Below are 137,494 nucleotides of genomic sequence, written 5' to 3' on the forward strand. Positions count from 1 at the left end.
GGAGGTTCAGCCGACATCGAGGGACGCGGAAGAGGGACGGGGCTCGTTAGTCGGTAGTCGAACGAGGAAGAAGAACAGGGGATCTCCTTATGTAATATCTAGACCAATATCGGCCGTACAAATACGATCCGACGGTTGTAGGGATCCAGGGGTGGACGGTATTACATTTACCGTCCACCCCTGGGGTCGTTGTCTCGCCACGGATCGTCGTGTCCCGACCGTTCTCCGCGCGCACGGCTCACCTTCCGGCTTCCGCGTCCTTGTGGCTTCCTGAATGTCTAGCTTCGCGTCCTGGCCGTTCTCCGCGCGCACGGCTCACCTTCCCCGGCCGCTGTTCACTAGCTCGCTGTGCGTCGCTGCAAGCTCCGACCAACCCCGGCCGATGCCGCAGGCCGTGCCTGATGCGAGCGCGTTGGCTCGTGTTCCTGGATAGGGGAATGTGATTCAAATTTTTGACGCTAGGTGCAGGATCCTCATGCCTTCACAATTCAACAGTGACAGAGAAGATAGCAGAAGAAATCTCTGAATCTCTTGCTGATTCAGAAATAAGAAGCTGCTCCAATTTTTCTTGGCGTCCTACTCTGGTAGCCTGTTCATGACCTGATGGCTAAGATGAGTTCTTCTTGAGGAGCATTGGGTTGAAGAAGCTATGTGTAGCCATGGCTTCATGCTCTTGTGCCCGCACGCCATGTTCCCGCGGCCGCCGTTCTCTCTTCTCGCAACGAAGATCGGCGCGCCTAGCAGGATGAAAAGGCAGTTTTGCCAAGCAGCGCGCCGCCCTCGACGCGAAGGCACGTCATCGAAACAAGCGCCTAGGTCTTCCTTCCGTCGCCGGTGCCGCAGCTTGCAAGAGGCCCGCTCAGCAAGTCATTGGGTTGGAGGACGCGCAGATCTCGGCCGAGGGGGACGGGGGCACGGTCGCACGGGAGTCGAGCGAGGAAGAAGAACAGGGGATCTCCTTGTGTAATATCCAAGCCAATCTTGGCCGTACAATTTTGTTCTGACGATTTGTATGCACCAGGGGTGGACGGTATTTCATTTACCGTCCACCCCTGGTCAGTGTCGCGCTGGACGCCGCCGCGTCGTGGCCAGTCCGAGACGTGCGCGACGCAAGCTCCGGCCAGCCCCGTCCAATGCCGCAGGCCGTGCCTGGATGCGAGCGGGCTGACTCGTGTTCCCGGAGATGCTGGTGTGGTTCGACTGCAGCGGCGGCGGCGGCGGCACGGGCCTCTCGCCGTTCTTGGACGGTGCCGCGGCTGGTCGGAGCTCAGTTCAACGCGGCGTCCGTGGCAACGGGGTCGAGAGTGGGAGGAGAAAGGGGGGACGATATTTCGTTTACCGTCCACCCCCGGTCGTTATCTCGTCTGCCGACGGCCGCGGGCGCCGCTGCCTCGCCGGAGCGCCGCCGTGTCACTGTCGTTCCGCGCGTGCTCCGCTCCCGTTCGTGCAACCGGAGGTCCAATCGTGTCGCCTCCGCGCACGGCGTCGGCACGAGGAGCTCATCACCGCGCGCATTCGTCATTCCTCTAGCCGGCCGAGGGCCTCCGACCGGCTCATCGATGTGATTCGCTTGCCTTGCCGATGGGCGACGGGGAGGAGAGGATCAACGGCGACGGCGAAGAAGCAGGCGCGCCGCCGGTGTCCGGCAGCGCATTGCGCGTGGTTTTGCGGCGGAAGACAGTCTCCGCCGTTCCGAAAGCACAGAGGAAGACAGTCTTCCTTCCTCTATGCTTTCGCTCCTGTTGACCGTATCTGCACGACACTGTTAAATTTCAATTTCATTGTTGGACAGCTGCTGAATCCCAACAGTTCCTTTTTGTAGATATTGATTGATGATCATTCACTTAGCCCATGGGCTAATGCTTTGGATAAATTTGGCCCTCTACGTCCTGTATCCTTACTGATTGTCTGATTCCCTGTTTGGTCTCTCAAACGGATCGTTTCGTCAGAAATCCCTCTATTTTTGTAACTGTTTTTGCCAGTCTGTATCGGTGGGTGTACGTGTATGGGCTTGATTCTCAAATGCAACGACCTTTCTAACTTATATTCCAATAAAGTGTTGGTTTCCTTACTGTATAAACTTGTGAGAATGAAAAATAATAGATGCTTGAAAACGGACAGAGTAATAGCCATAGCCTGCACCATAATCAAAGATAAGTCAGTACTATTTTGGTACACCTGCAACGGGATTTTTTTTCATCTTTTAACAGCATGGACGCCGAATGCGCAAAAGGAGCACGGACGGACAAAGTGAAGATGTACAGCACATGTACATTCAAGCATCAACATGAACGGGTGCAGAGGGCGAAAGAAACACTCGGGTGCTCTTTAGCTTTTCTCTTCGTTATGCGTTTCTTTCTCACTTGGAGAAGCGGCAGAAGCACATGCGGAATTTGTTCACACCATTTGAGATTTTCCAGTGCGTAGTATTGTCTCTGTTTTTTTTTCCACGAGACACAGTTCTGTAACCCTATAAAGGGCCGATCTAGTACTAGCTATGCCAATGAATCTCGTTGCCCAAAGCCTGAATCTTTACATTATCAAACTTGCCTGCAGCATAGTAGCTACAATATCAACTTTGTATTCCAGAGGTTTCACATTCTGATTAGTATGTTATGCATCACCTCATGCATCCTTGTGGACCTCTGGAACACAGCTATAATAGTGATTGCAAATAATGCAAACAACAGTGATAGCTCTATAGGTCCGACGTTAAATGCCAATTAGTTTAACAGCAGGAACAATGAACAGAAATTACTGTGATGGCTGGTTGCCTAATGACAGTTCCATCAGGACGAATGAAACATGAGAACCAAATGCAAGCTATAAAAGGGTCTGATTTAACCAGTTCCTTTCCCATAGGTTTGCAAAAGGGTACAAAGAGAATGTTTGTAAGAATGTAAGCCAATGCATCCTGACGCACTGGATCACGGAAGCCTTAAGCTTATGGTGATCCCTTCCCGTGAACAATCCAGTTTGGCTTACGCAGTGTCAGTTAGATCCCACTCGATTTACACGTGGCTTCACTGGAGTCTTTGAAGGGCTCACCCTGAACATCCCACAATATAGGCGTTCAGCAGGCTGGAGCTGGAGTGGTGTGAGAGAAAAACACTGTTACCTGACTGTGGCTGGAGGCTAGTGCTGGAGCGATGTGAGAGAGAAATACTGTAGGGCTGGAGGCTGGTGCACCAGCCGAACACGGTGATGCCATCAGCATTAGCAAATCTAAATATTCAGATTTTTCAGTCTTAAATACATAGACCAGGAATGGAAGGAGGGTCATGCCTGACAGGCAGAGTTCCCAAAATCATCCTACTGCAATTCAGAGCCATGATGGCACCCTCAGCCTGTGATTCAGAGTTTAATACTTAAAATCAAAACCTCCATCTGAAACGGGTACCGAATATGAAAGGAAGAAATATAACAAATGACTGTATGGGCAAGATCATGTTGCAGATGAATACACAACACAAGTAACGACAAAGCGAGAAGCACCACAGTTGTTTGGACAAACTTCTGTCATTACTTAGTCATGCATGTGCTATTAAGAGATTATGACACATGCAGAGGTTGGATCGTATCAAACAGCTCCTGCACAATATGCAGCATACTAATTTTTAACAGATGTGGTGGGATAGCAAGAGCTTACTACTGACATACTGACATGATTGGTACAGTATTTTGACATTACAAATATTAGGATGGAAGCAATTTTAAGGAGATGCAAAATAGACAATCTAAACTAGTTCTTTGTGCAGGAGGATTTAGCAAGCAAATATCACTTGAAATATAAAAATAGGAGCTAAGTAACAGAAGTAAAGCATATAAGAAAAACATTTTGTTCTTACGTGAACAAACTCAACAAAAGCAATCCTTGTGGAATGTACATTATCCCCTAGAAGTCTCAACCGAGAGACCTGCAAAGAAAGCCTACTTTAGCAGGTAAAGCATATAGCAATATATCGAGCAGTTTTTTCCTTAATAAATAGTATGTTTGATGGTGGGATCGGAAAACTGCAGACTCCATCGCTCACCTCACCGCAAAGTCCTTCAAAGAAATTCTTTACATCTAATTGAGTAACCTAAATGACAAAGAGGCAAATGATGTCACAAAGCATCTAATTTAATGAAATTACCTTCAGACCTAGCCCCCAAGATCCAGGATCCCAAAATATGAAGTATCAATGAAAAAACAAATAAGTGAAAGACGATAAAGTACATGGAGTAGAAGGAGATGGGTACCATTTTATCTATGTTTGTACAATAGACAGTTCGCATAACCATTTCCTTCTCATCTTCCGTCTATGGAACAAGACAAACACAACACCAGTATTAGCATATTGTGGAATAGTATACTACTTAATGGTATCAGGACATGAAATAAGTGCAAGACTGCTCACTCTGGGAAGAAACTTTGGATTAACAGGTAAGATAGCTGTCTTTGAAGGCAAGACTCTAACAGGGTAGAAACCAAAAATTGTCCCTCCAAGGTTAAGTGCAGTTCTTGCACCCTCTACAGAGTACAGACAATGGAACTCAAAATTCATAAAGAAAGATTTATTACAGAAAGAAAAAATGTTATTAGAGTACTAGGTCAATAAATAATACCCTCATCAGAGAACTCAATAAATGCAAACCTAAGAACTGAGTGGGGATCACCACAAATTCTGCAATCAACAACCTAAGAGAGAGAGAGAGAGAGAGTTAGCTATCACGTATTTGGAAATCAGCAGCTGATAAATTTTCAGTTGTGAACGTTTGTGGCAGCATTTTTTTTTAAAAAGTATATTTTCGACGGGGAATCTTTAATAACTAAAGAAGTTACATTTAGAAGTGAAAAAACACAGAACAGTAAATATGATCACTTAGTAGACTCTACTTGATAACTTTGGTTGACCAAGACAAGCAATAAAGCAGTGCAATTTCATATTTGCAGGACACAAGTACCAGTACAAATCAATATTTCCAGATGAAATAACTTACTTGCCCACAGGTAGGCAGGTAGCAAAGATATCAGCAAGTCTCTCCTCCGTCACCTACAAGATGGTCAACATCATTAGATCTTACAAAAATCCGAGAATATATAATACATAGCAATGCATGCTCAGGTAGGTAACCATCAACTACTCACTGCATGGTCAAGTTCAGATACATAAACAGTTCGCCTAATGCTGTCTTCTCTTTCTGTTCGCCTCACCCGATCATTTGCCCTCCTCCTTCCTTGGTTGATGTATCCATTCCACCTCTGGGAATTACAACAGCAACAAAAAACACTCCTTCAACTTACATCGTACTTCTCAATGGGATCACAGAATCCAATATTTGCTCTTACAAACAGCTGATCATCTAGCAAGTCCTATGGGAATATGGAATAAAACAAATAAAGAAGCAATCTTGGGAAAGTATCACAAAATTGAAAAACTGAATTTAACATTGACCAAAGATTTGAAATTAAGTTTTGTCCCATATCATTATGTCTAAAAGTTCAGTATGGGTATTGAATCGAGCTTTTCAAACTTCAGATTTCCTACATTGATAATTGCAGGACAATGAACGGATCAGTGAGGTCCGGCTGTAGGTAGAGCGCTCCAGGGCCTTCTGAAAAAATCGGTGGATGAGGTCGGTCCTCCTAACCGGATGGGCTGCCAACGTTTTAGGTAGTGTCTGGTTCAAACATTCCCATGTCTCGGTTCTCTGCAAAAACTAGCTAGTGTGCTTCTTCACAGGAATATACTACTACATTGCTACTGAAGTTGAAGCATGGAAAGTGATTGTTAACTGTAAATCAGTGGATTCCTGCAGACTGAGGGCATGTACAACGCGGCCGTAGCTGCCGTCTGTATCTGTTTTTTTCCCGTTTCGAGACGGTCCAGCGAGCAGACGCGCGGTGCCATCCTCCCGCGAGGCGACGACACTGGCTCGTTCTCCGATGATTTATCGTCAGCTCGACTCGCGTTGTACGGTGCCGCCTCCAATTACCGACGGCGCGATGGATCCCATGCTCCAGCAGCCTCAGTTCGCGCCTCGCTCGCCAAAATCAACCCTTGACAGGAAGTCTTCCCGCCGCCGCTGCCCAAATCTTCCCTATTTCCATCCCCTCCCCACCAAATCCCAGCAACGATGGCAGCCCTGCTTTGGCCGCCGCATGGTCCACCGGCGGCCCTACCTTCGCCGCTGCCCCAAGCTTCCCGGCCACCCCAAAGTCAACTGGCACCTTCTCCGGCACTCCAAGCACTATGGGCCCGTTCACCATGGCTCAACCTCCTCCTCCATGGATGCATGTTGCAACTTCAGATCCGTCAGAATGGTAACTTTCTGACAATTTTTGTTTGCAGCTTCCCAATTGCAATGATATATTCAGGTGAAATAAAGAAAAGAAGTCTACAGATATTCAGGTATGTTTCTTCAAAGTTCATTCTCGTTGTTCATGTGTGTCGTGTTGGTGGTTGCTATAGCACTGAACTGCTAGTCACATTGATCTTACTGATCTGTTCTCCTTTTTCGGCAGGGAGAATGATCCAATTCCAGCAGGTGCCTTGAAGCTCTGCACCTTTCTAATACTGTTGTGCTCTGCTTGCTGCTCTGCTCTACTCCGCATACTCTGTATGCCTGTGTATGTGAACACGGACAGCCGTGCCTTGTGTATGTGCTCTCTGTTGTTTTATTTCCTACTTACAACAAAAAGGCATACAAAGATCCAATTTAGGCTTGATCACTTTATATTATGTGTCCATCCTTGTATTAAATAACTTACTTACAGACACTCCACTGTACAGGTTGTCTTTACTGTTGTCTGTGTGCTGTATTCAACTACATACAGCAAACCGTCTATGGGTTGTACATGCCCTGATACCCTTCAATCGCAGTTGCAGTGTTTTTCGTCCCTTCAAATATCGGAATGCAATCAGCCAATGGACTACTGAACTGTAAATCCTAGTAGCAGACTTTGCTGTCTTCGCTCTGTGCCTGTAGCAAAACGGTGTGTGTCAGCAGCGACCATATATAGTGAAGTCGTGAGTACTAGAAAGACTCGCGCGGCTTTGCCGCGCCCTTCCTCGAGGCCCAGTTCAGGATTTAAAAATACCAATGATGCTCATAACATCGATATATGGTCAATGGAGCAGGCAAGGTCTTGGAAACCTGTATTGGTCTTTTGACCTTAAGTTGCTAGTGGTACCATCGGTATTCATTGGTATTCTTTAGACTGCTGTAATTCTAGGCGACGGTGATTTGTATAACTTAAATCATCAATACAATAAGAAATTTTAATGTACTACCATAGCAGGAGATTTAGGTTTGAACATTCAAAGGAAGGAAAATTTTCTCACAAGCTGAATACAATAGCTTGCATAGAGGATACAACAGCCTCTTAGCGAAGTCATGTTCTTTTGTTCAAAATTATAGATTGTTGGATAAGGGCATGCAAGTTTGCCTCGGCACAGGTCATCGTCCCACAATCTATCATTGATCAGCCATTGTAGAAACAAGCAAGAGTGACAAATTTGTCAGTTGTCATACCTGAGCAGCCTCCTACTTGCTATGTATGGATAATTACGAATCAGTACATAGTAATTAGAGAATTTGTCAGTCATCCATTGACAATTTCATAACTAAGTACATTGTTCCATCATTCTGGAGGAGCTAATTTGTTCTCTTAAGGCTTGCTCTTCTTGGGACACCTTTGTACTTCCACTTCAGATTTTAACTTTGAACATGTAAAGTTGGATCTGAATAATACAATTTCATGGATTCAGGCCAAACAACCGTGTAACATCTAAAATAATCTTCTGCCAGCACATATAGTATATGCTATAAAGACATCCTTCTAGTATTAATATTATGTAAATCATCTAGTATCAACCAGGTCAGGCAACATTCATACAATGTGCAGATCAACAAGTGGTACCTGATAATGAACTCACAAAGAATAATTGATGCATCTGTTACATGACAAAGAATTGATGCATCAGTTACATGAGGCTCAAGATAGCGAAAACTGAAATGTGTGGTGACATCAGAAGTTTAGCAATTTGTTTTTACCATGCATACATTATGCATATGGAAGGTATTGCCAAATGGTTACTGCCACTCTGATTCAGAACTGTTTGGTTAGGTAATTGCCGTTTCACACCTATGGCTAACTGATAGTTGCAAATATAGTCTGACAAAATTTAAAAGAACAAATTACTGAAATAGTATTTGATCTAGTTGAGTCCTACGGAAAAATGGCTGCAGCCTCTAGCTATATATGCCAAGCATGCTTCCGTTCAATATTATCTATGCTTAAAATCCTATGTATGCTTAACTTGGCAGCATGGTGAATTTGCATTTTTCATTCCCTGTTTTGTTTTTGAACTAAGGCTGCAATTTCAATTTACTGGTTAGTCAGTGATAATGTCATGCCGCGTTGTGTCTGTGGCCAGCCATAACTTCACAGTGCCGAGCCAGACATGTGTGACAGTGTTGGATACTGAAATTCAAAGAAAGAAGATATTTGCAATTTGATTGCAACAAATCGAAAGAGAAACAGATTATCTACGAAGATGGAGGGTTGAAGACTTGGAGCACACTGTTTGTACCTGTCGGTTCAGGCATCTGGAATACTGATGCAGCACATATTAGCGTGATTGAGTTGGTGAGTCAGCGGCCTGGGAAGGGAGGAGCAGCATCAATGCGTAGCTCATAGTTATGCACATCCACTCGCTGTACCGGCGCATGTATTCATGTACAAATAAACGTGGAGAGGCAAGATGCTAACCATCCATGGGCTTCACGCTGGCCGGAGGTCGACGGTTGGCGGCGAGTCTGGGTCAGATCGACGGCAAGGTAGCCAAATGTTGCAGCGCAGTTGAGGAAAGCGTGGTGGAGGTTGAGCCCACGCCTGTACCGCCGCCGGGGTCGCAGGGGCCGCTGCCCGTGACGGGATGGCCGGGACTGGAGCGGCCTGGTTCCGTGCTCGCACCGGGAATGCACGAGCCATTGGGGCTCCGCCCGCGCCGGGATGGCTGGGACTAGAGCGGGCGGTTCGCCGCGCTCGCACCCTGCTTGCACCGGGGGTCGCCGGGGTCGCTGGACTGTCATCCGCGCCGGGATGGCCGGGAACACGCCCGCGGCGGCGACGCCCGCGCTAGGGGAGGGCTGCGAGTGTCGCACGCGAACGGGTTCGCGAGGATTCGCGACCCTTCACTGCTCAACGGGTGAGACATCCGCTACGACCAGATCGGACGGTCCATATCATATTTTGGCTGGATCTGATGGTTATTGGGTTAGCGGGCGACGTGGCCCTATTGGGCGCCCGCGGTTTGATCCAAGAATCGTATATAGAGATTCCCTAGGCTTATACATGGAAACATCGATGCAGTGTCTCTTCCCTCCATTTCGGATTGGATGTTTGACAGCAGTAAGCTGGGACAGCCACGTTTGCTGCTGCTGAGGATGTTTTCATGCATCGAACCTGCAACTGCAACATCTAGAGGCGTCTTACCGTCTAACAATCGGACGTTCCTCACCTCAAGGGCAGTAGTCTGCTGCCTGAAGGTGCCATCGGCTTTTGCAGCAGGCCGCGGACGCGGTCAGCGTTGCATCGTTGAGGCCCTCCCAGCTCCAAGTCCAAGCGGCCGGCGGCGCTGGATGGACCCAGATCCCGAGGCGCTGGAACACCTCGACGCGGCGGAGCTGCGGGCGGAGGAGGTGCGCGGGACGGGGTCGGGCGGTGTCGTCCCGGGTGGCCGGCGGCGCTGGCCGCGGGCACGACGGCGCGGGAAGATGTCGGCGGCCGCCGCGGAGCTCGATGCGACAAAGTGGAGGCGCACGTTCAAGAGCGGAGGCGTCGCCGGCGGCCGCAGATATGACATCAGCGGAGGTTCCTGCGGTGTCGCGGCGCCGGCGACGCCAAGCGCGACGGCGCGGCGAGCACGAGAGCGCGCGCCAGGAGGGTCGCGACGGCGCGGCGAGCACGAGAGCGCGCGCCAGGAGGGTCGGGGTGGGACGGTACCGTCTCCCCCGGACGGTATTCCATCTACCGTCCAGGCCTGGAGCATTTCAAGCCGTTGGATCGGGAAGCTGCGGTCAGGATTGGGTTGAGGAGGTGAAGTGGCAGTGTTGTTGGGCCAATCGAACTCAGCCCACCGTTTGTTATCGAAGCCCATTATCACTCGAATGGAGGCCCATTGTTTGCCGCCATGGACGGCCGGAGCCGCGCGCGCCGCCGCGCCGGGGAGGCCGCACGCCGCCGTGGCGTTGTAGCTGTAGCTTCCGCGCTCCCCGCAGCACGCCGCCAGCGCCGAGCTGCCGTCGAACCCTGCGCCACGCATAACGTTCCAGCAGGCAAAGTAGAGGCCGATCGAGGACGGGCATGCAGTAGTCGCCGAGGCGAAGACGATCTTGGCGTGCGGGTGCTTGTTCTGGAGCTCATCGATCTTGATCTGGACGTACTTCTGGAGAAGATCGCTGTGGCAAAGTGGCAGCGCCAAGCACCCGCGCTGGTTGATGGGGATGCAGCCCGTTGATCGGCATGTTGCCAGCAGGCACGACGTAGGGGATCAGAGCCTCTGCTTGCAGCAACGCATGGAAAAAGTATAAGCGGCTGTCAGCAAGAAGTGCAGGTCAGATCGAGAAGGCGGCATGCAACCGGGCCGATGGTAATCAGGAGCGTCTAGACATAAATGTAAAATGTGTGGTGCACGAGGGAAGAGAAGGCCAGGTCGAGAGCCATTAATTCCAATCCAATCCTCAATCGAGCTCCACTGAGGAACAGATGAGATGTGGTGGTGCAGGTGGGAAGAAGGTCAGGTCGAGAGCCGTGTGGAGGCACGCGTTCAAGGGCGGAGGCGTTGACAGCGGCCACAGAGCTGACATTAGGGGAGGGTCCTGTGACTTTGCGGGGCGCCGACCGCCGAGCGCGAGGGCGCGCCAGGAGGGACGGCCGGACGGGGTGGACGGTATTTTGAAGGCAAAAGTCTATTTTATCTTCTCCAACTATCACCAAAATTTGGTTTTCCTTCTACAACTATAAAACCGGGTATTTCACCTCCCTCAACTTTTCAAACCGTCCATTTTACCTCCCTCGAGCGGTTTTGAAGACTGTTTGCTACAGTAACCGTAGTTTTGTCTTTTCCTTTTTTAAAAAAAATTCAATTGAATCTTTGAAAAATCATAATAAATCACAAAAAAATCATAAAATAGAAAATCCAATTTTGTTGGACTCCACATGAGTAGATATACGCAAGTGAATATATTATATGGTATACTTTAGTACAATTTTTTTACTGTAACTTTAGATATATACTTTTCTGTAATTAATTTATAGCTACAGTTTTCATCGTCCCATTATGGTGAAATTTTTATGGTGAGCTAATCATTATATGATTGAGCTGTAGTAAAATTTTATGATTATTAGATCATGTTTGACTGATCTATAGATTTATCTATATAAACTAGATAAATCTATAGAAAAATCTAGACGAATCTATAGATAAATCTATAACTCATTCATACATGATCTAATAATCATAAAATTTTTACTATAGCTCAATCATATAATGATTAGCCCACCATAAAAATTTCACCATAATGGGACGACGAAAACTGTAGCTATAAATTAATTACAGAAAAATATATATCTAAAGTTACAGTAAAAAATTGTACTTAAGTATACCATATAATATATTCACTGCGTATATCTACTCATTTGGAGTCCAACAAAATTGGATTTTCTATTTTATGATTTTTTTGTGATTTACTATGATTTTTCAAAGATTCAACTGAATTTTTTTTAAAAAAGAAAAAGGCAAAACTTCGGTTACTGTAGCAAACAGTCTTCAAAACCGCTCGAGGGAGGTAAAATGGATGGTTTGAAAAGTTGAGGGAGGTGAAATACCCGGTTTTATAGTTGTAGGAGGAAAACCAAACTTTGGTGATAATTGGAGAAGGTAAAATAGACTTTTGCCTATTTTGAACCCTTGGATCGGGAGACTGCGGCCGCGATTCAGTCTGTGGAATTGAAGAGGCTGCGTTGCTGGGCCTACCAGGGGCGCTTCTGCTTCAGCCCACCGTTTGTTCCTGAGGCCCATCTTTAATGACTGAAACTTTAATGACTGAAACCGCGTCGCGGTTCTGGTCGGAGAGATGGGCCACGTAGGCCAGAAAACATCGGCCGTCGGATCGCGATCCGACGGTCAGAAATAGATAGGGACGTAAATTTTGTAAAAAAAAATCCTAGATTTTGTTAAAATAATTATGAAGTCCATCAATTTTATGAAAAACCCCTTGAACCTTGAATTTTTCAGTAATCGACCGGTACTCCGTCGACGCCAAATTTACCAAATAACCCCCGCAGTCTACCAATTTTACGAAAATCCCCCCGGACATTTTGCAGTTCAATTTCTTAAAATAAACCTAAACTGGAGGGCATATTTCTGCGCGGCAACGCCGCGCAATGTTCTTGTTGTCACTCAAATGCTTGCGGCTCTATTTGTTTCCGATTACAATCATGAAAATAAGGGATAATTCCATCAAACGTCTCACTTATTTTTTGATAGAAATACTTTAAGAAAAACCCTAAAAGCTTAAATAGGTGCGGTACTCAAGGTTTGAACCGTGAGCGGGAGCACCCTGGCCAATGGACTTTGCCACTGCATCGTGAGCCCCTTCGCACGTCTCACTTATTTTCGCTTATGAGGTAATTCACTTCAAAGATTTGAACTACAAATAGCGAGAAATGAGAAAATCTTCGCTTCTTTCGAACATGCTTAGATTATAAGCTAAGTGAAAATACACACGGACCAGGGCTCCGCGCACGTCGCCGTGACTCCGTGAGGTTGTAGCTGTAGTAGCTGCCGCTCGTTTGGGCACCCTCGCTGGATTTTGGGCGCAGTTATATGTCACTGAACGCGATAGGATATCCCACCATTGCTTGAAGAAGGAGCTCCACCTGCGTTGGACCATTTTCCAGCCTAATAAATCTAACTGTTTACACAGGTAGAGAGAAGGACAAGTGCACGCATGCATAAAAGACAAAAATAATAACATCATCCACATGCAAACAAGTTTGAAGCCAAATAAATCCATAAATATTAAAGTGAATATCAAATTAAATTCTGAATGTACCATTGTATTTCTTACATGAAGATCGTCAAAACAAAACCATATATACTTGACTATATTTGGAGAATTTTATTTTTCAAATATTTTTTGATAAAGCTCAAACATATGTACTACTGCGAACAAATATATATCTCTTTGCGAATAAAATATTAAACCCAACAAAAAAATAACTGTAAAATGCAAACAAAATTTGAATTTTACGAACAAAAAATGGTGCATGCATGTTGTCAGCAAAATAGAAGAGAGATTATGAGATTGCGTATAAAAGAAGATCACGATATTTCTTAAAAAATATTTTTCTAATATTAAATAATTAATTTTAGTTACTGGAAACAAATATTTTAAAAACATGAACAATAATTATTTTTGCGAACAAAAAAATAAATATAACGAACAAATAATAATTAGCAATTTTCTTTTCTCTACTGCGATTAAAAAGTCATGTACTCATGTGTCATCATTTTATTTATTTATTTATTATAGCAGTATAGTCGAGGATTAATTTAGCATGGGCCATGGGTCAATGTCTGCAGTCAACTGCAGATTCACTGCATGCGGGTCCTAGGACCCGTCGGGCCCACATGTCGGCGTCTGCAGTCGACTGCAGATGGTCTGAAACCCGCATGGGCGTGCCCAAATGCATTTGCACCTACCTATACAAATATACGGGTCGTTTACATCCTTGCAAGTTCAGAGACCAGACAGTATGGTCGATCAAGGCGCGAGGGTCAGTATCGGCGGCTCCGCGAACGGGCCGTGCAGCCATGTCCCGGCGATGTTCCTGTACGTCGCCTCCGTGAGCAGTGGCGGAGGACGCGGAAAAATCGAGGTATGGCAATATTGTAGTCTCGCTGTGTGTCCATGGGCTAGGCCTGCTAATGGGTTGGGTTGAAATGGGTTTTATGAGGTGGGTTTTAAAATGGGGTGTGTTTGGATGGGTTAAAATGGGTTGTATTAGTTAATGGGGTGGGTTGGGGCGGGCTCTATATAAATGCGGGTTGAGGCGGGTTGGGTGGGCTGAAATGGATACTTTTTACAAAATAGTATAACTATATATAAATGTGGGTCCCACGTGAGAGCTGGACTCTGAAATTAAAATCACGTGTTTATATCAGAAAATTTTATCGAAATTGACTGAATTTTGTTGAAGACGATTCAGTATGACTGGCAGCTATTTTGTGCAAATCAGTATAGCTAGAACTACCTGTGGGCCCCACATGAAGAGCTGAACCCTGGAATTAAAACCTCGCGTTCACACTATAAAATTTTATCGAAATTGACTGAAATTTGTTGGAGATGACTCAGTACGACTGGTAGCTACTATGTGCAAAGCAGCGTGGCTAGAACTACACGTGGGCTCCACATCAAGAGCCGGACTCTAGAATTAAAATCTCGCGTTCACACTATAAAATTTTATCGAAATTGACTGAAATTTTTAGAGATGAGTCAATATGACTGACAGATGCTCTGTGCAAAATAGTGTGGCTAGACATATATGTGGTCCCCACATTAAGTGTAGAATCACTAAATTTCTATGTATAGTAGAACCCATGGGTTTTTATGGGTTACCCGTTTATAACGGGGCGGGTTGGTTAGAGTTGAGAAATTAACTAATTGGGTTGGGTGGAGTTGGGTATCTAAATATGTTAATTTTGGGTGGGGTTGGGTATGGTGCGGGTTACAACCCATTACCAGGGTAACCATGGGCTGCTCCATCACTCCATGTACGCAACACGAAGCCATCCTTTGCGGCTGCACATGCTCCGCCTCCTCCATCGATGAACTGCGGCTAGCTGCTGGCTCAGCATGACCGTGCCTCCGATAATCATGCCATTGTGCGCCCGCCCACCACTGCGTTGAAGGTTGAACTTTGAAGCATGATTTTTTTACGACGAGTGAGACCGTTGCGCATCTAAATGCTAGCGACCTGGGCCATCTACGGGCTGTGCTCCATTATTCCGTGCATGTGGCCTTGTCAGCAGCCCACGTAATCATACACTTCAGCCCATAGGATCAGCGACAGCCCAAACGGTTCGCTAGCGTCGTCTTCTTTCTCCAACATCTCGCCGTTGCTTGACTCAGATATACGAAAGCCGCCATGGCTGGTTGGCCAGAGATTGCAAGCATGGAAAGCTAAAGTGTATGGAGTATATATTTTAGGCAAAATCAAGGTATGGCGAGCGCCATAGTCCGCCATAACAGGCCCTCCGCCCCTGTCCGTGAGGGTGAGGTGGATGCCGTCCCAGCTCACCGCCGTGGCCGGGTCCGCGCACGCCGTCGCCGGCGGGAAGCCGCAGAACGCGGCGGGGTTGAAGTTGTACCTGCCGCCGCCGCCGCAGCAGGCCACCAGCGTCGCGCCGCCGTTGAACCCTGCGAGGAATCAATAAGTTAATTAATTTGGCGGTCACTACTAGGCAGCCTGGGTCACTCATCAGTCGCGATCTCACCGAAGAGCCCCGGCGTCGTGAGGAAGGCGAGGACGGGATCGTAGTAGTCGGCGTAGGCGATGGCGGCGTGCGGGTGCTTGGCCCGGAGCGCCTGGACCGAGCTCTGGAGGAGCTCGTTGTGGTAGCGTGCCAGGGCGTTGAACTTGCGGAGGCACCCGTAGGCCGTAGCCGTCGTAGTCCGCCGCGTCCGGGCTCGCGTACTGCGTCAGGATGGCAGGGAGGCACCCCATGGGTACGTTCCCCGGCAACACGAGCCGCCTGGCGCCGTGCCGGATCAGCCTCTGTAAGCATGCATTCTTCGAGTTAATTTTATTTTGGCCAATGCAAGCTGCTAATAAATGCTTAATCGATCGACGAACTAACGGAACGCATGCTACAAAGTTCTGAACGGAAACGGATATCGAGCACCTCTGCGCCGGCGGCGATGGCGGCGATAACGACGGGGACGTAGGATCGTGTGGTTTGCTCCACGCCCTTGGCGGCCAGGAAGGCGAGGTAGTCGTTGCCGCCGAACTCGCCCAGGCCGAAGAGGGAGCTGCCGATCGAGGTAGTCACGGCAGCCGCGCTTGGTGGCGTTGCGGCAGAGCGACGGCTTGAGCTCCTCGAACCACCGCAGCTGCACGGCGAGAGAGCTGTTCGTCATCGGAGCCGGCGAGGTGACGTTCTGCTCCAGGAAGTAGGCCTGGTCTAGCGCCCTCGCCCCGATGACCGCGAAGTTGGCGCCCTCGCTGAAGTTCTGGCCCTTGGCCAAGTACGGCGGCACCAACGGCAGATCCACACCTTTCGCTGCGCTTGGATGAACGAACGGATCACTGTCAGGAAGATCACTGCGTCGTCGTCGACGGTAACGTAATCACTGTCAGGAAGATCAAAGCGGCGGCGGCGGAACGTACCGACGTAGTCGATGACGAGGAGGCCGTCGCTAGCACGGCCGGTGGGCCGGCCGGTGGTCTCGCCGTAGGGGGAGTAGTTGAACGGCCTGTCGCCCTCCAGAACGGCGTAGTTGCCGGTGTCGGCGTACGAGTCCCCGAAGCTGAATATGGCCGGGAACAAGGGCTTCTTGTGCCAGCGGACGGCGGCGGCGTCCGCGCCGTGGAGCATGCACGGGAGGAGCATGAGGAGCACGGCGGCCACGGGAACCCTCATGGTGGCACACGCCGCGCGGGCACGTACGTGTTGGTGTGCTTATCATGCATGGCGGACATTCCCAGTGCATATATAGGGAACCAGCTAGCATGGATCGACGGGTCCAAATCTTGGTCGCGTTCCAAACCCCCCTCGCTGTTCTCGCCGCAAAGACTTGGCCCTCTCGGGCATGGGCCAGGATTCGGGGGGTTTCTCTACCCGGTTAGCCGGTTAGGCTTCCCTCTTAATGAAAAAACGGTGGGGTCCGTTTCACACCCTCCGGCTAGAGTTTTTTTTTGTCGCGTTCATCATCTGACGTGAACGATATATGAGCACACACGCCACACGTGCACTTTACACTAATAGTATTATACGTATATGCTAATAATACTTTGTTCCGTCCATAACAGGACTAGGAGATGGGTTGACTTTGATACCTGCTGCCGAACTTATTGTACCATTATCCATTGCCGTTTTCATAAATGATTGGCGTCCTCTACCCATCCTTAAATAGTGTCATTCTAGTTTTACCGTTCGTTCGACAAGTTAGATCATCATACTATCTTTCAAAAAAAAAACAAGTTAGATCATCATGGTCGGCCTCCGGAAAAGAGTGCCATTCTAGCTTTGCCGCCGTTTGACAAGTTATAGATCATCATCAACTGCAGAGGGCCTTGGGTCCGCAGTAGTACGAGCCCACCGCCACCGTACCAGGGCTGCGCGCTATACCGTTGGAGCTGCATGCACAACCACTTGCGATCGCATCGCGGTCAAATAAAATATGCTCATTGTGGGAAAATATGTAGAAAGCCAAGATGGAAAATAATTGATGTACGTTGACTTTGATCCAAACAAAAGCATTTTTCTTACGCAAATAAATACAGATAGAATTACTCCACTTAATTAGTACAAGATATATTACGAGCACAATATGAATTGACAGATTTGCAGGCCAGAAACCCCCCATTGAGACTCGGCGGCAGCCTAGCCGCCTAGGGGCCGTGCAGCCATCCCTGGGCGATGTACCTGTAAGCAGACTCGGTGAGGTGGATGCCATCCCAGCTGATCGCCTTCGCCGGAGCTGCTCACGCGGTGGCTCCCCGTCGACCGCAGGGGACCTTCCAATTCTGGTTGTACGGACCGCGGCAGCCGCCTCCGCAACAGCTAACCAGAGCTGTGCCGGTTGAACCCTGCAAAAACCTACAGATTTGAATTCAATGCAAAAAAAAGTTTTTCCTTTCCAATTCACACCCCGGCCCACAAAAAGGGTGCTTAATTTCAAAAGAGTCCAAAACAAGTGATTTATTTTGAAAGTTTGTATATATTTGTTTTGAAAAAAATAATAATTTCAAAAGTAGGCTCTCACTCACCGAAACGATCCGGGTCGTCCAGGAAGCCGACCACGCGCCGGTAGTGCTCGACGAAGGCTATCTTCGTGTGGGGGTACCTCTCCCGGACCACCTCGACGCGTCGCCGAAGAAGGGCGTTGTGGTGCCGCGGCAGCCCGGCGTTGAAGCTCTCGAGGCAGTGTTAACATTCGCTCTCGAGGCAGTGTTAACATTCTGATGAGCACGGCGGCTCATGTCCCCCGTCTCAAACCCGTTTGATGTGCTTAAAGATTCGTGCTGACGCCACCGCCGGGTGCCATCCAGGGGTGGTTGGTGGGCGGGGCGGTCGCCAGCGAGGTCGCCGGCGGCCGGGGTGGTGGCGGGAGGCTGCGACCTTTAGGGATTCGGATTTTCCGACAGTGCTGAGGTCCACCGGTGTTACAGAAGGAGGAGGAGGCGGCAGCGGCGGTGGGAGAGGGGGAGCGACAGTGTTGATCGGAGGGTCGACTGTGTTCTGCCCCTCAAGGTACGTCAAGTTCAGAGGGTGGCTCCCGCCACCGCCAAGTTCACACCCGTGGAGAAGTTGTGCCCCTTGGCCGGCACTGGCGGCACGAAAGGTAAGCCCAAAGCATCCGCTGCACGTACCCATGGGGCAAGTTCATGTTTTAGTATTGAATTTCATCATTTATAAAACTTAGTATTTCATCAACGATGTAACAAGGAATGAAGTCCAAGACGTACTTCAGTCCATAAAATTTCTTGATTTCATATTTATATGCAAAATTAATCATAGATTTATGCATGATGTTGAATTAGAAATTCATAATTGTGAGAAGCTTCTAGAAGATTAGAGTATATGCATGAACCAAGATTACCATACTTCACGGTGAAATATGGAATACTTTAGAAAATAGAAATTTGTATGGTTGGATAAGTATGAGAAAATGGTTGTGTGCGGCTGCAGAGGGCGGAGATGTTTCCTTTATCTAAAAAAATAAGTATGAGTAAAATTCTAGAGTTAGATATTTTGTAAAGAAGTGTGTAAAATATGGGCACATGGTATAACCATATGAGGCATGGAGTCCTATAAATAGGGGTGCTCCCCTCCCCTCTTGTCATATCATAGCATAACAGGTCTCAAGTAGAAGATGGCAATGTTGTCATGTAATGTAGTAACGTCATGGTAGGGTAGCCACATAAAAAATGCAAGAGTCTTGTATAGTACTAAGTTATATATTGTGAATAAACTCCTTAACAAAGCAAATCATAGTAACGTGTTAGGCAAACATTACTCATGTCGCTGATCACCACAATTCAATGGCATAAGTCAAGGAAGAATTAGTAGTATTAGGGAATGATAAATAAGATTGAAATTCAACTCAGCCCCCAACATAGTTCATCCGAATAAAGTAGAACATTAAGCACCAGATGAACTGTATTGGAAAGAATTGAACATACAAATAAAAGAGTTATTAGATAATTATTCAAGTAATGGCATCACTAATGCTAGGATATTCTCGGTGGGGACTGGGTGAAGAGGGCAGATTCACCCATAGCATCCTCATGCGCCGGATGACTCTTTAGGAGCAGGTTCTGGCCAACTGTGATGGAACCACTGGTGGGACAGATCCAAAGAGGTGGGTCTGATACAGATGGTGCTCTGCAAAAGTAGCCAAGTCAGCCATGTCCCCGGATCTGCGCATCTCATTCAATGGCACGAGCCTATCAATGAGTATCCTGGTGCCATTTTAGTGATCCACTCTGGTTGACACAAAAATCATCTTTGGCAATTGTTCCATCCATGGAGAAATTGTGGTTGTGGAGTTGAATTAGCCCTACGGTATTCCTCACCGGATCAGAAATAATCTTGCACTGACGGGAGTCTCCGGAACTTCCACATCATACATGGCAGGCACACGTACCATTGGAACGTACATCGCCATGGTGAAGCGAACCTCTCGCGGCTCCCACACGAACATGTCAAGCATTGCATCCTAAAAAATAAATAAAAAGATCGAATCAGAGATGACGCCATAAGAACAAGCAAGATTCAGAAATCAAAGGGAAATTTAGATCTGTACCATTAAAAGATTCTAAATTTAGAAAAATATCATTGAAAGTTTGAGATGTAGAATATTACCACTGAAAGAGTACTCCATTGTTAAGTGAACCTTATCTAGCTATTAATTATTTTGACATAGACGTTAACTGATATGGAAATCTTTGACATTGACGACAGCGTGACTCAAATTCTTCAAGGAGTTCTCCAAGACATCAAGTAGTGGAAACATCGCTACAAAAGACGGCGCCCTGATTTTGAGATTAGGAAAATTTATATCCAATCTCTAATGTAATCTTGCTCCTCTCCTCTCTTTCTCCACACTTTGTACCACCCTTGGTAGGCTGGGGCGTACCTGTTTTGGCAACACTTTGCCTCTTCGATTGACGATCTTTGCATCAGTGTGTTGAATGAGTCTCCAATGTAGTAACCATTGTTAACATATGCATCACATGTGTAATCTGGTAGTTCGGTTAGCTAGATTGGATAGGCTCTAGAATTGTTGTACATCTTGACTTACAAGTCAAGTCTAATGTAACTTCTTGTACAAGTTGTAAGTGCCACGCTAGGGGCTCTTCCTAGCCTTTATTAACACGTACCCGGGAGCCTGAGAAGGCATCTCATTCCACCCAATCTCACATGGTAATCAGAGCTCGGTTCTTTTTCGACCTGATCCATGGCGAGTTCCTCCTCCTCCGGACTTGCTGCTGCTCCATCGCTTGGTTATCACGTGACCGAGAAGCTTGCCTACAACAACCACACCATCTGGAAGGCGTAGATCCTTTCTGCTCTCAAGGGTGCTCAGGTGTTCCACTTCCTCAGTTCGGCGACACCCATCCTGCCCAAGACCGTCGTCAAGTCTTCGGAGAAACCCGATGAGCAGGTTCCCAATCTTGACTTTGAAGCTTGGGTTGCCAAGGATCAGCAGATCCTTAACTACCTGCTGTCTTCGTTATCCCGCGACATCCTCGCACAAGTGGCGGTGCTCCCTACTGCTGCCGCCATCTGGGAAGCCATTGAAGGGATGTTTGCATCCCAATCTCGCGCACGAGTCATCAACACTCGGATGGCATTGGCCAATGCGCAGAAGGGCTCCTCCTCCATTGCTGACTACGTCACCAAGATGAAGTCCCTAGCAGATGACATGGCATCTGCTGGGAAGCTGCTTGAAGATGAGGAGATCGCGCCATACATCCTCTCCGGCCTCGACCTCGAGTACAATCCCGTGGTGTCTGCCATCACGGCCCAGCCGGAGCCGATCTCCCTTGGTGAGTTGTTCACGCAGCTTTCGGCCTTTGAGCAACGGTGTGCTCTTCTCTCTGGCCATGGCTCAGGTTCCTCCGCCAATCTGGCTTCGTGTGGTGGACGAGCAAGCAACAACCGTGGCCGTGGCCGTGGAGGTTGCGGCCATGGTCGTGGTTCTGGTGGTCGTGGCTCAGATTCATCTGAGCAACCTCTTCTTCCTACGGCATCGACACCAATTGGTACTCCGATTATGGATCTACTGATCACATCACGGGCGACTTGGAGAAGTTGTCTGTGAGGGACAAATATCGTGGTGGTGATCAAGTCCATGCTGCAAACAGCTCAGGTATGGAGATAGATCAAATTGGTCGCAGTGTTGTTCGCACCCCCAACAAGAATCTCATTTTAGATAATGTCCTTTATGTTCCTCAAGCCAGCAAAAATCTTGTGCCTGTTCACAAGCTTGCTCGTGACAATGATTCCTTCTTTGAATTTCATCCCTCTTATTTTCTTATTAAGGATAGAACAACGAAGAAGGTTCTTCTTAGAGGATGGTGCGAAGGTGGCCTTTATCCCTTGAAGTCGTTTTCCAATAAACAAGCTCATGGTGTCACTAAGCTCTCTTCATCACGGTGGCACTCGCGTCTAGGTCATCCATCCACGACCATTGTTCACCAAGTGTTGAACAAGAAGAAACTTCCTTTTTTTTTGAGTCAAATAAAGAGTCTGTCTGTGATGCATGTCAAAAAGGCAAAAGTCATCAACTTCCATATCCAAAATCCACTAGTGTGTCTAGGGCTCCCCTAGAGCTAGTCTTTTCTGATGTATGGGGACCGGCTCCCATTTCGGTTGGCAAGAATAATTTCTATGTTAGTTTCATTGATGACTATAGCAAGTTCACTTGGATTTATTTGCTTCGCCATAAATCTGAAGTCTTTCAATGGTTTCATGACTTTCAGATGCTTGTTGAACGTATGTTTGATCGAAAAATTATAGCTATGCAAACTGATTGGGGAGGGGAGTATCAAAAATTAAGTTCTTTCTTTCAACATATTAGCATCTCCCATCATGTCTCCTGTTCATATGCTCATCAACAGAATGGCTCTGCTGAGCGCAAACATAGGCATATTGTTGCGGTCGGCCTTTCCCTTCCTGCTCATGCATCTATGCCTCTCAAATTTTGGGATGAAGCCTTTATCACAGCAACATATCTCATTAATCGTCTTCCCTCCAAAGTCATCAATAATGAGACTCCCCTTGAACGCCTTCATCACCAGTCCCCTGACTATACAGTCCTCAGAACCTTTGGATGCGCGTGTTGGCCCAATTTGCGTCCATATAATTCTCGAAAACTTGAATTCCGTTCTAAACAGTGTGTGTTCCTTGGTTACAGTAACATGCCCAAAGGTTTCGAATGCTTAGATGTCAAAGAGGGACGAGTTTACATTTCTCGTGATGTGGTTTTTGATGAGACCATTTGTTTGCCTCTATGCATCCTAATGCCGGCACTCGCTTACGATCAGAAGTTCTTCTTCTTGAAGACACTCTTGTTAATCCCGGGGGCGACACCTGTGACTCAAATTTGATCTCTTCTCCTGTGCCTAACAATACTTCTGAGTTTTCAGGCACCATGGACCAGCTTGCAGGTACTGCGGACATCTCTTCTGGTGAAAATCCGGCTCCAGGGCCGTGTTATTTCATGTGCCCAGCGACTTCCCCGGGCGCCAGACATGAAGCTGATCTGCTCATGGATTCTGCGCGTCGATCGCCTTCGAGATCCGCGCCGGATCCACCTGCCGTCCCAACAACCGCAACGGCTCCACCGGATTCTGCGTCCACCGCTCCGGTCACGCCACCTGTCGAGTTGTCGCCCGCGTCCGCGGCTCCTCCCCCACCAACAACTACACCGGTGTCTCCGACTTCGCCGCGTGGTGGGCTGTCGCCTGCACCCGGCCCATCTGACCACGCCTCGGATCAACTGCACGATGCTTCTGTGTCTGCACCAGGATATTCTGCGGCGCCCCTTCCTGCGTCATCTATTGTGCCAGCTGCTCCACATCGACCGCCTACACATCTCTCAAGGTATCCAGAAACCAAAGAACTACACTGATGGCACCATTCGTTATGCTCATCTTGCAGCTTCAGCTGATGAGGAGCCACGTAATCTTCGTGCTGCTTTGGCTAATCCTAATTGGAAGCTAGCCATGGATGCCGAGTTTGATGCTCTTCTCAAGAATAAAACTTGGCATCTTGTTCCTCCTCATCAAGGGAACAATGTTATAGATTGCAAATGGGTGTATAAAGTGAAAAAGAAAGCTGATGGCTCCATTGATCGCTACAAAGCCCGTCTTGTTGCTAAGGGTTTCAAGCAATGCTATGGTATTGATTATGAAGATACCTTCAGTCCTGTTGTTAAAGCTGCTACTATTCGGTTGGTTCTCTCTATTGCTGTCTCCAGAGGATGGTCTCTCAGACAATTGGATGTTCAAAATGCTTTCTTGCATGGTTTTCTTGAAGAAGATGTCTACATGCGCCAACCTCCGGGGTACCAAGATAAGAATCTACCTCACTATATTTGCAAGCTTGATAAGTCTCTCTATGGCCTTAAACAAGCCCCTCGTGCATGGTACTCCCGTCTAAGTAGCAAGCTGCAGTCCATGGGCTTTATACATTCCAAAGCCGACACATCTTTGTTTTATTTCAGTAAGGGGAAGCACACAATCTTTATGCTTGTTATGTTGATGACATCATTGTGGCTAGTTCTTCCAGTGATATTGCAGCTGCTCTTCTACGAGAGTTGGAGCAAGAATTTGCCATCAAAGATCTTGGTGATCACCACTACTTTCTTGGTATTCAAGTCAAGAAGTCGCATGGGGCCTTGGTGCTCACTCAAGAACGGTATGCCACCAGTCTTCTTGAGAAAGTCAGCATGCAGATGTGCAAACCGATCAGTTCTCCTCTTTGCCCTACAGAGAAGCTGTCAGTTTGTGAGGGAGAATTACTCGGGCCAGAGGACTCTACACAATACTGGAGTATAGTTGGAGCACTTCAATATCTTACCTTGACAAGACCTGATCTTTCTTTTGCTATTAATAAGGTTTGTCAATTTCTTCACAAACCAACGACCGTGCATTGGACTGCTGTCAAACGAATCATCAGATATGTTAAGGGCAGTATCAGTGTCGGTTTGAAGATTGGCCGTCGAAATCTATGTTGGTCAGTGCTTTTTCTGATGCCGATTGGGCAGGGTGCCCTGATGATCGTCGATCTATAGGGGGTTTTGTAGTATTTCTCGGCAGCAATCTTATCTCATGGAGTGCACGAAAACAAGCTACGGTTTCTCGTTCAAGTACTGAAGCTGAATACAAGGCCATGGCAAATGTCACAGCTGAAATAATGTGGGTCCACAAGTTGCTTGATGAATTGGGGATTTCACATCAAAAAGCGGCATGTCTTTGGTGTGATAATATTGGTGCCAAATACTTGTCCGAGAATCCAGTGTTCCATGCACGAACAAAACATATTGAGATTGATTATCATTTTGTTAGAGAACAAGTTAACTTGAAGCAGCTGGATGTTCGGTTTATTAGCACTAGTGATCAGGTAGCCGATGGGTTTACAAAACCCCTTACTGCTCGGCAGTTAGCTTTGTTTAGGCACAATCTCAACTTACATGAGTAGTTGTGATTGACGGGGGGTGTTAACATATGCATCACGTGTGTAATCCGGTAGTTCGGTTAGCTAGATTGGATAGGCTCTAGAGTTGTTGTACATCTTGACTTACAAGTCGTCTAATGTAACTTCTTATACAAGTAGTAAGTGCCACGTTAGGGGCTCTTCCTAGCCTTTATTAACATGTACCCGAGAGCATGAGAAGGCATCTCGTTCCACCCAATCTCAAAACCATTTCCTCCTCTCGTCTAATTATTAAAGATGAACTCGAGGCCCCGTACGTGTGCAGTTTATGTTAGTTCTTAGTATGCGAACACAAGGAACATGACAGAGAGATGAAATAAGTTTTAATTTGGTGCAATTTGCGGTAAAGCTATAAATTTGGTGCAATTTGCGGTAAAGCTATACATACTTGTACAAATAAAACATGAGGGAAATAGCCCATTGGACTCAAGCAAATGTTAGTCAAACCTTGGCTGTTAACTTTTGTGAGCATTAGTACGCACCGTAAAATTTGTCTAAATAATATCCTACACTTCCAATATTTTGATGTATGACGCTAGAACATGTTCTCTATTTTATGGATGCCAACCTCTACTTGACTATACTTGAGCACCAAGGTTTTAAGGGGAACTTAAGCGCCGAGTTGCATGTCCTACACCAGCACTCTAACAACTTCATATATCCCATATGCATTTAACCCCAACAAGCTATGAAACGGTGCCTTACGACTCGTGTATAGATGCAAGCACGTTGACACAGCTCAGCTCGACCCATCTTGTTCCAACATCATCTGCCCTCTGATCACCTGTGTCGTCCCTCTGCCGGCCACAATCTTGTCTCCTTTCATCGGATACACCAGTGCCGGCGTGCCGCAGCACCAGAAGTCCAGAACCGCAAAAGTGGCGAAACCCAAAAGCAAAACTCCACCATTTTAATTACGAGTTACCCATCCAGTGTTACGGTAGCACGCACAACAGTTCCATTACCACTACTAGTCACAGTCTTGGCACAACAGATCAGTTGCTGATCATGTCGATCACTAGCCTTGGGAAGGGATGATCAGATTCAGAGGAGCCTGGGGCTGGTGTAGGGGCCGTTGAGGATGCTGTCGGCGATGGCGTGGTAGGCGGCCTCCGTCAGATGCACTCCGTCCCAGTTGGCGTACGCCGACGGGTCCGTGCACACGCTCGACCCCCGCACGCCGCAGCTCGCCTTCGGGTTGAAGTTGTACGGCCCGCCGCCGCCGCAGCACGTCCGCAGCGGACCTTGCGTGAACCCTGCATGCAGAGAGCAGTTTCAGAGAAGCAGGGTCAGCTCACAGAGATATTCATAAGTCAAAACAACATATGCAGTAAGTAGTAAGAACTGAGTTTGTTGATCCAGAAGTGTCCTCATTTTTTTTTGTTGGAAGGGAAGTGCTCTGCATGCATTACTGGACAGGACGAGTATCATGAACAGAGTTGAACGTGGTTAGCTGGTGTAGGAATTAGGATGACTTTTTGAGGCCTATAAGGCCAATCCTCGCCTAAACAGGGGCTGAAACTGATGCTAGCAAGGATAGAAGGGGCTTAAATCCAAATTCTTCAGACTTAGTCTCCAGTCCGTACATCCACCAATTCATATGTACCATCACGGCTGTGAACTGTCCATATCTATTAAAAATCCAACTACACAACTCTGAAACTGTCATTTCAGTGGAAGTCTACAAACAGTTGGCAGTTACCCTCCTAATTGACACTTCCATTGCTCCTATAGAACAGAAAAGGACAGATCATCATGATAGTTGTTCTAAGTCGAGCTGCTAATGAACTCATCAATATAGACACAATACCATTATTTTTTTAAGAAAAAAGATAGACAGGTTGACAGGCATCTAGCTGAGGGAACTTCAAATCAATTTAATGGTTTGTGCCAAATAAATACTCATCAGCTGATTAAGCCCAAGATGCCAGTAGACTTCTCTAGAACGTCAAACAACAATGCGTCCGAATTTGCCCTAAAAGACGTTTCTGAATGTTGACGAGTACTTATTTTAGTTTACCAGGATGGGAATTCTGAAAGAAAAGGCTTTTTAGCACCCCATGGCCATGGGAATTGGGAAAGATTCGTGTTTTTCTCGGTGTCACATCCATGTGTTTGCTACTGCAGATGACTGATCAAAAGGACCATATAAATGTCTTTTCAGTGTAGCAAAAGCCAGCAATAAGCAAGACATGGCTCCTCTTTCTCGAAAGGAGATTGCCGAATAAGAGGCTTAGATCCCCCAACCTTTTCGAAAGAGCCCTACAATTTGCAACCATTCTCCCATTTTAGCATCCTACGGGGAGGCTGGCCATCCATTCTAGCAATCTAAGCATAGTGACCATTTAGTGTCACTTTCAGTCTAGCTGATCAGTTGTGAGACCATCAGATTGATGCAAAATTTATCTGTCCATTTCAGTTGGAAAATCTCCGAATTCAGATTTGATACCAGTTTGGTTCAGGAATTGAACTCACCGAACTGCTTGGGGTTCTTGGCGAAGGACATGGCGGCGCCGTAGTAGTCGGCGTACATGATCCTGGCCTGCGGGTATTTGGCCCGGAGCGCCTGCAGCTTCTGCTGGAGCACGGCGTTGTGGTGCTGCGCGAAGTCGTTGTACGTCTTGAGGCAGCCGGCGGAGTCGTAGGCGCTGCTGTTCCGGCCGGGGTGAAGGGTCAGGTACGCCGACGAGCACCCCATCGGCAGGTTCCCCGGCACCACCAGGTGCGTCGCGCCGGCCTTGATCAACCTCTGCTGGGAGCTGCAGTTGTTTACTACTAGTGGCGATGGAATCGTGCGAGGAAATAAACAATGGCGGAGCATGCGGCTAGATTTGGTGACCTCAGTGGCATCGGTGACCGCGCCGGCGACCGTGGGAACGTAAGTTTTGGCGTCGTCCAGGGTCTTGCCCTTGAAGAACGCGTAGTTGTAGTCGTTTCCCCCAATCTCTCCGACGAGGAACAGGGACTTGCTGAAGTACTCCTTGCACTCTGTTTCGAGAATCGATTCATCAAGAACAGAAATTTGCAATCAGCCTTGCCGTTTTATTATCGGTAACTTCTTTTTTTGTTAACAAGAAAAAAGAAGAAGTATTGTTGGAGAATCCGAAATGCAGAATCTGACAGAGAAAGGAAGCAAATGTGAACAGACTCTTTGTTGAGTTGCAGAGCGACGGCTTGAGCTGCTCGAACCATCCGAGCTGGACGCTGAGGGAGAGGTTGGTCCAGAGCTTGTCAGACGCGCCGATCTCCTGGAAGAAGGGCGGATCCATGGCGGTGGCGCCGCCGACGGCGAAGTTGACGCCCCGGCGGAGATCCTTCCCCTTGGCCTGCAGGTACGGCGGCAGCAGCGGCAGGCCGAACGCTTGCGCTGCACGCGTACGGCCGGCCGGCCGTCGCGGGGCCGGGGAACACCATCAGGACCGCCACGAAGAAACCAACAAGGCGGCAAGGCAGCAATGCCCGCCGGGCAGCGGCTAGCACGCACCTAGGAAGTCGACGACGAGGCGGCCGTCGGAGCAGCGGCCGGTGGGGCGGTGGAAGTAGGTGATGCCGTAGGGGTAGCGGCCGACGATGTGGTTGGAGAGCGGGCTGGACACGAGCAGGTTGCCGGTGTCCGTGAGCGAGTCGCCGAAGCTGAACATGGAGGTGTAGTTCTGCGGGGCGCCGCCGCCGCATTGGGCGACCCGCGCCAGCGCGCAGCAGAGGAAGGCCGCGGCGAGCGCGGGCAGCAGCTTGTCGGAGGCCGCCGCCATGGGCAGAGCGTCTGGTCTGGTGGTGGCACACTGCAGGTACAGCAGCAGGCGAATGGTGGCAGCTGGCAGCTTGCGAGACAGTGGTGTCACTGATAGCTACGAGTGGTAGCTATGGCACGCTACTCCTCGCAGCAGAGCAGGGCAGGGTAGGCCGGGAGCTGCCTGAGGTGGTGGCGCTTCCGCGTTGCGACGGGCTCGTCTCAGTAATGGCGGCCTCTGCCTGATATTGTAGGTGAGGGCCTGAGGGGGAGTAAATGCCGAGGGCAAATCTGAGTGAGCAGGAGGTGGGTGGAGGGGAGAGCTCCAGTAATTGTAAGCCCTGAAAAGAGCTCGATTGCAAGGACGATCGATGATGGATCACACGTGACTGCGTTCCGGAGCCTGAAGCCCTGAGCCCCAATTATTTTTATTCTGGCCACACCAGGCAGCAGAGCAACAATATTATCGGTGACTCATCGCTCGGGACCATAGTCGTAAAAATTCGGTGTCGTGGGATTTGTAGGGTCCTCACAACCGGATGGCGGAGTGCACCCGACTATTCCCAGAGAGGGAGTACTCGGGGAGGTACTAGACGATTGGGCTGATCTAGCTCCGGGGCGTGCACACAAGAACACACGATCTAAAGTGGTTCGGGCCGCCGGAGCGTAATACCCTACCGTCCACTGGGAGAAGTTTTGATTCTCTGTTGTGTATGAATCTATCCTCTGCCGGGCCTTAGCTCTCACCCAGCCTGAGTCTTCCTTCTAGCGGGCGCCCCCTTTTATAGACCAAGGGGGCGGATACATAGGACGTTGGGGCCCCGACAGGTGGGCCCAACGTGACTGCGCAGCATACTACGCAGAGTATTCAGATGGGTACAGTGGTTACGGATCTTTTCTCCGATATGCTCTGCTAGCGCTACAGTGGTCTTCTCTTGTCCCGTCACCAAGGGGTCCGTTGGGGGAGCGTAGCTTGCGGCGTAGCCTGTGGAGGCTATTATGTAGGCGTCATAATGGGTGAAGCCGAGCCGTCGTATCCATCTGTTATGGCAGACTTGGCAGGCGCGGCGTGGGCGGCGCCTGCGGCTCCACTATCTTGGTAACACGCGATCAATAGTGCCTCCTGGTCAAAGAATCGTCTTGGCTTCCACCGCATCAATGCGGGTGTCCACCTACCATAATAAATGCAGTGGTGGGTGAGGCTTAGTATGGAGACCAAGCGGCCTTGAAATATCGTGCTTGTAGACACGTGTCGCTCCGGACCACCCCGAGGCAGGGCGTCGGCTTCTTCCCTTAGCGAGTGATCCGGTTACCATACAAGGGGTCCGGGACCCTATGAGGGGTCCGGGACTTCCGCGGGGGTCCGGACCCCTCGGGAGGTCCAGAGCCCCGGCTGTTCGGGCTGCCCGCCTCTTCCGGGACACGCGTCGTTCCCGGACCTTTCCCAGTCGTGAGGCAGGTCCGGAACCGTCGCCGAGAGATCAGGACTCCGGACCACAGGGGTCCGGCTGTTTGGACGTAGCCAAGGATAACTACAAGGCTCTTGCCTAGATACAGTAAGAAGGGGTACCCCAGTCCTGGGGTACCGACAGTGGCCCCCGGGCCCACCTCGGGAGAGGTACGAACCCGCGGGTGGGGCCACTATCGTGATGTGTTTCTACGTAACCTGATTACGCTGGTGTGCTCATACAAAGAGCGGGTGCACCGGACCCCTGAGGCCGGTACACCGGTTGCCAGGTTCAGGCTCTAGAGTGCTCTCCGCAGGGCGATGAAGGTGTAGGCTTAGGGTACGGAACCAAGCTAAGCGGCTACACAGACCTCGGACCGCTCAGGGAGCAACACCACCTCCTGGACCTGGCTCTTGGCGACCGTGGCGAGCGGTCTCCGCCGGAGCGGGCCACCGGAGTGGACTTGAGGCGACCGTGGCGAGCGGTCTCCGCCGGAGCGGGCCACCGGAGTGGACTTGAGTCGACCGTGGCGAGCGGTCTCCGCCGGAGCGGGCCACCGGAGTGGACTTGAGTCGACCGTGGCGAGCGGTCTCCGCCGGAGCGGGCCACCGGAGTGGACTTGAGTCGACCGTGGCGAGCGGTCTCCGCCGGAGCGGGCCACCGGAGTGGACTTGAGTAGACCGTGGCGAGCGGTCTCCGCCGGAGCGGGCCACCGGAGTGGACTTGAGTCGACCGTGGCGAGCGGTCTCCGCCGGAGCGGGCCACCGGAGTGGACTTGAGGCGACCGTGGCGAGCGGTCTCCGCCGGAGCGGGCCACCGGAGTGGACTTGAGGCGACCGTGGCGAGCGGTCTCCGCCGGAGCGGGACACCGGAGTGGACTTGAGGCGACCGTGGCGAGCGGTCTCCGCCGGAGCGGGCCACCGCAGTGGACTTGAGGTGACCGTGGTGAGCGGTCTCCGCCGGAGCAGGCCACCGGAGTGGACTTGAGTCGACCGTGGCGAGCGGTCTCCGCCGGAGCGGGCCACCGGAGTGGACTTGAGGCGTTGCTGATGATCCGATGAAATATACCACCGGATCTGAGTAGTAAGGTGCGAGAAACCAAGCCTTATACTAGAACGGAGCTCGGGACCTTTAAAGACAGCAGTTCACGGATACTAGAGTACTTGTAACAGGGTAGTGAAGTACGTAAACTTAGGGTACATTACCAGGCTAAGTTACGCGGAGCTTCTCCACCCCAGGATACGGGTACTACTTCTCCGGACCAGGTCCTTAGGGGTCCGAGCTGCCTTCCAGCTTGAAGGGGTGTCCCCACCTGGCCACAGGCCAGCAACTTATCTTGAATTGTTAGCAATAATAGAAAGATTCCGTTTCAGTGGAAAGAAAAGCTAAACCAAGGCGAATAAATGTAATCAATGGTGGTGCCTAGATAAAACTGAGAAAGAAAATCTCCTTTATTATTGTGGTTGTCACGGTACACATCAGAGGTCGGGATTACGAGGTCGGACCTCTACCGCTCCGGACCGTAGCTCGCCTGTTTGTGCGATAGGGCCAGAGGTCGGGTTTACAAGGTCGGACCTTGATCGCTCTGGACACGCACATAGGCACCACGCTATTACAAAGGAGGAATTTTCTTTCCCATAGGAGCAACCTACGGCTGCATGCTATACAGCGTGTTCTTTCTCCGGTTGGAAGTGGTACGGCCACTCCTGAATTCTTCATAGTCGTCAGAGGCGACGGTGCCCTAGATGTGCCTGAACTGCATCATCCAGTATCACCTCAGGAGCTCGGGGGGCCACTCCTTGCCTAAGAGCTGTCATATGCTTAGGTAGCATGAGACAAATTCTTTGGCTTTGAGTGGGAGAGGCCCCCCCTACCGCCGTCGTCGTCTGCCGATGGAAACCAGACGCCCTTGCGCAGCAGAAGGACCGGACGTGGAGCACGGAGAGGTGCGGTCGTTCGTCGGCTTGTCCTTGGTGCTAGCGCCAGGGGCCCCCGCGCCTGGCGGCGGGGCCTTGTCTGCAGCAGTACCGAGCTACGCGGAGGCGGATCTCCGGTGCTGGCGATGGCAGGACGACACGGCCAACTTCCTCCGGGATGGCCATCGGCTCCGGGCTCTATGTTGAGAGAAAGGCTTGAGCCGATGTCATGCCACCAGAGAAGAAGGATGGCCGTTGCTTGAGAGAAAACCTTGAGCCGACACCGGGATGGCGCGGGGCGGCACGCGACAGGCGTCGCCCCCGCGCTCCACCGTGCCGGCTCTGAGGCGTCGCAGTGGCGACGCACAGCAGGCGCAGCTGCCGTGCACCGTCGCACCGAGGGTGCTGGCGCCCCAGTGCCACAGCATGCGGCGTGGGTGATGCCCTGCCTCTCTTCATCTTCTTGTCCGTCGTTGCAGAGGATGAACACGGCCCCCGAAGCCTGAAGATCCAGCCAGCGCCTGTTCCTCCCCACGGACGGCGCCAAATGTCGTGGGATTTCTAGGGTACCCACAGCCGGGTGGCGGAGCGCACCCGCCTATTCCCAGAGAGGGAGTACTCGGGGAGGTACTAGGCGATTGGGCTGATCTAGCTCTGAGGCGTGCACACAAGAACACACGATCTAAAGTGGTTCGGGCCGCCGGAGCGTAATACCCTACGTCCACTGGGAGAAGTTTTGATTCTCTGTTGTGTATGAATCTATCCTCTGCTGGGCCTTGGCTCTCACCCAGCCTGAGTCTTCCTTCTAGCGGGCGCCCCCTTTTATAGACCAAGGGGGCGGATACATAGGACGTTGGGGCCCCGACAGGTGGGCCCAATGTGACTGCGCAATATACTACGCAGAGTATTCAGATGGGTACAGTGGTTACGGATCTTTCCTCCGATACGCTCTGCTAGCGCTACAGTGGTCTTCTCTTGTCCCGTCACCAAGGTGTCCGTTGGGGAGCGTAGCTTGCGGCGTAGCCTGCGGAGGCTATTATGTAGGCGTCATAATGGGTGAAGCCGAGCCGTCGTATCCATCTGTTATGGCAGACTTGGCAGGCGCGGCGTGGGCGGCGCCTGCGGCTCCACTATCTTGGTAACACGCGATCAATAGTGCCTCCTGGTCAAAGAATCGCCTTGGCTTCCACCGCATCAATGCGGGTGTCCACCTACCACAATAAATGCAGTGGTGGGTGAGGCTTAGTATGGAGACCAAGCGGCCTTGAAATGTCGTGCTTGTAGACACGTGTCGCTCCAGACCACCCCGAGGCAGGGCGTCGGCTTCTTCCCTTAGTGAGTGGTCCGGTTACCATACAAGGGGTCCGGGACCCTATGAGGGGTCCGGGACTTCCGCGGGGGTCCGGACCCCTCGGGAGGTCCGGAGCCCCGGCTGTTCGGGCTGCCCGCCTCTTCCGGGACACGCATCGTTCCCGGACCTTTCCCAGTCGTGAGGCAGGTCCGGAACCGTCGCCGAGAGATCAGGACTCCGGACCACAGGGGGCCGGCTGTTTGGACGTAGTCAAGGATAACTACAAGACTCTTGCCTAGATACAGCAAGAAGGGGTACCCAATCTTGGGGTACCGACATTCGGGATCGATGGGATGAAGAACCGGGTGGAGGGACGAGGTTCTCGTGAGAGATTTTTACAAGGTGGAAACAAAAAAAGACTCCGCATTTTCGAGTATCCTCGACCTCGAATCCTGTGACTATGCTCGGGACATTCTTTTCTTTTCCGCTAGCAATAGCAAAGCATTCCGTTGAATGAATTGATGGACGTTTCGTCATTGATACAACTGCTGTCGTGGAAAGAACCATTCATGACTTCTCATTCATTGTGCATTCAGGGCTCGTAAATGACGTTTCGTATGGTAGGAGTACCAGAAGGAAATAGGAGTAGCTGTCTGTCACCGGACCAGCGTAGAGGACGGACACTGCAGCCAGCAGCAGGGCTCGAATGCTCGATGGTCAGACTTGGAAGTCTGAAACTGAAGGATCGCCATGGTGGCCAGCAAGATCCAAATCCAAGCGCCTAATAGTATAGTCGAGCGGATCAACCTGGGCGTGCGCCGCGCAAGATTACCAAGCAAAAGGATCCTTGATCCTAATACTAAACTGTGATATCAAGGTTGTCCTTTTCGCGAGCCGGGTGATGCGGAGGATTATTATTGTTTCGGGGGCCCTTTTCCCCACGTTGGGGAGGCCCAGGCCAGCCATGCCTGTCGTGCTCGGTGCCGATGCGCTGCATGGAGGACAAGTCGGGTCTCACTCGCCCCGTCAGCGGCCATCGCTATCCGGCTGCAGCAACCATGCGCCACTCGGGTGTGTTTAGATAAAAAAAACCTCAACATCTAAACTTTCCATCACATCGAAATATTAAATATAACAAATAATTCATGTATGGAGTACTAAATATAGGTAAATAAAAAAACTAATTTCATAGTTTTGATGTACGTTGCGAGACGAATCTTTTGAGCCTAGTTAAGTTATGGTAGGACAATATTTACCACAAACAAATAAAAAATACTACAGTGTCCGATGTGACTTTTCGCATCCTTTCCCCTCACTCTAAACACAGCCTCGCTCACGAGCAGCGTCAGCGTGTCGCGTAATCCCTGATTCCCTGTCCTCTCTCGAGCTGAAGCTGACGGCCCCAGCCGAGTTGGGTAACACGGCCCAGCTGGGGTTTGCAGGGCCGTACGGCCCATCGTACATTCCGATATAAGATGACTACATGAGTCGGCCCACTCGGCAATTTATTTTATTTCCGTGATGACTCCAGCCGCAAGAATCTGTCGCCGCCGCCGCCGCCGCAGCAGGCCCGCAGCGCGCCGGCGAACCCGTAGCGCGCGGGGGACACCGCGAAGCCGATGAAGGGCGCGTACAGGTCCGCCTAGTCGACCCGCCTCCGGGTCCGGGGTGCCTGCCGCCGACCCGCACCATGCCCCGCGCAGCTGCTGGTTGTGTGCTGCCTGGACAGCAGGTTCAGGCTCCTCAGGCACCCCATGTCCGGCTCGTAGGCGGCCTTGTTCTGGCTGCCAAGGAACACCAAATCACCTTGGGGTGAACTGCAGACTGCAGAGCGAGGGCTTCAAATGGCGTCGAACCAACCCAGCTCGACTCGTCACCGAGGGAGATGTTACTCTACTCGGAGGAGGAAGCCTTACGCCGCCGACCTGCACGTACGATGCTTCATTGCGCCTTAGCTCCAACCTTTGGTTCTTTGCCAGTGAGGGCGGAAGGAGACTAGGCCCTGTTTGTTTCCACGGTGGCGTTGTGTTTCATTAGAAAAAGCGGAAAACACCCGCCAAACACATCGCGACGAACGCGCGTTCATAGATCGCTGCCAACGCAAATCGCGGGCCTTTGAACTAGGCGACGGAAAATCGCCAACGCGACCTCGAAGCCGCTTCTGCTTAACTCGGCCGCACGTTTCCAGATCTTGGAAACAAACAGGCCCTAGGAGAGGTAGCCCTAGTGCCTCCCTCAGCTGATCATTTATTTTGCCGGTGTTGAAATAAATAAAAATACAAGACAAATATTTACAAACATAAATAAACTTAGCACAATCCAATGGGAACCGTAAAAAAAAAAGAAAGTAAACATACCAATGAAGTCTATGATCAATCTGCCGTCAGAGAGGCGGCCGGTGGGATGTCCAAAGAAGGCATCCCGTACAGCGGTTTGGTTATCCACACATTGGGTGCCGCCGGTGTCAGTGATAAAAATAGAGGTGTACTGGAATTGTGTTGAATAAGCGTGTCTGGCTCTGGGACGGGTTGGGTCGAACCTTGTTTTTTGGGTTGGTCCAACCCACTTCGTGTTTGGTTATGAGAGATGGGTCCAACCCAATATTCTGTTTGGTTGTAGGAGTTGAGTGAGGTAGGATGCACCAGAATTTAACGACGTTAGCAATATTGATGGAGCCGGATATCATCGGTAGATCCCACATATAAGCCTTGTTTAAAATTTTTAATTCTTCCTCCTTCCTTCTTGAGCCTCTCCCCGCCGCCCCCGCCCCTTACTCATGCCCCGCCCGACTGCCCACTCACTCTCCCGCACCCACCCTGCACCGCTTGCCGCAGCTGCGGCCAGCGCTCGCCTTCACTAGTGTCGCCCGCTCCCTCTCTCACGCTCGAGCTCGCCTGCCATGGCCATGTCCAACTCGGCCCTGTATGCGTGGCTGCCCAGCTCACGCTCGCAGCTTGCTTCGTTGTTGCCGCCTCCTCCTCTTTGTCTGCGGGCGTGCCGCCGCAGCCTTACCTCCTGTCGATACCCATGGACCCGCGCGCCGGAGCTCGGATAAGCCTCCCACGTGCTCACGGAGGAGAACGACATCGATGCGGATCGAGTTGGTCTGCTCGAATCAAACGGATCAACTCAACCCGCATCTAAGGTGTATATTCTCCTGCGGGAACCAACCCAACCCACCAACCAAACACAGGTCGGAGTGGGTCGAACCCGTCCCAACCCGTTTTGACCCACCAACCAAACACGCCTTAAGAGAATCTGGAGAGTAGCACAGAGACCTGCTGACAAAGAACTATGAGCTTCATCGCCATGTGGGTTCCTAACGGAGCACAGGAGATCGCCACTAACTGATAAGCCTAATGCAATAACCGTGTGACTTGTCCCAGATAAAACCGAGCATGATCTGAGCCAGAACAGAGCAAGAAAGACAAAGCAAAAGCAAGCAACAAAATTGCACCCGATCCCCTTCATTCCTGCTCAATTTTCTTGACTAACACAAGCAGCAGTACACAGGCTACGCAAAGCGACAGCAATATCAACAGAAAAAATAAAAATCGCACACCAAGCAGGCAGATGTGTGTGTCCCGTCCCGGAGTGTGCAGACAATGTAACTCTGTACTCGCCGGGCGGCTAGCCGGCGCTGGACGACGGATGGATGTCGGTTAGCCTAGCCGAGGTGCTTGTTGTGGAGGATGGGCGGGTCGGCGAAGGGCCCGTAGAGCCACCCCCTGGCGATGTGGCCGTAGGATGCCTCGGTGAGGTGGATGCCGTCCCAGCTCCAGTGGTTGGAGGGGTCGTCGCAGGCGTACGCCCCCGGCTCGCCGCACTTGGACGTCAGGTTGAAGTTGTACTCGCCCACGCCCGCCGCCCCGCAGCACGCCCGCGGCTTCTGCTTCAGGAACCCTGGTCACAGCGCCACACACAGGACAGAACATTAGAAGCAGTTCTGCAATTGTTGTGAGCATCTTTCTTTCTTTTTTTTTTAAAAAAAAAGTGCTGTGGCCGGCGGGAAGGAGGAAACGAAACGCGGCCCGGAAGAAAGCTAACATGTGGCTGCTGAATTGCTGAGAAGCCCAACGAGAGCATGGACGAGCCCGAAAAGAATTGTCAGTACTCGGTAGTCAACGACGACGTGCCAGTGCTTATCGTGCTGCATGTGTGTCAGTGCTTATGCGTGTGGTTGGACTGGTTCAAACCCGGATCGCAGCTTACTCCTTGCATGCCTACCTCTCTTCTCTTGCTTGTTCGGTGCATCTATCTAGATATTTTATTCCAAGACAGATGGGGCATTGCGGTGTAGTCCGTCCTGTCCTGCGTTGACGACGCATGCGCGGCACGGTTGACGTGGCATACCCACGCAAAGCCACGACACTTAATTCTGCGATTATTCCTAGCGTTTCAAAGTCGCTTGCTTAGGCGATCACGAAACACACGGGCGGACCTGAGACCCCTCCCATCGTCGACTCATCCCCGTTGATTTTTCCCTGGGATCGCGAGGCCTCGCGTCTCGTCTCGGGAACCGGCAATGGAAATATATAACCCGACCAACGGGCCCTGATAGGTTCGCCCAAATATACTTAGGCTTTGTTTAGTTCACGATTTTTTTTTGAGTTTTGATACTGTAGCACTTTCGTTATTATTTGACAATTATTTTTTTAGGCTTTGGTACTATAGCGTACTCTCAGTCTCAGCTACACCCATGACCGGATCAAACAAATGGTATACTGCTAATTAGTATACGCTGTGATCTGTCGTTAGCATCGCTGTTGCTTTCTCGATCGCTGAGCTGTATTGTTCTAGCCTAATTAAATCGATCGGCAAGGCAAAAAAAATATAACTAGTTTTAGAATGGACTAATTTTCAACCGAACTTTGTCTCTGTTTGGATTTTTTTTTAAAAAATAATGGGAGAGGAGAAGGAGAGTATGAGGTGGACGGGTGGTGGGTCCTAGGTGTCAGCGCCCGTCCACGTACGTCGTTGCCGTAACGGACCCAATGCAACTACCGAACTTGCAACAACCTTAGACGCAAACTGCTGGCTGCCGTGACCAAGCAACAGGCCGGCCGCCGCCGCCCCGGCCGGGAAGAATAATCGAATCAATGATCGACCAAGCAAACGACCAGGACGCAAGAAAAACCAAACGGATCAATGAGGCAGGCAGGCTCGCTCACCGTATTTCTCGGCGTGGAGGACGAACTGGATGGCCGGCGTGTAGTAGTCGGCGTAGATGATGCGCACGTCGGGGTGCTTGCCCCGGAGCTCGGCGATCTTGCGCTGCAGCGCGGCGTTGTGCGCCCACGACAGCGTGTTCATCTCCTTGATGCACCCGCTCCGGGCGCCGTACCCCTCCGGCTGCTTCCGGAAGATGGACAGGTAGACGGGGAAGCACCCGATGGGGAGCACCCCGGGCACCACCAGCTCCACGGCGCCCTCCGCGATGAGCTTCTCGACGCCCTCGGCGATGGAGTCCACGACGTGCGGGACGAAGTCGTGCGCCTCCGACAGCGGCCGGAACGCGAACAGCGGCGAGTTGTAGTCGTTGCCGCCGAACTCGCCCACGATGAAGAGCGACCGCCGGAACAGCGACCGGCACTCCTCCGGGGAGCCGCCGCCGCAGATCTTGGGCTTGAGGTCCTGGAACCACTTGATCTGGGTGTGCAGGGACCCCGAGTTCCAGACCGTCTTCCCGAGCCCGCGCGCCACGAAGAAGGGCGTGTCCAGCGACGTCGCGCCCGTGATGGCGAAGTTGGCGCCGCGGTGGAACGTCGCGTTCTTCGCCTTGGACGGCGGAAGCAGCGGCAGACCAAGCTCCTGGGCTGCTCTCGATATGATCGTCGTGATGCAGTGCAGACAAGCCAGTCAGTCACAACTCGATCAGGAGGAGTATGTAATAGAACTGACGGCCGATCAGCAGCAGGCAGCTCATCGATCGAACAATGAATAATTACCGATGAAGTCGACGACGAGGCGGCCGTCGGAGCACCGCCCGGTGGGGTAGCCGAAGTAGGTCATGCCGTAGGGCAGCCGCGCCGTGGCGAGGTAGTCCGGGATGCCGTCCACCACGAGGTTGCCGGCGTCCACCAGGGAGTCCCCGAAGTTGAAGATGGCCGCGTACTCCCGCGCCGCGCCCGGCGCCGCGAGCGCCCCCGCGACGACGAGGAGCGCCACGAAGCACGCCGGCACCCGGCACCCGGCCATGGCGAAGGGCCCAACTCGGAGACACGGCACGGCGGTGGCGCGCAGCTGCGTGCCCGCGTTGCAGTCAGATAGAGCTGTGCCTGCTCGCCCCCGCCTGCTGCGCGCTCGTTTAAAACCCCGGCCCGTGCGGAGGAGCTGTGGGTCCGCCGGGCGTACGGCGCGCTTAAAAATAATTAAATTAATGAGCTAGTTATATAAGGAGTGCAAGAAGATTAGTAGGTTATTGCAACTGGGTCTGATAGTTTGATCAGGTCTTTTGGACGGGGACGGAGTGGCGGCCAGACGATTCAGTCACGAGCACGATGCCATGGCTGCCGGGTCAATAGTCTCAGCGATAACGACGTCATCCGATTTGAGGAACTCATGGATGGATGGATGGATGATTTGCAGTTTCGCGCGCGCACACACATGGATCGGAGGAATCTACGGTGGTTGTTGCGAGGGAGAACGGGAGGCAAGAACATGCATTGAATTATTGTCTAGTCTCTCTGTGGGGATGAGCAAGCTGACCTTCATTTCAGGAGTTGACATTCTGAGCTGTTGTCAGGGATGTCTTGTCTTGCGATTGGTGCTGTGCTTGGATGGATCGGTCGCATCTCAGCCAGCAAAACCATGGGGGTTTACTTTGCCAGCCAATCTTCGCCCAAAACATTTTGTGCCTCCTTAATTTTTTCCAAGTGAAGTACCTCCTTAATTAATTAAGAGAACTAAAAATGAACATTTGGCATTGGAAAATTTCTTTAGTCGATGTGCAAGGTGATGTAGAATAAGTGTACTGTCTGTACTAGTGCCCGTCGTCAGAGGCAGCATCTGATCCGGACCCGGAAGCCGACCCGTGCAAGTTGGCGAGTGAATTAGCAGCCCGTATGACAATTGACAATCGACAGGCAACTCGCTGTCGACGAGCCGGGAAGCTCCCTGTGAGAATCGCATACGGCGCGCGCAGCCAATGGAAGCAGGACCCCGCTGCAAGAAGTCTGCTCGCGCACGTCTGATCGATCAACACACAATGTTGCAAGGCCCCCGGAAGGAAAAAAAGGGTTCATGGCGGTGGTTGCGCCGTTCCTGTCAGGGATGACGACGCCTCCTCCCGTCCTCCGAGCTGGCCATATGCAACAGGGATTCAATACGCCACGTTTGATCCATTCCATCATTGACCCTGATGAGGAGCATCGCTCGTTTGCTTGGCGTAGCTCATGGCCGGAATCCTCTGTATTCTATTGCTACCCCCTCTGAATTTCTGCACGTCCTGTAAGTCTACAGCTCCCTAGCTACCTCTCAACATTATATTCTCCGTCTCTCCGTCCTCAAAGAGTGGCAGGCCATGTGGGCGCCAGATTATTTATTTATATTTATATAAATACATATACATCGTGCTAGTGTAGAGCCAGTGATGAATACGAATTAAAGAGGTTGAATACTCGACCTGCTTATCATACATGACTCTTATCTAGCTGGGTGGTGTAGGGCTGCCCAAAATTTTAAAACTAGCTGCGCTTAAACAAAGCTTCAAGGTCGAGTTCAGTGACAGAGACATGAATGGAGCGAGAATCCGTGCTGATGGTCTCTAGACTAGAGCAAGAATGCCCCTCTCGTTCGAATTAATTACTTCTTTCTCCTTCTTTGTCACAATAATGAAAAGGAATAACTAACAAGGGCATGATCGAGCTACCGTTCCGATCTGACTGGTGATGTTAGTGTTTCAGGGATGATCATGCATCCGTGCGCTTGTAGGTAGGCAGGCAGGCAGGCCTCGGTTCAGCTCTCCCGAGCGTTCTGTTACTGCAGAAAGATACAAGTACAGCTAGGGCCCTGCACGGCGGCTAAGCTCCAGCTTCCTGGATGGATGCTGGATGCTGCATGCCACGCTGATGACAAAGCCACGGCTACAGTCCACGCAGTCCCTAAAGACGGATCGTCGATTTGAGTCCATCTGTTGCGATGATCAACATGCGTGTTAAAAAAAGGATTAGCTTACTAGCTCGTTCAATCAGTGGTGGTGGTGGTTGCCAACGATCGATCGACCTGCTCTTGGTATGGTAGGTGATGCAGCTGGCTTGGCCCGGCGTTCACAAGGAGAACGATCGATCGATGCTATATCAGTATATATACAAAGGGTCGATGGACGAATACGCAGGTAGACAGGGCCAGGGACCTCGACATCTCCTTCTTAATTTCCCTGCCCTTAAATAACTCGCATGATTGCAGTTGCTGTTCACTGGAGCAGCACTGATCGATGAGGCCATTCAGCAATCAAGCTGCGCGACGTTGAGGGATCGGCTTCACGAACTGTTCACGATCGATCTGTTGCGTGTGCCGCTTGCTTAGTGCAGATGCAGAGAGCGGGGAGAGACAGAGACAGTCATGGACGATGGTGCCTGCGAATAATAATAAGCAGGATACTCTGTCGTCTAAGCTGTGTGGTAATTAGGATGATGACGAAACTTTGAAGACAAAAGTGAAGCTGACCGGTCAGTAAACCGTTTGATTGTTTAACCTGTGGGCAGGTACGAAAAAATCATGCTTGCAGGTTGCAACACTAGCATGGCTGGCTGGCTGGCTGGCGCGCGGGTGCTGTCGATAGGAAGTCGAGGTCCCTGGAATGAGCTTTCAGTTTCTGAATGGCTACTGACGGGACTATGACTGCAACAAGGGAGCCAAGGACAAAAAGAAACTGGCACAAGATTCCTCCCGAAAACGAAAACGAAGGAAAAGAAAATTTGTCCAGAGTTAGCTGGTTGGTATGGTTGGGGCCGTGCAGTAGTGCTTCCTCTGTCGCTCTCACGGGAAAATTCAAAAGGCTGGCCGGTTTGCAGGGCCGTGGCTGCAACGACAACCGCAAGCATCTACTCTGTCGCTGTGCGGTTACGTTCTAGAGAGTAGAGAGATCCCTACTCCTTCCTGGATTTCTTGTGAATGCTTGTTCAGAAACTAAAAAAAATATCAGCATATCTGTTGGCAGGTTATATTGTTCCCTGTGTTTCTAAACACGTACACACCACATAGGGACGCCAATTTCAGTTGCAGACTGCTGGCAGCCGGTCTTGTACCAAACATTGCAGCCGCGTCCTATTTTCCACAGGTATATTAGTCATACCAGGATAAATTTTGGTAATTTGGACAGGTGCCTTCTCGTGAAACTTCCAAAGATGCAATTTAGCTGAAGTCATCCTAGAAGACAGGTAGTCCAAGTGTAGCAGGTGTCGTAGCTCCAGATGCAGGGAACGTGGCGTGGCAGGTTGACTGTTCGTAGCTCCAGCATACATGCTAAATTGGGCAGCAGACGCATTGGAGCCCAACTTTCAAAAAAAAAAACGCATTGGAGCCCGATGTTGATATAGGCAGACTGACAACACAATGGATGTTGACTAATAATAGACTGACAGACTTCATGTTGTTTGGAGAGCGTAATTTCTAATCCATACGTACTAGTAGGAAATATAATCCTAGAAACTAAATTAAATATTATTGCCTCCACTAATTTAAAAAAAGTGTATTTTTATCCTTCGCGAGTATTAAAAAAGTATGTCATTCATCTTCCATATTTCATTTGATGCAAATCAATTCTTAATTAACTAAACTGATGCATTTATATATCTTACCCCACGTTAGTTTAACGATAATTTAGTGCCATCTAATGGTGGGGATTATAAATCCCCATCATAGAATATCTAGAATGACTTGCCCTTTAGGAATAACTTATATTTCAAAACGAGGGAGTAGATTATAAGAATCCATCTATCCCCCTCGGCACTAAGAGCCTGACCGCAAACTTTGGCAACAATAAATTTTTGCACTTATTTAGTTAGAATCCGACAAAACTAGTCCACCTCTAAAAAAGTACTTGTCAAGATTTTTGCAAAACAATTTTGCCAATGTTTTGGCCTGCCCTAGTTTTGGCAAAGAAAATTTTAGCACCAAACCAATCAGACTCTAATATTTCGAGATATTTTAGAGAGGGAGAGGGAACATTTTTTAGGAGTAGAATCTATATTGTAATCAATGATAGTGTTTCTCGAATGAGACGAATAGGTGTGATGCTTCCGAGCCAGATTTGATTATTATTTGTCAGAATCCATATTCATGGGGAAAAAATTCTCTTTTTTTTTTTTGAGAAAGGGAAAGATTCTTATAATCCTGTGTGATACACAGACAGGCCCAAAGTCTTACCATGGGCCTCATGGCCTTTTTGAAGATGCTAGGTCTTTACTGGGTTCTGTTGGGCTTCATGGCCCTTGTTTTGTTGGGCCTCATGGTCCAGCCTTTTCTTTCTCATTTTTGGCTTCAAACAAACTTGTTCTACTGATATTTAAGGCCTTCTTTTATAAAAAAATTAAAATAAATAAAAACAACATACTTCGTGTCTCATCTATGTTTTGAGGTTTTCTACCTGGGATTCGGATTTCAGAATGCACAAAACCATGCGTACGTGCTGCGGCTTGATCCAAACAAGCCCGTAGCTTCTGACCTCGGCCATGCCCTTGCCGCCGAAGAGCGGCGCGTTGTAGTTGTTGCCTCCGAACTCGCCGACGACGAACAGGGAGCTGTTCAGACAGCTCTTTGCAATCTACACATCACACAATTTCATCAACCTTTCAGCTGAATTTTCAAGGGCCAGGGTGGGGAAATCAAATTTGAGGAACAAGTTAACATTGATTTGGCCTTGTCCCATTGTCGTCGAACCCATGGACGGAGCAACTTGCGGGAGAATTGACGTGAGCACAGCTAGCGATGGCACTGCAATTTTCAAATACATGCACTGTAGTATACATCGACGTCATGTCACTAATTTATAGTCAGTGGCGGAGCCACCACTAGGGCGAGCCCGGACGGCCGCCCTAGGTGCTTCTAGACGAAATCTAGAGCATACTGTTAACAATAAAGGTAGTGGAGAACAAGAAGTAGGATGAATCTGAGGAACATAAGAAGAACAGAGGAGAACAAGGAATTAATTTTCAAAGAACAAATTACTTGAGTAAAGAATAAGAGTTCATATAAGTTGTTCGATACTCCTCCTCGTATGCACTCAGTATTTTAACCAGCGACTCTCTTGCATTTATATGGGTTGGGCTTGATACGTGCGCGCAGGCACATCTAGCGAACCCATTCGCTGCCACCAAAACTAACACTATGCTTTCTGGTAGGGCTGTCCATAGTAGTAGATGCTTCCTCCGGTTCGTGGGTGCTGACAATATCCCCCCGTTCTCAACTCCAACCGGGGCTCATGACGGTGCGATGGCGCCCCCCTCCCACGAACGTGAGGACGATGGTCATCTACTGCCAAGAGTTGCGAGACTCAGATTGGGCCAATGAAGCACTGCACGAGAGGACTTCGTGATCTCGTGGGCCGTCCGGTCGAGTGGGCTGTAGCCTCTTAAGAGGTTCAGCCTAGCCCCAGCCCAACGCTGCGTCTTCTTGCCACCAGACGCCGCTGGCGACTTTGGCAGTTCACCATCCACCCCCTGCCTGCAGTCCCGCTCAGGCACTCACGCCGACGCATTGCTGTCATTGCACGATGGCGCTCCGTGTCCGTCCGTCAGTCCGTCCTGCAACCCCAACTCGACACCCGCCAGCCGCGTCAGCGGATCCCGTGCACCGCTGCCGCGGGCGCTTGCAACCGGGCAGCAATCTTCGGCGCATCACTTTGGCCGTGCGAAAATTTTGATGTTGAACTCCGCCCTAGGTCATTTTTTGGGCTGGCTTCGCCACTGTTTATAGTGCCAACTAGTGTTCCCATTAATTTTCATCTTTTTTTCTTGAATACACAGCAGAGATACGCGTCATTGTAAGAAGAAATTCCCATCCATTTCATCGTCGGCAGCTTCCAACCACAATCTTGTCACAAGTGTCGTTCCTTACAAGAGAGTTTATATAAAAAAAACAAGTCAGGACGGCGACCAATTCCACTTTCCACAGCTAGCAGAACTGGACTGACCCAGTCCGTCCCATATGAAAGATCGGTGGTGAATGAACTCAAAAACCAAGAAGCAGGGACTGGCCCGTAGCAAAAGAATTCGCAGGATCGATGGTTGGATTCCAGTGGTTCCTCACAATCTTCCTCACCACATGCCCACTGTTCTTCCTCTCCCAGATCAAGCCATGTGCATGTTCCAAGCAGGACCGGAGGGCCAGGTACACCTGGAACACTACTTTCGAGCAGATGGACCAGGGCCTTCTGTTCCACCGCGGCGACGAATCGGCGACGACCTTACAGCCAGGCAGTCTGGGCTTCTACATGGGGAATTCCTCCGCGCTTGGGTTCAGCTCGGACGACCCCGGGTGGTTCGTCATCCCCAAGTGGTTCGATCCGTGGAGGACGACGAGCCGTGGTGGCGATCAGAGGGTGGACCTGCGCGAGGCATCCTTCAGCATCGTCTTCACCTTGAGCGTGGCAGCAAGCACAGGCAGCAGCACCCTGCACTTCGACATCCTTCCCAGACTTGATCCCTCGACCTCCGACGGCGGGGGATTTACCCCCCGCAGCTTCGAGACTGTCAAGATCGAAGCACTGGACAGCACAGCGTTCCATTCTGGAAGAACTATCCGGGTGACAACCGCGTTCCAGCCACCGGACAACGATGATCCTGATGCGGCGGCGGCGAGGCGATACAGCGTGCGGATCGAGTACGATCGCGCTGCGCACAACCTGACCGCGCGCCTAGCCCGTGATGCAGCAGCAGGAACAGAGACGCCTGACGAAGCCACCCTGCACCTGGGCGCCAACGACACCATGTCCCCGGACGGCCTGCTCTTCGCCCTCTCGTCGACCATGGGGCAGCTCCTGCAACTCCACACCTGGAGCTTCACGATCGAGGTCCCGGAGAGCGGCCGCTCGCGGGGGGTCAACGCCATCACCGTGCTGTCCTCCGTTCTCGGGTCGGCGGCCGCCGCGGCCGCCATCGCCGCCGCGGTGTACCTGTACCTCAACTCCAAGTACAGGAGGTGGAAGAAGGACCTGGACCAGCTGGCCAAGTCCATGCGGCGCCTCCCCGGCGTGCCGATGCAGGTCGACTTCGCCGACATCAAGAAGGCCACCGGCAACTTCCACGAGGCCACCAGGCTGGGCCAAGGCGGATTCGGCGCCGTCTACAGGTGCAGGCTTCCTGCTCCCAACAGCAAGGGGGAGTTCGTGGAGGTTGCCGTCAAGAAGTTCACCCGGGCTGACAACCGGGGCTACGAGGACTTCCTGGCGGAGGTCAGCATTATCAACCGCCTGCGCCACAAAAACATCGTTCCTCTCGTAGGTATAAGCTTTTCCCTAAATTAACTGAGATGTTCTCTTTATCACAAAAAATCCTATTCATTTGATGAGGTGTAAAATTATAAGTTTGTCAGGTGAGATGTCACGTCATCCTGAACTTAGTCCATGCGCGCGGATGGGCAAGTATATTAGTACAACAATAACTAACCACCAAATCCATAAACACCACGGTTTTATCCACCCATACCACTATTTTTTTTTGAGACTACCCATACCACAAACTGTAAGAATGTAGGATGTGCTCCCTCTGTCTAAGGTGTATTTTGATTTGGGAAAACTGAAACTGTCCAAGAATCAGTCAAATTTCATGCATGTGCACTGTACAAAATTTGCATCAATAGATTTCAAAGTATTCTAGTGCTGCTATTAATTTTGTAGCAATTAATAATATTCTCTAAGATAATTTAATGGTTTGAAGATACTTTATAAGACTTCAATGAAAAAACATATGATGTTTTAATTTCTCGATATGCATCTAATATACGAATGTTTTTGAAAAAAAAAATTCAGGGTGGTCTTACAACAGAGGGGAGCCCATACTCATCTACGAGTACATGCCCAATGGCAGCCTGGACCAGCAGCTCTTCCGCAAGAGCGGTGATGATGAGCAGCATCCGGCGGCTTCTATCTGCCAGTGGAGCACTCGCTACAGCATCGTCAGTGACATTGCAACCGGGTTGCAGTACGTTCACCATGAGTACGAGCCCATGGTGCTCCACCGCGACATCAAGGCGAGCAACATCTTGATCGACCTCACGTTCCAGGCACGCCTCGGGGACTTCGGCCTCGCCTGCGTGCTCGCCGACGGCAAGAACTCCTACACCGACCACGGCGCCCCGGGAACCATCGGCTTCAGGTCGCCGGAGTACATCTACGGCGGCAAGGCCACGAGGAAGACGGACGTCTTCGCCTTCGGAGTGCTCGTCCTGGAGATCGTGACGGGGAAGAGGGCAGTCGGCAGGGACGTGCAGTTTGGGCACGTCACGGATTGGGTCTGGAGCCTTCACGCCGAGGGGAACCTGCTCGCCGCCGTCGACGCCGCCGCCGACGGCGAGTTCGACGCCGAGGAGGCCGTACGGCTGCTGCAGCTTGGAATGGCGTGCAGCAACCCGAACCCGAGAGAGCGGCCGAGCATGGTGGACGCCGTGAAGATCATCGGCAAGTCGGTGCCGCCGCCGGATTTGCCTCCTTCCAAGCCGCCGATGGTGTGGCCCCCGGAAGGGTGGAGCTCAGTGACGGCCTCTGATTGTAGCACGTCGACGAGCAACTTCAACAGGACCTCGTCGACGTTCATGGTGGAGACTGCGGGCAGGGAGCGAAGCATCTCTTCTGAACACGAACGAGAACGACGCGGCAGGTTGGCCGGTTATTCCAGAGGAAAATCCTGGCAGCTAGAGGCCGTCCCCGATTCTTACTCTGCACACGGATGATCTAGTGGCAGGGAAACATAATTAGCTAGGTTGTCGTCACTGAAATAGAGTACATCAGATCACGTGGATGATCTGGTGTTTGTGATGAGTAGTTGCTGACAAATTGGTCTGAAATCGACAAGACAGATCACAACTTTTTGTACTGTAGAGAAATCTGTTGTTTGTACTGCTATTCCCTGATGGTGCCGGTATTTTCTGTCCTTGTGTTCTGCCTGTGGTCAAAAGCCTCAGGCTCAAGATGAATGGTTTTCAGCATGTGTTTGGATTGGAGACGGGTTGGGTCCAACCCAGATTTTAGGATTGGGTTGAACCCAGTTAGTGTTTGGTTGGAGGGTTGGGTCGAACCCAGTTTTTTATTTGGTTAGAGGGATTTGTAGAGATGGGATGGATGTCCATTTAACTCCGTTAGCAACAGTAAAATATGGACCCCACGTGTCATCCTCTATTGTTTTTTTCTTTTTTTTCCTCTGCACCTTATTTTCTTCCTCGAGCTCTCCCACCTCCGCTCCGCGCCAGCCCCGCCCTGCACGCGCCGGCGCTGCTCCGCCCCGCCCCCGCGCGCCGCTCCGACCGCCGCGCGCCGCTCCACCGGTCGCGTGCCGGCGCGCCTCCCGCCCCCGCGCGCCGCTCCGCCCTCCCCTGCGCGCCGCTCCGCCCGGAGCTCGACGAGCTCGGCCGGCGCCGCTCCTCCCTGCTCCGCGCGGAGCTCCGCCGGCGCTGCTCCTCCCTCCTCCGCTGGGAGCTCGACGAACTTGGCCGGCGCCGCCCCTCTTTCCTCGGCGCGGAGCCCGTCCTTGCCGGCCGTCGCAGGCCACGCCCCCCACCCCACCTCGCTCCTCCGCCGAAGCCGGCCGCCGCGACCCAAGCTCCTCGCTGCGCCTCGCTCCTCTGCTGAAGCCGGTCGACGCGACCCGAGCTCCCCGCTGCGCCTCGCTCAGCCATAGCTGGCTCCGCCGTGCGTCGCTGCTCCGTCTGGGCGAGCTGCCGTGGTTCCCGCTCCTCCGCCTCTCCTCGTCTCATCTCGCCCGCTGGCTCTCTCCGCCAGCTCTGCCACCACCATCGCGCCGGCGCTGGCCTCGCCTGCCCACCCTGCACCGCCGGCGGCCTCCTCCGCCCGCCCTTCCTGCACCCGCCCCGCGCCGCTCGCCGCAGCCACGGCAATCGCTCGCCTTCACTGGCACCGTCCACTCCCTCTCGCCCTCCATGGCCTTCTAGATCGACCTCGCCCGCTATGGCCGCCCAGCCCGAGCTCGCCCGCCATGGCCGCCTAGATCAAGGTCGGCCCCCATGGCCCCCAGCTCGAGGTCGGCCCCCATGGTCGCCATGGCGCCTCCTCCTCCTCGCCCACGGGCGAGCCGCACAGCCCCACCTCCTGCCAACGCCCACGGCTGCGCGCGCCGGAGCTGGGCTACGCCTCCCACGCGCTCACGGACTCACGGAGGAAGACGACGTCGATGTGGGTCAAGTTGGTCCGCTCGAATCGGACGGATCAACTCAACCCGCATCTAAGGAGTATATTCCTCTCCAGGGACCAACCCAACCCATACAACCCACCAACCAAACACGGGTCGATGTGGGTCGAACCCGTCCCAACCCATTTCGACCCACCAACCAAACACACCCAAACTGTTGTGTACAGTACCTTAATACGATATGCAGACGGTGACTACAAAAATTGCATGTTTTTGTGGCAGATGGATCAGGGAGCCCCGATAGATCATAATGATACATTTTTAAGGAAGGAGAAGCAAAGTAGCAAACTGAACTACATATCAGTACCCGGTGGGTGTCATAAGCATGAACTGGAAATTAACTTCAGCTGAGTTATCAAACTGAGAAAGAATGTCTGAATCAGTTTGACATATGACCATGAAATTTTTGACAAAAAAAAAAAGAAGGATACGACCAAGATGAGTATCACAACTCTTCATTAATCTTCTTAACATCTTCAACTGAGATCTTTTCAGTCAACAATCGATTCACCTGTGGCAATGGACAGAGAACAGGCAACACGACAAGAAGTTTTGGTCAACTCGCAAGCGAGACATGCAGTTCAGGTTATCTATTTGATCAATAAGAAAGCATACAGTTCAGGCTTTCCTCCCAGGTCTTTTCAGACAGTCAAAATGAACAAAAAAATAAATACCATCTAGTTCTCAGATCATTAAGACAACCAAAGTTGGAAATTTCAGTGCGTATCTGATAGTTATGTGTGCCCACAGCCAGCACTCGTTCAGCAGGATAGTCCAGCACCAGATCAATACCAAATAACAAAAACAACCTTGATTAGGTTGGTTAGGAAAACAACCAGGGTTGCCTGCCCTCCTTAGCAACCCAGCAGCTACTTGCAACCCATGCAGATAAAAGCCGTTTTCATTGTTCAGACATATCCATCCAATTACCCAGGGAAAAAGTAAAGCTTTCAGGGATAGGTACTCTACTGCAATGTCCAATAAAGTGAGCTTGATGAACATTAAGAATAGGTACTTTACTCCGCTTCGCATAACCATCTGCAGAACAAAAACTGCAATGAAGTCTCCATTCAAAGTTTTTATTTAAAAAAAATTATATCAACAATATACCATTCAAACGCACATTACCATGTCAGGGGTTACTTCTTCAGTATTGTGCTCCAGCCAGAGGATGTTGAACCAAGACATGGCACGTAAGATAAGTGCTTTAATTCCTCAGGCACATATCTATTGAGCATATATATAGTGAGATGAAAGCATGACACAAGATGAAAGTACTGTACACATAAATGAGGATAATTCATGATTAAGAGTTTACAACCAAGCTTAATAACTACTGACACCAGAGATAAGCTAACAATTCTACGAGAAGATTCCTTGAAAAAGGAGGCAGAAACCCTGCATGCCGGATTGCCGGCACACTTAAGACAGCAACAACCTCACCGTGCTAAATAGTTGTTCACCACCAAACCTATACTGTCACCATTACCACCATCAAATTCTTACTTGACACAAAAGCCTTCGTATGAGCACCTTCAATTTGTCAACCACTTCACGCACCCAGTATTTGTCCTTCCTATGCTGCACAGATTCCTGAAAATTTTGAAGGTAAAATGAGCTGGTTGAGGAATCAATTTGCTCTCAGCAAACATAAATAGGAGGCAGTCATGAGAACAATGCGCTTGTAGAGGCAGTCACTAGGGACTTGAACTGTGCAATGCAGATGTCCGGCAGTGGTAAAGAGTAAAAAACACGCTGAGAAGCAGCAGCTCACCAAAAAAATTGCTCAATTTTATTTTCCTTGTTTTGCGGAACCAATTTTTGCATCGCCATGATACAAGACTGATTCAGCGTGTCGCAATTGTGACACCATTGTTACATTACATGATTTGAGCATGTATCAAGGTCCAACAAAGTCTGAAAACTAGTATATGTGAATTACTCATTCAACTACACTGCGATTCCGAGTTCTCACCCTGCAGCGTTGCTGGCGCTGAGAACTGCGACGGTCCATGGCTGACTGACATAATGCAGAAGAATCAAAAACCCCTCTGCATCCATGGGTGCAACAAAATGCGTGAACATAATATCCGTGATGCATGTGGCAAAGATATATCAATAAAAAAGGGAAAACCAACATGACATCACACAAATAGCCATGAAAGTCTGGCACAAAGTTCACAAACGTCTTAAGCCATAGTCGTAGCACTATTACAAGAGTCATACATGTCCATACACGAATAAAATTGATAAGTAGATGGATGATGGGCTGTTCTGTTCTGTTCTACCATGCCCTGATAAGCCGATAGCAGCCAGAACCAGGACAGCCAAGACGATTATGATAATTCTCCTATGGTAATTCTCCCCCACTGGCAGCAAGCAGCAAAAAGAGAAGAGAAGTCAAGTAAGCTTCAACACCATCCTCATCATCCTCGTCACCCTCCATAGCTTCATTGTCGTCGTCATCATCAGCATCACTCATCGTAGTTTCACTCTCATTATCATCATCATCAATGCCGTGGTCATGAGAGTGCTCACAACCACCAATGTCACTGTCCTCATCTCCCCCTTGAGCCACTGGCCCAAAAGCAAGACCTGCAGCAACAGCAAGTGAGCACACTTCAAAGGATTGACAGATTTTTTGAATCAAATATATAAGATTCACCTACTGCTGATTGCATATAGCACTTTCGTATTATTCCAATTAACAAGAAGAATAATGAGCAAAAATTAACAGAAAATAATTAAGATCAAATGAGCAACATTCAAAGAATTCACAGATTTTTTCCCCCTTCAAAATATAATATTCACATGCTGTATGACTTCATATTATGATAATTCATGAGCAGATGCCCAGCAAGATAAACCGGAGAAGCAAGAGCTTGCTAGATAAATTATTGGTTTCATTTTGGTTATTCTACAGAGCCTTTTTTTTGTTTTTGCATTGTTTCGACCCAAGAAAAGATTCAATGGATCAGTGTCTTGGTAAAAGTAAGGTGCAACAGTAGACGCAGAGAAATCTTATGGTGACAATATAGCAATAGAGGTAACACATGTTTAGCTACATCTGAAACGACTGAATGAGTCGTGTCCTGCCCATGCTGCAGTGCTGCTGTTGAAGGATAAAGAAACAGTTCATTAACCGATAGACAGAGTGTGAATGATGTTCCAGAAATGGATGCACATATAAAATGTTCTTAAACATTATGGCTTATAGATGTTTCTCCTAAAACTTTCAGATATGCAATCTTATTGGCCTATAGTCCTATCAATGTCTGTCTGCAGCTAGTCGGCCACCCTTTAAACCTTTCCATGTGCTTGCTACTGGATTTAGAAAAAATGGAAAAGTCATGCTTCTAGCATAGCAATGTTAACTTGGTACCAGAGCCGAGGTCCTGGGTTCGATCCCTCCCGGCCACGCATTTCCGCTGCGCGATTTCCCCTACGTCTCTCGTGTGCTGAGACCTGCTGCGGGCTACGCCGGGCACTAGAACCTGCTGCGGGCTACGCCGGGCTCGCACGCCATAGGGGGAATGTTGGACCAAGGATAAAGGCCCCCACCCCTCCCACTATAACACCTGGGTTTTATGGTCGGGTTGGCTAGGTGGGGCGCGCTAACATGGTACCAGAGCCGAGGTCCCGGGTTCGAACCCACCCGGCCACGCATTTCCGCTGCGCGATTTCCCCTGCGCCTCTCGTGTGCTGAGACCTGTTGCGGGCTACGCCGGGCATTAGAACCTGCTGCGGGCTACGCCGGGCTCGCACGCCGTAGGGGGAATGATGGACTATGGATACAAGCCCCCACCCCTCCCACTATAACACCTGGGTTTTATGGTCGGGTTGGCTAGGTGGGGCGCGCTAACAGTATGTACCATAATCATCCATGAAACTTTCATATATTGCAAATTGAGCCTAAAGATTTTCATGGATGCTTACTGAATCAACATGATCTTTGACAGTATTAATCACTTCAGGTTATAGAACGTGGAATCCTTTCTATCCCAATTCTCATGTTCAAAGCACTATATATCAAAGTTGAACTAATCCACAATTAGGTAGGATTCGAATGGTCAGTTTCTTGAGAATAGGACAATAGGTATTTTATACTCTGCAAACCATATCCGTCACAACCTTCCATTGCAGCCAAAGGTTCAGGAGCGCACATCGACAAGCCTAATTGAGTTTTTTTTTTTGAAAAAGTCTAGGTTAGTTCAGACTTTAGAGGTGACTAGATTACAGTTACAGACAAACTGAGAAGGACTTCACAAAACAATGGTCTAGGGAAAAAATTAAGAAATGGCCCTTGAACAAAACACAGCACCTTTAAGTAAGACAATTATAACCTTCTAATGTTATAGAGTTGTCCCACAATGATTCCTACAGTACTCACCACAATGACAAGGTCGAGCACTTGAGGCACCTCTTGATCCATCACCTGTAGAGACCCCTCCCAATACTGCATTCGTACACAAATTTCGAAAATATCATTAGCCAGTTGAGAACCTATTTGTCCATAATCAACACTTGTAATTAACCAGCCAAAAAGAAGCCCAACAAGCTGTGGCCAATCAAACAGGCAAGCAGCACTATTTTATTATCCAAAGCTGAATTCATAACTCGAGAATTTGGACTGAAAAATCGAGAAAGAACCACCTCTCTATGTTTAGCAAAAAAATCATCTATATTTGTAGATTGTTAAGTGACAATGATAGATCATGGAGCTAATATAACCAGTATAGAAGCATGTAGGTTATGGATTTAAAAAAGAAAAATAAAGAAAATATCCCTCCTCTGGGTAACTTACTGGTAACAGCTAGACCTGATTATTAACACCTTCCATTTAGGTTAGATATAATCATTCATATTTCTATGTTTGTAAGTGACAATGACAACGACAGATCATTGGCGAAGGATTGTAGAGGGTTACATATAGTCGGCAGGCTGATATATGGAGTAGAAACTCATGTGGTTAAAGGGGGGAGGCAAAAAAAAAAAATCTCTCTTCTGGGACCCTTACTGGGACAGCTTAAATTCAGGCCATCTATCAAGATCCCATTATCTCTCCATAACAGCTGAAAGATATGAATACATTCTTGCCATATCCAGCCATAATAAAGAATGGTTCTATCTACGTCAGAGTAAAATAGTTCTTCACTTCTTCTATGAAATCGTGACATTCCAGTCATACACTGATTGCTCTTCATCACAAATAAGCACAGCTGTACTGGGTTAAAGACAAGCATGGCATATGAGGCTAACACGGTAGTACCTGGGTAGTAGAAGCTCATGTAGGGAAAAACACTGGAGGCACCAGTGACCTCGCGGCATACCTTCTTGACCCTGCTGGACTTAAGATCAATCATGAAAAGCACATCACACGTTCGAACGAAAATGACATTAATGCCACTTGCATAACCAGCCACAACAGGTGAGGTTGAGAGGGATCGAATGGGTAGCGTCTTGAGGTCAATGACTCTCCTTTGTGCCCATCCTGCATCTTTTTCAGAAGTAGAACCAATCTCCCTGGACCATAGGCAGAGTTTTGATTGACGCACAGTGGCAACTCCCAGCCCACCATCCTCCGTGGTCATGAGCACAATGCGCTGTTCCGAGAAGCAACCACTTGGCAGGCGAATCACAGTCATTTCCCGTGTGCCCACATTGTATTCCAGGATTCTGTTGTCCGGCTGAAGCACGAAGTAGAGTGCATTCCCCACAAGAGCGCTGGGCTCCAAGGGCAGATGCCCGTCATGCCGTTGAGAGCCAGGATTGGGCGGACAGCTCCATACAACATCCTCTGTCGAGAAGACATAGTCGAACACCTTCATTTCCTTGATAACCAGAAAGACCACCGTGAACCGGTTGCCATGGCAGTCGAGGTGGTTGCAGCCGGCGGTGGCGCAGAACACAGCCGCGTTCCAGTTGTCCGGGCACAGGGACACGGGCATAATGGGCAGGCCGCGCTTCTCGCACGTCATGGGGTCCCAGACGGCGAGGCGGCGGCTGTTCCCCCAGTGGAGGAGGACGCGGCCGTGGCGAGCGTCAACCACGCGCCAGTCGCGGAGGTCGGTGCGAGCCAGGCAGGAGGAGGAGGTGGGGACGAAGCGGGCGACGACCAAGGGTCCCTCGAGATCCTGCTCGCGGCCCATGACGAAGCTCCACGGCCTCCGGACGAAGCGGGCTCTCGTGGTGTTGCGGAAGAAGCCGAGCATGGGGGGCGCGCCGTGGAACTCGCGGAACCGGCGGCGGAAGCCGGGGTCCGCGACGAGGCGGCAGGCGCGCCTGCAGGCGAGGGCGGCGCGGGCGAGGCGCGCGGGGTCGTCGGGCGGGAAGCGGAGCAGGATCTCCTCGGCGAGGTCGTCCGACAGCTCCGTCGCCGGCGCCATCCTGCTGCTCGGCGGTGGCGCGAGGGTTTTGGTGGGGTTTGGGGGAAAATGCGGAGGGAGTGCGGCGGCGAGAGCGACGGGAGGAAGGGGATCATCCGATTCAACCAGCACAGGAGTAGACGACGCGTGTCACTGCCAGTGGGGCCAGAGTGGGAGTGGGGTTCCTCTCTCCTTGCCACGGTTGCAAACTTGCATTGCATTGCTAATTATTGATGAAGTTATTAAGGGGGCGTTTAGTTTCCAAAAATAAAAAATTTTGGGTGTCATATCAGTGTTTGACCAGATGTCGGAAGGGTTTTTCGAACACTAATTAAAAAACTAATTTCAGAACTCACTTGGAAACCGCAAGACGAATCTTTTGATGCATTTGATCGCATCATTAGCACATGTGGGTTACTGTAGTACTTATGGCTAATTATACCCTAATTAGGCTCAAAAGATTCATCTCGTCGTGTACATCCAAACTTTGTAATTAGTTTTGTTATTTAATTACATTTAGTGTTTCATACATGTGTTCAAAGGGGAGGCGAAAATTTTTGGGTGAAAATTTTTGGGAACTAAACTTGCTCTAAAAGCTTTTGTAAGTGTAGTTGTCTTTCCTCAATAGTCGAAGTTAACTTCATCATCGTCAAGAATAAGGTGAGATCAGAAGTTTAGCTTAGGTAATTTTGTTGGTAGTTGGAGGCAAAAACTATAACGGCATACACATCACTTAATTAATATGGTTGCCACAGCAAATAACCTGAGCAAAATTGGATTATATTATACAAAGAATAATAACAGAATATTACACTGTAACTACAGATACAGTTTTAAATGATCTAAATAGAAGTAGATGTAATGATACCTAAATGTGAACAAATTTACAGTACCGGAGTACCCTCAATTGTTGCTGGGCAAGAAAGGAGGCTACAAGTTTAAATGATCTAAACGATCTTTTAAAAAAAATGATCTAAACGAATTTGATCTGAATGGGAGTTTCGTTCCGTGTCGTGCGACTTGGTAACTGGACCAACAACATTTCATCACCATAAAACACTTTTCACCTCTCCTCTCCTAATTACTTCGCCAACTCAACAAAAATGATGATGTGGCATGTGTTTTAATAATACCATAAAACTCCTAAGACCAGCCTAAGCAGCAACGACCAAGAAAAGTCAACGACGCTGCAACCTAGTCAAACAACTTTACCCCGTTGTGAAAGTCCTCACAGACCCTGACGTGGCGGGCCACGTCGTCCCCGTCGACGGCCCCGCCCCGCCGGCACTCCACGTCCCGGGGCGGCGTGAGGTTGCACGGCTCCATGGACACGGCCTGCCGGCACGGCGTCGCGGGGACATTGTGGTCGAACGCGGTGAGCAGGATCACCGGCCGCACGCCGGCGAGGCTGCTGCTCACGTACCCGAACGTGGACAGCCCGGAGGTGAGCAGCTCCTCGGAGAAGCTCAGCAGGTAGATCTCCGCCAGCGCCCTCTGGTTGTGCGCCAGGTTCTCCGTCGCCTGCCGCTCCTCGTGCGTCGGCTGGAACACGCCCACCCACGCGCCGCCCTTGGCCGCCGCGTGCTCGTAGTACCTCGCCCTCAGCCGCTCGTAGTAGTCGGGGTACAGCGACGCGATCAGGATCGCCGTGGAGGTCTTGCTGCCGGTGCCTGCCGCCGCGCCGCCATCGTCGTCGATTTCTGGGAGGACGCGCTCCTGCCGGGAGCACGCAAGGATCTGGTTGTACATGTCGTCGACGGGGACGGAGGCGAAGCCGAACATCCGGACCTGCACGCCGATCCTCCGCGTCGCCGGAGCCAGGTACGCGTGGTAGTACCTGGTGACCAGGCCCCACACGGGGTTGGTCGGGTGGAGCAGGTACCGGAGCAGGAGGTGGGACGCGCTCTCCCTGGCCGGGAACAGCCGCCGGAGCTCGTCCCGGAACCCGGCGATCGGGTACAGCGACGGCACGAAGTAGAGGTCGCTGTACAGCAGCAGCCACTTCACCTTGCCGAGCGCGAGCTGGTGCTCGCCGCAGAAGAAGATCCTATCTGTCAGCTGGTACCCCAGGCTCAGGTACACGTACGCCGGCACGGGCGGCGCCGTCGCGTTATTCACCGGGTCGCTGTCGACGACGATCTTCTTCCTGCTGAGGAGGCGCGTGTACGACTGCTCCGGGTTGTGCCCGAGCCCGAAAAGGTTGGCGACGGGGAAGTCCTCCAGCGGGAGCAGCCACGTCGTGCCCGGGAAGGGCTCGCAGAAGAGGTCGGCGGAGTCCGGCGGCAGGGCGACGAGGAAGACGCGGTCGGTGAGGAGCGCGTAGAGGAAGCCGCTGACCATGGACAGCATGCGGTTGCCGAGGCCGTCGAAGGGGAGCCAGACTATGTAGTTGCACTCCATGGCCTCGTCGGCGCTGCGGCCGGACCGGAGCTGCTCGACGGACCTGGCGTAGAGCGGCGTGCCGGGGGCGCACCGCCTGTGGCGTGCCTCGTAGGCGCGGAGCTTGCGCAGGAGGTGCGGCGACGGCGCGTAGGGGAAGTGCTTGTAGTACCGCCACGTCTCGTACCGGCTCCAGCACGACCGGCGGCGCATGCCCGGCGCCAGCAGCCCGCCGAGGAGCTCGTCGGCTCTTCCACTGGTTGCATTACCGGCGGCGTCATTCATGGCGCCGGTGAACTTGGCACTCGCCATCTCCCAGACCGTCGTCGCGCTCTCCTGGCCGACGACGAAGAACGCGAGGAGCGGCAGCGCCACCAGCCCGGCGACGAGCAGCACCCGGCAGCGCCTCGCCTCCCTTGCCGGCGGATGCTCCAGCTTTGGCACGGCTCCACTACTCATCTCCATGTCCATCGATCGTCACCTCTGCTGACGAAACTGCAGTGGAGTTGAAACTGTGTGCCCCGTGCAGCAGATATGATCCAGCTGAATTTCGACGAATTCGAGGACGATCGTGCAGCATTTTTAGCCAACGAACCAAAACTAGTATAATCTTTGGACCACTTGTATCGGTAGAGCTGACATTGCTGGTAAATTTGACTGTTCAGTTTCTGATGGTTGCTTTTTTTAGTGAAACAGTTGGAATTTTGTAACGGTTGTTGCTTCTTCAACTTTGCCTTTGATTTTGCCCCCCTGACGGTCTTTTTCACTGAAGGTTCTGAAATTGAACGATCCGCATACATCTGTTTGGATGTTGTGGTTTTAGAAAACTATAGTATCGAGAAACTCTAGTTTTATAAGACAAAGCGATGCAAAACCATGGTTTAGGAAAAAGAGATCTTGGGTGGAGTTTTTAAAACTCTAAAAGGACTATAATTTTGATAGTACTACGGTTTTCAAACCAATCCAAACACCCATATTTTGTAAAACCGTAGTATTTATCCAATACTTTAAAAATACTTTATATCCAAACGAAGTCTAAGCAGCTTCTGCGTGCCTAGCTACGAAAGGGACATGTCTGCATATTCTTTTTTTACCAATGGAGCTAAGCACTTGGAAGTGATTTATTTCAATCTTTCAAAAAAAAGAAAGTGATTTATTTCTTATTTCCCAATCAATGGATGGATATATTCCCGATTGAGATGGCTCTGTACGTACGTTTGACGTTTACATTGGTTTACACTCGAGATGAAATTTTAGTTGCAAATATGAGCTAATTTCATCTAAATAGAAAATATAGTCAAAATGAGATTTCAGCAAACTAAAACTGATTAGGAAACCAATAGTTTTTTCAAAGGGATTATGAAAATAATTTGATGCAATGGTTCTCAAGCTCCGTTAAAAATAGAAACTAATCGAAATAGGAAAACAAACAAATGAATACAGTTGCAAGCAACATAATTCCTAAATTTAGATCCTAGATTCGCCACTGGCATGAGTAGGTTGCAAGCAAAAGTTAATTGAGTTCAGAGTCACAAATAAGTTTTGTGATACATCTGAATTGAACGAAAAGCCGCAACATACCATGTTGACTACAAGTTTCAGTAACAACGTCTCGTTTCAGCCGGCACCAAAACTTTGCTACTGAAACTGAAGCATATACACGCAGAACCTTCTTCAGGTCAAACAGAAAATGATACCAGCGACAATCTCGATTGCATCCGACTAATGGTGATGAAGAGAAATCCAGACTTGCTACTTGTGTTCTTTTTCTTCTTTGCAGCAGGCTCGAGATCGATGAATAGAAATGGAGAAAGTTTACATGATGAGAAAGCCACAGGAAATTTGCGCACACGAGGGGCACAACCACTGAAACACTCATCTTCCAGAGTTCCAGACCTGCAGTTTCAGCCGTCGAGCACGAAGTCCAAGCGCCGTCGCCGCCTGGAAATTGGGACGGAGAAGTTGAAGACGGAACATGGTATTAAGCCATTGACTGTTCTTGGCTAATGTGACCGCCATCTCTTTTTTTTTTGAAAGATGGTGACCGCCATCTCTTTCGAAAATAGGAATGGAGAGCCGCTGCTAGGGACTCCGCTGGGCGATGAGCAGGGTGCTGCCTGGCGCTCTCTTCCGGCCGGGAATGACGGCGGCGTTGGCGGCCTAGAGGTACCTTGCTAAATTCCGATCAAAGCCAGAGGAGCTGACGAAGAGCGCGCACGCCATGAGATAGCCCACAGGTACCTTGCCAAATTCCGATCCAAACCAGGGGTGTATGTGTAAATAATTGATATGTGTAAATATTCGGATCATGATCAGAAATCGTGACCCAATAGGTGGGTCTATGTGTAAATAAATGGACTGAGATTAAAACTTCAATTAATATTAGGAGGCCAACTATAACATTTTTTATGCGGTCCAATCTAGGAGGCTAGGTGAAAATAGTCCGGGGCACAGTCTGCAAATACTTGCTTGGCGACGGCACTCGGCAGGTTTGTGCCGCTGCCGGCGACCTCTGCAAAGCTACCGTGCCAAGTCATGTTGCCATTGGGTAACCCATTCTCCAAATCCACATCCGGTAAAATAGGTAGGGGATGGACACAAAATACTATGGCCCTGTTTGGTTCACACTACGGTTCCTAGTACACATAATCTAAGAAAAGAATCTCACATGCATGGAATGCTAAATAAATTCTATTTGCAAAATTTTTTTAGGGATAGGTATAACTTTTCGCGACGAATCTAATAACGGTAATTAATCGACGATTGGCTACAGTGATACTATAGTAACTATCCTCTAATCACGCGATCAAAGACCTCATTAGATTCTTCAGGGTTCCTAGCGCAGGATTCTGGAGTTAGTTTTGTAAATTGACTTTATTTAACACCGTAATTAGCGATCAAAGTTTCCTAGTACTCCCTAGTACGGAAACCAAACAGGGCTATATCCATTTGTAGATGGATAGGGTATGGATATCCCCATCATAGATAGGGTACAGGAAGGGTATCCTCATTTCTACTCTTTGCTCAGGTCCTGTTTAGTTGATTTCAAAATTCCAAAATTTTACAAGATTCTCCGCCACATCAAATATTTTAATGTATATATGAAGTATTAAATGTAGTTAAAAAATAACTAATTATACAGTTTGCCTATAATTTGCGAGATGAATTTTTTAAGCCTAATTAACCCATAACAAAATAATAATTATTAAATATAAATAAAAATAATACAGTATTTTACACCTAAAAATTTAGGCATCTAAACAAAGCCTCAGTCCAGCTTGCCTGTCCCATCGTCTCTTCCGCGCTCATCCGCCGCGTCGCTCACCACGCGCACACCTGTGCAGGCAAGTGGATCTCACGCAAAGCTAGGATAGCTCTGGATCATACTGAGACACGGGAAATCATAGGTTCGGCAGGGTGAGAAGCAAAGCAATCACTCTGTTCTGCTGGTTGCGGCTGATGACTAGTGCTAGTTTGTTGTGAGAGAAAATTACTGCTGGTTGGTGACTGGTGCTAGTTTGGTATGTGAAAAAAATACTGTTGGTTGGTTGGAAAAGTGGTCAGCAGAACAGAGTCAATGGCGACAGATTCGAGAGCAAGCAAATGGCAAAAGACACGAGCAATGAACCATTGACGAGCTATTTTTGCCTACTTGGCCCAGACGGCGTCGAGCGGGCACGGCCGCCCGACATCCAGCCAGTCCCAAAGGGCCTGATTGGTTCTCTGCTGCCGGCAGCCTGGCTCGTGCTAGCCATCCAGACCCGTGCTGGACAGCCTCGCGAGGTGCAGCGTCAAGTTGTGTGGTTCACATTTCCCCAGAGCTAGGCCAGCCAGAGCAATTGATTGGTTATATGCTTAGCTAGCTTGACCAGTCATTTTTGTTTGTCTGGATGCTGGCCCCATGCTTGCTCCTGCATCACGGCAGCCAGGCTCACCGCGTGCGACCGATTTCCACGTTCCTCGGGAGCCAGGCTCGTGGGAACCTTTTGCCCCGCCGGAGCCAGGCTCGCTACCTCGTGCAGATATCCAAATAGGCTTAAACTGCATCCCGTGAGTCTGGCTGGAGGTTGATGCAGGAACCAATCAGACCCAAAGCTTCCCCATGACGCTTCTGGAGCTCCATCCACTCCTCGATCTGGCGGTGGAGCCTGCGCGAAGATGGAGGAGAGCACGGGGCATGTCCAGAACCACGGCGTGAAGTAGGCGCTGCAGTACTTGGGCGCCGCTACTGTTGTCTCCTCCCCCGCGAGCGGCGTCACTGCGAGGGCCGCGATGTCGTCGGTGAGCAAGACGTCCAATTAACTTTATCCAATTAATTATCCATTAATTATCTGTTATCCAATGGATATGGGTAATTGGATGTGGGTAGATTTGAAGAAAGTATAGAACGGGCAATTGAATTCTGAATACAGATATGGGTAAATGTATAATTCTCCGTACCCTCCCCAACGGCAACATGAGTGCCAAGCAGCCCACGTTTGTCTCTGATGAATCCATGCGTCCTTACCGCGGGCCAGACAAAGCGTCCGTGGGCGTACACAGCTGAGGGATCCCTCCAAGCGGGTTATGTATGTGGTACCGTGTTAGTACCTAAATTGGTGCATGTAAAATTACAATAAAATATGACTTGATAAAAAAACACAGCCGTTACTTGCATGCAAAATTTGATTTAAAACAAAATTTATGCAAGAAGAAATAAAAAAGAGAAATTCAACATATGAACAGTTGCAGATCGTGGTTCAGATATGAACAGTTCCATCCACAACTATTTAGATGCCAATTTCTTTTTTATTTCTAATAGCACAAGTATTCTTTTGATCTCAAATTTTACATGCAAATGGATGATTGATTCCTCTATCTATTCATATTTTTTGCTTAATTTTTCAGATTTGCTCCCTGTCAAACGATTGAAATATCGTATATCCGTCAATCAATGCTGTTGGACGTTGGATCAACGATCGATGAATGAGGGAGACTCATGTGTTAATAAAACGCAGCCGAGTCCGCTCCGAAGCGTATGTGTGCCTGTTTAGTTGTTATCGGGTCCACATGTGAGTGCCCATTTAGTCACAATAGGGTTGTTTGACTGGGTGCTGAACCGGTTTCTTCCATTTCAACTCTTCCACTTCGTTGTTGTTGTTGTTGGGCGTGGGGAACTAAACCAGCAGTGGCGGCGAGTCAGTGATCTTGTTGTCGGATTGGTGACCACCGGCGATGAATCGACGACCTCCTCGTTGTATCGACAGCCTTGCCGGCGGCAAGATCTAGTACTACCCGTCATTTTGAGGTACTTGATTTTCCAGGGTTCGATCTGTGCATGAGGATTAAGTAGGAGATGTGTTTATTTGGGGCTGTTTTGGTTCCATTTTAGTGGCGAACTGGATTCGATTTGTGTTTGGTTAGAGTAGATTGGGGAGAGGGGGTGATTCCCATTTTTCAATTCATGTTCTGCTGTTGCATGCACAGGTGGAGCTCTGGAGGCACCTGCTCATGGAGGATGTGGTTGTAATCGATAGATTTTTTGCCCTTCTTTTTGCTATCGAGGTGGATGGGGCCCACAACCCCCAACACCAGCAGAGGTGGTGTTTGATTCTGCGGTTTGACTAGAGTTCATTTGGGGGTTTTTTTTGTCTGCCGACATTCCAAAATCAGTTAGATCTTGCTTGCCCATGTAGTTGTTGCTTTTGTAATGACTCGCCCTGCTTATGCTTGTGATTTAGAGCATGTCTTCATCATATGGGCTTTGTTTACATTCCTTTTGTTAAATTTTAGTTCCTCTTAGTAGGCTGTTAGTTGTCTATTCCCATCTTCCATGTTTGTCTCCCTCCCATCTTCATCTGTGGTAATACAACTGTACTTATGCATGCATATTCCCTCATCATGTACTTGGAGGTTCCAGTTGATGACAATAAATCATGATATGTGCGGGAGGGGGGGGGGCAGGTTACCTTTTAGCAGAATGATATAGTTGCAATAATTTTCACTTCTGCATGCTTTAGCCAAGTAGCCAGCTAAAACTTGAATTGTTTTGTCACACAAAGACTTTGACATATTTAGTAGGATTTCAAATGATTTAAAAAAACATTGTTACTGTAGTCACACAAAGAGCATCACTAGCTAGTCCTGTAAAGAAGCATTACTTTTGTTCTTTTGACCCCATTGCACCTTGTAAAAAAATAATTGTCACAAGTTACGGACATAGTTAGTATCATAGTCAAACTAATTTGATATGATATAAGCTAAGTTGTGTAATTTTCTGGAACAAGATTAGTGTATTTTTTATTCAATTATACACAATATTTTGTATTCTACTACTTGCACTCAGGTCAAATCTTCCTTCATAGCCGTATTTTCATCATATCTTTATAGCTGATATGCTTTGAATTTTACTCTATCCCTCTATCATATTAGTAGCATGGTAACGTGTATAGTGCATATGAACTTAGTGTAGCTTTGTACATAATTACTCTCAAATTTGGTCCTTACATGATGTGTTTGACTACATAAATATTTAATTAGTTGTGTAAGTTTTACATCTTTATAAAATTTATATTTGATATAGACTCATGCTTTTTCCGTTAGGATTTACCTGTATGTTTGTTTCTTTACAATGTTTTCTGCAACACCTTGTCCAAGAAACCATTTGGAAGTTTTTTTTATGAAAAAACATTTGGAGAAATTGGTTAAAGCAAAGATGAGTGATGCAAAGTTTTTCCAAGACGTGAAGATACCTTCCTGATGGTTTGATTTTTCTAATTTCATTTTTATTCTATGACAAATTTTACCTTTTTTGTATGTATTTTCTATCAGACTTTGATACCTTGTAGTGGTATGACGAATTCCACCCATACTGAGTTGGGATCACTCCATAAGCAATATGGGGACAAAGGTGCTTTGGCATATCTCAATTGCATACTTGTCTGTGTTTTTTTACTTCCCTCAAAGTAAAAATGGAAAATGAGCATTGTTTCCCTGGTTGAGTTGCCATTGCTTTCTTGTAGTTTGAACAAATCCTGATTCAGTTGTTTTGGAGGCTTCTTAAACAGTTGAAACTTGAACTTTTATGTCAACCATTACTCCTTGATTGAGTATGCTGTGATTAGTGTCAAAACCAAACTAGTTTGTACCTCACTATTACATTTGGGCTTCCTCATTTTATTTGGGCTTCCTCATTTTATTTGGGCAACTCAATTAAACTATTTTTGCTTACCTTATACAAAGCGTAAATTCCAGTACCTCTTGTAATTCAGTCTAAATTCGTGCTCCATGGATCCTTTCATTTTCATCATGCTATTGTGGGTACTCAAATCATTAGAGCAGGCATTTGTATGGAATTGGAGCGTACTCCTGGCCTTCTCTTCTTATATGATGTCATTGTTTTTAAGTAGGTTTATACTGTTTAGATAAAACATACTTCACTAATATTGGAAATGGTCTCTTATTCAACCTTTTTATTTTAACTGTATGATTGACAGATGTATGGTTGTTTGTGTGTTAGTTCTAAATTTTAATTACTCCTTAACTGAACCTACTCATCTGTTGTTGCCCCTTTTAATTATTTGCATAATAATGAATAATGAATTATAAAATAGGTAACCATGAAACTATCTCATATTTACCCATTTCCTTAGGTGATGCACCTATTTTAATGAACAGCCTACCCTGTTAGCCTTGTTCTATTTTGTCAAAAATTCTTCATCTAGGCGAAATTGGCGTGTTGTGGAAAATCTCGAATTTGTTGTCATTTAGCTTAGTGGGAACATGTGGCATTGTGTTCCATCATTTTTTTTTCAAAAACTTAGCTTTATATAGTTTTTTAAGAAATATTGATCCTTTTTTATCCCCCTTATGTAGTTTGCAGAGTTTCATTTGGTTGTACTTTATTAAAAATTATAGCCCAGCTATATAAAAGCACTCAATTTGTGTAGACTTTTAGAAATTGTATTTTGTAACAATTTTATCATGTCTTTTTAGTTTGACTGGTCCAATTACTATTCAATCAATGGGATGGTAATTAGCTTCACATCAATAGCACTTGTTTTGTTAATTCTACCCAAGTTTGCATTTTGTTTTACTGAACTTTACTGATTTTGTAGCAAGAAATTTTACTTTCACTCTAGAACTTTTCACGAAACGGACAAAATCCCTATGGGTGCGTCTAGCAGCCGTCCAGGTTCTATATGGTGCAAAAGAGTGAAAGATTGATGAAGTAAGACATAATGCAGAATTAAGTATGCAATATCATCAATTCAAGGTTTTGGCGCAAGGCATGGAAGTTGCTGGGAGTATTTTATGGGTTCTTTGTAAGATTATTTGGAGAATAACTCATAAATATATGCTTAAATTGCTGCTAATTGGGGGTTAAATATTAAATCTTATTTGCCTCTTATTTTGTATTCTACATAAATGCAGGATTTGTTAGTCAAAATTTGTTAGTTTTGACCATCAGCCAGTTAAATTATATGCATGTTCAATGTGTAAAGTTTATGAGTGCATTCATATTTCACATATCTCACAAATAATAATATATTCGTAGAATTGTCAAGGTTTGCTTTGAGGTTTTAACCTACATAAGAGGAGGAAGCATTACTGATCCCTCTGTTTCTTTCAAAAAAACGAATTTACTAGTGCAGGTAAATACTGAGCTATTTTTTATGTGTTTCAGGAGCTAATGCGGCATTGTTCGTTGCGACACAATCTCATACTATCATATGTTGAGTAGCATGTCCAATCTCATCACATATGTGTGTTCATGTTGTTGTTTTGATGTCTTTGGACTTTTAGTTGAGATAGTTAGGCTGGATTTTTGTTTATTCGTAATTAAGATGGTCTAGGAGAAGTTTACTTTTATTTTGGTTAGCCCGAAAAATTTACCTATATTTTTTTAAAAATTTATGGTTATTTCGGGCTTTTTGTTTGTTTTTGTTGGGAAAAAAGACACAAAGCGTCCATAAATTTATGTGTAATTTTTTTAATTTTTTACTACAGGTTTGCATGTAATTTTTTTTGTTTTATATTACTTTGAACGGGAAAGGAGATAAAATTGATATTACTTTTGAACGAGCAATGCGAGATCAGTAGCAACAATTCTCTTAACAAACACGCCTATAACAGAGATAAAATATACCCCAACATGCTAGTAAAGGACCTTCGCCCGATATGAGCTGTCTGTTAACGGGTGTGCAATATTAAATTGGGGGCCTGTTAACATTTAGTGTAGTGAAAACATACGAGAGTAACAATTAATAAGGTTGTTGCTGGTGATTGACAGATAACCTATATTTCAATCGATTGACATAGAGACACTCCCTTAATTTTTTATGTACCGATTTAGGTGCTACTTCATTTGGTAACACGGTAACATGTAAGAGGTTGGTAACATAGTGTAGCGAAAATGGTCTCTCATGCCATATTTCAATATAATGTTTTGGCGATTGATGACACAACACTTGGACTAATATGATTGTTAAGATGACCATTCTCAGGGTTTTAGGTTCAAGTAATGACAAAGAGAAGATATGCGTAGCTAGGCCCGAAGGGCCGCCTCTTCGGTCCAAGGGACAAGAATTGAAGAGACCGTGAAGAAATCCAAGTCGAAAAGATCAAGACAAAGACAATCTGCTATCACCGGTTAAACCGATGATGAGCAAATTGAACTCATCGGTGCAATGAACTTGGCACCGGATTAACTGACGTTGGGTGTTTTACACTCACCGGTGTAATGGACTTGGAGGCCGAAGAGACAGCAGGAGTTTTACGGGCACCGGTTAAACCGACGATAAAGAAAAAGTGAGCGTCGGTGCAGTTGTCCAGAGACTCTATTTTTCTGGGGGTTTCTGAACTTGCACTCACCGGTTAAATCGACGTTAGTTTTGAGAGCGTCGGTCGATTGATCAAGTAGCCATTGGAAGACTGTAACGGCTAGTAGAAGGGAAAGTACTCTCACCGGTTGAACCGGTGTTGACAAAACTGGAGCGTCGGTTTAACCGGCGTTAAGGAATTTTGTCAGCCTTTCCCAACGGTTCTTTTGGGGTGTGTGGGTTATATATACCCCCAAGGCCGGGTCATTTGATGTCGCTGGAGAGTGCTGGAGTTGCTGAAAGCTTACTACACTTGAAGAACATATCCAACCACCATAGAGCATCATTGTACATCATATAGGCTTAAGCACACTTGTGAGAGTGCTTAGTGCTTGTAATAAGGATTAGTTCTTGCGAGAGCTCCCTTGAGAGAAGCCTTGCTGCGGCAAGCAATCATTGTACTCATCGTGTGACCCTCCGACTTGGTGTGGATACGCAACGACACTTTGTGCGGGGAAGGAGACCCCTCTTGGTGAGAAGCTCCAATAGTGAAGACGGTGCCGTGGGTGACGCTTCGAGAGGTGGGTGACGCTTCGAGAGAGACGGTGGCGGTGGCCTTGTCTTGGTGACTTGGGGTCACTTAACCTTTGCTTGCTGGGAGCCTTGGTGGCGAACGCAAGACGGTGATCAAGCGGAGAGACTCGGCATCACACGTGTTCGTGTTGGACAAGTGGCCGTGGACGTAGGGAGGGACTTGGTGTCCTAACCGAACCACATTAAATCGTGTGTCTTGGTGTCTTCACGGAAGTTTGCATATTCTCTCCCTTAACTCTTTACTTACCGTATTACGTTTCCGCATTTACTCTATCTTGCGTGCCTTTACTTTCCTAATTAGTTTGATTAGGATTGGCTATAGGTTGCAAGTCTTTTAGGGGTAAATAGAGAGTAGCATTGATAAATCTTAGTCATAACTAGCATGTGTAGGACGTGCTAGGTTTATCTCATGCAAATAGATTGAGCCCTAGGATAGAAAGCAATTAGCGACCCTATTCACCCCCTCCCCCTCTAGGGTCGGACATCCCGGTGATCCTTACACATAGCCACATAGGTCGGCAGAATTTTTTTCTCCAAAAAAAAATATCTGAGTTGTCGTATACCGCTAAAAATTAGGTTTCACGAGCATCTGCGCAAATAAATGTCCACCTTTTTTAATCCAATAGTCCATGGTGCTCTTCGTGTCTGATCAGATGAGCATTACTTCCCGATCTTGATTCCAAGTCCAAACCTCCTCCTATTCCAATCCATACCCCACCAAGATCCAATTAATCCCCAACCTGTATTGCAAATTCGCGGTCATGAATAATCCTTCTAAAGTATCAAGAATTATGCCTAAGATGATTCCAAATAGAAAAACTTCAATTATTTTGAATTATTTGAGGGGATAAAAAAGATGTACGAACTAAATCTAAATTATCCTCGCCCTCACCGCCTCACGCAGTCACGCTGCCCGCCTCTTCGTCTCCGGTGCCGGCAGATCCGGGCGCAGCTAGCCATCGCTTCAGGTGATGGTTCGTGGAACCATCACCAGAAGCCAGCAGCCCGGACTCCTCCTTCCTCATCATCTTCTTCTACCTTCATCCCCCTCCACCACCGCCCAGCCCCGCCTCCACCCCACCGGCGCGGGCGGGCTAGGGTCTCGCCGCCGCCGCCTCCTGCCACCGCCGCCTCCGTCTACCGCCGCCGTTGCCGTCGATTCCCCGACCCCGGCGCCGGCCCAACCGCCATCTCCCACCTCCCGGCCGGCGGCGCCCTCGCCGCCCCCGCGTCCGCCTCCTCCGCCGGGCCGGCCTGCCGCCGCCGGCCCTCCCTCTATGGCCGATGGTGAGCAGCCGCCCCCCGCAACCCGAACCTCTAACCCGGAACCCTAACCTCGCCGGAGTTCGCCGGAATCTCGCCGGAGTTGGAGGAGGAGGTGATGGGCCGTACGTGGGCCGCTTCAGGCGATGGGTGGGACTTTTGTCGCGCGCGCGATATGTAGCTATTCCGGGCAGATCCGACCTCCTTCAACCCTGCTGCCCCCCACAACTGCCACATGTGACATGCCCACACTCCCCCGTTTCTGATCTTGGGCTACCGTATATGCCTGCCTGACCGGAACTTGAAGAATAATGAGAAACAAAAGCCCACAGCACGCTGGTAACTGGGCCTATTGGGTCCAGTACGGAGGTGTTGATTAAGCCCAACCTCTCCTCTGCCTGAGGCCCACATCGCTACACCGCCGGCGCCGCCTCTTACACGTATCTTTTGGCCCTTTATTTATTGTCCCGACGGACGACCCGGCACCCGGCCGCCGCCGCGGAAGCCACACGCAAGGCAGCCGTGGTTGAGGGCGTGTTTGGTACGGCGTTGGCGTTGCGTTTCCGCGGAAAACGCAGAAAAAATCCGCCAAACACCTTGTGTTCGTCGCGCGTTGGGGCATCGCTAGCCACGCAATAATCGAGTGAATGAATGTGGGTGGGGAAAAAAACGAGAAGCGAGCCGTCGGCCGCTTACCGCTTAAACGCGGCGTGCGGCCGCTTACCGCTTAAACGCGGCGTGCGTTTTGAGGACTCGTCCCTAACAGCGCCTGAGTTAGTGCGCCGATGAGCCGATCACCGTCAACATAGCAGTCGCTGGTCAATCGTCATCCCCACAGCTGCCAGTACTTTAGTCTTGTTTAGATGCTATGTAAAAAAATTTTAAAAATAAATCTTATTATATTTGAAGTATTAAATATAAATTAATTATAAAATTAATTACAAAATTCATCTGTAAATTACGAAACAAATTTAGTAAAACTAATTAATCTATCATTAGTACATATTTACTGTGGCAAATTAGTATCTAATTATGATATAATTAGACTCATTAGATTCCTCTCGTGATTTATCAGCAGCCTATGCAATTAATTTATTTTATTTTATCTAGATTTAATATTTGTGCCGCACACATTTAATAGTTTTGAAATTTTAAATTTTGCATTTAAACTGTAGTCAGACGCAAGACCAGGCACTGCCGAAATCGACAGCAGGCACAGATTTCCACAGCACTCAAGAACAGTAGCATTACTTGTGGATCACAAAGTCAGAGTCACCAAATCTCTGGAAATCAATCGCAGAATCCACCAGAGTATCAAGACGAATCAAACAAATCAACCGATGATATACGAATATACAAAAGCGAGCAATCTGTGGACGACGCACACGAGAGCCGATGAATCCACCACAGCCGGATGATGGATCTGGCGAATGGTGATGACTAGTACTGTACTAGGAAGGCTGCTAGCTAGCTGTGGTGGAAGAATGGAATAATGGACGAAGGGATCGAGATATCAGCAGGGTATCTTGGAGGTGAACCAGGTCATGACATGGAGCGGCGCCTTGACGAGCTCCACGGCCACCTCCAGCAGCAGCGTCACGCAGAGGCAGCACGGGCAGATGCACGAGATGGGCAGCCTGCGTCAGAGCATCATCAGCAACCAAATTTGGTTAATTAGTCTCGCCGCGGACAAGGGCTGAATGGCTGATCCACTTCCCGCCGCGGAGGAGGAGAAAAGTGCGGAAAAAGGGGGGCGATTCTGATGATTTCTGAAGAAGGCAGGCAGCGCAAGAAGAAGACGCACCCGATGATCCAGATGATGGCGCCGACGAAGGAGACGATGACGGCGAGGAGCGCGAAGGGCAGGCCCAGCAGCCACCCCAGGGGCCGGCACTCGCCGTCGCCGCAGCACATCCTCGATCAGCCGCAATCGATTCGATGGCGCCGGCCGCCGCGTCGCGTCGCTTGCTGCCGTGTGCTGCGCTGGTCGCTGGAGCCTGTCGTGCTTTGGCTAGCTAGGCGTGGAGAACCAATGCAAGCCGGCGCAAGGCAAGACTACCGAAAACAAGAGGGATCCCGGGTAGTAGTATATACTAGTAGTATGGAGGCGGCCGGGCGCGGAGAAGCCGGACACGCTTTCTCGTCTGACCTATCCTTTCAGGTGAAGGCGAACGGCGCCGGATGGCCATGGCGCGCGATGCCATGTGGAGTTGGTTGGAAGGCGAGGCGAAGGTCCGGTGCAGGTGCGAGCTAGCCACCGGTGCAGATCGGCCAAGGCAAAACCCAACGATTTCACCATCAAACATTGGGCACCAAATTAATTAAAGCAGGTAAACCTTTCCGTTCCGTGACGCGTGCGTGCACTCCTCCGTACGGGTAAGGAGGGAGCTTCACTTCGGGATGATTGATGATAAGGAATCCCAGCTAGCGTATTTCTGTAGGTAGCCATCAGCATCAGGCCGGGGGCCAGCGCAGCGTTAATGCTCGTTCACCAGGAGCAATGCAGACTGCTGAGACATTTTGTTAGCTCACCGAGCTGGCAGAGTGCGTGTTGAGACAATTTTAGGCGTTTCCGACCCTCCGCCCTCAACCACGGTCTTCCAAGCTGCCCGTTTTGTACCCCGACGCGCTGCCGTTTCAGTTTTCGACCTACAAACTGGTCGTACGCCAGCTATACAAAACTGGAAATGCTCAGGTCCTGATTCTCAAGACTTTATTCAGCGTTCTTCCTGAAAACAATAAACAATACTAACAGAAGGGAGAGCCCTACATATCATCCCGTTTTAGCTTCTCATCACATACCAGAAATGACAAACGTTATTCTCTCTAGCTGCCAAGTGCTTTGTAGGCATACAGAGGCACAGACAATTTGGAGACAAGTTAACCTTTCTAAGGCATCACCAGGGACACAAGCTATCATTTGTCATCTTTTCATGAACCAATATGAACCTAAAGAGACATGCGCAAAATCTTCTTGTGCCCTTTTGCCACAATGCCGTCTACACCTCTGCAGTACGATGATCCCCCGAACCAAATAGTTTTTGGCCTGACCTTAGTCCATCATCAAGGCCTCCACCCTCCTTTCAATGTTTAATAATCAATATAGTATTAGTTAATTGTCACAAGGTAAAGTTCTTCCGCAAGTATCATCATCAAAGGCATGGAACATGTTAGGTTAAGATAATCAACTACAAAAACAAAGTATGTACTTAGTATACAAGCATCACATGGAAGGAAGCTGTAATGATGAGGCACCAGAACTATTGCATACTTCATCCACAAAAGATTGTGAGCTGGCATATCACCCAACTGTCCATCCAAAGAAACACTCTGACAAGTAGCACTAATATAACAGCTCATCATTCAAACAAAAGAAGTGCCACCATTTATGTATAACTAAGACAAATACCATCAGTTGTGGTGATTTCATTCCCTGATCAGTTAACACAGGTAAATGGAATTATCTAACATATCATGAACCCTTAGGAACAACTTAAAAAGAAGCTACCACAAGCACAGCTTAGTACGCATATGCTGCAAACACACAGCTTATACTAGTTAATACACATAAGCATAACACCAATCACCATCAACGCAACATTGATCAATCATCCGCATTCCACCAACACTAATTGGTACTCGGATTAAAGGCCAGGAGCAGAACTGAAAAGTACAGAGTATAGAATTCCAAGAAGTCACCAACAAATCACTTCTGCTACTTCTCACAAAGTCACAAACATCAAATGTCTGGAATGAACCGCAGATATAAAAGCACACCAATGTGAAGACACAGAAATTTAACTACGTACTCGTTGTATTCAATCCCATCTTCCAGATCATCCCAATGCAATAATTGCTCAATCAAGAAAAAGATAATAAACTAACCTTCCGTGATGCATCCTTCTTGGACTGACTACACTAATCATGATTTCATGATGATAAAGCTTTGCTGTGATCATACGTAATCAACCATACACATTAACCAGTACAGCCTTTAGGATCATATATTACAGGGCTGGAGACAACATATGGTATCTCACTAAGCTTGCAGCAGAATGACAAATTGGGATTGTCTGTGTTCTACCAATCCAAATTCACCATGAATGCTCTTTTAAGTAATCCAGCAACCTCCAGCTTTCAGTTCCAGACTTCAGGTTTCCAGCCTACAAGATCTGGTGCCCCACTTGACAGCAGGTATCTTTGCAATCACACTGCTCTTTGCTTATTCAGCGACCAAAACTAATGATGGCGTCATGCTGTACTATCAATACCGCTATACTAGTAGTATTTACTATGACGGCCGCCAATACTTACAGCTACCAATAATGCAAATAAACCATCCCTATACAGACACATCATCATCATCATCATCCATCTATGGTGATGATTCTTGAGGGAAGTAGACGTCCAAAACCTTCATCTTTCACAAGCGTGTCCTCGCACGTGACGAGTCTCAGAGTAGACCCGCTCACATCCTTACACTTGACCTTCAGCTGCTCAAGGCTCCTGGCAAACACCTCCTCCACCCATGTCCGCACAGGCCGCTTCTCCTCTGAATCTGATGCCCATGCTGCTGCTGCCAACATTTGTTCCATGGCCCCAACATCTATCTCTAACCTGCACCCAGAACCCACAACACTGCTCATGGTATTGATAAACTCCTCAAGCAATTCCTCGCAGAGTTTGCCAAAGTCAATCGGTTTGAAATTGATTGACTCATCAACTGAACGCAACAGGTTGTCAACAGATCCATCTGGGTTGCCAGACGAGTAATCATGGCTGCTGCTGCTGCTGCTGTCGTCATCACCATTATCGGCTTCGGCTTCGGCCTCGTCGACAGGGAGGTTCAAGTCAAATGGAATGCTTGATGTTCTATGCAGTCGCTTACATGTGCTCGGCGGTTCTTCTAGCTTTCCTCCGCCATCATCAGATATGTTGAGCTTCCTCTTACTAAAAGAATTGGAGTACAGAGATGCTTGAATGTTGCTTAAGGAGTGCCTGGAGGAAACTACCACTTTACCTCCAGGGCCTCCACCGATGTTCGTTGTGCCTGCCTCAACTATGATCTTCAGTTGATGTCCACGAGCTGCAAGAACCTTTTCTTCCGAGAAAGAATGGCCCTCTTCCATTCCAAAAGAAGCATCTTTGCATCCTTGAACCATTCTTGTAGACAAAACTACAATCGAGTCATTAAGATCAGCCACCCTCCCCCCATGCAAGTCTTTGTACCTGCCAGTCTCAATGGCATGAGTCAGGCTCTCCTGAACAAGGCAGTCAGCTTTGTCGATATTATCAAGGAATATAACTGATCGTGGCTTCTTTCTTAACTCCTCAAAGATACAGTCTGTGGCACGCTTTGCTCTGAAATTGGAGTTGCCCCAGTCCTGGAGGCTAAGGTCCAGATAAATCAGGTTCTCTGAGCTACCGTGCACCAGCTCTGCAAGTGCCAAACCAACTCTCCGTTTGGCAATGCTGTCAGGGCCATGGAAACTAAACCATATGTCATTCTTCATGTTTGCACCACGGCGCCTCTCCATCGATCGGCACCGCACAATGGATGCGCCAATGGCACTCAAGGCTTCCTCCTGCCTCCCAACTGCTTTAAACAAGTGTTCCACGAGTAGCTTGTAATTGCTCAAATCAAAACTTTGTGCTGCATGGGGTGAAGGCCTCTGCCATTGGCCAAAGGCAGAAGTGCCTACTGAAACTGCTGAATGCAGAGCACTAGGTGATGTTTGACCCCACTTTGAGGAACTCCTGGAGCGAGAGTAAGGCTGCACAGAGAACTGGGGAGGCTTTATATTCAAATCACCAACCTTCTTGGGCATCAGCTGTATTGACCCATCGGCATCCTCTACATGTTTACCCAGGGCATTACTTGAATCCTTGGAAGAAGATCCACGAGGGGTACCCAAAACCAAATCAGTTGCCACAGGTGCAGAAGATGATGGTGACACATGATCTTCACGGTTGTTACAATTGGATGAAAGTTGGGATTGCACAGCCCTATCATTAAGGGGTTCATCACTCTTTGATTGCCTGACTTGAAGGTTCAATACAAGGTCTGCATTCCTTTGGTTGGAAATAGATGGCGATGAAATACTCTTTGCAGTTGTATTGATATGTGAAGCAGACAGCACCGAAGGTTTAATAACCTCCCTTTGAGGTAAAACTGCCTCTGAACCTTGGCTTGGATTTGGTCCTCTTTCTCTGTCATCTGGAACACCAATGTAATGTGGAAACCACTGGGGATCTCTGTTGATCCTCTGGCAACCTTTGTGGAGCCGCAGGCAATCCTCATTCCACTTCTTCTGTAGATTCAGTATTTTTGTATTCAATACCATCTGATCATCTCTAACCTGCACTGAAGAAAGACTGCACATCTTTTATACCAATCATATCCAAAACTATTCACTATTTAACTTCAAAATTTTAGAAGATAGAAGTAGGCTCACACCTTGACTGCATCAAATCCACTGTTGGGATCCATCATGATGCCATTCTGCAGCAGAGAATGTAGATCTTCCTGGTGAGATTCAGCTGTAATGCCACTTCCTCTAATGATAGTTGCAACTTCTTGCTCATATCTGTCGTTGCACTGTTGACATCGCAGGGCCTGAGGGCATGAATTTGCTGTGAGACTATTTGCTTCATAGGCATCGCACATAAAACCTCCAAAAGGAACAAACGACTCCATCATGCTGCAAATTACAAGTTTGAAACTGTTAGATCCTGCCGATGCTATTGAGCATAAAAACTCCTAAACAGTAGCCATCTGGTGGATGTCACTTTGTAAAGAACAGCACATGTTATGCGTTGTGTTAACTTCTAGCACAAGTGATGGAAATACTATACGAGACTCAAGCTGTACAATTATCCAAATTTTCTTATGAGAATAAGGAGAAGATATCCAAATTCAAGCTATATTTAGCTGTGGAGTAGCTCCAATTTTGAATCTCTTCAGCTACTTAGTCATATATGCAGTTATGATACGGATAAAAAAAAAGGATAACTATTGTACAGTTGCTATGCACACCTGAACCCAAGTCCTGACTCCCAACTATGTGCAATAGAGCTTTACACTGGAAACGTGCTCTACTTGGCCACAAAACTGCATTTCTTCCAGTGCATGACCTTATTCATTTTTTTTATTCTCTTTTTATTTCTTTATTTTCGTAGATGCTATATATTGGCAATGAAACCTCTAGTTTAGGCAATGCACATGCAGTAAAAAAATAATCAATTAATCTGAGAACATGGAACTAAAAACAAAGGTTGGAAATTAGCAAAATCATCGTAAAGTAACAAACAAGCTATGGAATCAATAAAGAATACAGATAGCAGCATCAGCGGAGCATCCAAAACAACGTGTAATGGAAAGTAAACATCAGTCTGCCTGAATAGCTGGATCATGCATCCAGAAGACACACTAAAAATAGAGTGCAACTCGAAAGCTAAAGGCATAACAGCTACATGTATAGTACTCCCTCCGTCTGATACAAGACACACACGTAATTCAAGATTCAAACTTTAAAACTTTGACCTACAATTAATCTTGTATAATAAAAACTTTATCTTATAACAATCATATCATTGTATTCATATTTAAAAGTAGTTTCATATAACTATAATTTTGCAGCTACAAACATTATATTATAGAATATATTAAGAGTCAAATATGATTATAAAGACCGTGCCAAGTTTAACCATGCCTTATATCCTGGGGAGGGAGTATAAGTCAAAAACATTTCCAAATAGGCTATGCCTATTGTCCATATGTTGCTATCAAAGCCTCTATGTTTCTCAATGGACTGATATTATGTGTTTTTTAAAACAAAATAAAAGGGGGCAACAGGCATGTTTACTTGATTACTAAAGCAAGCATGTCAGGCCTCCAGATCAAAGTTTTTCAACAAGAGAAGTCTGCATCTTGGAATGAGTAAAACCGATAAAAAGGACAAGACATAGCATATTTAAAGGAGGAAGTCTATTGACCAAAATGCGCCACTACTAATTGCAGTAGTATTTACATGACTCGGGATATGAGAATGTCCGGGAAACAGCCATGCTACAAAGGGCAAACACACAAACCCATACTCCCCAAACATTAAACTAATCATGCATCATAGTACTTGTGGTGATAACAAATTAACAGACATAAAAGAAACACCTTGCTTGCGATAAACGAGCGCACATGTATGCATAATAATAAAAAAGGGGGGAACAAGTGGAGCGAGCCCAGATGGATAGAAAAGACCTGCTTGTTGTTGCAGGCTTGGGCAAGGTAGTGGCAGTGGTGGCAGGAGGCATGGCTCCGGCTGCTGCAGGGCCGGCGTCGCGCCTGACGGTGACTGGCAGCAGCTGGAGCTCCCAATCCTTGTCGACGAGAGGGAACTTGGAGAGGAAGGCGAGGTATGTCTCGTAGGTGGCCGACCAGCCCATGACCCAGAGTGTTTGCCCCGCTCTGTGCGTCTCGAGCAGGCGGGTGACCTCGGAGACGACCCGGCGGCCCCTCTCCAGCAGCTGCAGGTCAGCCTCGTCGGGGACGAGGTCCTTGAGGTCACCGATGCTCAGGATGAGGCCGGAATCGGGTGCCGCAACGGCGAGGTCCATTTGATTGACGGAGGTGGGGCCGACGGGGAGGATGCGGTAGGGCGACGTCCTGGCGAAGTCGTCGGCGGCGGATGCGGCCCCGACGCCGACGAGCATGGGGTTGCGTCCGCGGGAGAGGATCTCGGTGATGCGGAGGTGGTTGTTCTCTCCCGGGGCGGCGCCTGCGAGGGCGGGCGCGGGCGAGGGGACCTGGGCATCGTCTGCGGAGGCGAAGCTGCAGAGGAAGAGCGGCGGCGGGCGGGCGCGCGCGGGGAGGCGGCCGAGCAGCGGCACGGGCGGCGTGGGGCGGAGGATGGCGAGCTTGATGTCGCCGCTCCGGAATCCGGCGTCGGCGAAGACGCGGCTGACGAGGGGGTCGTCGAGGATGGCGAGGACGAGGTGGGAGAGGTCGACCTTGACGGCGTTGGGGGTTGTTGGGGCCTGGTGGTAGAAGTGGAAGGTGTCCGGGTTGCGGCGCTGGTTGGCCTGGGAGCGCTTGATGGCGGCCATGAGGGAGTTAGCGACGGGGGGCTCCAAGGCGGCAGGATCATTTTGATTTTGGGAGGAGGAGGAGGTGGAGGGGAGGCGGTCGAGGGAGACGGCGAAGCAGCGCTCGAGCGCCTTGAGCTGGAGGCGCGGGGAGTAGGCGGCGCTGCGGGCTCGGGCGAGGGCGTCGCGGAGCAGCGGCGCGGCGGTGGGGGCGAGGAGGGAGGAGATGAGGTGGAGGGAGGTGGTCTGGGCGTGGGCTCTGCGGCGCGCGGAGGCGACGGCGGCGTCGAGGGCGCCGACGGCGGCGGGGGAGAGGCACTGGCGCGCGGCGGGCACCGGCGTCGGCATGGCTGCCTGGGCCTGGGCCTGGGCCTGGTTGGGATTAGATTTGACCGAGCATGGGGGCCGAGTGTAAATGTGGGAGGAGTGAAATGAGAAATAACGGGAAGGCGGAGGGCGTCTGCGCAAAAGGTCCCGAGGCAGGCAGAGGCAGGCGGCGGCCAAGCAAGCAGGTCTGCAGCTGAAGAAAGGAAACAATAATTGAATTGGCTCGTGATGAGTGAGAGAGCAGCACCTGCGCTTGCTGTCTCTTATATATATATATATATATATATATATATATATATATATATATTTCTTTTCTCTGTTCTTTCTTTCTTTTTTCTCCTCGTAAGGAAAGTAAAGAAAAGGAGGTAATAGCAGCGGCAGCAGCTTTTGGTTGATGTTGTTGCTTGCTGCTGCTGTGACTCACCCCCATTACCTTTCAGATTTCAGCAGTCCCTTTTTTGGAGAGGGGAAGGGAGGCGTCGGAGGCGTCGCGGTGATGCTGCGGGGCCCACGCAGCTCCACCTGCTGGAGTGGGGAATTCGGTGGAGAGCAGAGCATCATCGTCAATCATGCTCCCCCCACCCCATCCCCTCACCTTCCTTTCTTTCCTTCTTTTAGCCGTCACATCACTTTTTTACTGTTGCAAGTGATGCGCTCACCACTGTCCTCCTTCCATTTGCGATCTTTCTGAAAGATACGACTCCGACGCATTGATCCTCTCCCTCAAATTTGCAACACGCACACCACGCGGCCTGTTTGGTTTGAGGCCGGGCAAATCTGCCTGGCCAGGCAGCGCTCCCAGGCGTTTGATTTTGATCGACTGGGGCTGGAATCATTGCCTGGCCAGCGAGCTGCCAAGCTGGAACTAAACAAGCCCTGCAACACATTCTTCCAGTACAAAAATTTAGGTGTGTAACTTGATCGCCGTACCATCTTATTTCGAGTTAATACATATAATTGTATATAAATATTTGCCGGTGATACATGATTTTTGTATCTTGTGCCATAGTTACTTGTCAGAATTCTTTTCGCTCGCAGTGGATTTTTCTAAGTACAAGTTGTTATCTTTTTTCCAACATCCTGCCTTTGAAAAATAGACAGGCCCTCAACTTTAGTTGGATGGAGACACATGTTTTCCTCTTAGAATTATTTTCCCAACAAACCCAACGTCGCCATTCATTCATATTCCCTCGAGACCCTTTTATAAGGCATAATTTGATATGGCAAGGGCTCCCAAATTATAGTCTGACCATTCATTTATTTATATTATGATTGTTATGATTATAAATTCAAAATTATTGGATAGTACATTTGATTACAAATCTATCCATATCAATTTTGTTCCATAATAGTTAAAAATTATTGGTCAAATTATTAGTGAAAGTTTGTAAAATTTGAATTTTGATATATGTGAACGCCTTATAAAAAAGTTTGAAGGGAGTACACATTGTTTTGGACTAACATCAGCTTGTTCTTATACTACTATTAGCATGTCTTTTTGGGGGCGCTAGTGGAGAAGTCAACGAGTGTTTGTGTGTGTTCTTCGGTTAGGTGGATATAGCAATAAGAAAATTTGTGAACCGGTGCTGGGGCATGTGCTCCGTGGATGTGGGTCCCACAACATAGTGAGGCTACGTACACGGGCCGCCTGCGAGTCCATAGGCTTTTGTCCGAAAGGCATGCCGCCCTTTTCACGGATAAGCATCCTTTTGTCCTTTTCCGTCTTCATTCATCTTTCCCCTCCGCATTACAAATATCAGCATTATTACTGTGGCACTAGAAGTAGCTAGGTCGAGTCATTATTCTTCCAAGACCGACTAAATCTATGTGGGCCATATTCTTAATTTGATCTATGCTACCCCTCCCCCCGTTCCAAAAAAAAATGCAGCTCTCGTTTTACGTGGAATCTAACTAAATTTATACATAACAGTATTAATATTTATATTACAAAATAAATATCATTAGATTAAACATTGTAGTATATTTTCGTACCAAATCTAGAGACATAATGTTAGTAAATTGTTGTATGAATTAGGTTAAACTTGAAATCATTTTCTCAAGAAGTTGCATCTTTTTAGGATTGTGGGAGTAGCTTTCTAGGCATTATCATCAGGACATTTGTAGCCAAAAAAAACTTTCTAGGATGGTAGGAGTATATTGTTGGAGCGGACGTGCACCACCACCACCACGACGGGGGGGGGGGGGGGTCCACCACCCATTGTGTCGTGTCCACTGGGCCAACCACTATACTGTATTTCATACATTCATCCACGTATTTGTTAAAAAAATACTAGTATTGACACCGTTATATTATCGGAGGCTATGACGAGTTTTTTCCGTGTATCTACTTTCTCTATATTAGTGGGTTTGTGGATCCATTAGTTAATTAATTAACAGATTAATTTAATTAAAATACCACCTTATCCGTAGATACTATCGTTAACTCACGCTTGGTAGTTATGATGTAACAAACATAATCAGTTCGTACGTCACCAGCAATATATACGTATACTTAAATATATGAAGTATGCATGTATATACGTACGGCAATTCTCGTTTTGGAGAGAGTTGCCTGTTTCCTCGCAAAAAAAAAAGTTTGCCTGCCTGCGAATACTTTATTATGAGTACGTGCTCATGTTTTTTTTTAAAAAAAAGAGGTTAAGTATGCATATTATTTTTAAGAAAAGTATGAGTACATACTCTCTGACTGGAGACTGGAGGCTGAATATGTGAACATACTTACGTACATACTTTTCGACATATGTGAAGCATAAGTTTGAGTACATACTACCTGCAAAAAAAGTACGGGTACATACTTTTAACATGATGAATGAGTATGCGTACATACTATTTTGAGAGGAAGCATGTCATTTATTTATACATGCTTATTCCGTGTTTAAAAAATGTAAATACTGCACATATATACTCTCTCTTATTTGGAAAACTTTGTCATTCACAAGCTGATTTGGAACACATATATTGTATCATTCACGCTAATACAGTATTCAAAGGAGAGTACTGATATTCATATTCAGAAAAGGCAAGATGTTATGCGATCTGAAGCATGTGCATTTGACGATAACCCTCGTGGATGATCTCTCCACCATAGCGTGCCTTCATACTAGTACAAGCTAAGGTGTCAAGTTGAGAGCTGTAAAATCTACGACCAACCTATACGGCTGCGCATAGCGCTTGCCGTCCGATGGCCAGGGGCGGGCCCACATGTATTCATGGGTATTCAATTGAATATCCAAAAATTTTGGCAAAAAAATTTATAGTATAGTGTATAGCATATGTATGTATTATAAAATAGCAAAATACCACCTCAAACAGGCTTTTCAATCATATTTTCTATCTTAGGCTCAATACTCCACCTTCTTCAACTCCCCAGGCCCAACCCGACTCCCTCTCCCCAGTCCCCACCCTTCCCATACGCCATCGCCCCTAGCTCCTGCCGAGACGTCGAGTGCCGACCCGCCCCCTTTGGCCCTTCCCTGCCCCCAGCCCTAAACCCTAGTGGCGGCCTGGCGACGTCGTGCGGCGGCTAGGCACGGCAGCGCCGGCGGCGCGCGGCGGCCCAGGCCAGCAAGACAGGGCGCGCGGCGGCCAGACCCTGCAGCACCGGAGGGCGGAGGCACGCGGTGGCTTGCGGCCAGGCAGCGGAGGCGCGCGGCGGGGCGGCGGCCAAGCAGGCGCGGGCTCGCCAGACGCCGGCTAGGGGGTCGGCCGGTCGAGGCGCCTGATTGCAAGGGCGAGGGGCGGACGGCACATGATTCAGTGATTCATCAACAGTTCTGAAAAAAAAAGAAAGGTGAGTAAGCAGATGATGAGCAGTGTGCAGTTTTAATTAGCGATTACTTGTTAATTTGTGACAATTGTGGAGCAATGTAGTGAGTAGTGACTCGAGTGATTGTAATTTTTAGGTTCAAACATGAAGAGGAAGAAGGGTAGTAGTGCTATCACTGATCTGCGGTCTTCTTGCAAACTAAGGATGAGGACATCATCTCTTATTTTCAAGGCATTAAGGATCGAAAAGTTAACCTGTAGGGTGAAATTTGTAAGATTTCTTATCATTTTGTTGTTTTATCCTCTATTTATTTTACATGTTGCAACTTGGATATGTTGATCGTTTAGTACATCTATTATTTTCGTGTCGAATAATTTTAAGTTATGTAATGATAAGAGCTATGATTTTGATAATTAATTATGTGCTATGAATATATACTTAGGCTGCCTAAATTTTTTTTTCGCCCTTCGAAAATTTCGAATACCGAAAACTCAAATCCTGGGCCCTCCCCTGCCGACGGCAGTCTAGAAATACACGCAAGCAACACTGGAATCAATCGGCCGATCCGATTTGGACGGAGTGTATCGGTAGATCGACGTGGGTGTTTTCGATCCATCGGCACGTACGTGCGTGTAGAATAGATTGTCCCTGTATATATACACACATATATGCTGTATATTTTGTTCACAATATGTTGAATAGTATTCAACACACCGCGGTACGCCGCCCGTGATCCGGCCAATCGATGAAATCGTAAAAGAGTAAAATCCTCGTCATATTTACTTCCGCAACCGAAGATTGTGGGATAATAAATACACTATAATAATAAGTTCGCGGCATATATTTCTGTACGCTTTCAGCACAAATTATTTTCGCATTCACTCTTTTTCCTCGTGGAGGTTTTTGAGCCTGACGAGCCAGGCAGCGACTGCGGTAGCATGCGACAGCTCCGGTCACCGGCTGCACGAACCAGCAGCGTCCCTACAACTGCTGCTCTCAGGGGCGGATCCAGCGGTGGCTGCGGAAATTCCATAGACCCCCCCAAGCTCCTCCTACAAATTTGAGGAAGAAAAATGAGAGAATGGGAGGATGAAGAAGAAAGAAAAGGAGGAGAGCCTCGCCTAGGCTCAATCCTGCCTCCGCCACTAGCTGCTCTCCTCTTCTGCTGATGAGGCTCTTGCATCCCTCATCGGCGGCTCTTGCATCCGGAGGACGGAAGGCATCACATGGGAAGCTCTCCTCTTTTGCTCGGGCCATGCACGTCATCTGCGGAGATGTCGTGGCTGTGATCCGTTCCGGCGGACCAATTTAGGACCATCCTATTATTTTTGCCCTGAAAGGATCACTAGACGCAAATCTCTTATCACACCCAATCAAATTGTTAATCCGGTAGTTTTTCCCTTTCCATCCTCAATCTCATCTCACACACGTTTAGGATCTGGGAGATCATTATCAGAGCTTGGGAATTAGGATTTGGTGAAATCAATTTTTTACTGAAATAGCATTATGGAGCCAGCGAGGAATTAGGATTCTACAACATCCGATGGGCAAGTGCTCTTTAATTTGTTATGAGTATTATTGAGCTATTCAGTTTACTTGTACCCCGTATCTCCTCACATGATTTGGTATTTTATTTGGTTCGTGTAGATAACCTTGCATATCTGTTGGAGAAGCTGCAAGCTAGAAAGATGTAAGAATAGATGCACGCATAGATGTTTATTCACTTTCTTTTGTTCCAAAAATGAGGGCAGTCAATTTTTGTTTATCTGCGTATATGGCTATATCTACGGATAATTATTTATTAATTGTATAAATATTACTTATCAGTACATTTAAAATTACTCGGAAACAAGAAAGGAGTAAGTGTACTAACTAATTTTTATTTCGATGACTAATTACTTCTCTCCTATGACTATATAGTCCATTCACTTTATCAAATAAAATTGAGTCTGATTAGTTACTCCGTATCTAACTACTTTTTCTATAAACAATTACTTGCAACTTTTGCAAATTTACTCATTTGTTCCCGTGACTAACTTTTGCAAATTACTCACCGTTTCACTCCTTGACTAATTACCCCAGAGGCAATCTAGGTATGCCATTTTGGTGGCAAAATTGGCCAGTGGGGCGAAAGGTAAACTGGACCATTAAATTTGCCTTCTTAAGCATAGGAATCAATTTTATGGTTGCGGACACCAATTCATTCATAGGGCTTTTACTATTGCTGTGTCTCTCGCTCATGTTCATGAAGTACACCCTAGAATCACGTTCGAGTGTTTTGCATGAATGCAGAGCTACATGCAGTGGCGGATGCACGTTGGGAGATAAGAGGGGGCTGAAACAATGAAAATGTTGATTTGTGTGAAGATTTAATGGTGATTTGGGACTCTTGCTACAGTGTTTTACGTGTAATTAGGGGAGCGTAGGGGGGCTTGAGCCCCCCTAGCCCCCCTCGTGGATCCGCCCCTGGCTACATGTCTCTCTAAAAAACTCGTCCACACTACCCATGCGCAAGAAATCGTTTCATTAAACTTCCATGGAGACCGCACACACCGCATGCAAAAAAGAACAATCATGCATCCGTCATTACAGTTTAATTGCTCATCAATCCTTTGACAACCACGATGAAATATGATTGTCGACAATGTATATGAAATATAAACAAAATAGCTTTTCTGAGTTCAAGAGGAGTAACTTTACACACAGTAAAAAATTAGTTTTCTTATGTACATCAAGTGGCACTTAGCCATTCGCATTCTCTTTCTCCATCTCAACAATACAAGCTAGTCTATCATGCACCTGTCAAGGACATGTATTAGTTTAAGAAGTTCTTTGCAAAACATCAGCATAAAAACACTAATCATTCTCTCACCTCCGCAAGTTTTTGTGCAGATTCCTGTTTAAACTTCTCATCATACCTGAAAAAATGTCAGTGTTAACCCTCTTATAGCTGTCAAATGCTTGTGGATATACACTGCTACCTACCATTCTCGGGGCATACCAGCTTCATCACGAGCCGGATAGTTAAATGGGCCCTTCAATACAACACCATACTCCTTTATTAAGTCTGTAATGTTAATGTCAATATTGCATTAGACAACATAACTTTGTATATGCATATATAATACTCTAGACAATTAGGCGAGGCAAACCTTTAAAAGTATCACCAGGTTCACGACCCATCATTTGGCATACTTTCAGAAACCAATACAAACCTACAGAAACATGTGCAAGCTCTTCCTCTGCTACTCTTGCCACAATGTCTGCTGATCGATGATCCCCAAAACCAAACAACCTCTGGACTAATCTTGGTCCAGCATCAAGGCCTCTGGCTTCCTATCAAGGTTCTAATAATCAACATATTGGTCAATTGTAACAAGATAAAGTTTTTGAGCAAGCTTTATCACCAAAAGCATGGAACCTACCAGAACCAGCTGATGACTAACATGTTAAATAATCAACTATAATTAAACATGTAAACATGTATGTATTAGGACAAGCATCGCAAGGAAGGAAGCAGTATTGATGTGGCACCTGAACCAAAGGAATCACTGCCAATCGTGCAGAAACATCGCTTGACGACTTTGCACACTCCCTCCAGAGAAGATTGTGAACCGGCATATCACCATAACTGTCCACAGATGTACTATGACATGTTAGAGCTCATTAAAAAAAGTCACCGTCCATGTAAAACTAAGGCAATATTATTGGTGGACATGTGATTTTCACCTCTGACTGTCTGACCAGTGACACATGAACACAAGATACAATGGAAAGCATTTTTTGCGCCACTAACCTGAACCCAAGCTCAGCTAGCCGCTGCGAGTACCACCGAAAATGGCGGCTCTCGTCATCGGCCACGCGAGCGAAATCCGCGAAGAAGCCATCGCCCAGCGTGTCCCTGAGGGGCGCGAACCGCACGACGGTGTCCCAGGCGAGGTCGATGGCGTTGAGCTCGACGTGCGCCAGGTTGTGCAGCATGTACGCGTTGAGCGGCACCCCCATCTCCTTGTGGGTGATGATCTCCTTCTGCGTCACCTGCACGGGAGCAGAGCAGCGCCACATGGTCACCCACCTCCTGCTCGACGAAATGCCAAAACCAGGGGGAAGCAGAGAACTCACTTACCACGAGGGGCTTGTCAGGCCTGGCAGGGTGGTCGGGGGCCGCGGCCTGGCCGACGGGAAGCCCTGCGGCCCACCGGGAGAAGGCGGCGTGCGTGAGCCGCGCCTTGGCGAGGGGGTCGGCGGTGGACAGCACCAGGGCCCCCATCTCCGCCAGCGACGAGCCGCCGGCGTCAGCTTCGGGCGGGCCCCCGGCCGCCTCGTCGGCGTCGGAGGCGCAGGGGCCTTTGGGGCCCCACGTGCGTAGGTCGCTGGGCGCCGCCCGGCGCCAGGCGTGCAGGCCCGGCCATGGGAGCGGCGAGGCGGCGGATGCCGCGACTGACAGGAGGCGGCGGGTTGCGGGACCGCGTGGCAGTGGGAGCGGCGGTAGGCGGCGGAGCGGGAGCATTTGGTGGGTGGAGCCGGTTTGTTTCTGACCTCCCGGGATAACGCGATTCGGAGCCCTCACCGATCTTGTGTTCTGAGATAAAATGTGCATGCACTGTGGCCTGCTCGAGAAAATTTCACAAGCCACAGTCCAACTCTGGCAAATTTTTCGTGGGGAATATATATAAGGCTGTGTTTAGTTCGCAACAAATTTTGAATTTTGATACCATAGCACATTTCATTATTATTTAACAATTAATGTTTACTTATAAATTAATTAGTTTTAAAAAATTCATCACGTATGACAGGGGCGGACCCAAGGCCCGGCGACCCTGGCTGCCGGCCCGGGCTCCTATGCTGTCCCAGCATGAGGCTAGCAATTTAATTCATGGTTACAACACCTTCTGCTCAAGTGCTTAAAGAAACAGTTATACTGTGTAATTAGTTATTTTTTCAACTACATTTAATATTTCATGTATGTGTCTAAAAATTCGAAGTGACGGGTATTGTAAGAAATTTTTTTTGAACTAAACATGGCCTAAATATAACACTCCGACCTGCTTTGAAAGTGAGAAATTTCATACGAATCCATCCAGTTCATACTGAAATACTCTCCTAGTAACACATGGCAGATCACCATTCCAAACAATGAAACAACAGATTCTCAGATTCTCCATCAACCTCCATCGGAAAAACAACAAATTCAGCTTCACCATTGAAAATTTGAAAGATTGCCGGCAACGCGGCAGTGCAGGGAAATCGAACAAGAACAGGCCGCAAGAGCGAAGCATTTGCATTCTGGAGGGCGTCTCATCGATGAAGCTTGGGTTTCAGTTTCAGGTCTGCTGGACTTGTTTCCTTACCAGTCACGGTGGAGCTTTTCTCCATTACTGAGAGATGGGGTCCAGTTCAAACACATGTGCGCTTGAAGAGAGAGAAAATGATCAATGCTAATGCAAAAACACCAACAGAAAATACACAACTATAACAATTGTACAATCTTACAACAGGGCGAGGCTTACAGGTTCCCGGTCTTCACCTCACCGCTTGTTTTACTTGCCCCCAGTTTGCAGGTTTCTTCCTATCCAATGTGAGGTACTTTCCAGCTCGACGACTAGGTAAACGCAGCACTCTACAATAAGTACACGACTGCAAATAGTGGTACAGATGAATCGGGCATGAGCCATTCCAGGCATCCACTGAGAGACCAAAACAACATCATGGCTGATGGCATTGGTTAGGGTTCCTAAATAAGCAAAATTTACAACAATCTCGCCGACAATTTCACGCTAGAATCTTTGGTGAACTAAGGAGTTATGGCCTTTCCAATCTCACATTAACATCTGCACAGAAGGAAATTGGACATGTCAGGTTCACAATTGTGTGGTCATGAAATTAGTTATTAATTAGTCAGTTTATTATTTCCCACTGTTGGTGGTTTCAATCAAAAATTAAATGGATTATTTCAAAAGCAGGTAGACTGGAAGCATCTGCATTTCCCTACCATGATTTGCTTAAAAGCATAACTAACTCTCGCTTTGTGAGCAATAAACTCTTATGTAAAATGAGTAGTGAAACAGCTTTACCGGACAAGAAAACTACCTAGTTTGCTGTGTAAATCCATGATACATTAATTGCTAACAAGGATTTTTTATAAGTTTGGTACTATAGAGAAAACTAAAGCCATATAGAGGCAAAGAGACAATGAAACTGGCTATAACAAGAAAAGGTAAAGGGATCAAATCAGTTTGGATTATAAATCTGGTAAACTGTCAGCTTAAGACGAACTGAAGGGCTAGAGCCTAGAGTACTCGGTGCTCACGACAAAATAAAGAAAAAATTGTACCAAGAAAACAAATCATACAAAACAAGGTGGTAATATAGTTTTGAGGAACATTGTATCTAGGTGTACCTAAATGAATGAAGTACGAATTTTAAGATATTAGTAGTATCAGAAACAAGTACAGAAGTTCATCGTTTTCAAACATTTTGAGTTGACAAAGAAAAGTTAGGTTCAGAACAGTAGGCTAAGCAAATATATTGTGAATTAACAGTATAACATTAAATTCGCATGTATGCTCTAATGTGCCAAATCAAGTACACGTGACATTAAATATGCAGGAAGATAAGCAGTTGACACAAAATATCCACCGTTTCGGACAATGCAGGAAAAAAAATAACTGTGATATAACATTGATGGGAACACTTTGTCAACCATTTACAATTTATCTAGGGAACATCTCTAATGCTTAACTAAAAAATGTCTCTGTAACCAACATGCGTACCTTCTTCTAAGCTGGGAAAAATACTACTATGTGTTGTTTTAAGATCACAACAATAAAAGCCTTTCCCGACTTAAATCATGTGAATGACTCACAAAAACTAAATATCAGTAGATCAACATCACAGATTATCAGCAATTAAACGCTAATTGATTTTAATTGCAAGCCAATAAAGGAAGCTACTTAGTCTGGTGTTCCTAGTACAACAACCAAGAAGGTCACCACAAAGCTTACACATTATTTCTACCATGTTCTGTGCAAAGAACTATAGGATGAAGCCAATAGTTTGCATTTCGCCAACAGAACATTCAACTATACAGAGGCATAAGATATCACTGTGGTCTTTGGAATTTCATTTTCTAAAGCTTATGCAGATCGAAAAAGGATAAAATATTTAAGATTGATGGCTGAAAAAGTACAATACATGACCCAGATAGATGAACTCTGGCTTGCTCATGTGAGCTTATCAATCAGTAAAATTAGCATCTTCTGTAAGTTATATGAGAAATATCTATCCAGAAGCTTTCCAGCAAAAGCAATAACTAATTAACTAGTTCACAGAGAACATGAACTTTCTCTATACACTTGGTAGTTCTAGTGATTTGCAGCTCCAAAAAAGTTTGTTGAATTTGAAGAATTTACCAAAGTTATTGGACATTAAATGCAAATGATTGCTGCATTAATGTAGAATATACCTGGCCTATAGACGCTACGTTCTGGGTGACTGTGCAGCATCAGAGCCATCTGCTGATGAACTATCTGTGTCCGTATCTGCACATGCTTGTCAAGTTAAATTCATGTATAAATACTTCCAAACCTAACCTTTATAAAGAAGATTTTCTTGTTATAATATCTGCAAAATAAGGGAGCATTCACCACTAGAGGACGAGCCAGAGTCACTGCTAGAGCTTCCCGAACTACTTGATCTACCAGCAGTCTCTCCCTTTGGATCTTCCAAATGACCTGGTGATGATTCACCCACATATCTCTCATTGTCATCTGTAGTTGAGTAGACTTAGTTGGTTCTTTTGCATTAAAAGCATAATTATAGTGATACATCTGTTCTTTTCTAAAACAGAAAAGGACAAATATAGTAGTTACAGAGTACTCTAAAGACAGATCCCACATACCTGCTGCATTTTCCTTAGGTGGTTCAGCATCAACTGCTTCTGGTTCTGGAATCTGTAACAGAAAGACAATAATAAGAACTATTTGGAAAGCATTACCTAAAATTTAGTGCAGATGCCAATACTACCAAGTACCAACCATAATCATACCGGTTCTTGTACTGCAGGAATCTGATCCTGATCTGCCTCATCCTGCCTCGCGTGCTCTATCTTCTCCAGCTCTTGATCAGGCTCAGGCTCAGGCTCAGGCTCAGCCTCGGCCTCGGCCTCATCTGGCCTTACTGCGGAAAGCTCAGCCTTCCGCTTATTCTTAGTTATACTCTTCTTATAGTTTGTCACAAATCTGTCAAGCTCCCATAATGTTTCAACATCAAAGCTATCAATATCAACCTCAATCTCATCATCATGCTGGCTGAGTGACAGGTTCCTCTTCTTTATGATCTGAACAACATTGTCTAGCTTCTCCGGTGGCAAATCCTGGAGGTTATTGCTAAGCCGCTGCTTCTCCCAGAAGGTCATATCCCTCTTATTTGGCTCCCTTGCCTTGGGCTTCTTTAAAACTGGGGGTCTGCCAGTGTGCGGCTTCGGTGTAGCCTCCACCCCGGCAGCTTGGACGGTCGAATCCGACCTCTCTAACACCCTAGAATTGTCTATCTCCTTTGGTTTCCTGGGTGCAGCCGACGACGGTGTAGGAGGCTGTGGTGATAGTTGCGCAACCTCAGCTTCAATCTCCGACCACTTCTCCTCAAACATGTTCAGCAGCTGCTCGGCCATGAAGTGCACGTCCTGCCCCTTGGGGTTGTACGTCATGGCGTTCTGGAACGTAAGACGCACATCCCCGGCGAATTCCCGTGGCGACTTGTATTGCCCGGCCGCTAGCTTTGATTTGACTGTGCCGAGGTCCATGGGCTTGGTGATGATGGTATGGTAGTCGTGCAGGCCAAGCGCGCTCGCATCAACCGGCTTGTTGAACACCCAGCTGTGCTTGTGCTTCATCAGCCTGGTGAGCAGCGCGGAGCAGCTCTTGAACACGGGAGCGTAGAGCTTGCGCCGCGCCTCCGCCGAGAGGTGCGGCTGCGGGTGCGGGGCTCCCCCGCCCTTCTTGGACTTGTGCTTGGACGCCGGCGGCTGCGGGGGGAGCGGCGTGGAGGGGTCGGTGGCGGAGAGCGCGGAGGAGGGGGCCGGAGCCGGGAGGGAGTTGAGTCGCTTGGAGGCGGCGCGCACCTGGGCGAGTTCGGCAGAGAGGCGGCGGCGGAGCTCCCGGCGGGAGGCGGGCGTGGAGGGCAGCGAGAAGGTGACGCTGGGGAGGAGCGGGCCGTTGCTGTGGGCGTCGAAGGAGGGGACGCTGGGGGCCTTGGAGCTGCCGTGGGATTTGCGGGAGTAGGGCTTGCCGGACGGCGAGGGCGGCCCGGAGGCCATTCTGGGCGGGTCAACGGCTCCGGCGGATCGAGGACGGCGGCGGATCGGAGGCGGCGATTTGGGGATTTGGGCGGAGGAGGCGAAACGGGGAGGGGTTCGGTGAGGGGCTTGCTGGTGGTGGGGGCACGGCTGCCAGCTGCTGCTGTGTGTGTGCAAGGGAGAGAGGGATCCAGTTTTTTTTTTTCACCTCCCTTGCTCTGTTTTGGCCCCTCTCTTTTGTTTGTCTCCTTTCCATAAAATACATTTACCTTTCGACATCAACACGGTCCATAGGATTAAAATCTGACTAGTATTTTCAATAGAAGTATGAATTTCTAAAAAAAAGGTAATTTACTATTTTAGTTAGAACTGATTTTCATGTTGAATCTAGTCATACTTTCATTACTTTGTTCATCATCTGTGTATTTTTGTATAGTCGGTCACGGGTTAAAAAGCTTGGCAGGAAGAATCATATAATGATGGCATGTATTTTGAACCAAAACGAGCATGAGATTATCGACATTGTTTTGATTTATATTTGACATATTAGCTCATTAGTAGAATTAATCATACTTAGGATGATAAGAAAACATTGATATCACTTATTAATTACAGCACCGTTGAATAAATTGGTAACCCGTAAAAATTTGGTTCAATAGGCCTCTCTCCATTACGGGAAGAGATGTGTTAAAAAGAGAGGTAAACATCAATTCGAACCATTATATTATGATTTACCTTGGATCAATTTTGGTTGTAAAAATGCAATGACCAAGTTAATTGAAACTAATCGGTTGTAGGGCGTGTATCTTATACGTAATTTTTTGAAGTTCAATTGATGCTTCATCTATATTTGATCCTCAGGTGTCTAGCTATCCAATCAATACTATAACTCTCTTCGGCTGGCTAGTGACTAGTGTGAATTTACCGTACGAGAAAAATATTATTGATTGATTGGTGGTGATTTAGTGTGAGAGAAAAACACTACTGCTGCTAGTTGCTGGTGCTATGTGAACCAAAAGGATAAAGAGGTGAATAAATCTTGGGGTCGGCTCAGCCACCGCATCTCCATCGCCGCTGGATCGGAAGGAGGAGATCTCTCGCGGACGGCGGACGGCCGGAATATGCTCGTCGGTGCGAACGATTCGCCCGCTGGACAGGACGCCAGTCAAATTAAACTCCTCGTGACGGCCTCACCCAAGATTCCGTCTCATCCAGATCACACACTGCCAACCCGCGCTCGTGCTCTCGGATCTCGGAGTAGCCCAGCGAGCGATCCACCATGCGCCCGCGGCTGGTGCTTTTCGGCGACTCCATCACCGAGCAGTCCTTCCGGTCCGGCGGATGGGGGGCCGCTCTCACCGACCACTTCGCCCGCCAGGTATTCCTATTCCTCGCTGGCGGCGCCGGCGGCCCGCCGTGAACTGACCGCCCCCGCCCTTTGGTCCAGGCGGACGTGGTGCTGCGCGGCCTCAGCGGGTACAACACGCGGTGGGTGCTCAAGGTGCTGCCGCGGGCCATGGAGGGCGCGGCGGACCCGGCGGCCGTCACCGTCTTCTTCGGCGCCAACGACGCCTCGCTGCCCGACCAGGTGCAGGCGCACCAGAACGTGCCGCTCCACGAGTACCATACCAACCTCCGCGCCATCTGCGGCTACTTCAAGGTTGTAATCAGTTCAGTTGCTGTCTGGGCTTGTTGCGTCATGTTGGATTCTTCGCTCACGTGTCCGTTGCTTGGTTCTTCGATCGCCGGAGCGATGGCCCTCCACTGCGATCATACTCATCACTCCGCGCACCAGTTTATGAGCCAGCGAGAATCCGGTAAATAAATAAATAAATCCACTTTTGAAGCTACTACAAATGGAATAAATCCACCGGTCTATAACTCGTCACTCTACTGATCTTTAGCCCTCAGAAGGGAATCTAGTGGTCAACCATAGAGAAATCAAATCATTGGTTGCCTTTCGTATACTGATGATCCCCATTGCTTTCCTTTCCTCTTTGCTCTGATGCATATATGCTATTCCTGCAAGCAGGCAGTCATGGCATGCAAGTAGTATGATACTGCATTCCACTATCTGCTGTTTGTGAGTTAAAAGGTGAACCACATCTTTCCAGGCTGCTATTTACAGTAAGTCGAAAACGTGCTCGGCATTTAGAACCATAATGATACTGCTACTCATCACACTGACACCGATCGACTGAACTGCAAGAATCGGTAAAGAACCATTTTGTTGATCTGTGTTCTGTATCTAGTGTGCCTGGCTTTGCCAGGGCCCAGGGGTATCAGGCAACCATAGATAACTCCTCGCACTGATGATGCCTTCTCTACACTATATTTCACAGCCCTCTGTTTGTACATGCTAATTTTAATGAGTGGCTTGAGGGGGAGAAGAAAATGAGAACTGCTGAGTTACATCAGACCAGACTACCAGCTTTACTCACTGAAGTAATAAAAAGGTCACCAAAGTTCATGTACTAGTGAGGACAGAGCATGCTTATTTTGGTTTTGGACCTACATACATTTGTCCAAAAGTCCATGAGATAGGATTCAGTTAATGTTGCCCATATATTCCGTTTAAAGCATGTGCATACTATAGTGTTGGATTGTGTTTCTTGTTTTTCTAGGCATGTCCAGCTATCTGATTATCTGGCCTGATCTAATGAGTTCTTCAAGCATCCAGTGCAAAATGCACCGTTTACTAAATAAAGTAGATTTCAAGCCAGCCACACTGATATTTCCTGCCCCTTATGCAGAGACATTTATGGAGTTGATGATCCTTCACGACAAGCTGAAAGAACCAACGAGGCTGCTGGCTCTTATGCACAGGCATGCATGTCTGTTGCCAAAGAATTGGGTTATCCAGTTATAGACATCTGGACAAAGATGCAGGAATTTCCAGATTGGCAAACATCTGCATTAAGGTAAAGCATCTATTTCAATTACCCCTGTGAGCAATGCAGGGACCAGATAGGCTAAATAAACAGCAGTTACTCAGCATTTTCTCCCCTTCTTTTGTGTTTTAAGCTTCCTACTTTGCATGTTATGGAATAGCAAACCAGATAAAATGGTTCAGTTGAATGTAAAAGCTTTCCAGCATGTTTTAGTTCAATGGTAGCTTTGTTAATCAGCAAAATCTGGATTTTTTTAAAGAAAAGCTTGAGTTCTAAATTCGTAATGATTTTTCTTGTCTAATAACAATTACCATCTGTATCTTTTCTATGTGCAAGCATGGATAATATTTCTACACCACAATGCAGTGATGGGCTTCACTTCAGCCCAGCTGGAAACAAGATCCTGTTCGACGAGGTGGTGAAGACGCTGGCAAGCATCGGTTTCAGCAAGGAGAGCCTCCCATCCATTGTTCTCAAGGCGGTAAGGCGGACGCCTAGCAAGGTGGGGCGGCTGGACGCCTAGGCGAGCAAGGCGGGCGCCTAGGCGAGCAAGGCGCAAATCGGTGGACGGCGCATGGACGCCTAGGCGTCGCCTAGGCGACGCCTTGAGAACAATGCTCCCATCTGACCTCCCCCTCTACCATGACATTGACCCCAAAGACCCCATGCAAGCTTTCGGAGCGTGAAGACACCTTTGGGTGTGATTGGATTTGTGATGCTTACTGGTTTCAAATGATGTGTCCGAAGTCAGGCTCTATTCTGTATGGCAGTGCGTGTGCTGACTTTTCCTTCTGGAGAAGGTTTTTTGTGCTCGTACATTAATAATATGCATATGGACCAACGATGGCACCACATAAACAGAGAAATTTAATAAATGACTTTTTGTCGCTATTTTTCTAGTACCGCATTACCGAAGGCACGGAAAAAAAGGAGAAATTGTTTGTTTGGTACCTGGTGAAGTTTTGTCTTGGTAATCCGTTAAATACTGGGTAGTTCAAATCTCCTTAATTGTACAAACATGAAAAAAAAAAAAGTCGCTTGAGTTACAGGAAATGTGGCAAGTAGAACACTTGGCGTTCCAAACCATTACGGAACAGGTGACGGTCGCATCTTCACATGTTTTGGCAGTATGGACCATGCACATTCCCATATAACTGCAAGAGTACAGCTTCATCCATCATCACAGGATGGACCGTGGCTGCCTGGTGGAGTGGTGGGTGTGAACCAGCTCCTCCATCCTATCAATCTGCGGTAGCAGACTAGGTTAGCAGCCTGCTATGGCAAGCACTGGTTAAGGTAGCTGGACACGCAGTTGTTGCAGTTGCAACACCGAGGAACGACCAATCTCTGATCCTGAGCAATGGTGCGCCCCTCAGAGTTGACATAGCCAAGGATCATTGTGTTTGTGTTACTTGATGGAGTACCACGATTCAGTGTTCCTCACGAGTCACCAGTCACCACCCACCGCCGCGGTGCACAAACCGTATTGAAAAGACCACAGAGCCCGGAGAAATCATGCAGTGAAAGCAAAGAGATCGGCAAACCAAGTTCCATTACATGGCATGATTTTCAGCTTTTTTTCACTTTGGATCTAGGTGACACATGACAATGTTAGTTCGGTACCCAGAAAAGAAGAACCACCAACCAACACTTTTGGGTGAGATTTGTTTTTACGAGACAAGCTGATATGTACACTAACATACATGGCGATCCATGTTGATATGGGCCACCGGACGACAGGATATACCTACAAATCACACAGACCCTAAGAGAGGTCTGTCTGCTCACCCACAACTTTGGGCTTTCGGACCCTTTGGCTCCTCCTACTATTTACAGCCACCAGCACAGCCTTCTCAATCTTCAGATTCAAGGGGGCGCTTTCAGTCTCCTTTGTTGCCAAGAGCAAGTTTTCAGTCTCCTTTGTAGCTGAAGAAGGGTTTTCAGTTTTCCGCTTATTTGCTGCTGAGGATGGGTTCTCAGTTTTCAGCTTCTTTGCTGCTGAGGATGGCTTCTCAGCTTCCTGCTTCTTCGATGCTGCAGATTTGCTCCCAGATTCACACTTCTTCATGTCTTCACAGGTTCATTTCCAGTTTTGCGCTTCTCCCCAGCTGAGCGAGCGGTCATGGTTCCCCTCCCTGTTACACCAGAGGGTGTGCTCTCAGTTCTCTCCACTGCCGCAGCAGAGGGTGTGCCCCCAGTCTTCTTCTTTGCAGCTGAGGGCGTGCGCTCAGTTTTCTCCTCTGCTGCAGGTGTTTTGGAGGCATCTTTCCTCTGCTTCTTGGTAAAAACAGAGCCTTTCTCCCTCCTCTTCATAAGATCCAGCTCCTGCTTGCTCTGACGGGAGACAGGCTCCACCACTGGAGCCGCTGGAGCACAAAAGTTCTTAATTTCTGCAGGACCAGAAATGTTACGGCCTTTGGACAAAGTTCCAGAAGGCAGATGGTTGGCCTTACCAAACCGCTGAAACGCTTCATTGGCTGCTTGATTGTCTATGAGGATATCATCAATGTTCTGTCAAAAAGGAACAGCAATCAACTAAATGCCAGTGAAAATATATTGCCCAAGAAGCAAACACCATTTTTTTTTCTGGAAATGGTTCAAAATCAGTAAAATAGTTTAGATAATAAAACACTCAATACGGCATATAAAGTTGAATGAGAATTTTACACACTCCAAATCTACTATGTGCATATAAGATGATTTAAATTCCAATTTGAAAGCAGTAACTCTGAGAGGATCAACTCAAATCCAAACAAGCACTAAAGAACTAAAAGAGGAATAAGAATAAGCGAAGGACCGAATACTTCTTTGTATAAATCCCCAATATGACCATTTGGTATGTAATTGTCAGTACCCAAGAGTAGGTCCACTGTGCCTGCTTTTTCCCTCGAGTGATTGCACTCTCCACTTCTATTTGCATCTTTTATATGAGCATCAATTTGCCTGTCAACCAAAGCAGGTCTGCCTACAACAGCTGGCCCATCATCATCCTTCAGCAAAATGTTTAGATTCTTCATTTTCTGTGGTTTAGTATATCGACACTTGGTAAAAGAGAATGTGCGCTTTTGAGTATGTTGCCTCTTCCGAGGCACCCTGACATGAGAATTTTCCTCAGAAAGTACCAAACTTTCTCCTCCAGAATGAGCCTTGCTGAGAAGATCTTGCAGCAGATTAACTCTAGACTGGAGCCCATCAATTGTCATGAGAGTGTCCTTTAAAGTAAGTTGCTCAAAAATCACATCATAATTCTCGGAATCGAGCAATGTAACAGTGTCAAGCCCAACTCTGATAGTGCCATCATCTGCATTCAGAATGAATCAAATACAATACATAGTTAACACTTGCATGAACATTACTAGGGCTGAGAATATAGATACAACAACAACAACAACATAGCCTTTTTTCAGGGCTGAGAATATAGATGAATTGCATTTTCTGCATGGGCAATCTAACTAAACCCTAAGTGGCATAATCATTTACCTTCGATTAAAACACAAACATACACCTTTACTAAAACACAAACATATTGCTTCTTTGAGCTGAAATCATCGTAAGAATTTCGCTGTGTGCGGTCGCAGAGGCCGGATATTTTTTTTCCAATTTTCTAAAGAAAAGAACATATTGCTAACAAAAGCAAACTTTTTTCTTACAGCCAGGTCTAGAGCTAACTTGGTCTAATGTAACTTTGCATCATACCAATGTTGCCATTTTAACTTCACTGAAAAGTTTGACCAGATAGGCGCATTCATACGGTCATACCTGTACCGCCACAATCGTCATCAACAAAGAGATCACCAGTTTCAGCTCCCTTATTTTTTTTATCTGAGAGATATTGAAAGATTCTTATCATTAACAACTAAACCAGGTGCAAAATCAACATGGTCATAAATAAATTGATGTCCTATTCCTACAAAACGGTAGGCATAATTGGATGTCGGACCATTGTAGTACGATAATATCTCGTGCTTGTTGATGTACAAGGACGCATCCACATTTTGTTCATGTCTCTTCCTCTTTCTCCTTTTCATGATACTGTTCCCATGGCCTTTGTGAATCTGCACCGGTTCTGACATAGAACCATTTGCTTTGCTTACTGCCTGTTGTAGTTCCTTTTCTTTCTTGATTAGAGCAAGCTCCCTGTCATACTTTGATACTTGAGACAACAGCTCCTTCATACGCAACTCTAACCACTGACATCTCCACAGAACTGGACGAACAGAACTCCTCCACTCAGATGTCACCTTTTTCCTTCTGAAGGGCAATCCCATATCAGAAAATTTGTCCCCCAAAAAGAAGAGGCATATGAGAATAACAAAATTTTACATTATGAAGAATATAACAAGTAGCTGCTTGCCCAATTATTCTAGCAACAACATAAAATGAAAGGTAAGCTGAAACTTTGAAGCACTCGTAAGTGTAGCTCAACTATCGGTTTACTTGTTCATGACAACACAAAGTTTTAAAGCATGAATATCAGAAATAAGCATGCACCAAAGACAAGAATAATCTCAAAGAAAAGCAATAGGCATGAAACACGATGAATAGTGTTTCCTGACATGCACAAAAAAGGAATCTATAATGGTCTACAGCATTAAAGATAAACAGCATCAATGATTGTTCCAACCAGACGCGATATCTATTCATGGGTTTGAATCCCAGTCTAGAACTTCTTATGTATTCGGACTGTCATGCTTAGCGTATTTATTTAGTAAATTATCTAGGTGAACTTTTGCCTCCCAAAAAAGGAGGAAAAGATGATGACACTAACCGAAGGATTTTCTATCTAAACAGAAGGAAAATAGGATATTGGCGCTTTATGTGTCAATCTTTCCCATGAACCTGTGCTGATATATCATGGAATTAATCGATCTGGTTGTTGAAATCAAAGTCCTGGTGGAATAAAGAACACTACAATTTTACAGTGTTTTTAAAGAAGCTACAATCTGCTCAATTATCTTTTTAAATAGCTACGCAGACAAATATAAGACAATATGACTATCTGGTAATTGTTTTTTTTCTGATCGTGGTAGGCATACTTGGCATAAGTGGCATGGCATTTCTTAGGATAGAATACATATATATTTTTGTCTGTTGCCTCACCCACCTGCTTCAATTATGCTTAGAAAGAGTTGGGCAGAAATAATACCCAAGTATTAATCTATCGGGTACTATCATCACCTTCTATTATAATATTTCATATACAAATGATGAACGAAATGTACCCTGAAAGGGAAATTTTGACGACAAAGCACTAATTACTAAGCATACAGGACACTGCAATACGTTACTGAATCATTTGTTCCCGTTTTAGGTACACTGATCCCACTTTTATTGTTGCCTCCGCAGACAGGAAGGGTAACAATTACAAAATAGCATACCAGCCGAAAGTTGGAACGCCCGCTACAGCCTTCCGTTTTATCATCAGGAGTGTGGGAGCATGAAAATCAAAGACTGGAACACATCAGTCCCGAACCGCCTAGCATAATCGTACGCATGTTCGTTATACCATGAACCAGGACGGCACAATCATCGGATCAGTAACAATCAGAGCAAACGAGGAACTGAGGAGAAGACTCACCTTGCCAGCTTTGAGGACCAACCACCATTGGCATGGGCGGGTGAGATGACAGAATTCACCTCTGGTTCACCCCCGCCGGCCTCACCATCGGATCCGGAGCTAGTGTCCCCAAACGAGCTCGAGCATTCAATGGTATCGCCTCCCTGATCTTCCGCAAGGCCAGGAGCCGCCACCAGAGAGCCACCGTTCGTGCAGACGGCCTCGGCTTTCACCACCACCATGCTGCTCTGGTTCTTGGCACCGCCGGCGCTACCCCTGTCCTCAGCATCCAGGCTGGAGCGGGAACGGGAGCGGGCGCCATAGAAATCAGGGGCGGAGCCAGCACAGGACATGGATGCACGCTGGGTCAGATCCGAATACAAGTAGCTATCCGAATGCACAGGGGGCCGGCGAGGACGTAGCCAATGGCCCCGACGCTCGGCCCGCCGTCGCCGCCTGGAAGAGAAGGGACCGGGACACCGGGGGGGAGAAACGGAGATGATCCAGGGGGAGAAACGGAGATGATCGGGGGAAGCGTCGACGACATCGTGAGCAGTCGCGGTCTCGATGACTTCGTCCCTTACGGATGGGCCCGACCCCACCTGACCCCACCTGTCAGTCATTGACAAAGACGCAGTTAAGCCCGGCAACGAATTGAACTGACGTCTGAAATTTTAAATATCAAATGTTGCAACTATTAGTACCATGCACCTTATGTACACGTCGTATCGTAATTGTGTGAAATATTAATTGTTCATATTTCGGTTGGAATTCCAATTGATCAATTCGGTTAGAATTCCAATTAGAGTTCTGATTGACGGATTAAGAAAATAATGTTGTTTTAAGAAGTACAACAAAGATTTTTCAATGTTGCAGACGGTGTCTACTGATGTTTCACTATGCAATTTTTAACATTTTGTTAGAGCGTTTGAGGGAGAATTTCCCATCAAAAGTCCGGACATCAAACATCAATTGGCATGCTAGCGGCGCCAATTGTTGAATCTTGCTGTTTGTTTTTTTCGCCGACGAAAGTACACTTTACTACTTTAGGGAATGAAGCCTATCAAACAATATATTTCAAAGCGTTTGTCCTCTCACTTCTGTATTCCATACACGTATTTGCAACCGAATCGAACCAGAGAATGGAATCTAACAAAAATATTTTCATTGGGCTAAATTCTAATATTCTATTGATAAATCTATATCTATACTATAAGAATTCATAAAAATTGAAACACTTTTCACCAAGATTAGCCCCATATCCACTTCACAACTCACCACTATTAGACCCACATGTAAGACTAAAAGTTTGACAAGAGAGCCTGCCGGACGGATTTCGTCACGCCCGCCCGTTCAAGTTGCTGGCCGCGCTGGCGCGCTCCCCTTGGCGTTGTTTTTTTTTCGCCGAAGACGCCACATACCCGCCCGCGCACCCACTCGCGTCAATCACGCCCCCTTCTCCTTCCCCGCCGCATGCCTGCTCCTAATCCCGGATCCCCTCCGCAGAACCCATCCATCTCACTGCCTCCACATTGGTGGCAATCCAGGAAGACATAGTTGCGGTGGCGGCGCACCGCCTTGCTGCCTCCCTCCTCCATCCGCATCAGCCCATCCATCTGCTTCGCTTTTTGTGGCGGCGGCGGTCCTTGGAACCAGGAGGCGGCGGCTATGTCGCGGACGGGCACAGAGGGACTGCAGCGATGCGCTGGCGCTTCCATCTGGCTCCAGCCTCCCCTCCCCATCCACGTCGCCCTTTTCTCCTTCGCCCCACGAGCGTGCCTTCAAGACGCCTGATGTCTGCAACGCGGCGCGCGACAGCGTCGTCCAGGTGCTCCGCTAGGAGCCCCTTGCCAACATCGCGGCTTCCTTGCTGCGGGGTTCGTGGAGACCCACGGGGCCAGCTCCGCTACATGCGTAAGGCCCTCTCCGGGCTCCTCGTCAACGGCATCGCGGCGTCCGGCCGTTGCATCCACGAGCGTGAGCATGAGGACATCACCACGCGAGCAGGGGGTAGGGGCAGCAGGTTCTGGTCTTCTGGAGGTGTCTTCCATCGGTGGAGCAAAAGAAGCAGGCCCACAATGTCATATGCAGGTAAGTTGTTCAATGGAATGCCCCTGAAGATGGACAAATACACAAATCTATTTCTCTTCCTTGCTGCAGTGAATAGGAACGCAGACGTGTGCTGTTGTTACAAATCTTTATAAGAGAAGAGATTTCTCCTCCAACATTGATGCGAGTGGTAGAAAAAATGGTGAGTTTTCTTCAACTGATTGGTGTTGAGATAAAATGATCAAATTCAATTTTACCATGTAACGCACTAAAATAAAGAGAACCTGGTGGGAGAAGTATCATATGCTAATTTTTTTTGTGTCCCTGGGTTGGTTATTGCACAAAAAAATATATCGAGAACCTGATTGACTTTGTGTTTGTTTCTATTAGTACACTTATAAAGCTACTGATTTAGCATTCCAGAAATGTCGATGGTTTCTATGAAGAGCAGCCCATGATGGTGGGACAAGATAATATGTTAAGCTAGATTGGGTGTCAACCTAATGGGACACTGGCTCCGATGTCAAGAAGTGAACCCAACTGATCAAAACTGAAGTTTTTAATCGGTAAGAATCATCATCTGCAATTGTATTATTGTTACCGCCTTTATATTCAGACTCAAATCTATTTTGCTCTAGCTTTGCACTATGTTGTCACTTGCTGAAATATATGTGTTATCGATTAGGGATATAGGTTAATCTCTGGTTTGTCATTCATCTATATCTATCTATCGCCGCGTGGCCTCCTCCAGCGAGGCTTCGGCGTCCGCGACGACCTCCCCATCAACGTATTTTACGCCAAATCCATCCTGCAGCGTGCTCCTCCACTTCCTGGTTGATGAATTGTTAGTGTCACCAGTGTATCCAGTGATACTTGCTAAAGGCCGGCCTAATATGGTGGTGGTCAGATTGATTCATTGACCTGCAGTTATCTTCATGCTTGCTGATAGTCAAGGGGTTGCTCAGGCATAGTGTACTATGGGTGTAAATTTCAATGGTACGTAATTTATAAAGTGAGCCTCACTCTCTTTAACTCTGAAGTATTCTTGCAGGACCATGCAGACTGCAGTGGATATTTTGGGTAGTAAAAATTATACTAATGGAACATTTCATTACCTGCACCTTCACTAACGGTGGTGTCAGGTGAGTGGAAGCATGAGTGAGTAGCCTTTACTATAGAAAAATGGCTGAAGTCAGCTAAAAAAGAACAGTACAAAAGAAAAGAAAAGATTACACAAAATTATTTGCATTCTATATTGGTTCAGCTATAATCGAGTAGCGCTTATGAAAAGAACTAGCTGAAAGGTTCGGCTATAAAATAACAGTACAATAGAAAAGAATCGGACAAATCTATTTGCATTCTATATTGGTGAGTTTCTAATTGTTTTTCATGTAGATGCATTATCATTTTATTAAGAATATTTCGAGTAATATTGAGAGCTGTTCATAGCATCCTAATTTCTAATCATTTATTTTGGGCTTGCTTTAAGTTCTATTCTATCTAGGATTAGTATTGGATCATTTTTTGCAGCAATAAATCCCCGCTCTTATTTACTTACATCATTTCTTGTTCCTTGCAGGGTGTACAATCTGAACCATCAATTTGGTATTTTTCCTCCAGAAATTGAATTTCAAAATATTTTATTATGGATATATTTAATTGGGATAATACAAGCATGTCTGAAATCTGAGCAACTGAATCTCTAGCTCATCTGAAAAGCTGCTGCTATTCAATAAGTATAAGCCATAACTCTTACATTGTACTTAAAGCATTTCACTAGCTTTTCTGGAGGAAAGAGGCTTCACTTTTCTGAGTTCATCACTATTTTTTTTCTCTGTTTTCATCCTGCTTATCAAGGAATCTATTCCTGTTGCCATAAGATTTGAGTAGCATTCTTTTATAAATTATATGAACTGTATTGAAAGATTGCTCAGCCAGTACATGAAAGATTGCTGAAGCATTCTTTTATAAACTTATTTGTTAAGCATTTTCCGGTGATGTAGGGTTGCAGAATATAGTTTGTTGTAAACTTTACCGGCTTTAATGCCTTCATCGAATGCAACAGCACAGGATATAATGTGATTTCTATATTTTTTTTTCCTGAAACAATGGTGCTCGAATAAAAAATAGTGTGGTGTATTCTATTGTAGCACCTAAACAGTTCAAATGATGGTTACAATTAATTTGTTATTACTGTTCAATGCACATTCCTAGGCCAATCAATAAATTTAACCAGTTTACTTTTGTTTCCTTCAAAGGCTGGACAGAAAAAGCATTGTTTGGTACTTTTTACTGAAATGTGGTCTGGTGGAAACCGGAGACTATCGGACTTGAGGCCTTAGATTATTGGAAATTTATGTATATTGGATTCTTTTAGTAGCCTATTGAGAAAGTCTTTTTGATATATTTTTTGTCAGTCATACAACATCTAAAACTTGTCTGATTTAAGTATTTCAAGTATTGAATCCTCTATGGAGAGCTCATGCCTCTATAGTTGAACAAGTTGGTTCAATAGATTGCGTGATGGGTTATTTAGACTTATTAGATTGCCATAATTATTGAGTAAACAACATTTATTTTCTACAATGTAAACACTTAGATAATGGCAAGTTTTACTTGATCTGTGCCGATAGTAATATTCGCATCCTGTATCGGTACTGCATAGATGAAAAAGTGATATAAGCCATGTATAGGATTCTAGCAAAAGAGGATGCCCAATTTGTCTTCCTGATTGATCTCCCTCGAATTAGGACGCCATGGGACTCTTAAAGGATGTCAGGTAACAAAGGTTATGCCACTTTAAAAATACCGAGTTGACTAGATTAGTGTCTGTAGTCTTATGTTTTTTTATTGCTGTACCCAGTTATGTGTTTCCTTGGGGACTACCAGAGGGTCAAGAACGTGTACAACTGAGACAAGGTTTGGAGCTACTGCCAAGACAAGATATTACATTACAGAATGCTTACTAAGTTACTATTTAATTACAATTAATGGTGGGAGAAACGTTGGTTCCCAGTATTCCAGTATGACCCCTTTATTATGTTTGGCAGCCTGCCAGCTTATGTATGGTACTTTTTTGATGCCACTAATAGGTTATGCCTGTAATTTGAATTGGAGATGCCACTTCATTGTGTTTTCAGCTTCTTTCAGACTCACTCGAAAGTGTTACATATTAGTAGGATTGGATATATATATACTTTCTGCAAATTACAATGGAAGGAAACACTGGTCTATGAAAGCAAGGAATTTATGGAGTTTTGAAGTACATTGGGGCGAGAGAAGAGCACGACAAGCACAAAGGGTTGTTCACTAAGCTCTGGGACAATAGGTACATCTTTGCTACAATGTGTACATCTTTGCTATAAAATAAAACTATTATCTATTAACTTTTTATCAATGTAAATTTTGTTCAATAAATTTTTAAAACATGTATGTGCCGCCGCTCGGACAGTGGCAGAGCAGGAGGACGCTGGCGACGGCGCCACGCAGTGCGGGCCGACCAGCGCCTGCACGTGGTGGAGCACCTTGGCTGCCGCGCACTCGCCGCAGGGGTCGTGAAGGCCGCCAAGCCCGCGTGGCCGCGCCGCCTTCGCCGGGAGGGAACTTGCCTTCGGTGGCCTTGACGGCGAAGGCGATGGAGAGGCCGGAGAGCGGGAGGAGGCCGGAGACGTCGCGAGGGGGCCCGGCCGCCGCTCGCGCCAGGCCAGGTTGCGACATATGTTATGACATATTTTGTATTCTATAAACTTATTATTTATTATTGTATTTTAGAAATATGTGTATGCCGCACATACACTCTACTATTGTTTCTAATATTCCATTGATAAATTGTTTGGGGCAGTGAGCGGAGGCCTATGAGAGCAGAAACAACTTTCTAGGCCCGCCGCGTTGTGTCATTGTTTGGGCCCTTATGAGAAATGGGCCGTTCGGCCTGGCTTCACCTCGGGAGTGTGTGTGAAACTGTGAATGGATGGATGGATGACCTGGGGATGGGTGTCGTCCACCACGACGACGTCCTCCACGTCTCTGCCTCAAGATGCAAAATTTAGCACATCAAGAAGGCCGTGATGACACGTCGTGGCCTCTCTCTGGCGATGCTGTGCTAGTGTACAAAAAACAGGCCGGGGTCACGCTTTCCAAACGGGAAAAAAAAACAGGCCGTTTTCCTTTGGCTGCCTCATGTCACGTGCAGCTCAGGCGGCCCGCGGTTGCAGCAGGCAGCAGCGGAAGGGAACAGCGCAAACAACAAGAGCCGCCAGCCAAGGACAGGGCAGACGAGATCAGCAAGGGAGAGGTCGAGGAGGACGGCGGGGCCCGCCCTCTGCGTGGGTTACTGATCCCTAGCTACCTACTCTACTAGTAGGTTTGTCAATCAAGCGCACGTAGGTTAATTGGGGTACGGCAGAGATCAGGCGGCTGCCACGTGGGCTCCTCACGTTGGGCCTTTCGGCACGCCGTGGCTTTGTTTATCTTACCCTTTATCTGACTGAGCGATGGACTTGCTGCGCATCTGGGGAGAAGAAGCAGCATGCGTGCGTGCTTGCTTCTTTTCTTCTTGAGTTAATTCCCGGTGTGCTATCGCAAAATTAGACCAATCCCTTACGTGCCATTGAAAATATATATAGTCGTCCCTCCAATGCCATTGTTTCTAATTTTTCATCCCCTCTGTGTCATTCCGTCAGCTTCTGCCGTTAGTTGTGCCTGATGCTGCTGCTCTTGCTCTTCTTGCTGCTGCAGTTGCTGCATATGCTGCTCCAGCTCCCGAGCTCCGGCGCGAGGTACTCGTGCGTGCCCACGCAGTCTTTGGAGCTCGTCGTCGCCCCGGAGCAGGACGTTCTCCGGCTTGAGGTCGCGGTACACGAAGCCGAGGGCGTGGAGATACTCGCCGCCACCGGCCACGGGCCGCTCCTCCTCGCCGCCGCCGGCCACGGGCCGCTCCTCCTCGCCGCCGGCCACGACCTCCGCGCGCTGCTCCTGCACGCCACCCCGCGGTCGTGCTCGTGCGCCCGTGCCTGCTGTGGCGGCCGCGCGACGCCTCGCCCCCCGACGCCGTCACCGCAGCCGCGGCCGCGGCCCTGCCCGCGCACGCGCACGTCGTCTTCGTCTTCCTCGGGCGGGCGAGCTTCGGGCAGGCGGCGCGGGCGTGGGCGGCGCGGCGCTGCGTGGGCTCCCTCCCCGGCCGGTCCCTGCTCGCTGGCCCGCACGAGGAGCTGCGGCGAGCCGGGCCGCAGAGGGAGGCAGCGCGTGCGCGGGGCGGGCACGGCGAGCTAGCGAGCCGGTGGCGCGGCGAGCGGGCGGTGGCGTGGAGGGCGCAGCGGCACGGTGAGCGGGCGGTGGCGCGGCGAGCGGGCGGTGGCGCGGAGGCTCACGTCCGGGCCCTCGTGCACCTACGCGACGACGACGGGGAGGCCCGCGGGCGGCGGCGGCCATGGCAGCGGCAGGCGGAGTCGAGCGGGGCCTCCCTCTCCGCGCCGGGTCCCCTGCTCCCTCCCTCCCTTGCGCGCGGCGGTCGGGGCTTGGCACGGCGGCATCCGGTGGCCTGGGTGCCGGCGAGCCGCACCGCCCCATCTCTCCTGGTGCGCGGAGGCCGGCCGCGGCGAGGCCCTGTTCTCCCGCGCGCTGTTGCCGCGGCCGGGGCGCAGCTCGCCCGCGCGACCCCTCCCTACTCCCTTCGTCCGGCGCCGGCGCGAGGAGGGAAGTCCATGAAGAGAAGACGGCGGCGAGATGGAGACGGCAGCAAACGACCCAACTAACGCCGTTAGTAACGGAATGGCACACAAGGGATGAAAAATTAAAACTAGTGCATAGAAGGGATGAGCTATTTTTCAATGGCACATAAGAGATGAGTTATATTTCTCGGTAGTATAGAAGTAATTTACTCTTTCTTCTTCTCCCTCTCGCGGTGCACGCCAAGTCATAAGTAGCCAACGTCATGACCTCCTCAGAGATGGACCAAAATGTATCGTAGACGAGCTCTTCATTTTTTTTTTGGGCCCGTAGCGATCACGAGTGGAGTAATCAACCACCACACAGATTCAAAAAAATTAACAGTGCCACTGCGCAAGGCTGTACGCGTAGCCCTGCAGACTGCAGTGCACGCATATCAGCAGCATGCAGGAGGAGGAGGGCTGGCTAGCAGTAGCAGTAGCAGTGGTGCCCGAACTAGGCCTGCCTAGCCGGTAGCGGTAGCCGGTAGGTACTCTAGCAGCGCATGCAAGGGCCGTGCACGCAGTTTGTTGTTTCATCGATCATTGCATTGGGAACGAGCCGCCGTACCATGCCGTGAATACATCAATACACACAAAGTACTACCCTCGGAGCATGCAGATGCAGCGCCGTACCGCCAGCAGCGCGAGTAGCGACGCCGTCCTTTGTCTCGTCGACGCATGCACGCCTTGCCCGGGCATCCAATGGCCGGCGATCGTCGCCGGCCCTGTGGAATTGGAGACGCGCGTGCGTGGGGCATGGCATATGCTGTGCAGAACACGGCAACGCCAACGCCCGAGGATCGGTACGCGCGTCTCCATCGAAACACGGCCGGGGGTGGGGGGGCAGCCCGCGTAACATATGAGACTGCTATTTTTTTTTATAAAAACTCCGCATACAACTCGTGACTGCGTGAGATATTAATTGTATAGCTTTCAATTGAGATTCGAATTGATTTGTTCGAGTTCTTATTAGAATTCCGATTGATTTATTTAGATTTCGATTGACGGACCGTGGAATCAGTGCTTGCTTTAGAAATACTCCAAATATAGTAGTAGAGATAGAGATAGAGATAGAGATTTCTCTTTTTTTTAAAAAAAAAAGGAGAGAGGAATTAATCCATGGTGTGCACGGTAGGTACGGCAATGCATGCTTGGAGCCCTAGCTACATACGCACGAGCAGCAACTAGTTGATCGATCGAGGACGCGGTTATACGCACACGTACGCCTGCAGCGGCAAAATAATGATGGACGGACGAGATAGATCATCGATCAATCATCAGATCATCACGCACGACGTGCCACCTACTAGCTAAGCCACGACGACAATCCCTTGCCGTGTGTCCTTGTCGATCAGTTGCATGATTTTCTTTTCGAGATGTTTCGGATCCATTATTATAGATGCATATTATTATAGATGCGATCGAGAGGGGGCTTGGACTAAATGTCATTAATTTTGCTGATGTGGCAAGGAGAGAGAATGATGGAGTTTCATGAGATGTGAAGAGAATTTCATCACTATAAAACTCATTTGACATAATTACCTAATTTTTCAGTCTAGATATCTGCGGCCATCAAACTCCAACTGACACACGGCCGCGGGCGGTGCTAGTTGCATTGCCATGACGAGCTGGACACGTACGACAAATCTCGCGGGCCGGCCACCCTCCTAGATGCATCTACTACCGCAAGCTAGCCACAGCATGTCCTGCCGGTGCATGCGGCGGCGCCCCGGGCGGTGGGCCGCTGCGCGCGCGCCGGCCTCGCGGTGAACGCTACCTGCAGATCATTAGGCTGCCCGCACTGGGGCTCTGCATCCCGCACGCTATGTGCCACGGAGGCTGCATGCAGTTCGATTTGCTCATTTTCCCGCTGCAGCGGCACATTGTAAAATGTGCGCTATCTTGGTGTTGCTTTCCGAGCTCTCTATTCCAAGCGCAGTAGCGCGCGCTCTCCATCCGCCGACGTGGCGTGGGCCCGCCTCCCGGCGTGTGCTCCGCACCTCCTCTCGCCCAGCGCTGCCCGCCTCGCCCCGTCTCGCCGCGCATCCGCCATGGCCGCCGCCCGCCGCCGCCCCAACTCGAGCTCGCCGCCGCCGGCGCACGGAGGAGCAGGGGAGCAGGGACGCCGGCGCCGCCTGGATCCGCACCGGTCGTCCCCCACCCCGCCACGACGCCGCATGCCGTGGGGCGCCCCGGCCGCGCCGCCGCACGCCGCGGGCCGCTGCAGCTCGGCCGCGAGCTGGCGCGGCGAGGTGGTCGCCATGGCCCCGCGAGAAAGGGAGGGAGGCGCCGTGGAGAGGAGGGACGCCGCGCGGCAGGGGAGCAGGGGCCGCGAGGACAGCCGCCGCCAACCCGAGCCTGGGCTCGCCGCCGAGGCCGTCGAGCTCGAGCGTGCGCAGGTGCCGCGGGCCCGCCGCCGCAGCCTTGGGTCGCGCCGGGGTCGGATTTGGGCGCTACTACAAGGGAGGGGCCGTGCCCGTGGCCCGCCGCCTTGGCCGCTCCGCCGGGCCGCTCCGGCTCGCCGTGGCCGCCCTGCCCGCTCCGGCGCGAGGACGACGGTGGGAGGCCGGAGCTCTAGCCGCACGGGGCCCTGCACGGACACGCTGGGGCATGTCCTGGCCCCCGCCCCGTCCGCTCCTGGACCTCTCCGCCCCCGGCCTCGGGTGCTCGGCGCGCGGGCCGCCTGGAGCCACCCGCTCGCCGCGCGGCCATGGGAGGGGGCGGAGGGCCGAGCCCGCAGTTCACCAGCGAGGTGGCGTGGCCGGACACGCCATGGGCGGCGGCGCCTCCGCGCCGCGAGGGAGGGAGAGAGGCTAGCGGCGGCGGGTCGACAGAGAGAGACAGAGAGCAAGGGAGGGGGCGAGACGGACGAGGGGAAAGAAAAGAAGGGGAGAATAAAAAAGAGAAAAAAAGAAAATGATATGTTAGGTGGAGATGGTTGAATAAAATATGTGTTAGTTAAGATAGAGTAGAGATATAGAGAGTGAACGAGCGCAACGAAACTGAATATAGAGAAGAATCTCGATGATCAGGTAGGAATATTTCTTTTGGAGAGTGAATTTAGAGAGTGATGTGCGGAGAGCCTTAACGCTAGGCGGCTATCCAGGAATCGACCGCCCGTCTCCGATCATCCAACGGTGTCGATGCAGCGAGCGCAAGGCAAGTGCAGTAGCAAACGCAGAACTATACATGCGTAGGCCTGCCGGGCGGTACGGTGTACTACTAGCTACTAGGTAGAGATTTGTACCGCGCCCCTGCAGATCGACCGGCAGCTACCACCTTTGGCGAGACGCGTGTAGTCTAGCTGCCGATCGATGACCATGAGCAGCAGCATGCATGCATGACTGATGGCTTTAGCTCGGCTTTCGCAGGGCAGCGTGCATGCATGCATGCAGTGGCCTGCGGCGCACGGCATGCATGCTTCCGTTCCGATCCCCCGGCCCTCTGTTTCTCTAGCTCATCTCTGAACTCAGCCCGTGTCAACAGTCACCGATCCGGCCCCTCTTGCAATGCAAGCTACTAGTACTACTTATGTAGCTTGCCTATGCGGCCTAGCTCAAATCCAAACTGCGGGACACAGGGTTTCCTTTTCTTTTCTTTTCTTTTCTTTTCGCTCAAAGCAAAAGAGCAGGATACTCATTGGCGCCTAGCTACTAGCTTCCCCTCTTGATTCTAGACGAACAGTTTAATTATTACTATATATTATTTCAAGTAGCGACAGTTTTCTGTTTTGAGAGTTTTTAACGTGATGATGAGCAGCTAGTAACATCAATAGCCTAAGTTACAGAAAATAAATTGACAGAAAAATCCTAAAATAACCGGCTAAAATGTCGAGCTGAAAACTCGAACCATGGTGGTAGCACAAGAATCTAGCCAAATTTCGCAAAGAACGTCAATTTAAGGATTTCATATCCATAAATCCATTATTAGTTCAGTAAATGCTACTTGCATATGAATGAGAGCTTAGCCTATAGATGCCTAATTTAGAAATGAATTATTCTAGCAACAAAATTTTGTTGGAATAAGTGTGTTTTTACATAGTTTTTGCTGCGAGTGCTTTTTATACATACATTCTAGTAAATGCTACTCCCTCCCTCCGTTCCAGTAAATTTTGTTTTGAGTTTTCCAAATATATAGTTTTTACTATGCACCTAGATATACATCTATGTCTAGATATTTTTGTTGGGGATCGCCCCCCCCCCCCCTCGCGAAGGTGGGATCACCCGAAGGTTGTCCGAAGGTCCACCAAAGTGGCGAAGCATCGGAGAGCTCACCGAGACTCGGCGCCGAAGATTATGCCTTGACCTTCGGGTTGCCTCGGGCACCGCGAAGGTTCACCAAAGATCAGCGAAAATGACGAAGGTCGCCACTGAAGGACGCCCCGCACTACGGAGTCCGAAGGTTCCGGCGATCGCTCGGAGTCATGCGCACAAAGATCATGACAGGAACCTTCAGGCATGGACTACAACTTAAAAGTGGTAAATCATGAAGGCAACTCCATACGAAGCCTGTCCAAGGTTATCACTGAAGGTACCCGAAGGGCAAGAAACACATGATGCGAGTAGGAGTATTCAAGTCGGACTGTCCAACCTTGGGAAATTACCAAATACCCCTATTGTAATCTCTAAACCTTCGTGAGGACCGGAGGGGCATTTCTGGAATGATGTATTTTTGGTACTGTAAAAAAAAGAACACTGACAGCTTCTAGCCTCTGCTGAGCGGCTTCACGAACAATCTCCCGGCCAGAAACCTTCCAAAATTTGCGAAGAAAGGACTTCTTTACAGCCTGGATCTTCGCGATGTCTACGACAAGATCCGAAGTTTCCGGGAAGACATAGTCCCGAGCACCAATCTTCTCAAGCTCCGGGCAATCTTCGTGGGCAAGAATGGCCAAAACACTCTCGCAGGCAACGACTGCGGTATTGTCCGACACACTCGTCAAAATTTGGCCAAGATCTTCAAATTCACCCTGCAGCCAGTCAAGAAGCCCTGACGCGCCACCTTCGGAGTCCTCCGGGAAAGGCGAGGGCTCAGCACCAAAAGACGCCAAAGCCCTGCGGTATTCTTCGCGGATGGCCGTGCTCTTGTTCAAGATGTCTTGCGAAGAGGACTCCCACAGCGCGCGATCCTCCTCAACCTCTTTCTCAAGATCAGAAATCTTGTCATTCTTCTTCTCGACATCGGCCTTGAGCTGACGAACCTCTGTTTGAAGTAGGGTGACCTTCGCAGCATCCCTTTCTACCATACCTCGAAGGTTCTCAAGAACACCTTCGTCAAGGCTTATCCTCTCTTGCATCTTCGAAATGATCTCTTCCTGTTCTAGTACCTTTCCATTCAGAAGGTCATTCTCAGACTTCAAAGTAAACCGAAGATTTTCCGAAGTTTCTCTTTCAGACTTCAGAGTGCGAATCTCTTCCATCAAGCGAGCCCTCTCAGTAGAATGGGACAGGAAATCGTGCTCGTCCTTCCTTGCGCTGCTGGCAACGGCGCGGCTAGCAAGCAGAGCCTAAAACAAAAACCAGCCTCACAACCAAGTTCACAAGATCAAAAACAACTCAATGTCAAATAGCACAAACCTTCGCGCACAACGACGCCGTAATACGACCAAGGCTGCTGGTCCGGTAAACCCCCAAACTCTTCATAAATCCTGCACTCACCAAAGCACTTGACAAAACCACACAACACGCAGGAGCAAAAAGGAAACAAGGCTAGTGTAACGTACCCTCAGCATCGAAATTCTCGACGTCCTCGGGAAGAGCAGGTTGGCTCACAGACGCAATTCCAGCAGTCCCAGCCTCCGAAGGTTCTAGCCCCAGCAAATCCCCGAGCTCCTTCATCACGCTTGCAACATCTACTTCAAGTGGATACCGAAGATAAGGGTCAGAATCAGAGGCCTTTGGAAAGCAAGGCGTTTAGAGATCGAGAAGGTACCTAGATCAGAAAAATGATCTCTCGCTTCAACCACATGGTCATCACCACCCGTCGTCCTTTGGACCTCACTGCCTTTGCCGGCTAGCAAACCAACCGGATCGATAGGGGCTACCACGAAATCATTCCTCCCATCAGCACCATCAGCTACTCCAGTAGGAACCTCTTCCCCTTCCTCGCCTTGATCACCCTTCTCCGGGGATGAAGCCTTTTCAAGTAAACGCTGAGAGGGGTGCTCCACTCTTCTATGGGGCGGAACATCCACCAGAACCGAAGGTGCGTCTTCATCGCTTTCCTCGTCCAGAAGGTTCACAACCCGAAGAGAAGGTTTGACCACCTTCTGCACCACCGTCAAAACAGCACCTACAGTATCTGGCTCTGCACGGAATGAACCAAATTGATCAAGATAAAGGTGAACCCTCTCACCAGTGCGCGAGCGCCAGGGAATGCTACTCTCTGTAGCGCGAAGCTCCCGCATAAAAGCTTCGCTACCCAAATTCTCTTTTTCAATATGAAAAGAGTAACCACAAGGAAAGATACCTTTCCCTCTAGACTCTCTCGCTGCGCCCGCCGCAGGCCTGTTCGTGGAGACACGCGAAGATCTCTCAGAAGTCAACTTTGGTGCCTTCGAAGACTGAGCAGCAACGGGCTCGCCCTTCTTGGCCTTCTTGGCGATCGGACCTTCGGACGGCCTGGTAGAGGGAGAAGAGGTGCCGGCGCCTCTCTTTCTCTCACGAGGAGCTTCGTGGGGACCATACACAACACCCATCTTCAGAAAGCTCCGGTTCACCCTAATCCTCTCGGAGCAAACAGCTTCAAACGAATCACGCTCCTTCGCCAAATAAGGTCCGGCAATAACAACTGCCTCCTGCTCGGTCTCCTCGACGATCATATCGTCAGAAACACCCTCGGGCTTCCGCAAGGGAAAATCTGGGAAAGGAAGCTGGTCACTCAGACCGGCAACCCGAATCTTCAAAAAAGTCCCCGGTAACCAATCCCTTGTCAACGGCCAAACCTTCGCGGCAAGATATTCTTCAATTAGGTCGCGACCGCTCACGACCCGCGCTGCAGAAGCAAATGCAGAGCAACACTCCTTGTAGCCAGCCGCTGTCCTCCGGAAGTCTGCCTTCGTAATGTGCCTGAACTCAGCAACCTTCGCGGCAAGGGGATAGGATACCCTCTCTGAAGGATCGGCACCAGGAAAACCAATCTTGGCATAAAACCAGTACTGCTCCCAATCATCTTCCCATTTGTTTTTCTGGCAAAAAGACAGCTCTATCCTTTCAATCCCTTGGGTCCTGTTAGTTCTTTGTGGATGGAACGAACAACATCCACTCTGAGCAGAAAACACCTGCGGATCCTCTTCAAAAGAAACCTTCCGCATCTGAGGATGCATCTCGTAGAGCCTACAAAAAGCATCCACGCTAACTGGCCCTCCGAAGGTCTTAACAGCCCAGAAAAACTTCGATAACTGCACGATAGCGTTGGGGGTAAGGTGGTGCATCTGAAGCCCAAACTGGGCCAAGATCTTCGGAAAAATGGGGTCCAGCGGAAAACGAAGACCAGCAGCAAAGAAATCCCTAAACACCACGCACTCTCCTTCACGAGGGTCCGGTGTAACCTCTTCTCCAGGAGCACGACAAACTCCGGGACCAAAATAACCCTTCTGCTCATAACTCTCGACCAACTCCTGGGTAGCCCAAGACTGACCAAAAATAAGAGTAGGAGGAGGCTTCTCCCGTGATCCCATCAAATATGAAGGATCAGCCTCTACATTGGCCAAATCCTCTTCCCCCTCGGACAACTGCCTTCTCTCTTCCTCCGAAGGTTCAATATCCTCGGATCCAATGGGCCTGGCAGTAAGCTTCAATCGAGCCATTCCTAAACAAACTAAATATTCAGTATCACAACAATCAGAATCTCGAAAGGTCCCAGCAAAAGGCAGAAACGACAACTTACAAAGGCTTTGCAGCAAACTTCTTCCCCTACCACTAACGCTACGAAGGATGGGTCGAAATGGGTCGCTTTCATGGCCCGAAGGTTGGGGGCCAATCAAAAAGCGCCGCGTGTCAAAGTCGACAGGCGAGCGAAAGTTCGTAAAAAACTAAAACGTGAAAGCGACACCTCCTCCCCTCGGCCCCTTTTATAGGGGGTAACTTCGCACTGTTCATTCCGCGGTAAAATCGAGAAGAAGTCAGAACGACCGCAAATCATAACGCGACACGTGTAACATAACACCTTTGGGTATCGCCCACTTCCGGCCTTCGGGGGAGACGCTTGCGTATTGATGTCTTAACCGATCTTTGTCTTTTTCGAGGGTTCGGCCGGCCGGAGTCGGACCTCGCCCGCGAGGGGCTACTGTTGGGGATCGCCCCCCCTCGCGAAGGTGGGATCACCCGAAGGTTGTCCGAAGGTCCACCAAAGTGGCGAAGCATCGGAGAGCTCACCGAGACCCGGCGCCGAAGATTATGCCTTGACCTTCGGGTTGCCTCGGGCACCGCGAAGGTTCACCGAAGATCAGCGAAAATGACGAAGGTCGCCACTGAAGGACGCCCCGCACTACGGAGTCCGAAGGTTCCGGTGATCGCTCGGAGTCATGCGCACAAAGATCATGACAGGAACCTTCGGGCATGGACTACAACTTAAAAGTGGCAAATCATGAAGGCAACTCCATACGAAGCCTGTCCAAGGTTATCACTGAAGGTACCCGAAGGGCAAGAAACACGTGACGCGAGTAGGAGTATTCAAGTCGGACTGTCCAACCTTGGGAAATTACCAAATACCCCTATTGTAATCTCTAAACCTTCGTGAGGACCGGAGGGGCATTTCTGGAATGATGTAATAAGGTTAGGGGTATAAATACCCCCCCTACCCAACATTGTACGGACTTTTGGAGGAGATTGCATGACTGTTGGTGCATTGACTATTGCATAATATCTCTCCGCCTGTTCAAATCTTCGCCTGTAATTTGTTTCCTCTGTTTGGGGATCGAACCTAAGACCCCAACAATTTTGCTACGCGCCTACGTCTAGATATATAGGAAAATCTGCATGTGCAACTAGAATGCCAAAATAACCTATAATTGCAAGCGGAGAGAGTACTCGACTAGCGCTAGCTAGACCTGGATGCCTTAAATTTGGATCGGAACCGGGACCCCTAAAGAAAACCACCGTGATCGACCAGTAGGAAATTAAAAGGGTTATATATAGCAGAGTATATATCATGGTGGGAAATCTGCCAAAATATCCCACACTAGCTATGGTTCCGCCAGTGGGGATCGAATTTTGTTCTTCATCCAAAGAGGTAGCCAGGTTGCTGCCACGTACGTCGCAGTGTTATATTAATTAATTAATAAGCCAAATAAAAGAGCTAGCAGTAGTAGTAATAAGCAACGGTTGGCCATAGCTGAGATATGCATGACCGAGTAGCTAGTTTTTATTCTACGAGTAGTCGCTACGACGCTACCAATTTGAGGCCACAAATTAAACAAAAGAGCTAGCTAGAGGCGACAAGCAAGGATAGGAATAGGATAACGATGATTCTCCGCACGAGCCAACAAGCCAATGGATCAACACTGCACGCAATGCAATCAAAAGTCTGCAGTCAACATCAAATCTCACGCTCCGACGACCTATAAAAACCACAAGCTGCGCGCGACCACACCAACAGATATACAAGTATACCTACCGCTAGCAGCATGCAGCTCGCATGCTACTGTTCATGTGGCCAATTTATTTGCATGCATGCGCTCGGTCGATCCAGTTGCTGAAAGCTGCGAGATTTTTAAAATCGAGGCGGCCAGGGTTTTATAAAAAATAAAATACCACCGGCTTTTCGAATGTCGGCCTCCTCCGGTTTGTTTATTTTTTTCCCGGAGTAGTGTTCTTCGGGGAAAGCAAATGCGTGCGTGCACAGTGGCCCTAGTTAAGCTCTAGTCTAGGTCTAGTTGCTGGATAATCTAGTCTAGGCCGACCTGACAAATCGATCAGGGGCTTGTTTAGTTCTCTTCAAAATTCCAAAATTTTACAAGATTTCTCGTTACATCGAATCTTTCGACACATACATGAAGTATTAAATATAGCTAAATAAAATAACTAATTACACAGTTTATCTATAATTTGTAAAATGAATCTTTTGAGCCTAGTTAATCCATAGCGGAACAATAATTATCAAATACAAACGAAAGTGCTACAGTATTTTACACCCAAAACTTTATGCATCTAGGCAAGGCCCCAGTATCAGTTCAGCTGGCAAAGGTATAGAGAGGTGCTGATAGGGGTGGTAATGGGCCATGGCCCTAGTGGTCACTTCACAACCCAATAAATCTTTTAAATTTTGTAGCTCAAAATTGAATAAGATTAGAGCCCAGTCCTTTTAAGGCCCGGCCCTTAGATTTTCTAGTTCAAAATTTTGGGCCATTTACCACCCCTAGGTACTGATGGGTGAGCTCATCAGAACTAGCAGGCCGTGGGAGTGGTCTTAAGGATGATAAAGATCAGTTGAATGGCCTCCTAACTGCTACTCCTAGCTAGTTGCAAATTTGCAATGAATTTGAGCTTTAATTTTGGTTGTACTTTGCAGGCAGACTTGCACTGTGTGCAAATTGAGACTGACTTCAACAGGAGGGAGGCAAATTGAAGAGGCATACAGTGGTTGAAATAGAGTATTTTTCTTGGTGTCTCCAACAGGCAAACGCATCCGCCTGCCCTGCCGGCCATCCGCCCGTGCTCGACCAGCGTGCTGCCCGCAGAGGAAGCCGAGCGTCGCGAGCAGCCATGGGCGCCACCGCAGCCGCTCCTCCAGCTCCGCCCCTCGGCGGCCAGCTACCGTAGCCCCTCCTCCAGCTCCGCGTTGCGGCAGCGAGCGCGGTCCAGCTCGGCCTCCGCCACTCCATGGAGCTCCTCGCGGCCGGTCGGGTCATCGTCGAGGCCGCTGGGTCCCGACGCTGCCGCGCGCATCCGCTCGAGGCCGTCAGAGGAGGGGGTGCCGTCGAGGTCGCCACGACCGCGGAGGGAGCTCAAGGCTGCCGTCGGAGCCGCGTCTCGCCGCTCTGGCCGCATCGAGGCCACTGTCGGGGGAGTCCAGGGAGACCAAGATCCGCTCCGCCGCGCCACGCAAAGGAAGCGCGCCACCAGGGCGAGCTCCGGCCCGCCTCTGCTCCCCAGCCGGCGGGACCTCCTCGCGGCCGGCCTCTGCTCCCCGGCCCTCCTCTCCATCCCCTTCTCCCGCGGCAGACCAGGCCCGCTCCGGCGGCCATGGATTGGGCTCGAGCTCCGGCGCCGGCGCTCCTCCACCGCGCTTGCCTCCCACCGGCGTTCCTTCACCGTGCCGCGCTCGCCCTGCGCCGCCGCCCCCGCGCACCCTACGCGTCGCCGCCGTCGCTCGCGAAATGCATTCGAGGAGAGAGATGTATTTTTACATCTCCTCTCTCCTTGGAAGGAAGTTTGCCTCGCCCGCTGCCTCTGCTGTTGGAGCCCTACTCGTCGAGGCAAAATTGCGTTTGCCTCGCGCTGTTGGACTCAGTCTGAGAGTGTGCTTGGGTCTACTGTATGTGCTCCAAGGACAGAACAATGCAGAGGGTCGAGTGATCTGAGATCCGGACTAAATAAATCATCACCAAACTATTTTTATCAAAAACGCCGACATAAATAATCACTCCAAACCACACCACCCCATCAAATGTAGGGAGGAATGTGGAGATCCGGATAGTGCAGGAGCGTGTGCTGGTGGCGGTACTGTTAATTGCTAAGCGCTACTGATAGCCAAAACGATGGGCACGACTAGTTAAGCAAGCGCGCTGAAGACCGGTGGCCGCTTTGCGCTATTAGTACGTCAAAAACCAAATCAAACCATCTCTTTTGTGACCCAAGCCGAACCAGATTGATCGGTAGAAAACTATTTTCCGCCCAAACCATTAGCGACTTGGATGCAGGGCGAAGCAAGCAAACCAATCAGAGTGGTTGGTCGAAAAATTAAGAAAGCGGAAAAGGGGGCAGGCGGCAGCAGCGAGCGTGCGTTTTGTACGTTCCGGCCCCCTCCCTGGAATGGATGCCGGTGCCCCCCGCGCGCTGGAAGGAAGGACTACGGCGAGCTGCAGCCTGCAGCCTGCATGTGCAGTGCAGCAGGGATTCGTTCATCACCAATCCGAAGGAACAATTAAGCAGTCAATCACATCAGGCGCCAATCCTTGACATGCTTGACAGAAATCCCACGGCCGGCCGGCGGATCACGTACGGGCAGAAAAAGAAAGAAAGAAATGAGATGCCTGAACTGCGTGCGACGAGCCAGGTGCGTGCCGGTCAGTGCGGTAAATTTTATTTATTTGTTTATTCGGGGCGGATCGCGGAATGTTTCCGTGTCTGCCCGGACGGTGGACAGCAACCAGCAGCAAAGCGTACTGGATGCGTTCATCAGTAGTGACCCAACCCAACCCAACCCAAATCCTCCCGTCACTAGCGTTGTTTAACTACTACTAAGTGGTAGCTGAGATTCGATTCGCCAGAGGCCGGCCGGCCGGGCGCGTGTCTTGTGTCGTCTTCACTTGCCTGTGGTGTGCGGCGGGGCGGCAGGCAGGCAGTGCGTCGCCATGTGTGAGTGCGTGGGGATTGGAAAGGGCGCGTCTCTTTTGGCAAAGCAAAGCAAAGCAATGCAAAGCGCCCAGCCCAGCAATCCAGAATATATATGGTAGCTCAAATAAAGCGATTAAAGCAGGCGGCAGCACAGCCTCAGCCCGGAGGGAGGAAGACCCAAAAGTTGCAGTGAGGACGAAAGGATAGATCCATCCATCGATCATGCACACACTACCGCTAGCGACGCGCGCAGCTCCGAGTCAGACTCAGAGTCTCAGACGACAGAGGTCGTCGTCGTCGGAATTCAGATTTCAGATCTCGCCTCGCCGCCATGGGCATGTATGACCGAGGGCATGGGCATGGCACCTGCACGCCGCACGCTACGGAGGACAAGGGCGGACGAAGCTAGCCTTGCCGTCGATCGCCGGCCGGGATACAGATACAGGTCCGGTCCGGCGGTCCCCCGTCCATCCATGACGTCTAGCTCTCTCCCTTTTGATAAGGACACGGCTACACTGTCCAAATATTTTTCCCAGTCTTTCACGGCACAAGATAAATTATATGACAGCCTCTCTAACTTTTTAACTCCAAATAATACTTAACTCCACAAGTACTGAACGTAGGAGAATATTCTATCAGTAATTAGATAGACCAATAGAATATGTCCTCACAATAAAATCCCAGTAGTTACTTATCCCAATAAGCAGAATAATATGTAGATATAGCAATAAAAGCCACAATTGCCACAACACTCTGGAAGTCTCACGCCAGATCAGATATAGCTAGAAATAATTTATTCGGCCAGACACAAAGCAGCAACAATAACTTGAATAGATGAGTCACAAGTCTCACGCAATGACTTCCAAGCAATCAGACGTCCAAGCATGATAGAGTAGATGCAATTAAGAAAATAGGGATTAGTCTTACAAGAATGCTGACCACAAACCCTAAATAATTCTTCCACCCGTAGCTACGATGAACCACGATCAGAAGATGGGGATCCACTCAAGAATCCGGAGCAGCGCACCCAGGAAACAATCCTGATCACGCTCCCAATCACGATCCAGAAGAATCGGCAAGGTAGATGAGATCGGGCGGCGTCTCGCTGTTCGTAGGAGAAACCCTAGACGAGAGACACAAATAAAATCCAATCTAAGAACTCGATCTAAACCAGCAACAAGACCACGACTATGGACACAAACTCAATGATGCGGACTCCGATATCAAAATATGCAATGGCTTAAAAGGGCTAATGGGATGGGAAAACAGCACAAACACAAAATTTTCTACGGCTTTTTGGTGGACTGTGGGACAATGGTGAAATTGATGAAACTAAAGATAGATGTGAAACCTGACAGTAAACCTGAGTCTCTGAATACCAAATAATGGGGACGTGGGTTCCCGATCTTCCGTCAGGTTCTGGATAACTCTCGTTGTAGGCGGAGCGAGACACAGCGATCCGGCTTCAGATCCTAAAACCCGAATTCAGCAATCTTAGCACCACAACTCCTCTGGTTATCAACCGTGTCACAACCCGGTTGACCTCGCCAAGAAGGCTAATCCCTGCAAGCGCAACGAAGAACACAAGCAAGAACTCAAAAGAAACGCAGCTCAAATAAAGTGACTCTGCAGATGAATGATTAATCTCACAAGTTGGGGTTTCACAAACCGATGAACGGCGACAACTGTTCTTGACAGAATGAATCTAAGCAAAACCCAAGTAACCTAATGGCGGCTGCTGTGTATATATAAGAGAGAGGCTAGGGGGGCGGCCAAGGGGGTGGCCGGGCAACCCTAGGGAGTACAAGGCCTTCGGGCCCAAAAACTGGCGTCGCTGCATCCAGACAGATTATGGTCATCATGTTGTTTCGACGATTCCCGTCGACTCCGAGCATATTTTGATATGGGATCAGTTGGGTTGGAAAGCTTATCTCCTTATCTTTCCAACGATATATAGAACGCCCAAAACGGAGCCCGTATGTGGCCTGGGCGTCCGTTTTCGTGAGGCCTGCTCTTGCAGTCCGAACCGGACTCGCGAATAAATCGGACTTCAATGTGGAGTGGGCTTTGAACTCTATCTTCGCTTGGGCCTTAGTCATATGCGTATTGGTCATGTGCTCATCACCTTTGGACACGTCAAGATTTGGACTGTCTTGTGCTGTTCTACGCCCTTTCCCGGTCAAGATTTGGAGACTTGGGCCACTGCGTAAACTTTTGGGTTTAAAGTGATGTAGCATTTTCGTTTGTATTTAGTAATTATTATCCCGTCATGAGTTAATTAGGCTCAAAAGATTCGTCTCGCAAATTATAGACAAACTGTGTAATTAGTTATTTTATTTAGCTACATTTAATACTTCACGCATGTGTTGAAACATTCGATGTGATAGGGAGCCTTATAAAGTTTTGGAATTTTGAAGGCAAGCCTTGCTTGCCCAAAATTTACCGCCACCACTTTAACATGCATGCATCCGTAAACAAGATTAATTATTGATAATTGATGCCGATAGCAGCAGAGCAGCCGCAGCAGCAGCAATACAAATGAACAAAAGTGGCGTTTCATCAAAGTAATAATAATAAAAAAGAATCACTAGCGTCGTCGTTGGGATGAGGAAAGGGATGCATCTCGCCGTAAGCACCTAGTTTAGTGGAATCATGGAGCCCACCAAAAATATTGGGGGAAAAAAGAACAAGACGAAAAATATAGGGGAAAAGGACGGAGAGGAGGCTCATGTTTTGTACCTTGTCGTTTTCTTTGTCGCGCTTTATCAACTTCATTCATATCATATCGGTACGTCTTCCTCGCAAAAAAAAAAAATTGATCACGAAAACCGTACAACATTTCCCCTGCGCACACGAATTTTCATCCAGACAGACTTGAACATGGAGTGCGAATGGATCGGGGTTGTTTTTCAGGCGGCATTTGACCGTTGTAACGGGAAGAGGAGGAAGAAGAAAGCATGTCCGTCCGGTCCGACCCATAACAAACAAGGCATTATAAGCAAGGATACAAAGGACATAAATACCCATCCCCATCGCTCCACAATCATCCAGATGAACGCCCACCCAAAGCCGCCCACGACGCGTCCCAGCTCCTCCTCCAAATTTGGCTTCCCAAGCCTACCTCTATCTGCTGGCTCCTTCTCCAGCAACCTCCAGCCATCCCCAGCAGCTGCCTCCTCTCTCGCCTCGCCGCTCTCATCAGCGGCTGCCACCACAAAAAAAAAATCTCTCTCTCTCTCTCTCTCTCGCTCGCTAAATCCCAAATCCTAGTAGTCTTATCATCCTGTGTAGGTGTCTTGCTGCCTCCCTCGTGCCTCCGAGCTCCCGCACCCCCGAGAGCGAGCGAGAGAAAAAGAACGGCGAGAAAGCTTCGAGCTTTGCCTCCCCCGTCCCCCCCAAGCCCTGCTGCTAAAATGTCATGTTGCCATCCACCCGATTGCTTCCTTCTAGTTTAGTCCCCCACTCCAGTGACTCCACTCCGCTCCTCCTGGGTCAGTGTCCATCCCTGGCCTGGCCACCACTTCCCTTCCTCTAATTTCTCTCTCCTCTCTCTCCCTCTCCCTCCCCATGCCGCCGCCGCCGCCGCCGCCGCCGCCACTCTGCTGCTGAATCTTTTCTTCTGTTTTTCTTGCCGTCCTAGTTATGGGCTCCGGCGAGGTGGATGGACGCGCATTGCTGGAGCCGGAGCACCAGTAGCGGCGGCCAACCAGGCGGGGGATCTGGATCCGAGGCACCACCACCGGGGTACTCACGGCGGCGACGGAGGCGGCGGCGGCGGCGGAGGAGGAGGAGCGCAGGCGCAGCAGGAAGCAGATGAGCAGCAGCAGCAGCACAACCACCATCAACACCTGCTCCAGCTCCACCAACAAGTGCAGGACCAAGGTGCAGACCCGCCGCCGGCCCCCGTCTTCCAGCTCCAGCACCTGCAGGCGGCGGCCGTGAGGCAGCGGGGCCTGCCCGCCGAGTATGCCCTTCCCGCGCCCATGGGCGACGCCGGCCAGTCCCACCACCACCACCACCACGGCTTCCAGCCGCAGCTCCTCTCCTTCGGGGGCGGCGGCGGCGCCCAGCACCACGTGCACCAGTTCGCGGCGCAGGCGCAGGCGCCCTCGGCGGCGTCCCACTCGCGGTCGCGGGGAGGAGCAGCAGCGGGCGGCGAGATCGTGGCCGCGACGTCCGCATCGCACTCGCGCGTGAGAGGCAGCGGCGGCGGCGAGATCGTGGCGGTCCAGGGAGGGCACATTGTGCGCTCCACGGGGCGCAAGGACCGGCACAGCAAGGTCTGCACGGCGCGCGGGCCGCGCGACCGCCGCGTGCGCCTCTCGGCGCACACCGCCATCCAGTTCTACGACGTGCAGGACCGCCTGGGCTACGACCGCCCCAGCAAGGCCGTCGACTGGCTCATCAAGAACGCCAAGGACGCCATCGACAAGCTCGAGGTGCTGCCCGCGTGGCAGCCCACGGCCGCCGCCGCCAATGCCAATGCCGCCGCCGCGCCGCCGTCCTCCTCGACCCACCCCGACTCCGCCGACAACTCCGACGACAAGGCGCAGGCCATCACCGTCGCGCACACGTCCTTCGACTTCCCCGGCGCCCGTGGAGCCAGCGGTGGCGGCGCCAGCGGCACAGGCTTCCTCCCGCCGTCGCTCGACTCCGACTCCATCGCGGACACGATCAAGTCCTTCTTTCCCATGGCCGGCACGGCGGGCGGAGAGGCGTCCTCGTCCACGGCGGCGGCGCAGTCGTCGGCCATGGGGGGCTTCCAGAGCTACACGCACGACCTCCTGTCGCGCACCGGCAGCCACAGCCAGGAGCTCCGGCTGTCGCTGCAGCCTCTCCCAGACCCCATGTTCCACCAGCAGCAGGACCGGTCGCACGCCTACGGCGGCAATGGCTCCGCGCAGCAGGCGCTCTTCCCTGGCTACTCGTTCGGCGGCGGCGCCATGTGGGCCGCCGAGCAGGCGCAGGGCCAGCGCATGCTGCCGTGGAACGTGCCCGACCCAGGCGGCGGGAGCACTACTGGCGGCTACCTGTTCAACGTGTCGCAGCAGGCGGCGCTTGCCGGCCAGAGCCAGTTCTTCTTCCAGAGGGGACCCCTTCAGTCCAGTAACCTGCCCTCCGACCGAGGATGGCCGGAGACCGTCGAAGCCGACAACCCGATGCAGCAGCAGCAGCACCAGCACCAAGGGGGGCTCAGCCCCGCCGTGTTCGCGCCCGGCATCGGCTTCTCCGGTTTCCGCATCCCCACCAGGATACAGGGCGACGAGGAGCACAACGACGGCGGCAATGGCGACAAGCCGCCGCCGCCGTCTGTGTCCTCGGCTTCTCACCACTGACAGCAGCAGTGGAGCACAGATCGATGACTCCACCACCAACCACCATGAACATTCAGCACTACGCCATGTCGTACCAGTAACACCAGCCTCAGCTCCTCCACCTGCACCCTTGTGAGAATAATTCTCTCGCTCATTGTTCTAGACTGTATTTCCACTACAGCATGTCAGCATTGCTGTTTCTTGGACTGAATTTCTGATGCAGTTTTTAGCCAAATTTCAGGTAGTTGATATGCAGCCGCTTCCTATGAGAATGGATGGTTGCAACAAGGAGGAGCAAAGTTGGGAGCTACCACTCTTTTGGTCGGTCGGTCGATCGGTTTTCTAGATCTCTATCTGCAGATTGTGTCACTGGTTTTTGCTTCAAAGAACTCACTCGGAGCTTCTTAATTAGAATTAGGCTTGTGAGAGTGCAGCACATTGGCTAGACCGATGGCTTGTTTGTTGCACCACAGTAGGTTTAGTTGATGTTCTTTCTAGTTGCTCTAGTTCAAGCTTTGTTTGCTTTCACTTTGTTCTTGTTGGTGACTCATGGATGATTAGTGCGCTTCCTCCTGTGGTTCAGGAGCTAGCTACTACCAGTGCTATCAGATGTTGTTAACCAGATATGTGGATGGGGACAGGAGTCTTTCGTTCTTTGTTTGCTTTGATTGGCATTTGAAACAGATTGGGCCTGTCCTAAGATCTTCCCCTAATTTTATATGTTTGATGAGTTTTAAATTATACGACGCCCGCACCTAGTATGTCTCCAAACTCCAACCTGCTTACTACAAGTATTTTTATCTTTGGCTTTGTTGTTTCTGAACCACCTTTGTTTAATTTGGCACTGAGAAATTAAAGACCTATAAGAACCACCAAACGAGTAGGATTTGGTTTATACTTTAAGCTTCTACTTTTTCAATAAAAAAAAGAACACAGCCTATTTGCATTGCATGGCCTCACCTCACACTAGCAGATACAGTATTTTTCCCTACCCTAAATATCCAGCATGTGATTGGTTTCCTGCCGCTGCAGCTGCCGCTGCAGCTGTAGCAGGACACTGCAGGAGGACGCAGCGACAGCAGCTGCAGCTTTCCTGTGCCATCCATGATCTACTCCATCCATCTATCCATCACAGGGCACGGCAAGAATGACACTAGCAAAAAGGTTTTGTGTCTCTTTGCGTGTGATTAGTACAGGATCTGTCTGCCTGGCGCCTCTGCATGCTAGCTCTGCTGCTGCGTGTCATTAGCACAGTACTTGCACCCGGCTTTTAGGCCTTCCCACCCCGTAAACGCAAAAACACAAAAATTTGTAAAGGAATCTTGCTAATTTGAAGTACTAAATGAAGTCTATTTACAAAATTTTTTGTATGGATGGGTTGTAAATCGCGAGACGAATCTAATGAGACTACTTAATCCATGATTTGCAACAGTGATGCTACAGTACCATCCACTAATTATTGGTTAATCATGGATTAATTAGCATCATTAGATTCGTCTCGCGATTTACAACACATATGTGCAAAAAGTTTCGTAAATAGACTTCATTTAGTATTTCAAATTGGTAAGATTCTTTTGAAAAAAAATTTTGCATTTACACTTCACGGAACCATTTTACCTCAGGCCGTACCGCCGTAGCCTGTGCCTGCCTGCCTGCACCGGGCCGTGGCTGATGCAACACGAGCAACTCTTTGTGACAGATGCCAGGAGGAAGGAGATGGCCATGCTGCTTCGCTCGCTTCTCGTCTCCTTCCTCTCTGATTGGCTTCCACATGGACTCGCTTCCTTTGTCTGCCCTGGCGCTGTAACTTAGGGCTGGTAATTTGCCAAAGGACCTCTAGCTGACTTGGTTAGGGGAACCCAGCGGCACTCCTCAGGTCCTGGGTTCGACTCCTCATGGGAGCGAATTTCAGGTTGAGGTTAAAAAAATCCCCTCGCCTGCCTCATGTCCAAAGCACTGTGGAGCCCGGCCTAACTCACAAGGCGACGGGCCCCCATGTACGGGTGGGGCAGGGGTTCGGGGATTTTCTTGGCCTGCTGTGAGAAGGTCTTTCTACCTCTCAAAAAATGCCGTGGGGGCGGTCTTACCCCCCGCAGGTCAAGTTTTTAACTTAGGGCTGGTAATTTCGCTGTGGGCGGGGGTGGGATGAGAAGAGATGATGCGAGTTGCCAGGCATGTCTCATGATACTTGCAGCCCAGCTGGGACCTTCACTTCATTCCGAGTCGGTCGTCATGGATGAGTGCTTTGCAATTTTTCATGCTTGGAGCATGGAAATGAAGTAATGAACAATGAACACTTTATAAATGCATCCATACTATTCACAGAACTGATGAGTGCACAAGTGGTTATCACAAATACATACTTTACAGCCTTTAGCCTGGCCCTGCATCTGAAGTTACATTGTGAGTTTGTGACAGATATTTTGCTGCCACTGTAGAGGGATATATATACATACAAACTGTATTCATGTAATTAGCACACTATGCATGTGTTTTCAGAATAAACTACACTATAATATCCTATACATTTTAAGTTTTCTTAGATCCTACATAAAATGTACCATTTAGCACTAATAATTGATACTATATATTATACATTTCCAACCAGCGGTAGAAAATGTCAATATATAAGGTTAGAATGATGACCGAGATTATTATTCACTTTACCATATGCGAACTAACAATTAACCTGTTCAAATTACATTAATGTTAATATACTACTGGAAACTGAATATTTCTTCCTACTCCATCCGCCCCATGAAAATGCAATCCTAGTTTTTTCGAACAGATTAATTGTGGCTTCAAATAAAAATGCAATCCTAGTTTTTTCGAACCGATTGATGGTGGCATCAAAAGACTCTTATGCCCTCAATTGTTGTCCAAATGTAGTTAGTTTTGGCTTGCAAATCAAATCTGTTGACCACTTAATTAGGCAAGTAGTTGAGATCCAATTTTTAGGATTGCATTCTTTGTAGAATTTTTCTCAAACCTAGGATTGTAATTTTCATGAGGCTGAGGGAGTAGGAAGAAAGATTTAGTTTGGCCAGAAACCATGAAAGAAATAAGAAAGCCGTCGATGATAGGGCAGTTCATACTCCCTCAATACTCGAAAAGAAAGTCATTTTGGATAAGGTTTGGGTCAAACATTGGGAATATAAATTATGAATATTTTTAAGTTGTTGAGTTTCAAAATACAAAAACCATATGAATAGATTTGTCTTGAAATTATTCGTTTCGAGTAATAGCGAGCAGACCGGGAAATTCTTGTTTCCCCGTAAGAACGCTCTCATTGTGAGGTACAAACTTAAAGACACCACCACTTAATAAGGAGAACATACAATGCCCATGTCAAGTCAAGTCATGTAAAAGGGGACAAGCCTTTGTGATGAGTCCATGCATGCAATCACTGCACCTGTGTGGTCCATACTAATTAACATCCTAATTAATGACAGACATATTAAATAAACCTATCAATTTGGTCAAGTGTCAAATTTTAGCCTAGATAATCTAATAAGGGCCGTGTTCTTACTTTATACATTTTTGAGCTGAAAATATATAAGAATCAAGTTGGATTGTGAAAGGAGCACTAGGACCATAATTCATCTCGCAATTTCACCCGGGGGCTGTGGAATGAGTTTTGTTTGTCCACACTTAATATTCCTAATTAGTGGTCAAACATTGAAAATTTTTGGGAACTAAACGAGGCCTAAGTGTCGCCTTCAAGAAGGATACACTACACATATGAATTACCGAATCTATACTAAATCCAGTCATGACATATACATAAAAGAGAGGCGGCCAAAATGTACTTGACAAGTGAACAATCAAACAAATACACACCATCACATCTATGACGATGTATCTCTCTAGCTTGGGGAAGAACCAGATCCCTGGCGCCTTTTCCTGAATGAAAAAAGATTTGAGATGCAACGCAAGGAAAGAAAGCTACACACATGCATGCATGTTGGCTGTGGTGGCGCGTACTGTAGCATCTGCCGAGATGGAGCGTCTAGCTGCTTTCGGAGCTCTGCCCTGTGACGCAGGCAGGCATCCGGCCCGCCGGGCGCCTCAAGATGAGAAGCAGCCACCGGAGCGTATCGATCACATGTATCCGATCCCCGGCCGGCCGGCGACGTACTGTACTGTAGCCGGAAACGAAGGGCTCCTCAGATTGTGGCCGGGAGCAGCACATGCTCGAGGGTCGGGCAGGTGGCGACGCCGCAAGCAGGGACCCCCCCCCCCCCCCCACCCCCCGCGATGCATGCATGGCGCAGTGGAGTTCGCCGTCGCTGGTGCAGTGGTGTATCATATCATATCATATCATGGCGGCCCCGACAGAATGATGGCCGGACGGCCGGAGGCGCGCGGCGGCTCAGGGCATGGCTTATAAGCCAGCCGACTGCCGGCGGCAACGCATGGCCTGACGATGGTGGGTCCTCCTGATTCAACCAATAGCAACAGCGGCAGAGCTTCTCTGTCCGTTTGAGCCGGCGTCTAGCACGCCGCCCGTCTCCTTCTCTCCTATGCCATGCCAGTTCTCTGCCGGCTTCCCGCCCACCACTATACTGCTCTCAGGCCGGCCACGTTCCCGTCCGTAGGCGGCCGGCCAATCGATCCCCCTGTACCGGCCGCAGGACGGGACATGGGAAGCACATGAGAGCCGTAAATGCGGCCGCGTACGGCGTCGCCCGCTCCCCGTGGCCCATCCCGGCGCCGGCGCGGCGGGCTCGGCTGGTGATTGATCCAAGAGCTCTAAATGAGGCGCCACATGGCGTGGTACGGGCAAGTGGAGCTAGCGCGCGCGGGCTCGTTCGTTCGACGGAGACCGGCCGGCCGGCCGACTAATGGTGATGCCGCCGTGCGAGCGCGCATCAATGCGCCGCCGGATGGGGCGACGACGACGACTTGGAGATGCATGCACCCTCCGACCGGTCGCGCACCCTCCGACCAGCGGCGCCGCCGGGAACCGGCTGGCGGGGAGTAGTGAATGAATGAACCCTGGCACCGCAGCAATGGAACGGCCAGCCCATGGATGGATGTGCGTGCGTGATGGGACGGCCTCTTTCGTGCGGGCGACGGCGACGGACAGGAGGAGACCGACAGACGGCGGCGTGGCGGGTGGTGTTCACTGTGAGTGGCGACGGCGAGAGCGCTGCTGTGGGCTGTCACCTGTGAGCTGTGAGGCTGTTGCGCCGCGAACAGTGGGTGTTGGCCTCCTTGGGCCAGGCGCTGCAGTCCGTATGTGCAGCCTAGGCTAGCACTAGCCTGAAAGCGAGAACTGCCAACGCACATGCACGCATAGCGTCACGCACAGTCGTCAGCGGTAACTTTTCCATGTACTTCTCTTCCAGAGAACCGACGGTAAAATTAATCTCTCTAGCTCATGCGACGATTTTTTACAGTCTGCATTTCCATCCAGATTTCCGCTAGATCGAATGCAATGGGTACAGTGAAGATAGATCGATGGTTCATCGATTCCCACTAGAAAACCTGGGGCGTCAGGTTGCCGCGCCAGGTTGGCTTACCCAGTGAATGTATATATTATTTGTATGATTAAAAATATTAATTATTCATCAAATTTAAGAATTGTTGTGGACCATAGGTTCCCTTGATATGGAAATAGAACTTTTTTTGTTATATTTAGTTTTTTGGTTGTAGTATTTTTCTGTTATCATTTATTTTAAAAGTTTGTTGTGTAGCAAAGCTTTAGGTTTCGGTGTTTGAATCGTATGTAGAATGGATTCTACGTAAACATTTATGCGGATGGATTGTAAAAGTGTTTTGAATTTGAAATTGTAGTATATATTGAAGCTGTAGATTTTAAAATTCTGAGCAAATTTTGTGTTGAACACTTTTTATTCTAAAGACGTTTTGGTGTCTATATTGTAGGTATAACGGGTCGCATGTAAGCGTTTGTACAAATGAACTGCGAAAGCGTTTTGAATTTTGAAATATGCTCTATAATAAAGTTGTAATTTGTTATATTCTTGATCAAATTCTATGTTGATCAAATTATGTTTTTTTTACCATTTGATTATATTATGCGAGACTTTATATGATACATGGAAGAAGAACTTGTTTAGCTTAGTCAGTCATTAACATTTCGTACTCAAATCTACTCTACCTGTCCACTCTACTCGTGACTGACGAGTGGGACCCTATCTCACTCTCCCCTGTTTCCATCTTTCCACCTCCCCCCTCTCTCTCCTCCTCCTCTTTCATGGGTATCAGCGGGAGTGGGGGCACCGCGGCCTCGCGCGGCGAGGCGGGCCGCGAAGGCGTGGCGGCGCTGCGAGGCGGAGGCGCGCGCCGCGCGGTGGCTAGGCGGAGGCAGGCCGCGGCGGCGCGCTGCGAGGCGAAGGCAGGCTGCGTAGCGGTGAGGCGGAGGCACGCGGCGGCGGCTCCTCCCTCCCCCCTCGCCGGCGCCGCTCGTCCTTCCCCATCGCCGGATCCAGCACGGTGCGGCGGCTCCCCTTCCTCTCTTCCGCGCTGCTCGCCCGAAGGAGGGCAAACCCCGCCGCGGCCCCTGCTCCCTCCGTCGGCGTGCTGGCCACGGCTCCCTCCACACACGACGGCAACGGTGGCGGGCACGCCCCTCCTCTGTCCCTGCCTCCTTTGCTCGGCCCGAAGCGGTGACCTGGAGCGGTGGTGGCGGCCCGGAGCCGCGGCGCCGGTGATGGGCGGCAGATCCGAGGCCGGCGGCGGGGATGTGGATCTGGCGGCGCGCACCACGGCGACCGGGACCCGGCGGCGGCGGCTCCCCTTCGCTCCCTCCTTGTCCGGCGGCCATGGCCGGCGGCGGAGGAGCGCGCCGAATCCCGGCGTCCAGCGGCAGAGCGCGTCCGGTGCCTACTTCCCTCCCTCCCTCTCCGCGCGGCGGGCAGATCCGGCGGCGGGCCAGGCCAGGCGGAGGCGCGGCGGGAGGTCTGGTGGCCCGGCGGGAGGCGCGGCAGCTGAGCGCGGTAGGCCGGCGTGCGCTGCCCGTTACCGTGGCCGTTGGATGGCTTGATCGGACGGCCACTGCTTTTTTGGGCGACGTGGCGCAACGAGGAGCCAGGGAATGAACCCACGTTTCGTGTTTTAGAGATGGTAAAAACACGCGTCGTCGATTCGGACAGGGCTAACAGCAGCAAGCTTGCTGCCAGAGACGAGCCCAGTCGTCGATGGATTGTTGCTGGCGCCGAACCATTTCGTTTGTCGCGGCGGGGGTTGAGGGTGCCTCCATTGCTGCTCCCTCCCTGTGACTGTGGTGACGGGCCATACATGCATGACAGCCATGGACGGATGGATCGGAGGTCCCCCGGCCACAACCACGCATCCTGCTGTCAGCCCTGGCCGGCGGCGGGGCCACAGCGATGCATGCCGAACTGTGCCTGGCCCGTGCGCGCCAAAACAAGCGGAGGCCCCGTTGCTCTCTTTTAACCTTCTTGCAAGCTTTTTACCGGGCGGTGATGTCGACCATATATATTTTGCATCCTACCCGCTGTACTGGCCAACTCTTAACTTTTCGAGAACACATCACTCTGTTTTGCTGGCAATCAGCAGCAGCGTTTTTCTTTCATGCCAAATCAGCACCAACCAGTAATATTTTTTTTTCACAGCAATTCAACTAGCCACCGGCCACATGCGAGGTTCACTTTTATATTATTAGCATAGTTGCATTGCTTCGCACCTATTCTCCATTTCACTCTTATGCACCTGTTTGTAGCGAAATCCATATATATATAGTTGTATCCAGTACTGCTAGATAACCAATATCATACTAAGCCAACTCTGTCAGGATCGACGCCTCTTGGACTCACCCTAGCATCATCCATTTAGTGGACTCCCATCAATCATGGTGGGGCTCCCTCTCTCCCCCTGCCCCACCTCTCTGGACACACTGTTTGTAGTCATTATCAGGCCTATTTTGAAGCACGTGACTTATTTCCAAGCCCGAAGTGGAGAAATCTTGCCGAAGTAAAACCCACCACAATCTAAGTAAGGGGGTATTTGGATCCAATCCAAGTGCCAATGTGTTATTGAAAGAGCTAAAATTTAGCATTACTCTATCCAAACGGGAGTGCTAATGAGATGAGCTAAATTTTAGCCAAGACTCAAAACTTTAACAAAAATGTAAGTACTAATATGTGTTAAAATTCGGCACTTAACTTTGGCCCATCCAAACAGACCCTACGAAGACTACGTATAGCCGTCTGTGAGGGTACGGACCCGGAGGCCCATGACCAGCACGGCGGCCCGCCGCCGATCCATGGGCTAGCGGCCCAGCGCTGCCTGGCCAGCGGCTCCCCACGCGCTCGAGGAGTCGCGGCCTGGCCCGGCCTACCACAACGCGGATGAGTCGGCCCCCGTTGGAGCGCAGTTGCACGCGCGCACGGCACTGCTGATGAAGCCGGAGAGTTCGGCGACCCTTGCATCAGGATCCTTTTTTTCTTTTAGCCTGCAGTCCTGCACGCACCGCATCAGCAGCAGAGACGACACGCCCACCACGAAGCAAAGCGCTGGATCTTTCTCCGGCGCCTCGTGTTCAGATCGTTCCCTTTCCTTCCCTCCGGAGGCCACGCGTGTTCGAATTCCCGCGACATTGCGGCTGTCTCAACTCTCTCTTTTCTGCGACATTTCTGCGCTCCTTTCCGTCCAAGGTTGCTCTAGCTTCTGGCTTGCGAGTCAGCAGCACAAGCAAACAAATTTGTTTGTTTGTTTTTTTCGAGAGGAACAAACCTAGCTGATGACTCCTGATCCCCGGAAGCTTCCTCGACCCTTCCTAGCTAGCAATCTCAAGCACAAGCTACAAATTAAATTCCTACTACGCGTATCATCAACTCCTACGTGACAGCAACCTCTCCTGAAACTGAGGCTAAATTAACCGTGTCCGTAACAAAAAAAAATTACATACTTATCATCTGCTCAACCGGGCGATCAACCAAGCTCATCCCAGCCGCCCGACCACCATTCTCGCGCGCGAAGCAATTAACTGATGATGGCCGTGGGGATTTGTCGCGTCGGCCCGGACATTTTCCTAGCACGAGCCGGCGCTGACCTGATCGCTGCACACAGTAACGTGTCCCGCACTCTAGGCAGACTTACATAGCAGCTAGCTAGCCTGCGTCGTGCCAGGTTCTCGATCGCAAGCAATTTAACAAGCACTAGCTAGCAGGTCCGGGTGTCCGTGCATCCATGTCGAGCCCCGGCGCGGGGAGCGGCGCCCCGCCGCTGTACGACGGCGGCGGCGCTCGCCCGCTCACGCGGCGGCAGCAGGAGTACAGCTTCAGCGGCCGCATCCTGCTCACGTCGGTCGTCATCCTCGGCATCCTCGCCGTCGTCTTCTTCCTCCTCCGGCTCCTGCTCTGCCAGTTCGTGGCGCGCGGCCGGGGCAGCCTGGCCGCGGGCGTCCGCCGCTCCTTGGGCAGGAGCGCCCGCCACGGGCTCGACGCGCCCGCGCTCGCCGCGCTGCCGGTCACCGCCTACCGCCGCAAGCCGGAGCTGCAGGCCGACGGCGGCGGCGGGCCCGCCTCGGCCTCCACCAGCGGCGCCGTGGCGTCGGGGGCGACGGAGTGCGCCGTGTGCCTGTCGGAGCTCGCGGACGGCGAGAAGGTGCGCGCGCTGCCGAGCTGCGGGCACGTCTTCCACGTCGAGTGCGTCGACGCGTGGCTGCGGTCCAGGACCACGTGCCCGGTGTGCCGAGCGGAGGTGCGGCCGGGCAAGGGGGCGGGGACCGGGGACGCGCGGCCGCCGCCGGCTCCGGCTCCGGCTCCGGCGTTGTTCGGTGCGGGGGGCACGTTGGTCGTGACCGTGGAAGGCGGCGTTGCGGTCGCGGAGACCAGTGACGGGCGCCCGCCCCGTGCTGCTGGGCTCCGCGGTCAACCGCCCGGGTAGTAGGTAGCTAAAAGCCCAAAAGCCACATTGAATCGATCAGTAATCGTACATGTAATTAGAATTGCCTACTAGTACTTTGTATAATTGTATTTGTATTCTGCTTCTGCAATGACATCCTTAACGCCAAACGATAGATGATCGATCATATTAACCCTCGGCCCGGTTCGTATTGTAAACGTAAATATAGTGATTTGAGGCACTCCAACACTCAGGTGACTTATTCCTTTGTTTCACCTAGTTGTGGTCAAAATAAAAAACCAAGTGAAACAAGGGACTTCCTCACCTGAATTTTTGAACCATTAGATCTGAAAGCAATGGCAACAAAAAAAAATACAAAAGAAATAAACTAATTACGGAAAACAAAAAATAAAGAATAAAAAGTAGAAAAAGAGAGCTAAAATCTCAAAATATTTTTATGCATCACAAATAATCAATTTTTTGTAAAACAGATATATGCCACAAACAAAAAAACAAAAATGAAGAAATTACACCCAAAACCTACATAAATGACAGTAGTGAGTGCACAGTAACTTATAAGAAATGAACTATAATTAAACTAATGCAACAAATATGAAAAGATAAAATAGAAAATCCGGAAAATGAAGCCAAAAAACTTTTTGTGAGATAAGTTAGAAACCCATGTAATGCAAAAAAACAAATTATCAGAATCAAAATCAAAATATTTGTATCGATTCCAAAATTTCAAAATTTAATTGGGGATAGTGAGCAACCCGTCAAATGCCAAAGACAAAGTAACAAAAATCAAAATTAAAATATTTGTATGGATTCCAAAATTTCAAAATTTAATTGGGAATAGTGAGCAACCCGTCAAATGCCAAAGACACAGTAACAAAAATCAAATTCCAGAAAACAAATAATTTCTATGGATTCCAAAATTTCAAAAAAAAATTTGGGGATAGTGAGTAACCCGTCAAATGCCAAAGAGAGAGTGATAAAATC

At 49.0% G+C, this 137,494-nt stretch overlaps 13 protein-coding genes, 1 long non-coding RNA gene, 1 other non-coding gene and 2 pseudogenes across 27 annotated transcripts; 6 read left to right on the plus strand and 11 right to left on the minus strand.

Moving 5' to 3' along the window:
• Window positions 1-2,700: 2,700 nt before the first annotated feature.
• Window positions 2,701-10,313, minus strand: LOC120709411 (polyadenylate-binding protein-interacting protein 9-like). Its single transcript, XM_039995046.1, has 11 exons — window positions 9,995-10,313; window positions 9,510-9,547; window positions 5,132-5,245; window positions 4,992-5,036; window positions 4,609-4,681; window positions 4,401-4,513; window positions 4,243-4,302; window positions 4,035-4,082; window positions 3,849-3,917; window positions 3,286-3,347; window positions 2,701-3,049 (listed from the first exon to the last, which is right to left on the minus strand). The coding sequence occupies exons 1-11, from the start codon at window positions 10,311-10,313 to the stop codon at window positions 2,992-2,994; spliced, it is 999 nt and encodes a 332-aa protein (XP_039850980.1). The 3' UTR covers window positions 2,701-2,991.
• Window positions 10,314-15,079: 4,766 nt separating this feature from the next.
• Window positions 15,080-16,697, minus strand: LOC120709412 (annotated as a pseudogene).
• Window positions 16,698-21,225: 4,528 nt separating this feature from the next.
• Window positions 21,226-21,364, plus strand: LOC120710875. The gene has a single exon (XR_005690046.1). It is a non-coding gene; the product is annotated as a small nucleolar RNA Z247 (small nucleolar RNA).
• A 4,272-nt stretch (window positions 21,365-25,636) lies between these two features.
• LOC120705598 (GDSL esterase/lipase At5g45910-like) lies at window positions 25,637-29,048 on the minus strand. The gene is made up of 5 exons (XM_039990030.1): window positions 28,489-29,048; window positions 28,153-28,371; window positions 27,844-27,992; window positions 27,480-27,753; window positions 25,637-26,260 (listed from the first exon to the last, which is right to left on the minus strand). The coding sequence occupies exons 1-5, from the start codon at window positions 28,754-28,756 to the stop codon at window positions 26,049-26,051; spliced, it is 1,122 nt and encodes a 373-aa protein (XP_039845964.1). The 5' UTR covers window positions 28,757-29,048; the 3' UTR covers window positions 25,637-26,048.
• A 7,776-nt stretch (window positions 29,049-36,824) lies between these two features.
• LOC120705597 (GDSL esterase/lipase At5g45910-like) lies at window positions 36,825-39,683 on the minus strand. The gene is made up of 3 exons (XM_039990029.1): window positions 39,338-39,683; window positions 38,561-39,205; window positions 36,825-37,292 (listed from the first exon to the last, which is right to left on the minus strand). The coding sequence occupies exons 1-3, from the start codon at window positions 39,585-39,587 to the stop codon at window positions 37,057-37,059; spliced, it is 1,131 nt and encodes a 376-aa protein (XP_039845963.1). The 5' UTR covers window positions 39,588-39,683; the 3' UTR covers window positions 36,825-37,056.
• A 5,735-nt stretch (window positions 39,684-45,418) lies between these two features.
• On the plus strand, window positions 45,419-48,480 carry LOC120705596 (probable L-type lectin-domain containing receptor kinase S.5). The gene is made up of 2 exons (XM_039990027.1): window positions 45,419-46,831; window positions 47,359-48,480. Exons 1-2 carry the CDS (start codon window positions 45,613-45,615, stop codon window positions 48,276-48,278), a joined length of 2,139 nt encoding a protein of 712 aa, XP_039845961.1. The 5' UTR covers window positions 45,419-45,612; the 3' UTR covers window positions 48,279-48,480.
• Window positions 48,481-51,852: 3,372 nt separating this feature from the next.
• Window positions 51,853-56,203, minus strand: LOC120705599. Its single transcript, XM_039990031.1, has 3 exons — window positions 55,020-56,203; window positions 54,141-54,206; window positions 51,853-52,345 (listed from the first exon to the last, which is right to left on the minus strand). Exons 1-3 carry the CDS (start codon window positions 56,134-56,136, stop codon window positions 52,101-52,103), a joined length of 1,428 nt encoding a protein of 475 aa, XP_039845965.1. The 5' UTR covers window positions 56,137-56,203; the 3' UTR covers window positions 51,853-52,100.
• A 748-nt stretch (window positions 56,204-56,951) lies between these two features.
• On the minus strand, window positions 56,952-59,166 carry LOC120705600 (galactoside 2-alpha-L-fucosyltransferase-like). Its single transcript, XM_039990032.1, has one exon. The coding sequence runs from the start codon at window positions 58,963-58,965 to the stop codon at window positions 57,310-57,312; it is 1,656 nt and encodes a 551-aa protein (XP_039845966.1). The 5' UTR covers window positions 58,966-59,166; the 3' UTR covers window positions 56,952-57,309.
• A 12,205-nt stretch (window positions 59,167-71,371) lies between these two features.
• Window positions 71,372-72,329, minus strand: LOC120705602 (signaling peptide TAXIMIN 1-like). The gene is made up of 2 exons (XM_039990034.1): window positions 71,956-72,329; window positions 71,372-71,788 (listed from the first exon to the last, which is right to left on the minus strand). Exons 1-2 carry the CDS (start codon window positions 72,063-72,065, stop codon window positions 71,665-71,667), a joined length of 234 nt encoding a protein of 77 aa, XP_039845968.1. The 5' UTR covers window positions 72,066-72,329; the 3' UTR covers window positions 71,372-71,664.
• Window positions 72,330-72,850: 521 nt separating this feature from the next.
• LOC120705601 (protein DWARF 53-like) lies at window positions 72,851-79,802 on the minus strand. 2 transcript variants are annotated; one of them, XR_005688002.1, is made up of 4 exons: window positions 78,409-79,802; window positions 76,609-76,852; window positions 74,037-76,510; window positions 72,851-73,231 (listed from the first exon to the last, which is right to left on the minus strand). XR_005688002.1 is itself a non-coding variant. In XM_039990033.1 (3 exons), the coding sequence occupies exons 1-3, from the start codon at window positions 79,578-79,580 to the stop codon at window positions 74,519-74,521; spliced, it is 3,408 nt and encodes a 1,135-aa protein (XP_039845967.1). In that variant the 5' UTR covers window positions 79,581-79,802; the 3' UTR covers window positions 72,851-74,518. The 2 variants fall into 2 exon arrangements, 1 of the variants encoding a protein (XP_039845967.1); XM_039990033.1 differs by having other exon boundaries at window positions 72,851-76,510.
• Window positions 79,803-85,903: 6,101 nt separating this feature from the next.
• On the minus strand, window positions 85,904-87,906 carry LOC120705603 (uncharacterized protein HI_0077-like). Of its 2 annotated transcripts, none has more exons than XM_039990035.1 (7): window positions 87,473-87,902; window positions 87,143-87,384; window positions 86,881-86,977; window positions 86,499-86,682; window positions 86,332-86,413; window positions 86,219-86,264; window positions 85,904-86,145 (listed from the first exon to the last, which is right to left on the minus strand). In XM_039990035.1, exons 1-7 carry the CDS (start codon window positions 87,854-87,856, stop codon window positions 86,089-86,091), a joined length of 1,092 nt encoding a protein of 363 aa, XP_039845969.1. In that variant the 5' UTR covers window positions 87,857-87,902; the 3' UTR covers window positions 85,904-86,088. The 2 variants fall into 2 exon arrangements, with proteins under 2 accessions (XP_039845969.1, XP_039845971.1); XM_039990037.1 differs by having other exon boundaries at window positions 85,913-86,145; window positions 86,348-86,413; window positions 87,473-87,906.
• Window positions 87,907-88,403: 497 nt separating this feature from the next.
• On the minus strand, window positions 88,404-92,829 carry LOC120705605 (transcription factor GTE4-like). 3 transcript variants are annotated; one of them, XR_005688003.1, is made up of 6 exons: window positions 91,394-92,823; window positions 91,247-91,298; window positions 90,993-91,115; window positions 90,812-90,887; window positions 88,840-89,177; window positions 88,404-88,758 (listed from the first exon to the last, which is right to left on the minus strand). XR_005688003.1 is itself a non-coding variant. In XM_039990039.1 (5 exons), exons 1-4 carry the CDS (start codon window positions 92,660-92,662, stop codon window positions 90,826-90,828), a joined length of 1,470 nt encoding a protein of 489 aa, XP_039845973.1. In that variant the 5' UTR covers window positions 92,663-92,829; the 3' UTR covers window positions 88,755-89,177; window positions 90,812-90,825. The 3 variants fall into 3 exon arrangements, 2 of the variants coding, with proteins under 2 accessions (XP_039845973.1, XP_039845972.1); XM_039990039.1 differs by having other exon boundaries at window positions 88,755-89,177; window positions 90,993-91,079; window positions 91,394-92,829; XM_039990038.1 differs by having other exon boundaries at window positions 88,755-89,177.
• Window positions 92,830-93,685: 856 nt separating this feature from the next.
• On the plus strand, window positions 93,686-96,431 carry LOC120705607 (annotated as a pseudogene).
• Window positions 96,432-97,053: 622 nt separating this feature from the next.
• Window positions 97,054-101,621, minus strand: LOC120705606. Of its 4 annotated transcripts, XM_039990043.1 has the most exons (6): window positions 101,111-101,621; window positions 99,473-99,783; window positions 99,292-99,354; window positions 98,337-98,833; window positions 97,986-98,043; window positions 97,054-97,898 (listed from the first exon to the last, which is right to left on the minus strand). In XM_039990043.1, exons 1-6 carry the CDS (start codon window positions 101,440-101,442, stop codon window positions 97,597-97,599), a joined length of 1,563 nt encoding a protein of 520 aa, XP_039845977.1. In that variant the 5' UTR covers window positions 101,443-101,621; the 3' UTR covers window positions 97,054-97,596. The 4 variants fall into 4 exon arrangements, with proteins under 4 accessions (XP_039845977.1, XP_039845975.1, XP_039845978.1 ...); XM_039990041.1 differs by having other exon boundaries at window positions 97,054-98,043; window positions 101,111-101,619; XM_039990044.1 differs by having other exon boundaries at window positions 97,054-98,043; window positions 99,473-101,008; window positions 101,111-101,252.
• An 873-nt stretch (window positions 101,622-102,494) lies between these two features.
• On the plus strand, window positions 102,495-106,909 carry LOC120705608. 5 transcript variants are annotated; one of them, XR_005688005.1, is made up of 7 exons: window positions 102,497-103,180; window positions 103,250-103,340; window positions 103,554-103,704; window positions 104,190-104,280; window positions 104,718-105,917; window positions 106,002-106,466; window positions 106,596-106,904. It is a non-coding gene; the product is annotated as an uncharacterized LOC120705608 (long non-coding RNA). The 5 variants fall into 5 exon arrangements; XR_005688006.1 differs by having other exon boundaries at window positions 102,495-103,180; window positions 103,824-104,280; window positions 104,718-106,466; window positions 106,596-106,909; XR_005688008.1 differs by having other exon boundaries at window positions 102,496-103,180; window positions 104,718-106,466; window positions 106,590-106,907.
• An 18,320-nt stretch (window positions 106,910-125,229) lies between these two features.
• LOC120705609 (transcription factor PCF5-like) lies at window positions 125,230-127,358 on the plus strand. 2 transcript variants are annotated; one of them, XM_039990045.1, is made up of 2 exons: window positions 125,230-126,790; window positions 126,900-127,358. In XM_039990045.1, the coding sequence occupies exon 1, from the start codon at window positions 125,327-125,329 to the stop codon at window positions 126,677-126,679; it is 1,353 nt and encodes a 450-aa protein (XP_039845979.1). In that variant the 5' UTR covers window positions 125,230-125,326; the 3' UTR covers window positions 126,680-126,790; window positions 126,900-127,358. The 2 variants fall into 2 exon arrangements, with proteins under 2 accessions (XP_039845979.1, XP_039845981.1); XM_039990047.1 differs by having other exon boundaries at window positions 125,235-126,790; window positions 126,889-127,358.
• Window positions 127,359-135,530: 8,172 nt separating this feature from the next.
• On the plus strand, window positions 135,531-136,804 carry LOC120710413 (probable E3 ubiquitin-protein ligase ATL44). Its single transcript, XM_039996102.1, has one exon. The coding sequence runs from the start codon at window positions 135,836-135,838 to the stop codon at window positions 136,532-136,534; it is 699 nt and encodes a 232-aa protein (XP_039852036.1). The 5' UTR covers window positions 135,531-135,835; the 3' UTR covers window positions 136,535-136,804.
• The last annotated feature ends 690 nt before the right edge of the window (window positions 136,805-137,494 follow it).

This window comes from Panicum virgatum, chromosome 5K (genome assembly GCF_016808335.1).
Source record: "Panicum virgatum strain AP13 chromosome 5K, P.virgatum_v5, whole genome shotgun sequence".
Classification (NCBI taxonomy): domain Eukaryota; kingdom Viridiplantae; phylum Streptophyta; class Magnoliopsida; order Poales; family Poaceae; genus Panicum; species Panicum virgatum.

Bases quoted from the DNA above. Each gene is read 5' to 3' on its own strand.
- LOC120709411 (XM_039995046.1), bottom strand. From the start codon at position 10,313: ATGCGTGGCGCAGGGTTCGACGGCAGCTCGGCGCTGGCGGCGTGCTGC. The intron at 4,514-4,608 runs GTATTATTTATT...TGTACTCTGTAG, and splicing joins TATTGAGTTCTCTGATGAGG to AGGGTGCAAGAACTGCACTT. The intron at 3,050-3,285 runs GCATGACCCTCC...TGGGATGTTCAG, and splicing joins TTGGGAACTCTGCCTGTCAG to GGTGAGCCCTTCAAAGACTC.
- LOC120705598 (XM_039990030.1), bottom strand. From the start codon at position 28,756: ATGGCGGCGGCCTCCGACAAGCTGCTGCCCGCGCTCGCCGCGGCCTTC. The intron at 27,993-28,152 runs GTCTGTTCACAT...TTCTCGAAACAG, and splicing joins GCTCTGCAACTCAACAAAGA to AGTGCAAGGAGTACTTCAGC. The intron at 27,754-27,843 runs GTCACCAAATCT...AGCTCCCAGCAG, and splicing joins CGGTCACCGATGCCACTGAG to AGGTTGATCAAGGCCGGCGC.
- LOC120705597 (XM_039990029.1), bottom strand. From the start codon at position 39,587: ATGGCCGGGTGCCGGGTGCCGGCGTGCTTCGTGGCGCTCCTCGTCGTC. The intron at 39,206-39,337 runs GTAATTATTCAT...TATCGAGAGCAG, and splicing joins CCTCGTCGTCGACTTCATCG to CCCAGGAGCTTGGTCTGCCG. The intron at 37,293-38,560 runs GTGAGCGAGCCT...CGCTGTGACCAG, and splicing joins CCTCCACGCCGAGAAATACG to GGTTCCTGAAGCAGAAGCCG.
- LOC120705596 (XM_039990027.1), top strand. From the start codon at position 45,613: ATGGTTGGATTCCAGTGGTTCCTCACAATCTTCCTCACCACATGCCCA. The intron at 46,832-47,358 runs GTATAAGCTTTT...AAAAAAATTCAG, and splicing joins AAACATCGTTCCTCTCGTAG to GGTGGTCTTACAACAGAGGG.
- LOC120705599 (XM_039990031.1), bottom strand. From the start codon at position 56,136: ATGGCGCCGGCGACGGAGCTGTCGGACGACCTCGCCGAGGAGATCCTG. The intron at 54,207-55,019 runs GTACTACCGTGT...GTACGAATGCAG, and splicing joins CATGAGCTTCTACTACCCAG to TATTGGGAGGGGTCTCTACA. The intron at 52,346-54,140 runs GTGAGTACTGTA...CTGTTGCTGCAG, and splicing joins TGCTCGACCTTGTCATTGTG to GTCTTGCTTTTGGGCCAGTG.
- LOC120705600 (XM_039990032.1), bottom strand. From the start codon at position 58,965: ATGGACATGGAGATGAGTAGTGGAGCCGTGCCAAAGCTGGAGCATCCG.
- LOC120705602 (XM_039990034.1), bottom strand. From the start codon at position 72,065: ATGTGCTGCGGCGACGGCGAGTGCCGGCCCCTGGGGTGGCTGCTGGGC. The intron at 71,789-71,955 runs GTGCGTCTTCTT...GCTCTGACGCAG, and splicing joins GCCATCATCTGGATCATCGG to GCTGCCCATCTCGTGCATCT.
- LOC120705601 (XM_039990033.1), bottom strand. From the start codon at position 79,580: ATGCCGACGCCGGTGCCCGCCGCGCGCCAGTGCCTCTCCCCCGCCGCC. The intron at 76,853-78,408 runs GTCTTTTCTATC...TGTAATTTGCAG, and splicing joins AAGCCTGCAACAACAAGCAG to CATGATGGAGTCGTTTGTTC. The intron at 76,511-76,608 runs GTGTGAGCCTAC...TCTTCAGTGCAG, and splicing joins GTGGATTTGATGCAGTCAAG to GTTAGAGATGATCAGATGGT.
- LOC120705603 (XM_039990035.1), bottom strand. From the start codon at position 87,856: ATGCTCCCGCTCCGCCGCCTACCGCCGCTCCCACTGCCACGCGGTCCC. The intron at 87,385-87,472 runs GTAAGTGAGTTC...GCTCCCGTGCAG, and splicing joins GGCCTGACAAGCCCCTCGTG to GTGACGCAGAAGGAGATCAT. The intron at 86,414-86,498 runs GTTTGCCTCGCC...TTAACATTACAG, and splicing joins ACCTGGTGATACTTTTAAAG to ACTTAATAAAGGAGTATGGT.
- LOC120705605 (XM_039990038.1), bottom strand. From the start codon at position 92,662: ATGGCCTCCGGGCCGCCCTCGCCGTCCGGCAAGCCCTACTCCCGCAAA. The intron at 91,299-91,393 runs GTATGATTATGG...TTTCTGTTACAG, and splicing joins TTCCTGCAGTACAAGAACCG to ATTCCAGAACCAGAAGCAGT. The intron at 91,116-91,246 runs GTATGTGGGATC...ACTCAACTACAG, and splicing joins ACCTAAGGAAAATGCAGCAG to ATGACAATGAGAGATATGTG.
- LOC120705606 (XM_039990041.1), bottom strand. From the start codon at position 101,442: ATGTCCTGTGCTGGCTCCGCCCCTGATTTCTATGGCGCCCGCTCCCGT. The intron at 99,355-99,472 runs GTCCGACATCCA...AATATCTCTCAG, and splicing joins GATATTATCGTACTACAATG to ATAAAAAAAATAAGGGAGCT. The intron at 98,834-99,291 runs GTATGACCGTAT...TTCTGAATGCAG, and splicing joins TGACGATTGTGGCGGTACAG to ATGATGGCACTATCAGAGTT.
- LOC120705609 (XM_039990045.1), top strand. From the start codon at position 125,327: ATGGGCGACGCCGGCCAGTCCCACCACCACCACCACCACGGCTTCCAG.
- LOC120710413 (XM_039996102.1), top strand. From the start codon at position 135,836: ATGTCGAGCCCCGGCGCGGGGAGCGGCGCCCCGCCGCTGTACGACGGC.